A 141,962-nucleotide genomic window follows, 5' to 3' on the forward strand; every position below is an offset into this window, starting at 1 on the left:
GTCAAAGGGATGATGTGGGTTAGGGGTTGCAATACACACAGTTAACAAAAATAGTAGGTTCAAGACTGAGTTAATTTTAACTTGAGAGGGTTGGTGTCCTGAACTTTCCATTCCAGTGGCACTTTCCATTCCGGTGATCTTTCTCAGGAGAGAGTGGATCAGCTGGTCTGGAATGAGTATAGCATTACACAGGTGGCTATCCCAGTCCAGCTCATCCCAGCCAAATCTCTTCATGTAGACCCAGTCTCCTGGTCAGAACTTATGTGGTTCTGAAACCAGGCCTGCTTCATACAGGGCATGTAGGGTAGGCCAAACATACTTATGAGCCCACTGGGTTTCTCAGACTCTAGTTATTAAATTCATCATCTTTCAATTCTGCAACAGCTGCCAACTGCATGTTGTCTACAATGAGAGCAGGGACACCATACATAATCTCAAAGGGGGTTAATTCCATCTGGTAAGGAGAATTCCGCACCCAATATAGGGCAAAGAAAAGAAAAATTACCCAGTCTCCAAAGTCAATTTAATTAAGGTCTCATTTATGTTCTGTTCATCCTTTCTTCCTGTCCTGAACTTTGGTGTCAATATGCACAATGTAACTTTCAGTCTGCCCCAGTAAATTTTGCTACATCCTGCCTTGCCTTGGACACAAATGCTGCTCCATTATCTGACCCTATCATATTAGAGAATACATACCTGTGTAAGATGTCCTCCAGCAACTTCTTAACCACTACCTTTGCAGTCTCGGCCTTCATTGGGAACACATCTGCCCATCCAGAAAAGGTGTCCACAAACACCAGCAAGTCCTTGTAACCATACTTCCCTGGTTTGATTTCTCTAAAATCAACTTCCCAGTAGGCCCCCTGGTGTCTTACCTCGAAGTCAAGAGCCTGAGTATCTGGGAGTATTCTGAGTGTTAGTTAGCTGGCAAGCTTTGCAGCTTGACACTATATCCTCAAGGGTATTCTGCATATGCTTGAAAGTCACCTTAGATTGTCTCACTGCATCAGCTGTTCATCTCACTCCTGTGTGAGTGACTCTGTGAATTTTTCTGAGGATGGTTTTTACCAAGGAGGTAGTAGTAGCTTACCTTCAGCTGATCACCACCAGCTGCTTCTTAGTCCATTTGATCTCTTCCTGCATATAGAGAGGGCATTCTGGCAAATTGGGATTGGGCGACTCAGGACAGTGGCCAACAGAGAGGCAGCTGGTTTTTCCAGGGCTACCTCCTTAGCAGTCTTGTTGGCTAAGTTGTTACCTCTAGCCCCTGGAGTTATCTCTTTTTGATGGCACAGACAATGTATGATTTGCAATCTCTTTGGCAACTAGAGGGCTTTGAGTAACTGAAGAATTTCACCTTTATTTCTGATAGTTTTCCCTTCTGTAGTTAGGAGCGCCCTCTCCTGGTACTTGAGCAGTTGCAAATATATATCAGCTGTCTGTGTAAATATTAACAGCCAGTCCTTTTCTCATGATGAGAGCCTGGGTTAGTGTTATCTATTCATCTCTTTGAGCTGAAGTACCTGGAGGAAGAGACTGAGCCCAGATTACTTCCGTTTCTGTAGTCACCACTGCTCTTGCTCTCCTCTAACTCTCATGGATGAAGCTGCTCCAATCTGTAAACCAAGTCCATTCTGCCCCTGGCAGAAGGGAGTCCTTCAAATCAGGTCAGATACTATGTACCTGAGCCAAAATTTCACGGCATTAGTGGATCGGATGTTCCAAATCAGGGTCAAGGAGAAGAGTCACAGGACTCAAGGAGACAGGTGGCTGGAATGTAACTCGACCTGGGTTAATCAGTAAGGTTTGATAATGAGTCATGCAGGCAGTACTGAGCCACTGATCAGGCAGCTGTTTGAGGACTCCTTCAATTGCAGTCTGGGGGTAGTGTAGAATAGTTATGACTAAATTTTGCCTCACCGTTAATTTACATACATCCTTAACCAGTAATGCAGTAGCCACAATGAGATGCAGGCAAGGTGGCCATCCTGCTGCTACTGAGACTAATTCCTTTGACAAATAAGCTACTGGAGGTTTCCATGGCCCTAGAATTTGGGTTAAGATTTCTTTAGCTATTCCTTTATGTTCACCAACATACAGATGGAATGGCTTTGTAATGTCTGGTAGCCCCAAAGCAGGGGCCAACAGCAGGGCCTGTTTCACTTTCTCAAAGATCCTTTGGTGTTCCTGAGTCCAAATAAAGACCTTGGCTTTCCTGGTGGCTTCATACAAAGGTTTAGCTATTTCAGCAAAGCCCAGAATCCATAATCCCATGGACCCCAAGAACTCTATCATCTGTCATGGGCTCTGGGGAGTAGGGATGTTGATGACAGTCTCTTTTCTTGCTATGGAGAGCCATTGCTAGCCTTCTTTCAGAATATAACTGAGATAGGTGAGTTTTGTCTTACAGAGCTGTGCTCTTTTAGCAGATGCCTGATCACCAATGTCCCCCAGAGCCTGTAGGAGATTTCGAGTCCCTGTCTGACAACCCTCTTTGGTTTCTGCTGCAACCAAGAGATTATCTACATACTGAAGAACAGTTATGTCTGGGTTAGTAGCCTGGTACTCAGCCAAGTCATCACGCAAAGCTTCATCAAAAATGGTGGGTGAATTCTTATAGCCTTTGGGCAGGCAGGTCCAGGTGAGTTGTCCATTAATGCCTCTTTTGAAATCACACCATTCAAAAGCAAAATATTCCTGACTTTTAGGGGCAAAGGGCAGGCTAAAAAGGCATTTTTAGGTCAAGAACAGAATACCACTTCCGATATGGTAGTAATGAGCTCAAGGTATAAGAATTAGGCACTGTAGGGTGTATGTCCAACACCCTGCGGTTAATGTCCCATAGGTTCTGGACAGGGCAATAGTCATTGGAATTTGGTTTCTTCATGGGCAACAATGGATATGGCCTGAGCACTCCTAGGGCCAACAGTTTTCAGATATGGGGCATGATCCCCTTCTGTGCCTCTTGAGAAATGGGATATTGGGGGGCTCCTGCTGGATCTGCCCCTGATTTAAGTGCTACAAACACAGGGGGTAGATTTTTTGCTAAAAATACCCATGCCTCCAATTTCTGCCCATTCTTGGGGAAATTCAACCAACAAACATCAAAGTCTTGTTCCCAGGTGCCTGGTGACTCATATAGTCTATACTCAGCCTCAGAAGCCAAGTTAAGAGTCAATAGTTGGATTGTATTACCTTTCTGATCCATTAACCAGACTTCCCTGGGTTTAAAATGAATTTGGGCTCTCATTTTTGCTAGGAAATACCTCCCCAGGAATGACTATGAAGGAATGGGTTACCCATCGAATTCCTAAGTCCACTGTTCTTTGGAAAATACATCAATATTGTTTGGTGCCTGTAGGCTTCTGGACCCAGGACCTCTTGGAAGACAGCAGCCTTTCAGCCTTTAGAAGCACTGAATGCTGAACTCCAGTAAGGAATGTTGAGCTTCCACCAGGAAGTCTAGAGGCTTCTTGTCCACTCTAAGGGTTACCCTGGGTTCAAGGAGGGGAACTCTGACTCCCTCTATCTTCTTCTTCCTCCAGAATCATGGTCTTAACCTTTGGCTTTCTCTTTGGGCACTTGTTAGCCCTGTGTGCTTCCTCCTTACAATAGGCACATTGGTTCTTACCTAATGCTGGTCAACAGCCTCCTTTAGGCTCCTCCCTTCAGCAGTATGCCAGAGCTGGTGCTTACTCTCTCTGAGGTACAGAATATTATTGGCCATAAGAACTTTGCCAAATCTCTATTCAATATTTTTCCTGTTTTAATCTTCTTTCCATCTTTAGTTTCTCTATTATGACACACCTTCTCTGAAACCTCCACTAAATTCCTTGATGACTTTTCTCCTAATTTTTCTAACTTCTGTAACTTCCTTCTAATATCTGGTGCTAACTGATTGATGAATACCAGCACTGTCATGTTAGAATTCTCTGCCTCCTCAGGGTCTAGATGTGGATAATGGCAGAGAGCATCCATGATCCACTCAAAAATACTGCTGGGTCTTCATTAGCCTCCTGCCTAACATCATTAACCTTGGACAAATTAGTGGACCATGAAGTGGCTGCCTTGAGACCTGCCTTCAGAGTCTGGCAATAGAATCAAAGAGGGTCCCTGCCTTCTCCTGTATTGTAACCCCAGCCAGGACTTCTGAGGGGAAATCCATCATCTACATCAGCAAGGTTACAGGTTGGGTGCCATTAACTCCCAGAATGTTTCTTCAGGTCTCCAAGATGATATGCTCCTTTTTCTTGATGTTGAAAAGAATCTGCAAAGGCTGCTGACAATCATCCCAAGTGGGCTGATGAGTGAAAAGGATAGTGTCTAAGAGACCAATGAGCTCCCTAGGGTTGTCAGAGAATCGGGCACTCTCACTCCTCCAATTATAAACATCAGCTGTAGTGAAGGACCAATAATGGTGAGGTTGATTCCCTTGTTGATCAACTGGTTCTGCCGCCCTTAGGAGTGCAATGGTGGAACCTGCCTCTGGCTCTACAGCCTCAGGGGGCACCATACACCTGCTCCTCGTTCCCTGTGCAAGCCACCTTCTATTCCTGAAGTTGACACCACCAGAGCTGGAGGGTTTGGTGGTGCTGGACCTAGCGCTGGAGGCTGTGACAGGGCTTCCTCAACTGGTACATAAGTATAAGGTGGGGAAAAGACAATGTCCTCAGGGGTGCTATCCTGTAAGATAGGATAAAGGGGGGAAGTATGTTTTGGAATACCCCATTTCTGTTCTCCCATCACCAGGGCCAACACTGTTCCTGTTGATGAGGATACATTAGCAAGGGGGAAGAGAAAAGACTTAACCTAAAGTGGCGGCTTAATGACCAAATCCTTTCTGACTTCTATATAGGGAACTTGATCAGGGTGCCCCTGAGCCTTTTGAAAAATCTTGTCTTCTACCGCTAACTTCTACTGTAGGGAGATGGAAGGTCCCCTCCAGTGGCCAGCCAAAATCGAACGTCAGCCACTCTGAGCTGCAGTAAATGGTCATTTTCCCTTTCTTCACATCTACAGAGAGGTTGCAAGCTCTGGCCCTGACTTCCTTAAAATGAGCTAGAACGATATTGAAAGGGTGAGAATCAGTCTGTCCCATAGTATCTATCAAAGTCCAATACAGATAGACACCAAGTACTACAAAGAACACTGTAGACAAACAAACATGCACAAAGAAGCCAGGCCACTACTGAAAACAGAAGTGAATCCAAAAACTCGGACTCACAGACTCCTGCCTTGGAAACTGAAAGTGGCATGGAGAGCAAAGTAACCGACAATAAGGTTCTACTTCCTCTATCAAAAGAGGGTAACTGTTTCATCCTCTGTGGGGTCAAGAAAATCTTCCTGACACCTGTGGCAGTGACCCTCGAGCTCATCAGCTCTTAGCCACTCCTTGCAGCTTATACTGCAAGGCCTTACTCAAAATGAAGGTAAGAACAAAGAAAGACAAATAATACACAGAACACTCACTGCCCAACAAGTTTGGACTCTGGCCACAATCCTCCCTGTGAAACAGGTTAGGAGTGTGTTGCTCAGGTCTAGGGGCTTAGGGGTTATATAGGGAGATTTTCCAATTTGGTGGAGCATCTCTGGATTTCCTTTGTGTTTATTGTTACGTCTCCCTTTTCATTTCATTGCTAATTTGGATAGTCTCTCTCCATGTTTTAGTTACTTTGGATAGGGTTTATTGATCTTGTTAAATTTTCTCGAAGGACCAACTCTTTGTTTCATTGATTCTTTATATTGTTCTCTTTGTTTCTAATCTATTGATTTCAGTCATGAGATTGAGTATTTCCTGCTATCTACTCCTCTTGGGTGTTTTTACTTCTTTTTCTCTAGAGCTTTTAGGTGTGCTGTTAAGTTTCTAGTATGAGAACTCCGGAGTTTTTTTATTTTCTTCTGTACACCCTTAGTGCTGTGATCTTACCACTTAGTATAACTTTTATTGTGTCCCACACTTTTGGGTATGTTGTATATTCTTTTTCATTGAATTCTAGACAGTCTTTGATTTCTTTATTTCTATCTTGGCTTATTTTTCATTCAATAGAGAGTTGTTTATGTTTCCATAAATTTGTAAGCTTTCTGTCATTCTCATGTTGTTGAAGTCCTTTAATTTGTGGTGATCTTATAGGAAGCAAGGAATTCATTCAATTGTCTTGTATCTGTTGAGATGTGTTTTGTTTCAGCATTCAATGCCATCAATCTGGGAGAAAGTTTCATGGGATGCTGAGAAAAAGGTATATTCTTTTGTGTTGGGCAAATGTTCTGTAAATATCTGTTATGACCATATGGTATATAAAGTCTGTTAACTCTAGAGTTTCTCTGTTTATTTTTGTCTAGATGACTTTTTGACTAGTCCATTGGGAAGAGTAAAATATTGACGTCTCCCACTGTAGTGATTTGAATGAAAATGGCTCCCATAGACTCTTAGGGAGTAGCATTATTGGAGATGAAGCTTCTTTGGAGGAATATGTCACTGGGCTTTGGTGTCTGAAACTCAAAGCAGGCTGAGTGAGTCACTCTTCCTGCTGCCTAAAAATCCACTTGTAGAATTCTCTGCTCATTTTTTAGCACATGTTTGCCTACATGCTACCATGCTTTCTGCCATGATGCTAATGGATTAAACTTATCATCAATAAAAGGTTTTGTTAGTCCCTTATAAGACTTGCTGTGATCCTGGTATCTCTTCACCAGCTATAGAAACCCTTACTAAGACACCATTATCAGCTTGTGAGGATCAATACAAAATCTAAACCTTAGTATTTCTTTTACAAAGTTGGGTGCCCTGTGTTTGGAGAATAGATATTAAGAAATGAAATGTCAAAAATTATCAGATCCTACTACAAAAGTCTATACTCAACAAAACTGTAAAATCTAGATGAAATGGATGATTTTCTAGACAGATTCAAGATACCAAAGTTAAATCAGGATCAGATAAACCATCTAAAAAGTCCCATAATCCCTTAGGAAACAGCAGCAGTCATTAAAAGTCTCCCAAAGTCCCCAACAGAGGAATTAGAGAAAGGACCAAAGCAGTTGAAGGGGATTGCAGCCCCACAGGAAGAACAACAATATAAACCAACCAGTCCCCAGAGAACTCCCAGGGACTAAGCCATCAACAAATAAGTACACATGACTATAGCTGCATACATTGCAGAGGACGGCCTTGTCATGCATCCATGGGAGGAGAGGTCCTTGGTCCTATGAGGACTCTATAGATGTCCCAGTGTAGGGGAACTGAAGGAGGGGAGGTGGGAGTGAGTGGGTGGGTGGAGGAACACCCTCATAAAAGCTGGGAGAGGGAGGATGACATAGGGGGTCTCAGGGGGACCAGGAAAGGGGATAACATTTGAAATGTAAATAAAGAAAATATTCAATTAAAAAAAGTCTCCCAACCAAAAAAAAAAAAAAAAAACAGGACCATATGGTTTTACTGAGGAATTCTATCAGACCATCAAAGAAGATCTAATACCAATACTCCTCAAAATGCTCCACAAAATAGAAACAGAAGATACTCTACCCAATATGTTCTATGAAGCCACAAGTACACTGATATCTAAACCACACAAAGACTCAACAAAGAAAGAGAACTTCAGACCAATTTCTGTAACGAATATTGATGCAAAAATACTCAATAAAATCCTTGCAAATGGAATACAAGAACACATCAGAATGATCATTTACCATGATCAAGTAGGCTTCATCCCAGGGTTGCAGGGATGGTTCAATATACATAAATCCATCAACATAATCCACTACACAAACAAACTCAAAGGAAAAAAACTACATGATCATCTCACTAGACGCTGAAAAGGCCTTTGACAAAATACAACATGCTAACAGTATTGGAGAGAATAGGAATTCAAAGTCCATATCTAAATATAAGAAAAGCAATATATAGCAAGCCAATAGCTAATATCAAACTAAATGGAGGGAAACTTGAAGCAATCCCACTAAAATCAGGGACAAGACAAGGCTGCCCACTCTTTCCCTATCTATTCAATATAGTACTTATTGCTACTATCCAGAGCAATAAGGCAACAAAAGGAGATTAAAGGGATACAAATTGAAAAGGAGGAAGTCAAGATATCACTATTTGCAGGTGATATGATACATAAGTTACCCAAAAAATCCATGAGAGAACTCCTACAGCTGATAAACAACATCAACAAAGTGGATGGATACAAAAATAACTCAAACAAATCAGTAGCTTTTCTCTACTCAAAGGATAAATGAGCTGAGAAAGAAATTAGGGGAAAAACACCCTTTACAATAGTCACAAATAATATGAAATGTTTTGGTGTGGCACTACCCATGCAAGTGAAAGATCTGGATGACAAGAACTTGAAGTCTAAAAAGGAAGGAAATTAAAGAAGACCTCAGAAGTTGGAAAGATCTCCCATGGTCATGGATTAACAAGATTAACATAGAAAAACTGGCCATCTTACCTAAAGCAGTCTATAGATTGAATGTAATCCTCATCAAAATTCCAGCTCAATTCTTCATAGTTAGAAAGAGCAATTTGCAAATTCATCTGGAATAACAAAAATACCAGGATAGCAAAAACTATTCTCAACAATAAAAATAACTTCTGGGGGAATCAACATCCCTAACCTCAAGCTGTAATACAGAGCAATCGTGATTAAAAACTGCGTTGTATTGGGACAAAGACAGGCAGGAAGATCGATGGAATAGAATTGAAGACCCAGAAATGAACCCACATGCCACACCCACTCCAGTGAAGTCTGTGTGTCAAGTCCAAAAGCTTGGCTGAAGCTTGAGGAAAAAGTTTCATGGAAACTTGTCTCCTGGAGAGTCTCTGGTGCCCCATAATCAGATTTGTCCCTGTGATAGTGTGGAGGGTCTTACATGCTTTCTTGCAGTATTTTACTGGATAGGAGCTAGAAATCACAGGACTAGTTCAAAATAGTAAACTTAGAATTCTCATTACAGACATGAATGGCAGCCTACATTACATAATAGTAGAAAGAAGGTGGGTTGTGCCTTAAGGAGGAACTAGAGTATTGTATTATTCATGAAAGGGTTAGTAGAACAGTTAGTAGAATGGAACTTCCCTGGTGCATGTTTTTCACGAGGCCCAGAGGAATAACATAATTAGGTATTTACTAAGAGAGTCCTGGTGGTGGGTTTAACAATAGACCAAAATTGCACCTGGGCGTATTAGCCCTTTCACCTGGCTCCTGTGAATAGCTGGTTTTGGATAGGGCTGATCTTATCTCAGTTGTAAACACTGCCTAGTTCATGTTAGACTTTACATATGCATTTCTCTGTTTTGTGTCATTATGCATAAGATAACTTCAATGTACCTTGGCTGATGTGTCACCTAGCTTCCTTGTTTTACTTCTGTAATATAAGTCTGATGCTCGATTTGAGAATACATTCAGATACAGCACTCTCTCTGTGTCAGTGTCCGTTTGTCACTTTTGGCCAACTCCTTGCCCACCTGAGTACCATGACCCTGATTTCCCCCATGGGTTGAGAGATCCACTGAGTCCAGTCCACAGCACCCACAAACCTATGGTCACTTGATCTTGACAAAGAACCTAAAACCATCCAGTGGAAAAAGACAGCATTTTCAAAAAAGGGTGCTGGTCGAACTGGCAGTCAGCATGTAGAAGAATGCAAATCGACCCATTCTTATCTCCTTCTACAAAGCTCAAGTCCAAGTGGTTCAAAGACCTCCACATAAAACCAGATGCACTGAAACTAATAAAACAGAAAATGGAGAAGAGCCTCAAATACATGGGTAGAGGGGAAAGTTCCTGAACATAACACCAATGGCTTATGCTCTAAGAACAAGAATTGAGAAATGGGACCTCATAAAGTTGTAAAGCTTCTATAAGGCAAAAGACACTGTCAATAGGACAAAATGGCAACCAACAGATTGGGAAAAGATCTTTACCAATCCTACATCCGATAGAGGGCTAATATCCAATATATACAAAGAACTCGAGAAATTAGACTCCAGACAATCAAATAACCCTGTTAAAAAATGGGGTTAAGTGCAAACAAAGAATTATTAACTGATGAAACCTGAATGGACAAGAAGCACCTAAAGAAATGCTCAACATCCTTAGTCATCACAGAAATGCAAATCAAAACAACCCTGAGATTCCACCTCATACCAGTCAGAATGGTTAAGATCAAAAACACAAGTGACAGAAAATGATGGCAAGGATGTAGAGAAAGAAGAACACTCTTCCATTGTTGGTGGGATTGCAAGCTGGTGCAACTACTCTGGAAATCAGTCTGGCAGTTCCTCAGAGAATTGGACATAATATCACCTGAGGACCCAGCTATACCACTCCTGGGCATATATCCAAAAGATGCTCCAACATATAACAAGGACACATGCTCCATTATGTTCATAGTAGTCTTCATTATAATAGCCAGAAGCTGGAAAGAATCCATATGTCCTTCAACAAAGGAATGAATACAGACAATATGGTACATTTACACAATGGAGTACTACACAGGCATTAAAAAAATGAGTTCATGAAATTCTTAGGCAAATGGATGCAACTAGAAAATATCATCCTGAGTGAGGTAACTCAATCACAAAAGAACACACAGAGTATGCACTCACTGATAAGTGGATATTAGCCCAGAAGCTTGGAATACCCAAGATACAATTCATGAACCACATGAGGCTCAAGAAGAAGGAAGACCAAAGTGTGGGCCCTTCGGTCCTTCTTAGAAGGAGTAACAAAATACTCATGGGAGCAAATACAGAGACAAAGTGGGGAGCAGAAACTGAAGGAACAGCCATCCAGAGATGGCTCTACCTGGGAATCCATCCCATATACAGTCTCCAAACACAGACACTATTGTGGATGCCAAGAAGTGCTTGGTGATAGGAGCTTGATATAGCTGTCTCTTGAGAGGCTCTGCCAGAGCATGACATATACAGACATGGATGCTTGCAGTCAACTATTGAACTGATCATGGGGTTCCCAATGGAGGAGTTAGAGAAAGAACTAAAGGAGCTGAAGGGATTTGCAACCCCACAGGAAGAACAACAATATCAAACAGCCAGACCCCAAGAGCTCCCAGGGACTAAACCACCAACCAAAGAGTACACATGGAGGGACCCATAGATCTAGCCATATATGTAGCAGAAGATGGACTTATCTGGGATCAGTGGGAGGAGAGGCCATTGTTCCTGTGAACCTTGATGCCCCAGTGTGGTGGGAGTGGGTGGGAATGGGTAGGTGAGTGGGGGAACACCCTCATAGAAGCAGTGGGAGGGTTGAAGGGATAGATGTTTTTGGGTGTGGGAGAAACTGGGAAATGGGATAACACTTGAAATGTAAATAAGGAAAATATCTAATAAAAGGAAAGAATTACAACAAAAACAACCAAACAGGTGAATGAATAAAGAAAATCATCCAGAATTTAAAAATGGAAGTAGAGATAATAAAGAAATCACAAAGGAAGACAACCCTGGAGATAGAAAACCTACAAAAGAGATCAGGAGTCATAGATGCAAGCATCACCAACAGAATACAAAAGATAGGAGAAAGAATCTCAGGTGCAGAAGATACCATAGAAAAGATGGACACACTATTCAAAGAAACTGCAAAAGGCAAAAAGCTCCTAACCCAAACCATCCAGGAAATCCAGGACACAATAAGAAGACCAAACCTAAGGATAATAGGTATAGAAGAGAGGGACGATTCCCAACTGAACATGCCAGTAAAAATCTTCAACAAAATTATAGAAGAAAACTTCCCTAACCTAAAGAAAGAAATGCCCATGAACATACAAGAAGCCAACAGAACTCCAAATAGACTGGACCAGAAAAGAAATTCCTCCTGCTACATAATAGTAAAATCACAAAATACATAAAACAAAGACTATTAAAAACAATAAGGGGAAAGGTCAAGTAATATATAAAGGCAGACCCATCAGAATTACACCAAACTTCTCACCAGAGACATGAAAGGTAGAAGATCCTGGGCAGATGTCATACAGACCCTAAGAGAACACAAATGCCAGACCAAATTACAATACCCAGCAAAACTCTCAATTAACATAGATGGAGAAACCAAGGTATTCCATGACAAAATTTACACAATATCTTTCCACAAATCCAGCCCTACAAAGGATAATAGATGGAAAATGCCAACACCAGGAGGGAAAATACAGCCTAGAAAAAGCAAGAAAGTAATGTTCTTTCAACAAACCAAAAAGAAGATAGCCACACAAACATAATTCCACCTCTAACAACAAAAATAACAGGAAGCCACAATCACTATTCCCTAATATCCCTTAATATCAATGTACTCAATTCCCTAAGACATAGAATAACAAACTGGATATGTAAACAGGACCCAGCATTTTGCTGCATACAGGAAAACCACCTCAGTGACAAAGACAAACACTAACTACCTCAGAGTAAAAGGCTAGAAAAAATTTTTCAAGGAAATAGTCCCAAGAAAGAAAAGCTAATACAGCCTTTCTGTTATCAAATAAAATCGACTTTCAACAAAAAGTTATCAAAAAAATAAGGAAGGATGTTGTGGGAAATATTAAAAAAGAATCTGCCAACTCCCCAGATGTGCCAGACTGCACTCCCGAGTTCCTGCTGCCAGCAACTCTCTCCAGCTATCCCCACAGCCTCTGGCTCAATTGTCTCTGAAGCTGTTAGTTCTCTCTCCACCACCGGTGGTCCCACATTTCAGTAACCAAGAAAAGCAAAACTCTTGAACCTTATAATTAACCAATCAGATTTATTTATCAATGAATTCTCAATTTACAAGTTGCCAATACAATAATTTCAGAACCAATTGATGATGATAAAAGTTTTATCCCAATTATTCTAACCTTATGATATCATAACTACCTGTGGCTGGTTAAAGCCAAGCTGGTTCATGTGTGTCTCCATCCATTTTGTTCTGCCTTCCTTTCTCTCTCTCTCTTTCTCTCTCTCTCTCTCTCTCTCTCTCTCTCTCTCTCTCTCTCTCTCTCTCTCTCTCTCTCAGAAGCTCTCTGTCTCTACAACTCTTATCTCTGCCTCCTTTTTCCCTGGCCACTCAGAGACCTACTGCTGCCCTAATCTAATTAGGGAAAATCCTGCAACAGAAGGACACTTCATACTCATCAAAGGAAAAATCTACCAAAATGAACTTTCAATTCTGAACATCTATGTTCCAAATACAGGGCCACTCACATGCATAAAAGAAACTTTACTAAAGATCAAAGCACACATTACACCTAAAACAAAAATGATGGGAGACTTCAACACCCCATGTTCATCAATGGACAGATCATGGAAACAGAAAATAAACAGAGACAAAGTGAAACTAACAGAAGTTATGAACCAAATGGATTTAACAGATATCTATAGAACACTTCGTGCTAAAACAAAAGCATACACCTTCTTCTCAGCACTTCATGGTACCTTCTCCAAAACTGACCATATAATCAGTCAAAAAACAGGCCTGAACAGATACAAGAAGACAGAAAAAAATCCCATGCATCCTATCAGACCACCACAGACTAAAGCTGGTCTTCAATAACAACAACAACAACAAAAAAAAAAAAAAAAAAAAACAGAAAGCCCACATACACATGGAAGCTGAACAATACTCTACTTAATGATAACTTGGTCAAGGAAGAAATAAAGAAAGAAATTAAAGACTTTTCAGAGTGAAATGAAAATGAAGGCACCGCATACCCAAACTTATGAAACACAATGAAAGCAGTGCTAAGAGGAAAACTCATAGCTCTGAGTCCTCCAAAAAGAAAGTGGAGAGAGCACACGCTAGCAACATAACAACACATCTGAAAGATCTAGAACAGAAAGAAAAATACACCCAAGAGGATTGGATGGCAGGAAATAATCAAATTCGGGGCTGAAATCAACCAAGTAGAAACAAAAGGAACTATACAAAGAATCAACCAAACCAGGAGCTCGTTCTTTGAGAAAATCAAAAAGATAGATACACCCTTAGCCAAACTATCCAGAGGGCACAGAGACAGAATCCTAATTAACAAAATCAGAAATGAAAGGAGAGATATAACAACAGAAACCGAGGAAATCCAAAAAAAAATCATCAAATCCTACTAAAAAAGACTATATTCAACAAAACTGGAAAATCTGGATGAAATGGACAATTTTCTAGACCCACATCAGGTACCAAAGTTAAATCAGGATCAGATAAATGTTCTAAACAGTCCCATATCCCTTAACAAGTAGGAATAGTCATTAATAGTCTCCCAACTTTAAAAAAAAAAAAAAAAAAAAAAAAAAAAAAGGCCCAGGACCGGATGGGTTTAGTGCAGAGTTCCATCATACCTTCAAAGAAGACCTAGTACCAATCCTCCTTAAACTATTCCACAAAATAGAAACAGAAGGTACTCTATCCAATTTGTTCTATGAAGCCACAATTACTCTGATACCTAAACCACACAAAGATCCAACAAAGAAAGAGAACTTCAGACCAATTTCCCTTATGAATATAGATGCAAAAATACTCAATAAAATCCTTGCAAACCGAATCCAAGAACACATCAAAACGATCATCATCATGATCAAGTAGGCTTCATCCCAGGGATGCAGGGATGGTTCAATATATAGAAATCCATCAATGTAATCCACTACATAAACAAACTCAAAGAAAAAAAACACATGATCATTTCATTAGATGCAGAGAAACCATCTGACAAAATTCAGCATCCCTCCATGTTAAAAGTCTTGGAAAGATCAGGAATTCAAGGCCCATACCTAAACATAATAAAAAGCAATATACAGCAAACCAGTAGCCAACATCAAACTAAATGGAGAGAAACTCAAAGCAATCCCACTAAATTCAGGGACTAGACAAGTCCAAGCCAAACCAATTAAACAACAAAAGGATATCAAAGGGATACAAATTGGAAAGAAAGAAGTCAAAATATCACTATTTGTAGATGATATGATAGTATACTTAAGTGACCAAAAAATTCCACTAAAGAATTCCTAAACCTTATAATCAACTTCAGTGAAGTAGATGGATATAAAATTAACTCAAATCAGTGGCCTTCCTCTACTCAAAGAATAAACAGGCTGAGAAAGAAATTAGGGAAACAACACCCTTCACAATAGTCACAAACAATATAAAGTATCTTTGTGTGACTCAAACTAAAAGTGAAAGATCTGTATGACAAGAACTTCATACCCGGAAAGTGGTAGTGCACACCTTTAATCCCAGTACTTGGGAGGCAGAGGCAGGGGGATTTCTGAGTTCAAGGCCAGCCTGGTCTACAGAGTGAGTTCCAGGACATCGAGGGTTACACAGACAAACCCTATCTCAAAAACAAAAACAAACAACAACAACAAAAAGAAACAAAAAAAAACTTCGCAGCCGGGCGTGGTGGCGCACGCCTTTAATCCCAGCACTCGGGAGGCAGAGGCAGGCGGATTTCTGAGTTCGAGGCCAGCCTGGTCTACAAAGTGAGCTCCAGGACAGCCAGAGCTATAAAGAGAAACCCTGTCTCGAAAAACCAAAAAAAAAATAAAAATAAAAAACTTCAAGTCTCTGAAGACAGAAATTGAAGATCTCAGAAGATGGAAAGATCTTTAATGTTCATGGATTGGCAGGATTAATATACTAAAAGTGGCCATCTTGCTGATGGGAATCTACAGATTCAATGCAATCTCCATCAAAATTCCAACTGAATTCTTCATAGAGTTAGAATGAATAATTTGCAAATTCATCTGGAATAACAAAAAACCCAGGATAGTGAAAAGTACTCTCAACAATAAAAGAACAACTGGGGGAAATCACCATCCCTGACCTCAAGATGTACTACAGAGCAATCATGATATAAAAAAAAATAAAATAAAATACTGCATGGTATTCATACAGTGACAGGCAGGTAGATCAATGGAATAGAATTGAATACTCACAAGTGAACCCACCTATGGTCACTTGATCTTTGACAAAGGAGCTAAAACCATCCAGTGGAAAAAAAAGACAGCATTTTCAACAAATGGTGCTGGTTAAACTGACTGTCAACATGTAGAAGAATGCAAATTGATCCATTCTTATCTCCTTGTACAAAGCTCAAGTCCAAGTGGTTCGAGGACCTCCACATAAAACCAGATACACTGAAAGTAATAGGAAAGAAAGTAGGGAAGAGCATCGAGAACATGGGCACAGGGGAATATTTCCTGAACAGAACAAATGGGACCTCATAAAATTGCAAATCTTCTGTAAGGCTAAGGACACTGTCAATAGGAGAAAGCCACAATCAACAGATTGGGAAAAGATCTTTACCAATCCTATATCCAATAGTGGTCTAGTATCCAATATATACAAAGTACTCAAGAAGTTAGACTCCAGACAATCAAATAACCCTATTAAAAATGGGGTTCAGAGCTAAACAAATAATTCTCAACTGAGGAATGACTGAGAAGCACCTAAAGAAGTGTTCAACATCCTTAGTCATCAGGGAAATGCAAATCAAAACAACCCTGGGATTCCACCTCCCACCAGTCAGAATGGCTAAGATCAAAAACTCAGGTGACAGCAGATGCTGGCAAGGATGTGGAGAAAGAGGAATACTCCTTCACTGCTGGAGGGATTGCAAACTGTTACAAACCACTCTTTGGCAGTTCCTCAGAGAACTGGACATAGTATTACCTGATGACCCAGCTATATCACTCCTGGGCATATACCCAAAAAGTGTTCCAACATATAACAAGGACACATGCTCCACTATGTTCATAGCAGCCTTATTTATAATAGCCAGAAGCTGGGAAGAACCCATATGTCCTTCAACAGAGGAATGGATACAGAAAATGTGGTACTTCACACAATGATGTACTACTCAGCCATTAAAAACAATGAATTCATGAAATTCTAAGGCAAATGGATGGAACCAGAAAATATCATCCTGAGTGAGGTAACCCAATTGCAAAAGATAATACATGGTGTGATGGTTTATATATTCTTGGACCAGGGAGTGGCACCATTTGGGGGTGTGGCCTTGTTAGAATAGGTGTGACCTGGTTGGAGTAGGTGTGTCACTGTGGGTGTGGGCTTAAGACTCTCACCCTAGTTGCCTGGAAGTCAGTCTTCTACTAGGAGCCTTTGGATGAAGACATGGAATTCTCAACTCTGCCTGTGCCATGCCTGCCTGGATACTGCCATGCTCCCACCTTGATGATAATAGACTGAACCTCTGAACCTGTAAGCCAGCCCCAAGTAAATGTTGTTTTTTATAAGATTTGCCTTGGTCATGGTGTCTGTTCACAGCAATAAAACCCTAACTAAGACACATGGTATACCCAATATACAATTCATGAAGCTCAAGAAGAAGGAAGACCACAATGTGGATACTTAGATCCTTCTTAGAAGGGGAAACAAAATACCCATGGGAGGAGATACAGAGACAAAGTTTGGAGCTGAAACTGAAGGAAAGGCCATCCAGTGACTGTCCCACTTGGGGCTCCATCCCGTATACAGTTACCAAAGCCAGACATTATTGTGAATGCCAACAAGTGCTTGCTGACAGGAGCCTGATATAGCTGTCTCCTGAGAGGCTTTGCCTGTGCCTGACGAATACAGAAGTGGATGCTCACAGCTGTCCATTGGAGTGAGCACAGGGTCCCCAATAAAGGAGCTAGAGAAAGGACCCAAGGAGCTGAAGGGGTTTTCAGCCCCATAGGAGGAACAACAATATGAACCAACCAGTACCCCTAGATCTTCCAGGGACTAAACCACCAACCAAAGAGTACACAAGGAGGGATTCATGGCTCCAGCACCATATGTAGCAGAGGATGACGTTGTGGGACATCAATGAGGGGAGAGGCCCTTGGTCTTGTGATGGTTCGATGCTCCAGTATAGGGGAATCCCAGGACAGGAAAGCAGGAATGGATGGGTTAGTGAGCAGGGGGAGGGGGGATACAATGGGGAGGGGGTTCAGAGGGAAAATGGAGAAAGGGTATAAAATTTGAAATGTAAATCAGGAAAATATATAATTTTTTAAAAACTCAAGTACAGCAGATGCTGGTGAGGATATGGAGAAAGAGGAAGACTCCTCTTTTGCTGGTGGGATTGCAAGCTGGTACAATCACTCTGGAAATCAGTTTGGTGGTACTAACTGAGGATAACCAGTAGTATAACCAGCTATACTACTCCTGGGCATATACCCAGAAGATGCTCCAACATGCAATAAGGTTACATGTTTCACTATGTTCATAACAGCCACATTTATAATAGCCAGAAGCTGGAAAGAACCCAGATGTCCCTCAACAGAGGAATAGATACAGAAAACGTGGTACATTTACACAATGGTGTACTACTCAGCTATTAAAAACAATGACTTCATGAAATTCTTAGGCAAATGGATGGATCTAGAAAATATCCTGAGTGAAGGTAGCAACCAGAAAGTCCCAGATGCCAGGAAAGCAAGAGCCTCCCAGGACCCCACGGGGATGACATTAGCTGAAATACCCCACAAAGGGGAGGGAGAGCCTGTTGAGATCATAGCTAGAGGTTAGGCATGTCCCAAGGTTGAGGGGTGGGGCCACCCACCCAACAACAAAATTTTAACCTAGAATTGCTCCTGTCTAAAAGAAACACAGGGACAAAGAGTGAAGCAGAGAATGAAGGAAAGGCCATCCAGAGACTGCCCCAGCTGGGGATCCATCCCGTATACAGTTACCAAAGCCAGACACTATTGTGAATGCCAACAAGTGCTTGCTGACAGGAGCCTGATACAGCTGTCTCCTGAGAGGCTCTGCCAGATCCTGACCAACACAGATATGGATGCTTGCAGTCAACTTCCAGACTAAGGACAGGGACCCCAGTGGAGGAGTTAGGGGAAGGACTGAAGGAGCTGAAGGGACCTTATCTGGCATCAATGGGAGGGAAGGCCCTTGGTCCTGTAAAGGCTTGATACACCAGTGTAGAGGAATGCTAGGGTGGTGAAGCAAGAGTGGATAGGTGGGTGGGGGAGCACCCTCATAGAAGCAAGGTAAGGGGGGAATGATATAGGGGGGTTGCAGAAGGGAAACTGAGAAAGGGTATAACATTTGAAATGTAAATAATAAAATATCCAATTTTTTAAAAAAAGTTCAAAATCCTTAGTCATCACAGAAATGCAAATCAAAACAACCCTGAGATTCCACCTCACACCAATCACAATGGCTGAGATCAAAAACTCAAGTGGCAGCTGGTGAGTAGATAGAGAAAAAAGAACACTCCTCCATTGCTGGTGGGACTGAAAGCTGGTACAACACTCTGGAAATCAGTCTGGCAGTTCCTCAGTAAATTGGAAATAGTTCTACCTAAAGACCCAGCTATACCACTTTGGGTCATATACCCAAAAGTCGCCACACCATACCACAAGGCCACATGCTCCATGTTCATAAGAGCCTTATTTATAATAGCCAGAAGCTGAAAACCACCCAGATGTCCCTCAACAGAAGAATGGATACAGAAAATGTGGTTCATTTACACAATGGAATACAATTCAGCTACTAAAAACAATGAAATTAGGAATTCTGCAAATAAGAGGATGGAACTAGAAAATACCATCCTAAGTGTCGTAACCCAGACCCAAGAGGACATGCATGGTGTGTACTCACTGAGTAGTGGATGTTAGCCGAAAAAGATGGAGTACCTAAGACACAACCCACAGACCATAAAAAGTATAACAAGTACAAAGGCCCAAGTGAGGATGTTTCCATTCTACTTAAAAGAGGGATGGAAATAATCACATGAGGCAGAGGAAGGGAGGGACCTGTGTGGGAGAGGAGAGAGGAAGGAAAAAGGGGAACAGGATCAGGCTTGTGGATCTGGGGACAGAAGAGAAGCCAAAAGGGCCAAGATAATGAATGGAGATAAGCCACCTCAGGGGATGGGGGGGGTTATCTAGAAAGTACCAGAGACCCTGGAGGTGAGACTCTAAAGACTCAGTGGGGGTGTCTTGCGCGCGTCCGACTCGACCAGCAAGAACGACGCTGCAACAGGATCCTTCTACACGCGTTTATTGGGAGAGCTTGATTGCAGAGGCGAAAGACCTTTTGCCCAGCCCTGGTGCTGCTTTATATAGGCCTAGGAGAGGCGTGTCTCACACCCGGATTGTGTTGTGTTTGGTTGATACTTACAACCTCATTTGCATTCTTACATCTGATTGGTTACTTTCTCTCTCTTCTGATTGGTTACTTTCTCTCTCTTCTGATTGGTTACTTTCTCTCTTATCTGATTGGTTACTTTCTCTCTCTTCTGATTGGTCAATTTTGGTCAATTCTCAAAACCTCATCTTGGCAAAAAACTTTTCTGCCTATGTATGCGTGGTGGCCAGCAGAAGCCTGTGCCACTTTGCAACAGCACATGTGGCTTCCCACATCTCCCCCTTTCTGTTTTAATAAAATGAGGCTGGACTAGGCCTGTGCAATTATGTCCATCTGCTGTGGCTCCTGTTTTAGGTCGTTCCTCCAATGTCACAGTCTTTTCCCGTCGTAGGGTAACCCTATCGCCACCGGGCCCCGTGCCTTAGGTTGGTCTGTGCATGAGGAAAGTTGCCCGTCTCTGGATACCCCAGTGCTGTGTGACAGTAACTGCTAAGTGACCTAGGGCGAACTCTGCAAAAGAGGCCAGCCAAAAAATGAATTAGTGGGGAAATCATGATCACCCTGTCGTATGCATCAATGTGCAAGGGCTGATCAATGATTGTTGAGTCTCTCTCATGCGCAAGAGCAGAGAACTCAGATGCCGACTAATTCTTGAGCATAGATAACCAAACTTTGGGGGAGGCGCCGTTTTCAATAGCCAATAGTGCCTGAGATATAATCACCTTGTCACGTTTTTGTTGTGTTCTAAATTTGCATACCAACCAGAGCATGAGCGCCAGTCCACAGCATATGGCAGCACCAAACAAAATCACTCCCACCCATTCCTTAAAGTAAGAGAAAGCAGAGGAAAGCCAAGAGGTAAAGTCTCCAAAGGTCACAGGTTCCACTCTGGTTCCATTAAGGTTCAGGATCTGTATCTGCAGCCTCTTCTGCAGCCTGTCCAGCTCCTGCGACCAGTTTCCCTTCAGATAATTCGATAGGTCTGTACTTTTAATAAAAGAATTATTAATATACCTATTGGGAGTAATGCATACATGCGGAGTGGATGCCACACAACTCATTTGAATGACATCCATCATCTGTTCCATGTTATGCTGTAAAATATCCACTCTCTGATTCACTAACATTAATCCTGAGGCGAGATGAGAATCCACCCTTTGCAGAGTGAGCAATGCCTCAGACGTTTTTTCTGCTATCTGACTTATGGTATCAGCACTATTAACTTGATTGGCCATAGCAATTCCTGCAGTAACCGCTGATGCTGCAGACACTACAATGGCAGTGACAATGGCAGCTGTGATTCCAAAATCTCTCTTCTGTCTAATTAGACTCATTATTGGGAACTTCTCTGGATCTGCCTCAACAGGTACAGGGACCAAGATTGGTAGCTGTACCACTAAGGCTAAGGATTTGGTTCCATTCCAGCATTGCGTCAAAAAACAAGTGATATTTGTATAATCTAACCATTCTGTATCATTTTGAAATTCAGCCAATATAAAGAAAAATGGAGGACTAACACAAACTTCTACTGGAGAGGTAGTCATATTTCTGATAACTCTATTAGTTGTCACATTATCTAAATGAGCAGAGGTATTGGAAAGTGTGGCAGAAACATTCAGTATCTCATGAAAGGTGCCAGTCAGCAGTGCAAAGGCTGACAGACTGGTACTAGCACCTGCCTCATTACTTAAAATCCATTGGTAATATGGCCAAATATTTTCTTTTCCTGTAGCATCTTCCTTATCATTCATTACAGAAAAATCTAAAGGAGGTGACAAAGCAAAACCCTTTGCTATTTCTTTTCGAGGAAAAATTTTTGATTGACAAGGTGAAAAAACTATAGGAAATGTGAGGTCTGGATGACACCAGGGCACGCTGCGTTTGGCAGTAGCATTGCCAACAGGCCATCGTGATCTTTTGGGAATAGTCACCTTTCCCTTTATCATAATAGTGGTGATGTTTATAGGTGAAGTTATATTATTTCCAACATCACCTGAGCCTAATTGCTCTCCTTGGACGACTTGCGTTAAAGCATTAAGTAACACTTCAGAGCTCACTTTATTTTGGATAATGGGGTCTGCCCAATTAGAGATAACCTTTTTCTTTAAAAATATACAGGGTGTAAAAGGTCTATCCACATCATGCACAAAGCATAGTGTATAATTTAAATGAAAACTCGTACTATTATACACCCGTGGCTCTTGAGGAGTTTGTCGTGCACAAGGCGCATCCAGAAAACATTCTGTTGCATAAAACAAAGGCAAGGTGGAAGAATTGGAATGTACCGGTAAAGGTACTGGCCATGATCTTACTATGGCCCACAAAGGTATACTTATCCCGGTCTCAATCATCAGGAGCAGGAATAGCAGGATCATCTTGGGATTCATCTTGCTCTTTTACGGTCCTTGTCAGTCGCGTCGGGACCCAAAGTGGATTTTCTTCACCCTGTGGAAAAACACAAATAGCTCCCCGGGATCTGATTAAGATAGGATCCGGGCCATACCATTTATTATCAAGGACATTTTTCCATTTGACCATTTCATTGGGCGATTGAGGCCATTGTCCGTGCCTTTCGGCTGGTGATCTTCCAGCATCATCCAATTTTAAAAAATTAAGAGTAAATATTGTAAGGGATAGAGCCATCTTTGGCGTCATAGCCTCTATTCCCCCTTTCTGTTTTTGCAAATATTGTTTCAAAGTACGATGAGCTCTCTCAATGATGCCTTGGCCCTGTGGATTATAGGGCAGTCCAGTAATAAGTTTCACTTGCATTTGTTTGCAAAATTGGCTAAATTTAGAAGAAGTATATGCAGGACCATTATCTGTCTTTAGCACTAGGGGCTTACCCCATGCAGCCCAAGCCTCTAAGCAGTGAGATATGACATGAACTGCTTTTTCCCCTGACAAGGGAGAGGCATGTAGGACACCAGAACTGGTATCGATGGACACATGTACATATTGTAATTTCCCAAAAGCTGGGATATGCGTGACGTCCATTTGCCAAACATCTAGGGGTCGCAATCCGCGAGGATTAACGCCCACGGAAGGTGCATTAATGAATTCTACACACCTACCACACTGTAGGACAATATCTCGAGCTTCTGTTCGTGTGAGCTTAAACTTTTGTCGTAATGTAGAAGCAGGGACATGATAAAGTTGATGAAAATTTTTTGCACTTTCTATAGAATTTTGTGATAGGAAAACCGTATCTCTGGTGGCTGAATCAGCAATTGCATTACCCTTAACCATAGGTCCAGGTAATGATGTATGTGCTCTAATATGTCGAATATAAAAGGGATGCTCACGCATCAAAATACAATTTTGTATTTTCCTCAAAGTTTCAGTTACTGGACTAGACTGCTTAAAATTTCCAACAGTCTCTAACATTAGTACAGCATTAACCACATAAACAGAATCAGAGATCATATTTATGGGCATAAGAAATCTTTTAAAGACTTCTAAAACCACCAAACATTCTACCAATTGAGGGGCTCCTGGTGTAAATTGCAACCTTACAGCCTTTTCATTAATCACATAACTTCCAATTCCTGTTTTGGATCCATCTGTATAAATATCAATGGCTCCCTTTATAGGAGTGTTAGCCGTTACCTTTGGAAATATAACTGGATGTAATAACAGAAAATGTAATAAAGGATGTTTAGGATAATGATTATCAATTAAACCAGAATAACTGCATCTAAGAATAGCCCATTCATCTATAGTCGCACACAACGTCTGCATTTGTGCAGCAGTATAGGGGACAATTATGCTATCTGGCATTTTTCCAAAGTGAGTGATTGAACTTTTTATGCCTTTATGGGCCATATTTGCCACCATGGTGGGATAATGCTCTATAGTCTTATTAGGGGATATGTGTGGATGTATCCATACTAGAGGACCATCTTGCCATAATACAGCAGTTGGCAAATTTATGGTTCGTAATATGCATAGGCAAAAAGGTTTTTGCTCATTTATACGATTTAGCTGTGCTGTTTGGATTGCTTCTTCTACCTTCCTAAGAACATCAGAAGCCTCAGGTGTTAATTGTCTCAATGAGGTAATATGTGATTCACCTTCTAAAATTTGAAATAGAGGTTTTAATTCCGAAGTAGGGATCCTTAAATAAGGTCGAATCCAATTTATATCTCCTAATAATTTTTGAAAATCATTTAATGTCTTTAGATGATCTTTTCTTATACTAATCTTTTGTGGGGTAACACACTGTAAAGTAATAGTGGCTCCTAAAAATTGACTAACATTAGACTGCTGTACCTTTTCTGGTGCAATAATCAAGCCATTATTTTTTAAAGTTTCATTAAGAAAGCCATAAGCTCGCTGTATACTTTCTTCTTCAGGTCCACAAATCACAATGTCGTCCATATAATGACAAATTTTTAAGGAGGGGAAACCATCTCTAACTGGTTGTAAAGCTTTTCCTACATATATTTGACATATGGTAGGGCTATTTGCCATTCCTTGGGGTAACACTCGCCATTGATACCTTTTATCAGGCTCCATATGATTAACAGAAGGTAGGGTAAATGCAAATCTAGGTTTATCTTTCTCGTTTAACGGAATGGAAAAGAAACAATCCTTAATATCTACTACTATAATTTTCCAATCCTTAGGTAGAGCTGAAAGTAGGGGGAGTCCTCTTTGTACGGGACCCATAACTTGCATTTGTGCATTAATGGCTCTGAGGTCATGTAACAATCTCCATTTACCTGACTTTTTCTTTACAACAAAAATAGGGGTGTTCCAGGGTGATTGTGTGGGTTCTACATGTCCCAAGTCTAATTGTTCTTGTACTAATTCTTTAGCTGCTTTTAATTTCTCAGAGGATAAAAACCACTGAGGCACCCACACCGTGTCCTCTGTACACCACGGAATGGGCAAAGGCTCCTCAGCGGCCCCTAGAAAAAACCCAGCCCTTTCTTATCTGCTTTTACTGTGGCTTTAACTGGTGAAATTCTACCTTGTAAACTTTTTCCTAGACCTAGTCCAGGTATATATCCCATTCCTTTCATCATTTCCTTGCTTTTCTGAGAATAATCATTTGTCAGTATAAAGTTCATGGCTGACATCACATCTCTTCCCCATAGGTTTACAGGTAAAGGGAGTACATAAGGTTGAAAAAGCCCTGTCCTTCCTTCTTTATCTTTCCATTGTAAGGATTTTGCACTTATAGTTGGGGTAGCCTCATATCCTAATCCTTGTAAGCTATGTGACGATTGATTAACAGGCCAAGAAGCAGGCCACCAATTACTAGATATGATGCTTTTATCTGCTCCTGTATCCATTATACCTTGAAAGGTTTTTCCTTCTATTTGTAAAGATGTGTACTTTCTTTTCAAACCTATTCTTTCTACCCTTTGTACACTGCTTTTGCATATGATCTGTTTTCTTGGGTTCGTTCATGTTGTTTAGAATGACTTCAACCTTGAGTTTCCAATTTTAAGCTAACTTTTTGTTACAAGCAAAAGGCTGTCTGCCCCTTTAAAAGCTCCATTTGCAATCGGCCCTCAGCAGGGCTTTTTCAGCTGTACTTGACTCCCAGCCACCTTGCAGCTAACTTGTCAATTTTTGCTGTGCAGACTGAGACTGCTTTTTATTTTTTTTTTTTCAACATGAAACACAGAACAATCATTCAATCATCCAAACATGAATTGACAAACATATAGACAATTTGGTGCACCAAAAACAGACAATAGACAGCTCAAAGGGACACAGATATCCTAACCAGAGCTAAGAATCTCTCCATAGGAGTCAGAGAGGAAGCAGGACGTCTCCCGTTTTCCTTCTGTCCCTAGGAGGGCTCTGAAATAGCTTATTTTCATTTTTTCTCTTTCTTCTGGGAATTCTGCACAGTGGCTGCTTCTAATAGTTACTCCTCTTTCCCTGAGAGCTATCATTAAGCCTTTGATGAAGGCTGCCTCTTTAGTCAAAGTCCTCGAGAGGAGGATAAATTGACTTAATTTTTTGTTCTTCATTTTTTATATTATCCTTTATATCTTTATATTATCCTTTGTATCTTTATTTTTAGCTTTCTTTTTTTATATTTCTTAAGTTACTTATTTTTCTACGCGCGTCTTCTTTTTCCTTTCTCTCTGTTTCTGATATGCCTTCCTGGTACTCCTACACCTACTGCGTAAGAAAGCATACCTCTCAGAGACTTACCTTAATTTCTTTATACTTACCGGTACCACTGTTCCTCAGCTGAAGAGTTCTGAATCCTTGCGGTCGAATCCTTCTCAGCAGCCTGTTTTGCAGGAACACTTTATTAACACCGCTCCCCAGCTGAAGAGTTCTGAACCCACGCCGGATCCTTCTCAGCAGCCTGTTTTACGGGAACCTTTATTAACCGCTCCTTCCCCGCGATGCAGTTCTGGATCCTCCCTGTAGCAGGGGGTCTTTGCTCGTGCCTGAAGATGTTTCGTCCCGGGGTCTCGGCACCACTTCTTGCGCGCGTCCGACTCGACCAGCAAGAACGACGCTGCAACAGGATCCTTCTACACGCGTTTATTGGGAGAGCTTGATTGCAGAGGCGAAAGACCTTTTGCCCAGCCCTGGTGCTGCTTTATATAGGCCTAGGAGAGGCGTGTCTCACACCCGGATTGTGTTGTGTTTGGTTGATACTTACAACCTCATTTGCATTCTTACATCTGATTGGTTACTTTCTCTCTTATCTGATTGGTTACTTTCTCTCTCTTCTGATTGGTTACTTTCTCTCTCTTCTGATTGGTTACTTTCTCTCTTATCTGATTGGTTACTTTCTCTCTCTTCTGATTGGTCAATTTTGGTCAATTCTCAAAACCTCATCTTGGCAAAAAACTTTTCTGCCTATGTATGCGTGGTGGCCAGCAGAAGCCTGTGCCACTTTGCAATAGCACATGTGGCTTCCCACAGGGGTGACCTTAGCCAAAATGCCCAACATTGGAGAGAACTCAAAGATCCCACCTCTAGGAGATAGACAGGGCCTCAAGTAGAGGGACAAAACTTACTAACCCACAGTCAAAACTTCTGACCCAAAACTATTCCTGTCTAAAAGAACTGCAGAGACAAAAATGGAGAAGAGACTGAAGGAAAGGTTGTCCAATGACCAGCCCAACTGGGGACCAATCTCATGGGAGGGCACCAAAGCCTGACACTATTTCTGATGCTATGATGCGCTTACAAACAAGAGCTTGGAATGGCTTTCCTGAGAGGCCCTACCAGCAGATGACAGTGACAGAAACAGATACTTACACCCAACTATTGAACTCAAGTCAGGGACCCCTATGGTGGAATTAGAGTAAGGATTGAAGAAACTGAATGGGAGAGTGACCCCATGGAGACACCAGCAATCTAAACTTACCCAGACCCCAGGGAGCTCCCAGAGACTGAGGCACCAACCAGGAGCATATACAGGCCAGTCTGAGGCCCTTGGAACAAATATAGCAAAGGCCTGCCTGGTCAGGCCTTAATGAAAGAAGATATGCTTAATCCTGGAAAGATTTGAGGCCCCAGGAAAGTGGGGAGCCTGGGGAAGGGAGCACCCTCTTAGAGGCAAGGAGAAGGAGGAATGGGATAAGGAACTGTGGGAGAGGGGATCAAGGGGCAGGAGTGGGGGGACAACTGAAATGTAAATAAATTTTAAAAATAAAATAAAATGAATAAAGAACATGCTTAATCATCAGGGAAATGCAAATTAAAACTACCCTGAGATTCCATCTTATACCCATCAAAATGGCTAAGATGAAAAATTCAATTGACAGCACCTGCTGGCAAAGATGTGGAGCAAAGGGAATACTCCTCCATTGCTAGTGGGAGTGCAAACTGGTAAATCAATTTGGTGGTTTCTCAGAAAATTGAGAATAGTTCTTCCTCAAGACCCAGGCATATCATTCTTGGACATTAACCCAAAATATGTCCCACTATACCACAGGACACTTGCTCAACTATGTTCATAGCAGCCAGAAACTAAAAATAATCTAGATGTCCCTCAAATAAATAATGGATAAAGAAAATGTGGTACATCTACACAATAGAATATTATTCAGCTATTAAAAACAAAGGCATCATGAATTTTGCAGGAAAATGGATAGAACTTGAGAATATCATCCTGAGAGAGGTAACCCAGATCCAAAAGGACATACATAGTATGTACTCACTTACAAATGGATATTAGCCATAAAATACAGGATACCCATGCTACACTCCACAGACCCAAGGGAGGTAAGCAAGAAGGAAGGCCCAAGCAAGGATGCTTGAATCTCACTTAGAAGGGGGAATAAAATAATCATAGGAGGCAGATGGAGGTGAGATGTCAAAGCATTTCAATTCAGTCTCCATTTTAGAGAACCTGACCTAAGTGTGAACTCAGGTAAACTAGCCTGGCATTAGTTTCCAAGTTGCCCCCCAACAGAACCTGAGCCTAGCTCTAGTCTCTAGGCTAATCCCCAACAAGAGCAGAGTCTCCAGGTTACACCCTCAACAAGACCAGTGTCTCCAGGTTATCCCCCCAACAAACCTGCACCCCCAGGTTACAAACCCACCCCTTGCCTAACAACCACCATGGCAGAGGGGAACAGAAGTTAAGTTTATGATATGACTCCCAGCACCAGCCAATTATGTTAAAGGCCACAGGAGCTTTCCAGTCGGATGCTTGCACACTTAGTCCCTGCTTGCTGCTTACTATAAATCCTTGCCCCATTAGACATTCTGGGCTCCACCACCACCAAAACCACACTGCGTGATTGTAGTGTGTTCAGGGGCGGGGGCGGGGGGGAGCCCAAGCTAGCTCGAATAGAATAAAGACCCTACTGTGAGTTGCATCATATTGGCTCCTGTGTGTGTTTTGGGGATCACTAACATTTCCCTGGCACAACAGAGATAGGGAACTGGATGGGAGAGGGGGTGGAGAGGCAAATGAGGGGTTCAGGATCGGGTGAGGAGACAGGAGGGGGGCCAAGAAGGCCAGGAGAATAAATGGAAATCTATAACTAGTGGGGGTTAGGGGTTGGGGGCATCACAAGGACATGCCAAAAACCTGGGGTGGGGAGGCTCCCAAAAATCAATGGGGACTTTAGCTGAGACTCACAGCAGTAGAGATATGAAACCTGAAAAGGTCACCTCCTGTAGCCAGACAGGAACCCCAGTAAAGTGATAGGGACACCAACCCACCCACAAAACTTCTGACCCAAAATTTATTCTGTCTACTAGAAATGCAGGGACAAAGATGGAGAAGAGACTAAGGAATTGGCCAATCAATAACTAGCCCAACTTGAAACACATCCCATGGGCAAGCACCAATCTAATACACTATAATGATACTGTTGTGTTTCCAGACAGGAGTCTAGCATAACTGTCCTTTGAGAGGGTCCACTCAGAAGGTGACTGAAATAGATGCAGTTACCTACATCCAAACATGGGATGGAACTTGGGGACTTGTATTAGTCAGGGTTCTCTAGAGTCACAGAACTTATGGAATGTCTCTATATTGAGGGAATTTCTCTATATTGTGATGACTTACAGTCTATAATCCAACTAAACCAACAATGAGCAACTGTGGATGGGAAGTCCAAGAATCTAGTAGTTGCTCAGTCCCACGAGGCTAGTTGTTTCAGCTGGTCTGCTGTAGGAGTGGATTCCAGCAGATGTGCTGGCAAGTAAGGCAAGCAGGTGAAGGGTGACTCTTCCTCCTTCCAGTGTCCTTATGGAGGCCTCCAGCAGAATCTGTGGCCCAGATTAAAGGTGTGCTCCACACCTGGATCTGAGACTTGCTTTGTCCCAGGCTGACTTTGAACTCAGAGATCTCCTTGCCCCAGTTTCCTGGGATTAAATGAATGTACTACCTTGCCTGAGCTTGAGCTTTGCATGACTACTATACCTCAAGATCTCCGTGTCAAGATCCAGGTCAGAAACTTGTCTCTTCCAGCCTCAAGATCTGGATCACAGGTGAGCCCCCCAATCTGAATTGTAGTTCATTCCAGATGTAGTCAAGTTGACAAACAGGAATAGCCATTAAAAGACTCTTATGGAAGAGTTGGGGGAAAGATTCAGGGCCTGGAAGGGGATAGGAACTCACAGCAAAACCAACAGAGTCAACTAACCTGGATCCCTGCAGGCTCTCAGAGACTGAATCAACAACCAAAGATGTATGCATGGGCTGGACCTAGACCTTCCCACACATGTGTAGCAGATATGTAATTCGGTTTTCATGTGAGTCCTCCAACAACTGGAGTGGGGTCTATTCCTAAAGCTGTGAATTATATTTCCCTAACTGGACTACCTTGTCTGGCCTCAGTGAAAGAGGATGTGTCTAATCCTGCAGAGACCTGATGCACAAGGGTGGGGGATACCCAAGGGAGGTCCTCTAAGAGGAGAAGGAGATGGGTGATAAGGGGAGGGACTGAGTGAAGGGAAGACCAAGAGGGTCTTGGTCTTACATCAATCAGGATGTAAAGTGAATGAATAATAAATAAATAAATAAATAATTTTTTTTTCTTTTAAGTGTGTGGGATTGGGGGGCGGGTGGTATGTGCACATGTGTACAGTGCCTGTAGTGGTCAGAAGAGGGTATCAGATACCACTGATGATGAAGTTAACAGGCAGTCATGGGCTACCATGCACAATAGCCACTGGGCCACCTCTCCAGTGCCTGCTTTGTTTTGTAAATAACTAGTCTCTCCCTATGGCAGTGGTTCTCAACCTTCCTACTGCTGCAACCCTTTAATATAGTTCCTCATGTTGTGGTGACCCCCAGCCACAAAATTATTTATGCAGTTATGCAACTACTGCAAAACTGTAATTTTGATACCATTATGAATCATAATGTTAATATCTGATGTGCAGGATGTCTGGTAATGTGACCCCTGGTCACAACCCCCATGTTGAGAATCACTCTTTTAGGGTCTTGGTGTGAATTGTGAAATCGAGTGTGAAGTCACTTATTGGTGAAGTTCCAGGCCAATGAGAGACTATGTTTAAAAAAAAGAAAAAAAAGGAAGAAAGAAAGAAAGAAAGAAAGAAAGAAAGAAAGAAAGAAAGAAAGGAAGGAAGGAAGGAAGGAAGGAAGGAAGGAAGGAAGGAAGGAAGGAAGGAAGGAAGGAAGAAAGAAAGAAAGAAAGAAAGAAAGAAAGAAAGAAAGAAAGAAAGAAAGAAAGAAAGAAAGAAGGAGAGCATCTAAGAATGGACACTTGAGGTTGCCCTCTGACCTGCAATGCGAATACCCACAGGAACATTCACAGACACACAGAAGAATCACTGTAGCCCAAACTGGTCTCACACTCACCATCCTCCTATCTCAGCCTCCCTGTGCTAGTGTCACAGATGTGTGTCCCACACCCACAGTCTCTGCGCTTGCTAAACTGAGGCAGCACCCAGCATTGAGTCAGACAGGCAGGCATGGATGCCTGGGAGAGGCTCAGCTCAGCTGCAGTATGGCCAAACAGAGGATATGTACAAGCAGAGTCCTGCTGTGTTTGGGACATGAGCTTGCCTTCTCAACTGGGATCTTCTGCCTCTAACAGAACAGCTGGTACCTGTGGGGCCCTGCTATGCAGAGCACTGGCCGGAGGATGCTGGCAGGTAGTCATGTAACCAGGAGGATCCCCATGAAAATGCAGGCTGTCAAAGGCTGAGCACCAGCTACCAAATGCAGAGGCACCCAGCATGCCTCTGGGTTGGGCTGAATTCCATGGGCCTGCTGGCTTTCAATAATTGCCAGTGGCATCCAGAATCCTGGTGACCTGATCCTGACCTAGCCTCTAAGAAGAGGAAGGAAATGGAGAGGGGGAGTTGGTACTTCACACTGTCCCCCATGCTCCCAGACCCAAAGACCTGATGAATATATAAGGAGCCTGCCCATTCCCAGAAAAACACACACCTTGTCCTGAGATACAACAAGACCTGTCACCCCTCCTGCTGCCCCTGGGAGACTGGCCAGGCATCCTGGGAGCATGGCCACACACCTATCTAACACTGACCATGAAGGTCTCTGTGTTCTAAGGTGACCTAGGATAAGCATCCATCACACATGGAGGAAGGCCACAGTGGCTATAAGGCCTCTGTCTTGGCCAACATAAAAGACACCCAGGCCAGGTGTCCCCTAAGTCTCTGCTAAGACTGGCAAGTCCAGCACAATGCACTGAGGAGTAAGGTGCAAGAGGACCATCTACCTCACCAGAAGAGCTTGAAAAATCAACATGCATGGCAGAGACATTTGGTACAAAGTTTATAACACACCCTCCCATGAAACAGTAACTTGAAGTGTTTTGAAACAGATGGGAATGGCAGATCCGGGACCTACTTCCAATGCCTGGCTACACATTTGGTCCACATGGACAGAGTAGGGACAGGACAGAACATCAAGCCTGAGGGAGGGGCTTGGAGGCCTCGAGTGGTAATCTTCCACAGGCTTGAGAAAAAGATTCAGACCAAAAACTATGTGTGACTTTCCAGGAAACCTGGACTCCTAGGCAGCCCAAGGGTTGGCAGCCGTCTTCACACTTGTGATCCTTGTCCAAGGCCAACTTCCCCACCGAGGCAAACAAGGTGTTCATCACCTTCAGGGCCGTCGAGGAGAGTGCTGTCTTCATGAACAGTCTCAGACCAACCACTTCCGGGGCCATGCTGGGATGGCTCTCCTTGAAAACCCACTGGAGATGGGAAAGAGCCCTCAGAGCAGGACCACATCTTTTGAGGTCATACAATAGCAAGGAATGAAGAAGATGGGCCCTGCCAACACTCAGGGCCAAACAAGCACCCAAGATCCTGGTCCACAGTCACCAGCCAGGACCCTAGGACAGCTCCAAAGTCGGTAGTGCCTGATCAGGGGCAAGGGGTCAACACATGACTGGCCCACAGGTGACTTCCCAGCTTCCAAAGCAGGAAGAGACAGGGTGTTCATAGCAGCTAGGGTCGGTCACCAAGGGTCAGCGTCAGTGACAGACTGGGCTTGCGCTCCGGCACTTCATCCTCCTGGCAGGGCTGGGGTGGCCGGGATTTGAAGAAATCTGAAACATAGCGGACCTGGGGAGGGGAAGGCAGTGAGTAGGGCTGGAAGAAGAAAAACATCTGGGAGCCCTAAGGGAGAAGCTGAGGAGGGTTTCCATGTGGATAGGAGGGGCCAGGGGTGAGGGGCAAGCTCTTGGAGGCAGAATAGCAGGCAGAGGTCATAGAACATCGGAGTCAGCCAGAGCAAGCAGGACTCACCGTGAGGCAGGCCACCAGGGCTCCCTGCAGGAGGCCGACAAGGACATCACTCCAGTGGTGCTTGTGGTCAGACACTCGGGTATAGCCCACATAGATTGCAAAGGCCACCAAGAAGAACTGAACGGTGGGCCTCAGCAGCCGTGCCCACTTCCAGCAGAGCCGGGCCTGCACATATAGCTGTTGAGATATCAGCCTGCCATCAGCTGGGCCCATGAGTGTCCAGAGCCTGTCCAGCCCAGGGCAAGAGTCACAAGTCCTACGACCCTTAGTGCCTCCTCCACATACCCCATTGTGCAATAGGGAAGACCAAGGCCCAGGGAAGGGGTGGCCCCATCAAGTTCCCTGGGAAGAAGTTGGGTACTCACCGCCAGGAACAACATGCAATACATGCCAAAGGAGGAGTGGCCAGAGTAGAAGGACAGCCTAGGAGAGAGGACAGCCGGTCAGGGAGACCCAGAGGCAGAGACACAAGCTCCTTGGGGAGCTGGCAGTCACAGAGGAGTGCAACTCGAAACTAAGAGAAGTGGAGTCAGAGAGGTGGCTCAGCAGTTAAGAGCCTCTGCTTTTGCAGAGGGCCCAAGTTCAGTTCCCACATCCTACTGTTCCAGCTCCAAGAAATCTGATGCCTTTGGCCTCTGAGGATACCTGTAGTCATGCATACACACACACACACATACACACACATACATACACACACATACATACATACACATACACATACACACTTAAAAGTAATAAAAATGGGATTTACTTATTTTTATTTTTATTTTTATTTTATGTGTATGGGTGTTTTGCTTAAATCTCTGTCTGTGTACCACATGCATGCAATGCCTGCAGAAGCCAGAGGAAGGCATCAGATCCTCTGGAACTGAAGTTACAAATGGTTGTGTGGGGGCCACCTTATGTGTTCTGAGGATCTAATACAGATCCCCTGGAAGAGCAGGCGGTGGTAATAAAATTTTAACTTGAGGGGAGTTAGAGAGGTGGTGCAACAGTTAAGAGCCCTGGATGATCTCCCAGAGGACCTGAGTTCAATTACTAGCAACCACAGGGTGGCTCACAACCATCTGTAATCCCAATTCCAGGAGAGCTGATGCCCAATTCTGGCCTCCATTGTTACCGGCCATTCATGTGGTATACAAAAATATGCCAGCAAACCACCAATACACATAGAATAAAAATAAAATTGAAAAAACAAATTTTATCCTGAGGGAAGGCTTGCACACAGGACACTCCATCAGGAGGCCCTGGAGTAACTGTCTTCTCCTCTCTTCACTCTCAGTTCACCAACTTCGACCCCCTACCTGTTCTTGAAGCAACCATGGCCAGCAGGGCCCACACTGTCAGACTCCAAATACTATAGTCTACACTATAGTATTGGGCTACTATAGTATATATAGTCTATGCTATAGTATTGGGAGCTACAGTATATATAATACTATAGCTGCTATGACACCTGGTGGTCTGGGTTGCTGACCATCACCTCATCTTACAAAGATATTAGTCACTGCTTGAGTGGCAGCCAAGGCCTATGCTTTGAAGGCTCAGAGAAGCCATCCCCCCAGGGAAACCCCCAGGGCCACTCTCCAATCTTGACAGACAAAATAAGTCTAAAGCTGAGTCCCCAGCTCCACACTAGCACCCAGAAAACAAGAGTGAAATGTATGTCCAATCCTGCTGACTGCTATGCTAACAACAGACCTCAGTACAACATGGACACACACAGTTCCTTCATGGAAGTCACTAAATAGACAGTGACCACAGTGTCCACTCTCCCTGTGACTCAGTGCTAGAGACATTTGCCTGGCATATTAGAGTCAAAGCTGTGGGTTTGATCTTCAAAACAGCCCCAAACAGACACGGACAAAAGTCACTATTTTGCACCAAAAAAAAAAAAAAAAAAAAAAAGACAACAAACAACAACAAAATCCAAGGCCTGGAGAGTAAATGTCAGCACACACATAGCATGGCTAATAAATAGAAGCTGTCTAAGGAGCTGGGGAGACGGTCAGCCAGTAACGTGCCTGCTGTGCATGACTAAGGACCTGAGCGCACCCCTAAGAATCACGCAAAAGGAGGTAGTGCATTCCTTAACCCAGGACGGCAGCTTGTTGGCCATTCTAACACAACTGTACAGCTCCAGGCTTAGCAAGGGAACTTGCCTCAACATACATGTGAAGCAGGACTGGAGAGTGGACTTTGGAGTTGAGAGTGCCCAGTGCACTTGTAGGGGATGAGGATTCGGTTCCCAGCACCCACACAGCAGCTGACAACAGCGTGTAACTCCAGCTCAAGGGGATCTGATGCCACCTTCTGAGCCCCATGGCCTCAGACAGGAATCTGATGTATACACATACATTCAGGAAAACACGAGAGAGAGAGAGAGAGAGAGAGAGAGAGAGAGAGAGAGATGCCATTGTGGAAGACACTTAACACTGACCACAAACATATTTGGACACACAAGCACACACACATATAAAAGCAGTCCATGAGAAGACACGATCAATAAGTTTCGGACACCGCAACCAGTCACTTGAAACATCCAGAGATGAAAACATCCATGAAGAATGAAGAAAAGGGACAGAAGCCAAGAAGACATGCTAAGCCAGTCATGGTGGCACAGACTTATCACCCCGGCACTCAGGGAACTGAGACAGGAGTCTGAGGTCATTCTGGGCTACATGGCAATATGCTGTCTCAAAAATCTAAAAATGCACTATGGATGTGAAAATGCCAATAATATTCAAAGTGAAGCCGGGCGTGGTGGCGCACGCCTTTAATCCCAGCACTCGGGAGGCAGAGGCAGGCGGATTTCTGAGTTCGAGGCCAGCCTGGTCTACAAAGTGAGCTCCAGGACAGCCAGAGCTATAAAGAGAAACCCTGTCTCAAAAAACCAAAAAAAAAAAAAATATATATATATATATTCAAAGTGAAAAAGTGCCAGAAGCCCTAATGGCTCACCAGAGACAACAGATAGAGCCAGGCTCAGCTGAGGATGCAGGACACACAGGCCATGCCAAGAATGAACAGTGGGGACCCAGAAGAGCAGGACACCAGGAAAAGAAACAATGCTAACTGGACACAAGCCCACCCACAGAGGGCCCTAAAGAAGCAGGAGCTCCCTCACCACAGCAGATCCCTCATCACCGGCCTCAAAGCATAGGAGGTAATCACCCCACCTCTGAGGGCTGGCCACTGCCTCCCAGACAAACGAACCCTGAGACTGTCCACTTGCATACCTGCCCTGCCAAAGATGCAAAAGGAGAGACATGGCTGCCTCCTCTGCCTGCCTCTGTGGACAGATTTTCTCCATCCACCAGGCCCCAGGCTTCCTGTCTGTCAGAGCCTTGCCTGGGTTGCAGCAAATACTCACCTGGCCTCCGTGACATTAGCAGGGCTGCCCCTGCACACCTCCAGCTGCACATAGCCAGAGCAGTTGACCCGGCTCCAGTCAGGGTCACAGACAGCCAAGAAACTGGGTCGAAGACGGCCAATCATGTACTTGGCCAGGTCGGTCAGAGACTGGCTCACAGCAGCCCCGAACAGAAAGGTTCCCAGCACCTTGTAGATGGCAGCTACATAGTTGTTGAAGTTGGAGCGTGAATACAGACGGTCTGTGTACACCAGGTAGGCTTCTCCCAATGAGACCTGCGGATGGAACAGCCACAGAGCACTAGGCAGACACAGCTCCCACCATGCCCATCCTGCGGGCGGGCTGGACCATCCCCCACCCAAGCCCTTTTCTGTCTTACAAGGACGACAGTAGCTGTGATGATGACCCCAGCCATGAGTCCATGGGTGATCGTGTCTGGACGGTACGGGTACCGGATGGAGTCATCTCCACAGTAGAACCCTCGCTTATATGGTGCATTCACCAGGGTCAGGATGATGAAAGGCAGAGAGGCTGTGGGAGGCCAGGGAAGGCACATAGTTCTCCGCAGTGTCCATTCCATCCCCCCTGTTATCTGCACATCTATCACGGCCACTGTGCATGCCCTCATTGGAAACTATTCCATTGGCTTCTTTGAATGAGCCCAACTACTCAGCAGCTCTACCCAGCTATAGCTTCTCCTCACTTCAGGGCTCCCTAGAGCTGCCTCTTCACCAGCAACCAGGGCCTTTGCACACACACTGCAAGCATCGCGCCTCCCCCACCTCTCACTCCAGCACCCTGATGAGCCACCATGGAGTAACCGTTGCTCTTCACGGCTTCTGTCCCCTGTAGAACCATATAGTCACCTTAGTGACAGTTGGCAACTGTGCATAAGCACAGCAGGGCACAGCAGGACCCTGCTGTGCTCAGGGTGGGACACTGGCAACTGCTCACTGCCTGGGCAGTAAGACCATCCAGCAACACAATGTGAGACTGTAAGGCTGTGAGGCTGTGTAGCTCACAGCCAGAGGGCCACCCCTTGAGTCTCTGCTTTATTTACCTTCATTCATGTTCTGAGCCAATGCTAGCTACACCCTGGACAAGATGGACCCAGCTCTGGAAGCAGAAAGCTCGGACCAAAGCCAGAGTCACAGCCACTCTTGGAAATGAATGGCCTGGCAGTGAAGCTGTGAACAGAGCTGCAATCTGAAGCCTCCAACCAAGGGTTGCTGGGAGGTGGGAGCCAGTCACAAGGACAGGACAGTGAGTAGCACCTTGTTCTGAAGGCACAGGAACACAAACACCCCTAAAAGTACCCTTTGCCTGTCAGCAGTGGGGAAGCTGGGTGTGGAGTGCATGGCCCTCAGGTCCTGAATGCCAGGTGAACCCCGAGGGGAGACTCAACATGCAAAGGGGAAAAGGACTGGCCAGAATACAGTCCCTGATGTGGGCTGAGCCATCTCAGAGTCCAGAGAAGACATGATCCAGGAAGGTGCTAATATCATGAAGCTGAGAGGTATGGCCAAGAAGTAAGGAGACAGGAGCAGTGTCCCCTGGGAGGGGACACCTTCATAACAGTGAGAGAAGTCTTGAAGGAGAAGAGGTCAGAGGAGAAAGATGGCATAGGGTGAAATCAGGGGAGAGTGGGAGAGGAGGAGAGGGGGGGAGCAGGGGAGAGGGGGGAGAGGGGAGAGGAGGACAGGGGAGAGAAAGGGAGGAGGGAGAGGAGGAGAGGGGGAGAGGGGAGACTGGGGGGGGAGAGGAGAAGTGGAGAGAAAAGAAGGGGAGAGGGGAAAAAGGGGAGAGGGGGAGAGCAGAGGAGAGGGGAGAGGAGGGAAGAGGGGGAGAAGAGAGGAGAGGGGGAGAGCAGGGGAGAGGGGTGAGGGGGAGAAGAGGGAAGAAGGGGAGAAAAGGGGAGAGGGGGAGAGCAAGGGAGAGGAAGAAAGGGAGAAAGGGGAGAGAGGAAGAGCAGGGAAGAGCAGGGAAGAACATGAAGATGGTTAGAGAGAAGATCAGAGAGGAGAGAGTATCAGAAAAGATGAGAGAGGGAAGAGGGGGTTCAGAGGAAATAGAGGAACTGAGGTCAGAGGAGGATGTAAGAGATCAGGGGAAACACACATCTTCTGCATAGGAGGTAAAGTCCAAGGATCTGGTGGTAGAGAGCAACACTGAAGACAACTAAAGTTAGTGAATCCTCAGCAGACAAGCCAGGCAGACCACAGCTGTGCAAGGTCTGGACGAACCTAAAGCCCTGAACATGGCTGGGTTGCATGGCAGGTGTGGGCCAGGACACTGGCTCCCAGCTGTGTCCCCTCTTCTTCTTCCACCTGCAGTGGGTATTTGTAGGGTACTTTGTTCCCACCAACAGGAAAGGGCCTCCTTCATTCTGGCTGCAAGGCTTCCCTATCACCACCCAAAGTCTGCACTGACTCCAGTGCAGACTTTGGGTCACTGGCCTGCAGGGTCTTGGTTCATTCGGCCACTCAGAGGCATAGGCCTCCTCCTGCTGCTGTGACTTCCCAGGTAGCTCCGCCCGTGGGGACTCAGGACTTTCCAAGGAAAAATGTAAACTATTTCCAAGTCCTGTAGTTCCTGGCACACAGTTAAAGCAACAGAAATGGTTCCACAAACCCATACACTTAAAAAGGGTGCCAATGGCTGAGGGGTGTCCCACGGGGCTTTCTGGCTGCCAACGGGCGCAGCTAAAATGAGTATCCTTCCGGGATATGGAAGGTGGAAGGGGAGGGAGATGCAGAATGGAGGAAGATAGAGGCACCCCGTCACCGTCACCGCCTTGGGTTAGAATCCAGCCACTGTCCCCTGGGCCCCAACGAACACTTGGCCTTTGTTCGAGCCTGGGGGGGTTCGGGACGCTCCTCCCAGCGGCCTGAACCGGAATGGCAGGTTTGTCTGTGAGAGCCTAGCTGTCCCCGCCTCCCGAGGGCACAGTGCTGGACCTTGGCCATGGGTCACTGGCCTGCAGGGTCTTGGTTCTGCCCCGCCCGTGTGAGTCACATCGCTCCGCGGCACTCGAGCGACTTCCTGCTGCCAGGACCCTCCACCCGGGAACAGCTACAGGTAGACAGGCAGCCCCGATCCCGCCAGGAGCCCAGGAGGGCTGGCGGGGTGCTCACAGGGAAGTGTGGAGCATCGGTCACCATCGTCCGCATCTCTAACGCACACTGGACAGAGGGACCGAGGGAGTGTGCACCTGGGAAAGAGTCCCCGCACCCGGGGCTGAGGCTCTTACCGACCAACACGCACAGCACGTCCAGCAGCACGAAGACCCACCTCCGCTCCATGTCGCCCCCGCCCAGGGACGCCCGCGACCCCCGCTTGCCCCAGCTGTCCCGGCAGCCCCAGGATCACATGGCGGTGGAGACTGCGGGACCCAGGGAAAGGGCAGGGCTTGACGAAAGGGCCCGGGCGAGGCGGAGGCGGGGCTGAGGGAGGGCGTGCCATGAAGAGAAAGTGCGGAGGCGGGAGGGCAGGAGAGGGCGGAGGCCCTGAGGGGTGTGTTTGCCACCTTGACCCGGGCGTGCAGGGGCAGGGGCTTCGGGGCTGGGATGGGCGGGTGTGGGGGCGTAACAAACTGAAGTCCCCTATTTGGGAGGGATCTCCAAGCTGGGATCCGGGAATCTCAGGACTAAGAACAAGACTCAAAAGTGTTGCAAAGCTTGACTGGGGTCTCCATGCAGAAAGGAGTCTTCCAGCTGGGAGGGGCCACCAGAACTCAAGACTGTAGGCTGGAGGTCACCCAGGTGTCCCCAACACTTGGGCGGGGTTCTGCAGTGAAAATGCAGAGTTGCAGAGAGGGCAAGCCAACAACCGCCTGGGCAGCACTCCTGAGTTCATCTCAGCCTTTCCAGAGGAGGGCACCTGTGCTGGACACCATGACACTTCTAAACCAATAAGTACCTTAGCACGGATGGCCAAACTCAGGTAGAAGCCCACCTTTCCTCTAAAGTAGCATCTTGTAGTTGCTGTCAGGTTGGAAGGTTTCAAGACCCTTCATGGTGGGAAGGTCAGGATCATGCCTTAACACAGGCTGTATCCACTCTAGAGAATACCACAGAGATTCTAAAGTTGACCCATGATGGGTGGGACCCAGCCTACCCTGTTCAGGGGGTGTCCTGAGACCCTGGGCCAGGGACACTTGGGAGCCAAGGGCATGTAGACTCTGGAAAGAAAGGCCAGGATCTCCAAAGCCCACACTGAATCCTTTGGGTGTGGCCTCCTAAAGGTGTAAGAGGCCACAGTGTGAAGCCTCCACTCCAGAGACTCCAGCTCCTTGATGCCTCCACGGAGGCCACACTCAGAGCTAATCAGCCCTTTCTCCACCACAAGGTTGACTTGAGTCCAGGATGTTTGAGACTTGAGGGCAGGGAAGGTCAGGAAAGAGACAACTCCTTGCTGAAGGTCCAAAAGGTCTCCCCTGACCTTCTCTCCTGCAGGATGTCACCCAGGCAGAGTTGACCTGAGAGGTCCTCAGAGAACCCAAGTGCCTGTGCTTTGGAGCTGGGAGGGAGCAGCGTGCAGTGACCTGTTCAGGGGTAAGGGAGGGTCCCTGCATCCTAGAAAGTGGGCAGGCAGAACTTTCAATACACTGTAACCTGTGCTACACACAGGACTGGACAAGGACTGTGCAGAAACCTGGGCTTCAGGTCTTCATCCATGTCCCTCCCCCATGTCTACCCAACACCGATGTGGCAGGTCTGACCCTTTAAAGACAAGGGCAGGCTGGGCTCTGGTGAGAGGACACTAACTGAAGCAGAGGTCCCCAATGCCAGCATTCGCTCTCACATCCACCCATATGTCCATAGCACATGGACTCAGAGGTGCCAAAGTCACCCTACCATATGTGTGACATGTCCCCCTAGCTCCTGACAGTTCATATGACCAGTGGCATCTGTAATACCCCCATTAACCGCTGTTTACTGGGACCTAACCATAGGAAAGTCTTAGCAGGTCAGGGCAACACTGAGGACCTACTATGTGCTGAAAGGAGAGCCAGGAAAGAGGAGGTGATGAAGGAAACTGGGGCACTGAGCAAAAAGAGAGAGACGGAGCAAGGAAGCTCCTGAGGAAAAGAGGCAGGAGGAGGGTGGGCAGGAGGAGGGTGGGCAGGAGAAGGGGTGCAGATGGAAAAAAGACTGGATGGAAAAGGGGAAGCTGGAGAAGGGTGCGAGGAGGGATGTGGCTGGAAGAGGGTGAGGAAGGAAAAGGGATGTGGCTGGAGTAGGACCAATAGGAGGAAGATGAGTGGGAGGAGGAAGGAAGATGGAGGAGGATGAGTGGGAGGAGAGAAGCTGGAGGAGGGTGAGTGGGGGAGCTGGAGAAGAGATAAGAATGTTGATGGAGAAAGTGGGGCTAGAGGAGGGTTGAGGCCTGAGAAGTGTGAGAAAAGAGGAAGACAAAGTTAGACAGGGTGGATGGGAGGAGAGATGAGATTGGAGGAGGGAGAGCCTGAATAAGCAGGGAGGCTGTGGGAGAATTGAACCTGTATGGAATCTTTCTTCCATCCTTCCCCTCCTGAAAGGAATTGGGTCAGTTGTTAAAATCCCTGGGCATATCAGCATTAAAACCTTGTGGAGGTGGCAGAAATTAGGATTAGGGTTAAGACTGAGGTCATGGCTCCTAATCCATTACAGCATGGCGACACAGCTAAGAACTTCACTAGGAGAACTCTCCCACCAGACCATGTGGGCCAAGCTGTCTATCCTGTACAGGGGCTCCAGAGAGGCTGGGCTTGAAGTCTGACCTTCCCCTGAAGCAGAGGGGACTTGAAAGTCCTGATGTCTTGCTAGTTTCCTGTTCCCACAGGGCACTGTTGGCCCAGGACTAGCTCTGGCCCTGGAGACCCATGAGTACTGAGGCATCCATGTCTCTGAAGGGATGCTGCAAAGGATCCAGGAAGAGGGCAGAGGGATATGCACACATAGACCCCACCCACATTCCCACAACCTCGGCTCTCCATCTCTGGGGCTCTAAGGCTGCTTCAGTGCCCATCTCCCCAGAGCCAGTCAGAATCAGGTTCCCACAGGGTCTGATGCAAGCAAGATGCAGTCCATAGCACAAAATCTGGTATCCCTGCAGACAAGCCCTGCAGCCTAGGACCTCTGAAAGTCAGAGTTCTGCTATAGCAAGCAGCATGTGAAAGGACGCGTGATGAAAGACTCTTTGCTAACGACATGCATGTATTAGTCTGCCTTACACTGCATAGCTGAGCTCCATTTGTCTGGACGCCATAGAAAGAAATGCACGAAAAACCTTCTGAGGGTGTGCTGCAGTTTGTTGCTGCTTCCAAGAACTCTGGCTGATTGGCTGCTCGTGCTGAGGCAAGGTACGTGGAGTACACATGATGTTTAGAGGGTATAAACAGGACTCTACAGAGTGACAGAGACAGAGCCTGGCTTGCTGGTACAGCTAGCTGTGCAACACTTGTGGGTCTTGCGTCTTCACTGATCTTCACTTCCCTGAGAGAGGCACAGCTGAGAACTTCTCCTGGTGTCCCTCCTGGTCCCTCTTTCTGACTCATGCTGAGGCTGAGGCCTGGCTGACTCGGCTAGATCATGTCACCATCACCACTGTTGTTAACCTGACTATACCAAACTGGACTGCTGGTATATATATCCGTGTGTGAAGTGTCTGCGAGTGGATCAAGCTGCCGCTGCTGACCTGTGAACTAAACTGCTGATTTCCAGATAACCCAGACAGGAGTTGCTCCAAAGAACCTTTCTAAACAGGTCCACTTCCCCTGTATCCTTTCTTTTCCACTATTTCTGGTGGGTGGTGGGTTACAAGAAAGATTAAAGCATTTAAGAACAATCATTAAAAGTGGGATTGAAAAAATTAAAGCTACATAGGGTCATACTGACCGGGAAGCACCCTTCAAGCAGAGCACTGCCTAGAGAGCGGGCTACCCTCAGACTCAGTACCTAAAGTACCCACTCCAGAACTGGCTCCTCATCACCTTGAGCCCTCATCCCATGCCAGTCACCTGCAAGGCCTAGGCTGTGGAGCATGAGGAGGCACTGGCTGGATAATGGACACACCACCAGCACATGCACACACACACACACACACACACACACACACACACACACACATCCCCTGCACGGGGAACGGGGATGGCTCACTGGGACAGGTGTGTACTAGCAGCAGTGGACAATGGAATGGCGGTGCACTCTTACACACAGCACAACAAGTTTGAGTATTCGATTTGGTCCCCACATACCTCTTTCTCAAACAAGGAAACCTCCTTCTCTGCTGCTGCTCAGGACCCTTTACAGCCAGAGGGGCAGGCAAGGAGGGGCTCCAAGGCAGACTCCAGGATAGAGATGAGGGACTGAGCCCTCTGACACCTAGGTCACCCTGCTGTCATTGCTCATCCCTCCCGATATGATAGGTGTCTCTGATGGTTAGAGCTCCACAGGGGCAAGGGGTGGTTCTCAACCCTCTGGTGACCTCAGTCTGGAGGCTCCCCCATAGAAGTGCAACTCTGGAAATCTATACTAAGGCTCTGAGCATCCCCCCAAATCACCACTCCTCCAATGCTTCATGCCTCAAGGCCTAGATCCAGGCAATGCCACAGTCCTCGGCAACTGACCAGGGCAGGGCTGCTGGATCAAGCAAAAAGACAGAAGGCTCAGAGGGTCTGAAAACTAGCAACTTCAACAAGCGGCTATCAGAAGAAATGTATTTCTTAGTAGTCTGGAACGTGGTGCAATTGTAAATAGCTTGTCTGTCATGGCAATGAATTCCCTGCATTTTACCTGGTGACCCCATCAAGGAGCTATAGACTGAGGACGACTGGGAAGAGGTGAACAGAAGTTTCAACAGTGGAGCCAAGCCTGGGCCTATCATAACCTAGAGCTCTAAGCCAGGGAGCCGAAGGCTCAGGGCAGTGGCAGGCCGAGGCCCTCCAGCCTTTCTCCCTCCTCCAAGGCTCAAGCCCCATCCAGGTTCCCTCAAGCCAAGATCCACTTGCTCAGTCCAGCACAGACTCCCACACTTGTTCATAAAGACCTTCGTCCTGGTCCTGAGGGAGTTCCCAGTCTACATGGGATGTCCTGCAACTCTGGGCTGAGTAGAGGCAGCACTGGTAGGAACAGCCTATGAGCATGTGAATTCATGAGGGTGGCCTGGCATCTGCCCCAGCTGCAGATGGCGAGGGCTGCCAGCCTGCTCTCCTCCCCAAGTCTTCAATGTCCAATACAAAGCAGAGACACAGATGCTGATGGCAAGCACAGAACTCACCAGTCCGATGCAGACTCCAGGGTGGCTCCCCCTAATTCTAGCCCACTTCAAGTCCCCCGACATACACTCTGAGGCAGCCCGGAACCCTCCTAGGCTCTGTACCACTTCTCTGAATCCCCAAACCCCTTAGTCTGGGAAAGTGTTCTATGGATTGGCCTATGCTCCCACAACCAAGCAAAGCACGCCAGACATGGTAAACACTCATTCCTCTCAACTGTCCCTACACACTCAAACAGAAAATCCCGTCTCACTATGGCCATGAGACCCAAGAAATCTCACTCAAGGATTTGTTGGTAGGACCATGGGAGAAGACCACAGGGCTGCCAGCCACAAAGCAGGCATGTCAGGAGCACCAGCCTCCCGAGGCTGCCTACTCAACCCAACCACATCAAGACTCACATCCTCAGAAACTGAGAGGAAGAAACAGGAAGCAAAGCTGCCTCTGCAGGAAGTGAGCTGAGGGCACAGGAATGTGAACCAATGACCCAAATCTGCAGTCAGGTGGCTTGTCTAAAATACACGGGTATGTTGTGCATGGTTGCTTGGGTCTATAATCCCAGTAGTCAGGAAACGGATAGGGAGTTCCTGAAACTCAGGGCCAGCCTGGGCTACACAGTGAGTTTGGTGCCAGTCTAGGCTTTAAAAAAGCAAGAAAAAAATTAAAAACAGTGCCAGAGAGATAGCTCAGCAGCTTGTATGCTGTCAAGCCTGACAGCCTGAGTTTTCTCTCTGGGACCCAAGAGACAGAAGATGAGAATGGCCCCCTTGCTGCACTCTGACCTCCCAAGACATGCATGCTCCCACTGATAACGTATATGCTCAAGTAACAGTTTAAAAAGAAAAAGCATGCCAGGCGTGGTGGCACACGCCTTTAATCCCAGAGCTCGGGAGGCAGAGGCAGGCGGATTTCTAAGTTCAAGTCCAGCCTGGTCTACAAAGTGAGTTCCAGGACTGCCAGGGCTACACAGAGAAACCCTGCCTCAAAAAATTTAAAAAAAGAAAGAAAGAGAAGAGAAGAGAAGAGAAGAAGAGAGGAGAGGGGAGTGGAGGGGAGTGGAGGGGAGGGGAGGGGAGGGGAGGGGAGGGGAGGGGGGGGAGGGGAGGGGAGGGGAGGGGGGGGAGGGGAGGGGAGAGGAGGGGAGGGGAGAGGAGGGGAGGGGAGAGGAGGAGAAAGAGAGAAGAGAAGGGAGGGGAGGGGAGGGGAGAGGAGAGGGGAGAGGAGGGGAGAGGAGGGGAGAGGAGGGGAGAGGAGGGGAGAGGAGGGGAGAGGGGAGAGGGGAGAAGAGAAGAGAAAGAAAAGAAAGAAAAGAAAAGAAAAGAAAAGAAAAGAAAGAAAAGAAAAGAAAAGAAAAGAAAAGAAAAGAAAAGAAAAGAAAAGAAAAGAAAAGAAAAGAAAAGAAAAGAAAAGAAAAGAAAAGAAAAAGCAGGGCTAGGAATATGGCCATGGTAGAGTACATTTGTCAGTCACGTACATGGCCTTGGGAGAATGGCAGGTTCCAGACCAGCCTAGTCTACAGAGAGAGCGTGAGGCATCTTAGGCTACATAGCAAGACCCTGTCTGAAAACAAAGCAAAAAAAAACTATGTAAACAAACAAACAAACAACAAAACCAGTAATGACTACAGAAAAGAGACAGCAGACACAGCATATAGCTTTAGCAGAGAAATGGGCCTGGACTGTAAGCTGCCCTTACCTCTGTGTCCAGTTACAGGAACCATCTGAACAGAGAGGTGGATGGGAACTGACCCACTGTCCTAAACAGTAAGTCACACAAAAGCCTCCCCACAGCCTAGAGGTTCTCAACTCCCACGCTGTCCCTTACCTCTCAGACTTACCTTCCTTTCTCTGCACTGAGCCCCACTGTGTGGGCCACACAGGGTCCCTGGCCCTGCCCAACAAATCTGCAGTATCCAAGGGACTGATGCCAGGCACAAGCCTCCAATGATGACCACACAGTGCCTTCCCCAATCTCCCCGCCCCATCACGCACTGGCCTTGCCACAGCACCTCTGCCCACCTCCCAGAGCTCGTGCCCTAGTGTCCCCTCTGCCACTGGCTCCAGATAAAACAGAGTGATACTTCACACTTGAGCTTTACCCCCACCTCCAGGACTTGCATGTGGCCCATGCTGTGGGGTCCTGTGTGATCTACTGCCCTCATGCATCTCAGCTGTGTTCTGCTGTGTCCTCAGGCTCGTGCCCAAGTCCCCAAGGGAGAGCCCCTGGAATCCATGAGACACCCCGGGCTTCAAATCAAGTTTAATAAATAAAATAGCATTGGGCAAAGGCAGTCTCACATCACAGTGTCCTCGGTGTGGCGAGGGACGGTCGAGTCCAGCCGCACAGGCTCAAACAGCACCGCTCTGCCAACACCGGGCGGAGCTGCCTGCCCAGGGACCCCACTCCAAATTGTAAACACCAACATAAATAAAATGAGGGAGGCCGAGGACTGGATGGGCACAGCCACCCTGCTAGGAGCCTCCAAAAAAATGAGACCCACAGGACAGGTGGGTGGCTGGGTGGTGCTTCCAGAGCTGTGCCCCAAGACGCCCCAAGGAGAGGGGCAGGAAGGGAGCAGACTATCTGCTCTTCGCGCCTGGGATGCCAAGGCCCCACCACAGCACAGGGTGGGGAGTGCAGGCAGGAGGCAGTTGGGGTATAAAGTGCGGCTTTTCCTGAAGTGAAGACAGCCAAGGGCCGAGAAAGGGCGGCCACAGGACGAGGTATATGGCTCTGTGCCCCAAAGTCCCACACTGAGCAAAGGCTGGAGGCCACAACCCTGCTGTGGTGGGGAAAGAGCTGGCCTGTGGAGGGTGCCTGGGCAGAGGCTGCTGGTGCGGGATGAGTCCTGCCCGAAGCCCCAGGCAGCACCGCCTGACCAGCTTCTGCTGGCTGAGGGCCGGTGGCTGGCTCCATGCCAGGACGAACCCTCTTCGTGCCCAGCTACCAGGCTGACTCCATGGCATGGTGGCAGCCTGGGGCTGTGGCGGTGCTGGACGCTGAGGTCTGGGGTCTGTCTGTGTGGCCCTGGCCACTTCACTGAATCCCACCATGTTCTGAAGAGGAGAAGGCATCACACAGGCCTGCATGGGAAGGGGGGTCAGGAAGACTGACTCGCAGGCCTGGCAGTGCTGCCACGTCCGTTCTGAGCACACGTACCCACAGACGACCAGGGATCAACAGGTCATCACATTGCACCTACGGGAAACCATAAGTAAAGGTCAGTGGCCAAGTATCCCAGGGCTCGCCCATCCTGAGCCACTGCCCCACCCACAACACTGCTCTGGCTTCTGCCTGAATGCCACCTGCAGCATTATGGACCATGAACAATGAAAACTTATTGCTGAAGACAAAACTAAAGCTGTAGAGGAGGGATAAATAGGGCTGCCGCAGCCCACAGCAGAAAGCTACAGCCCTGGGCACCGGCCAGTCTGCTCATGCTTCGATCTGTGGAAGCTACCAAGAGTGGCACTCACTGTGACAAGGGCTCCGAGTGCAGTGTGGAGGTTGGGCACGCTGGGTGGCCAGTTAGGAAGGGATTCACATCCCCAATGCCAATGAGTCCAAATTCAGTGACCGACAAGGCCACCTGTGCTGGAGCCATGGGCTCTGCAGTGTCCTCGCTCAGAGCCACAGGGCTGGACGCAAGGGGCAGCTCCTCAGGTAGGGCAAGGTCCACAGCCAGCCTGGGGCTGGTGCCCGGCTCTGGAGCAGCAGCAGCCGGTGGGAGTTCAGCTGAGGCGGCCAGGCTAGTGGGCTGCTGGAGTGAGGGCACAGCAGGGGGTTCGTCCACCTGCTGGAATGGACGCGGTCCTAGCTCTGAGGAAGGGAGGTCATCCGAGCCCACGCCAGGCTGGTCAAGTCCACCAGCTTCAATGTCCACATTCAGGGGCTCTGAAGGGACAGCAGTGAGAACAGCCTGAGCAGAGGCTCAGCTTCTCCCACAGCCCCACACACTCCTCTCAGATCTCACTTAGGCGAGGCCTCCTTACAAGAACCCAGACACACCACTGGGCCCAGCCAGAGACTAAGGTCAGGAGCAGCCATGTCCACAGCATTAGAAACAGGAATCAGAGGCCCAGGAGCTAAAGCATTAGGGTTCTGATGGCAATGGTGACACTGGATGGGTCTTCAAACCCATAGGCGTAACACTGGGACAGAAATGATGCCTCCGCCAAGAAGCAGACTTCACAGGAGCAGCATCCGTCCCTATTCATGTCCCCTGTATGAATGTACTTCTGTCCCCTCCCTCCCAGCCACAGAGCAAACAGGGTTGGCATCTGGGGGCTGGACCAAGCAGGCCCACTGCTCACTGTGGGAATTAACTGCCAAAAGCCTTGGGGTCCCTGTCCTTACCCACAGTCCCATCTCGTGTCGACTCACCCACAGGCACCCCTGCCTCAGAATGCAGCCGGGCATGGCCATCAGGGTCAAGCCCATCTAGGTCCTGTTCAGTATCCCTGTGGAAAGAGAGCTATGAAAAGAAGGAAGCTGGGGAAGGAGGACCCCACCAGGAGAGGCCGCCCCACACCCCACCACACCCACCCTGGCCAGATGACTAGAATGAGCACGTACGTGGTTCCAGAGGAGACAAACTTCCTCCGGCCCAGCCGTGTCTGCTGGGCAAAGTAGTCGTAGCGCTCGGACTTCTTCCACAGGTAATAATACTCCACACACTCGCCCACGGACCGCGTGCGTACCTGTGTGAACATATCTACCTCCTCATTGACTGAGAGAGAACTCCGTGTGACAGCTACCTACTCCTATCCTATTCCTATCGCCATTGTAACTGTATCCCCAAATCACAACCAGTAACATGTCTGTGGCCAGAGGTTTGGTCAAAGCAGCAAGTGAGTGACAGGGAAGTGACAGGCAGGGCACAGGAGAGTGACAGGGAAGAAGTGACAGGCAGGGCACAGGTGAGTGACAGGGAAGTGACAGGCAGGCAGGACACAGGTGAGTGACAGGGAAGTGACAGACAGGACACAGGTGCAGTGACAGGAAAGAAGTGACAGGCAGGGCACAGGTGCAGTGACAGGGAAGTGACAGGCAGGACACAGATGAGTGACAGGGAAGTGACAGGCAGGGCACAGGTGCAGTGACAGGGAAGTGACAGGCAAGACACAGGTGAGTGACAAGGAAGTGACAGGCAGGGCACAGGTGCAGTGACAGGGAAGTGACAGGCAGGACACAGGTGCAGTGACAGGGAAGAAGTGACAGACAGGATACTGGTGAGTGACAGGGAAGTAACAGACAGGACACAGGTAAGTGACAGGGAAGAAGTGACAGGCAGGGCACAGGTACAGTGACAGGGAAGTAACAGGCAAGACATAGGTGCAGTGACAGAGAAATGACAGAACATAGGTGCAGTGACAGGCAGGACACAGGTGAGTGATAGGGAAGTGACTGGCAGGACAGAGATGGAAATCATTCCATAGCCATGAGCTCCTTCACTCAGGATGCCTCGTGTATCCGCAATCCCAAAGTTGTGCCAATCTAAAACCTGGGGCATTGTTAACTTCAATGTCCTCCGTAGTGTCCCTTCAACATCTGCATGGGCTCTCCGACGAGATGCCCTGACTCACAGAGCCACACTTGCCCAGGACAAACACTTTGTAGAGACCCAGTCTCTGAACACCCACCCTTCCCAGAGGCCAGGCCACCTCTGAAGAGCAGGTCACAGAGAGAGAGGTCAGGCTCAGCCTCTCATTCCTCATAAACAAGTGCACAGTCCGTCTTCAAGGCCGACCAGGCTGTACAGAGGCCCTGATGTGCAAATGCACCCCTGCTTTGACAGTTCATGGCTGAGTGCTGCGTCTGGCCAGCTGTGGGCACAGTCAGATCAAGTAACATCCCGGTGACACCCCAGGTCCAGAACTCACCCCTGCACTACCAATCACAGATGACACCAACACCCCAGGATGAACGGGTCCCCAGGTTTAAAGCTAGAAACAGGGCTGGGCCTGCCAACTCTGACAAAGCCTGATAACCAGCAAGGACAAGGGGAAGGACAGAGAGCTGAGGCCAGCATGGAATGTCAGCCCAGAGCAGGACAAATTCCCACAGGGGACCCAGGTCTAGGAAGGGAAGAAAGGCTCAGGCAGCCCACTCCATCACAGAGCACAGAACAAGCAAGCTCCACTGAGGACTCACAGGTCACAGGACCAAGGGAGGGGAGGGGAGGGGAGGGGAGGGGCCACCTCAGGCACAGGAGCCTGCACTCTCTGTTGATGGTAAAGGTATCTGATGACTAGTCAAGACCAGAGGAAGCCATGCATGGGTAGGGCAGGTGTGGTGGGAAGAGAGGGTGCCTCACCCACCTTGTTGGCCTGAATCAGATGAAAGTTCTTCCCGTGCACACGGAAGCCATGTTCAAAGTTCCTGCACTCCTCCTCGCTCCAGGCACAGAGCCCATCTGCAAACAGAGGGGGGTTGCTTAGGCAGCTCAGGGGCAACAGAGATGGAGGGGAGCCCAGGGCTGTAGCTCACCTCTGATCACTTTTACGTTGAACCTCAGCCTGCGCAGGGCCTCCTCCACATTGAAATTACACTTCACGAGCTCATACAGCGCCTGGGGCAGAGAGAGACTGACCTTTCCCACCAGTCTACCAGGGCTTACACCACGGCCCCAGGGCCACAGGCTGCACCCACAGCACGGCTCCCACAGCTGCAATGGTGTTTGCACCTTGGCCATGACAGCTGTCAGGGGTAACTGCACTGTCATACCAGGAGTGACATGGAACACTGACACCACTGTCTCTCACAAGTGGGTTCAATGTGAGCTCCATCCCACTGGCCACACTGTCTGACCATCCCCTGGCTGCTGCCCAGCATGTGACCCCTACCTGCTCACTGTCCTTCACCACCTCGCCCTCTGGGATCTGGGGGCCAGCCATCTCCTGCCACCTCCGTTTCACTGCCCTGTACAGGAACTCCTCCACCTCCCGCTCTGGGAGTACACTGGGGCTCCACAGCAGCTGGTCTTCATTTTCATAGACTGTGGAGAGAGGCTGAGAGTCAGGAGCGGCAGTGGCCACCCACAGTGGGGGAGGCAGGGCAGGCACCTTGGCACCTCCCAATGGGTAGCACCAACTCCGGACATTTGCAGCTCGGCATCACCCATGGGCACTCAGAGAAAAGTCAGGACACAGTGTACAGACAACAAAGTTGGGGTGTGAAGCCAGAGCAGGTCACAGGGGATGCTGGAGGGGCTGTACTTTCTCTGTACTTCCTCTTAGGGTGTTACAAACACAAAGGACACATCAGAGATGATGCCACTGAAGTGTGGCCATCTGCAGACAGAGCTCCTGTCCACAGCAGACAGGGCAGGAACAAGGGGCAAAGCAACAAAGTGTGCCCAGAGAGCAGTGGCACCCACCTATGATGCCAGCCAGCACTCAAGGGCACTAGCTGGAGGATCAGCTCAGGGCCAGTCTCAACACAGAATGTTCTAGGCCAGCCTGAACTACAAGAGACCCTGTGTCAACAGAGGAAAATGAAACATACAAACAAGACAATGGAACACACAGACTGAAGTCTATGAATAATCAGTTGACTCTGTCATTTAAAAATTCACACAAACACAGTGTAGTGAGCACATCTTTAATCCCAGCACTCAGGAGGGGGAGGCAGGTAATCTCTGGGAGTTCGAGGGCAGCCTGGTCTACAGAGAGAGTTCCAGGAGAACCAGGGCTATAACAGAAAAAACGTGTGCCAAAATTCAAAGCAAGTAAAACAAAAAGGAACCACAGGCCCACACGGCCTCGCTGAAAAACTCTGAGACACACTCTGTGGAACGCACTCACAGCCACTGCCCCACTCTGAAGAAAAGCAACTTCAACACTTCCACAGACAGCATGGAAACCCTGGTGTGAACACAAGACCAACTGTAGGCCACGGACGGCCCCATGAGCACACACATGTGCAAGATGGCACGGAAGAGAAAGACACTCGTGTAAGGACACTTCTGGAGCAGGCAGAGCCTGCACGCATGGACGATGATCACCCCCTGCTGCCCACCACAGACCTGGGCTCCCTAGACCCTCATTTACTTACACGTCAATCCATTCGTATGTATGCTTCCACTTAGAGCCTGGCTATGGGTGTGCCTAGAGCCCATAGCTGTGCATGTAGCAGGGGTTCGCTACGTAGGGTCTCCCTCAGACACAGGCTGATGTGTCTTAGGCTGGGTCACCAGCTAGGCAGCATTTATAGGAGCCAGAACCCAGAGGATGCCGCCTTTCGCCACACCAGCCTGATCCGGAGCACACAATGGACACCCAACAACTCATTCTCTGCTAACTGAGGTCAGCAGCTGGTCAGAGCAGCTCTTCCTCTGCCGAGGGCAGCATGTTCTCTGAGCATGGCATAAGTGAGAAGTCTCCATGGTCACCTGGACTGGCCCCACAAGTACAGTGAGACAAGAAAAAAGAAACGAGGCGGCTCAGCAGGTAAAGGAGCCCAGCAATCTAAGTCTTAGCCTTGGAACCCCCTCGGGAGAACGATCCCGCCCGCATATGTGAACGCATGCATACACATGCACACATACATAAAGCGTAGACGGTGTGTGGATAAAAAACGTGAAGAAAGAAGCTAAACTGTCTCCAGCAAATGACATATAAATACATAACAACCCTCAAAGCACCAGCCAGGCACTGCACAAATGGACAGAAGATGGAAGCCATGCTGACATCAGGAAGGTAGGCAGGCTACAAGCTGGGGACTACCATGAATAGAAGTGACCCGCACAGGGACAGGGACACAGAGCAGGGCTAACAAGGTGGGCAGAAACCGCAATGCCTACACACTGAAGAACTCTCCATAGAACTAGGGACAATGTGACACCAACCAAGAGACGAACGTGCAACTGAGGAACATGTAGGCAGTACACTCTGTGGGCAGTCCACAAATGCACTGTCGCACAAGCCCACCAGCTCTGAGCATGCTCAAGGACACAGTAAGTGCTGTGTTGTGTGCCTGTCTCCATGTCCCACCCTGGGTGTCCCTGAGCCTGTAGCTAAGGGGTCACACCCTGTACAGTCCACATCCAGGCACTCAGCCCCTACAATGTCCCTGGCCCCAGCTGCTGAGCACAGCAGGAAGTGATCTATGACAGTCCTGGCCCTGCTCAGGGCAAAAAGTCCTAACAGGAAGTGACCTTCCAGATGAAGGAACAATTAGGGAACACAAAAGCAGCAAGTATATGGCTTCTGGGGCAGGCCCACTCAGGGAATGGCACTGTTGGTAGTGCGGTAGAGACAGAGGGCGGTGGGGGTAGAAACCATGGCCTGGGCAAGGCTGTTACCTGAGAGCTGGGCTAAGAATGGTGAACTCTGCCCACAGACAGAAAGCAGGACCTTTCAAAGATGCCAGCTGTTTCTGGGACCCCTGGGCAGAACCCCACTGGGTCTCCTGAAACACTTACTCTTGTCACAATGTCGGTTCAAGTGCAGGATGTTGAGGTCAGCTTGGAATTGAGGCCCCACCATGATCTCCTGCAGAGACAAAGGCAGACTCAGGGTCAGGAAGTGACCAGCAGACTCGAAGCTGGAACCCCAGGGGCACCATGGGCTTCAAGCAGAGGTTGTCACAAAGAGCTGTGGGTTTGCCTGCCAACGCCCACTTCCATACTGTGTGGATGATACAGAACACCCTGCTGCCTGGCCCTGCACACCAATGCAGGACACTGGGCCACATCATAGGCTTAGTCCATCCCCACAGCAGCAGAATCACAGCCCAGGCTCACACACACAGTAGGGCCCTCCTGTCTGAGATAGGCCTCAAAGCCCATGGAATCCTGCCAGCACGGGTGATGGAGGAGTACCCACACAGCCCCACAGGCACGGGTGATGGTGTAACCATGCAGCCCCATACCTTCTTGCACTTGTTGGCAGGAAGCGCGTCCTCTTCGGTGTCAGAGGAGGCTGAGGAGCCTGGGCCATTATCACCAGCCAAGAACCGGGCTGCAGGCAGAGAGGCAGTGAGGGACACCCACCAGGGTGTGGCTGGCTTTTCCTAGGGCCCTCGATGGCAACTCATCTTGCAGCCCCAATCCCGCACCATGAGCACCCAGCTGCTAGAGCTGTCCTGGAAGGCACCTGACAGTCTGAAGCCACCACCCCTAAACTGCCAGGCAGAGACCCACTCCTATCTCACTCAATCCAAACCCACTCTGTGACAGCTCACAGGCCAGAACCCCAACGCCACTATGAGCCACCATGTCATGTCCCTGCAAAGCCCCCAAGCCCAGTCCATGTGTGTGTGCCTATGTGGCACACAGCCATGACGGAGGAAGGGCCAGTGACACCTACACCCACTCTGGTTATGGAAGAGGTCCGAGGCCTCATGGGAGGTGACAGACGGGGTGAGGTCATCAGCGGAGGACTGTGTTTCTTCCTCTTCTTCCCCAGAAAGCAAGTCCTTGGCTATCTGCTCCTTTGAACAGGACAGTAAACGAAGTATGGCAACTGTTTTACCAACACCTAACACCAACTCAAAGGGCCAGGCCTGCCGGGGTGAAGGGGACAGAGACGGCCAGCTTAGGCCACCACCTGTGTTGGACTGAGGTGCAGACTCCGCCGGCCCTCTGGGGCTCCAGCTCTGTTCCCAGACACAGTTCCCCGGATGGCATCCATCTCCCAGACCAGAACAGGTGTCGGGCCAACCCAGAGTAGTTCCCCCACCCTGGGACTGGGTCCCTGCCACTCACCTTGTCCAAGGTCATGTCCGGCAGGGCTGGAGCCGTGTCACCGCCCTCGCTCTCCTGCTCAGAGATGGGGTCTGACGACTCGTACCCATACAGTGCAAGCAGCTCGTCCAGGGGCATGTCACTGCTCTGTGAAGGAGGACAGGTCCCATCAGAGGATGAAGCCTAGGGTTCTACTAACCTCCGAGGCCAGCAAGTCCCCTGGGACAGTACACCAAAGCTCTGAGGAACAGAGCAGGCTCTGAGGCAGGGCCACAGCGCAAACTATGTGCCTGGGGCTAGCCCACATGGAGCCCAAGGAGAGCAACTGGACACAGTCTGGTGGGTCCCCATACCTGGTCGATGAAGTCCTTGTCCAGCTCCTCCTCCGGCTTGTCGGAACACTGCGGGGCCTCAGCACACCCTTCTTGGAGGTTGTAGTTCTGCGTCAGGAGCTCAGCAAGGTTGAACTGATGGTCGGCAGAGCCCATGGATACCACTGTGGAAGAATTCAGCAGGTAGGCAGGGTGTGGGGTCTGAGTGGAGACAGGTCTGGAGAGGCACCAGTGAGGTCTGCCTCACTGCATCTGGAAGGGTATGTGGACTAGATGTGGGTAGGTCTGGAGGGTACAGAGACTGGGCAGGAACAGATGGATCTAGAAGGACATTAAGACTAGAAGATGAAAGGCATCAGTCAGGTGACAGTGGACAGCCATAGAGGGGTCTGGCCCCACAGCCACAACCTTGGCTCCCAATATACACATGGGGCACACAGGAAACACCATGCATGTCACTGTAGGAGCACCGAGTTCTGCTATCTACTAGGCCACGTCCACGTGATGTTTACGGGGGCAGAGGCCTGTAACACTTCACCTTCTTGGGCCCACAGCAGGTGACCAGAAGACTATTAGACACCTTAAAGCCACCAGGCAAGCAGCCACCTCAAGGAGGGCCCTCTTTCATGGTTAGCTCAGCATTATCCCATAGCTCCAAGGATAGGGAGTGCCCTGACCATTGTGAAAACCGCCAACTGACAAAGGACACTGGGCCTTCCTGGACCCATGCCTGCTCAGTCTGGGTCCTGCTAAGAAAGAGTTCTGCCTGTGAAGATCTGGGACAGACGGGGTGGTACCTGCTGTGGTCTGCAAGCTGGGCTCCCGAGGACACAGGCTGTGTACAAGGCAGGAGGCCACACGAGGACTCTGCCTCTCCAGAGAGGAGGCCTGCAATGGAACAGAGGCAAATCTCACACAGCTCCCGAGGCTCGGGTGAGAGCCAGAGCCACTGGATAACCTTGAGGACGCCAGGGGAAGCAGCCTGAGGACCATCCAATCACAGCTCCAGGGTGGAGGGACCTTGAAAACATGAGGCTGGGTGACAGATACAGGCGTAGAAGGATACACTTGTAACCTCTTAACAGAAAAAGCCAGAACAAACAAAGCATAGAGTGGCTACGATGAAGGCAGAGGCTGAGCAGGTCCCACTGGACACCAGGGAGCCCGGGGTAAGCGGCAGCACACTGACTGTGGGCCTAGACACTCCCCAACTCCAGCAACTCTGGCCAAGGCTCCAGTGTCACTGCAGCAGGTCTAGACGCCATCTTGTTCCCATACTGCAGCAGTAGACATGCCCTAGATTAAGGAACAGCCCCTCTCACAGCCACTAGGGTGTACACAGCTCATGCTCCTAGGAAGACAGCCATGCTGACAGAGAGAATACTGGTACCAGAGAAAAGAGAACCATGTTCCCAGCCAAGGTCCCTACACCGGAAGATGGAGAACCTCTGAAGTGGCCTAGCCAACACCACCTGAATTGTAGAAACTGACGAGCCAACTCCAAACCATGTACACGGAAACTCGAGAGACCCAGAAGAGTGACAACAACCACAGGGTGCTCCCGCTTTCAGAAATGACCAGAGCCACAGACATCTCAGCACAGTGGTGTGGGCCCACAGATAGGCACAGGCCAGAGACACAAAACTGGAACGTCAGAGACAAACTCCCTGATGGCCTGGACACACAAGTCCAATACATGTGACCAAACAAATGCATGACAGAACTCATAGACTGCGGAGGAAACACCAGCAAAGCACACATCTGGAAAGCAGTGGTGTGTGTAAAGACCGCTCACTGAGCGGAAGTCAGTCATCAGGCCAGCTTGCAAGCATCATGAGTCCTGAGCACATCCCTCCCAAGACAGGCATACGGTGAGAAGATTCGGAGATCCTATCAGAACAGAATGCACGGTCCACAAGTGAAAAGATGAGGGGCATCAGAGCCCAAATGCTAAGGGTCAAGGATGTAGCAAAATCACATGACCATTCCCTCAGTCAGAACTGGGATGACATCCACCTGCTGAAGACCAGGTGAACCAAACAAAGCTACACCACAGAGTTACCACTCAGCCAAGAGTGAGTGAGTGAGCGGGGTTCTCACGTGCACCACCTAAACAAGGCGGTACCTTGCAAACACTACAAACCAATGGCTGCAAAGTGACCAGAAACACCCCACATAAGTGAAGGCCAGACGTGGAAGTAGGCCTGTCCAGGCTGAGTGACTGCCCTGACAGCAAGGCTTCCTTCAGAGGTAATGGAATGCTCACAAACTGAGTTTACACACTAAAGGGAGACAGCACGGGGTGTACCTCAGCAAAAACAAAAAAGAGAAAAAGGGAGGGGAGGGGGAAGCAAGGAAGGGAGGAAGGAAGAAAGGAAGAAAAAAGTGAATGAATGAATATGGGCTAGAGAAATGGCTCAGTGGCTAAGAGCACTGAGTTCAACTCCCAGCACAGAGGCTCACAGACATGTAACTCTAGTTCCAGGAGAGTCTGCACCCTCTTCTGGCAAACACTTATACACAAAAATAGAGGGGTGTGTGTGTGTGTGTGTGTTTCAAAAGTTAAAGTTTAAAACTTAGAACACAGTAGTACTGGGTCCTCAGAGGTCAGAGGTCAGAGGTGAGGTACTCATTCACCCCAAAAGAGAAACAAGAAGCCTAAAGCCCAGAGAGGTCAAGTTTCTTACTCAAGCAACACCAAGAAGAACCTCCAAAGACGCGCAGCCAGGTCCCTGCACTGAGCACTGCACATGCAGTGAGGGAGCAGTGGGAGGCACAGGGCCACACCCTCCTGAAGAGGTTCCAGGAAACCCCCAAAGCTCTAGTTCAACAGTGACCACAACCCAACAGGCTTTTGAGGGTGACCCCCCCTTGGGGGCAGAGGGCTAAGCAAGACGATGATGAGGGGGCCCACCTGGGACAGCCACAGGGGTACTCATTCGCCCAGGTGTCGGCTGCGTTCAAACCTTGGGACACGGTCATGGACCAGCCCCACAGGCTAACAACGTGAAGCCACAGAGAGGAAGCCCAGGTGCCCTTGGAATCATGCCCAGTCCTCTCTAGCTCCCTATGGATGGCTGTGGGCTCTGCCCAGGGACTGGCTCTCTGTCCCCACTGTCAGGAACCCTAACTTAGAGGTGAGACACCACAGTTGCATGACAAGCTAGCAACAGTCCCAAAGTCTAACTATCCCAACAGAATGGGAATAGCCTCCTGCTTCAGGTCAGGGGTCAGGCATCCTCAGTGGGGTGGAGCCAAGCAAGGGTGCAAGCAGAAAGGAACTGAGAGCCGAAGAGTGGGAGACACAGCCAACCTGGGAACCATGCAGCCTGCTCCTTGCAACTGGGCCAAGTTCATCTCCAGGTGACCCTCAAGGTCCCCAAGACTGACTAAGGCATAGATACCATCATGGTCACTGGACAACATGCACATCACTTTAATGCCGCTTTAAAGGGTGGGTTCCAAGGCCCTATTTCCCCATGTTGGGAAAACTCAAAGACCAGCAAAGTCCCTGAGATCTCTATGTCAGGAGGAAGCAGGGAGTCCAGCCTAAGATGATCCAGGTGACCACAGGTCAAACACACTTAAAGGCTGATCCCCAAACAAGAGGCAAGAAGGTCCCCCAGCAAGGTGTCTGAGAATAGAGGATATAAAGTAAGTTAGCATGGACACCACCACCCTGCCTTCTTAGCTAGGAGCCTGGACACAGCACAGGTAGCACCCCCCAGGCAGGTCTCCCAGGGAGACTCGGGGACCCAGATCTAGCCAGGCTGAGAGTACAGAAGAAGGAAAGGTACTTGCTCAGGAAGCCTCGATTTCAGCATCCCTCGATTTCACCTAGCATCTTTTAGAGCACAGACTCCAAGCTGTGAGGAAGCCCAAGCCACACAAGAGACCTCATGAATAGTGTTGTAGCCCACACCCCAAAGGGGCAGAGGTGTCAACATTAACTCCTACAAGCTGCAACCCACAAAGGACCCCAAGAGTTATGAGAGGTCAGAACAAGTGAATACTGAGTTGTCAGAGAGCATTCTCAAAAGAAATGACCCACATCCACACCTAGGCAAGGGCCCGGTGCCCCTGGTGTCCCAGCCTCGCCCCTCCACCGTGGCAGCTAGGACATCCCGAGAGACGGGTTCAGCCTGTCTCCACCCACATGGAGCTAGGACATGGGACAACAAGGGAGCTAAACCAAGGCACAGGAATGAAGAAAACAGGTGGGGACTGGGCAGCTGGGGTCAGAGGTGGCGTCCTAGAGACCAGATGAAGTGGGACAACTGACAGGCAACTCTGTAGAAATTCCAACTACAAGAAAGAAACCCAGGGGCTGGATGGTCTCAAGAGGACTGCAAAGGATAGGCACATCGAAGAGGTGTGGCTTAGACTAAGAACCGGACAAGCCACCAGCCCAAAGAGATGGCTGAGACACACACTAACCAAGTAGCTGACACTGAGGACTTCTATGTAACCACCGCCACTTTCATGAGTTCAAAACATGGATGCAGCAAAACACCCTCTCAGTTATGGGAAGGCACCACCAGGTTCCCACTTAAGATGAGGAAACTGAGGCAGAACCCTTCCAAATCCTAGACTCCAGGAAAGCACGTAAGCAAGGCTAGGGAGTCTCCACCACCCCATGCCACACAGGGCAGAGCAGCCCAAGAGCACCCACTTGGCCGCCATGCCCCAAAAAGGGGTATCTGTTGCTCTGTCTTGTCTTCAGAAGGTCTGCTTCCCCAAAGGCCCCCTAAAGAAGGAACTAAGCCCCTAAGAACCCTCTGAGTCAACCAGCCAGAGTTGTCCAACGGGACCCCCAGATCCCGACCCTGTGGCCCACGCGCGGGCCTGTTGCTGCCCCAAGCTGCCCCACTCGCGCACTGTGCAGAGTTCCAGTACCGGAGTGGCGGATTCGCAGCGCGTCGCTGGGGGCTGGTCCCGGAGTTCAGCGGCCGCACCCCGAGGTGCAGGTCAGCTCTGGGCTGTGCGCCGTAGCCCCGCACCCGCGGGGAGGCCCGCGCTCTCGCTCCCACAGCCAGACGAACTCCACGCGCGAAACTTTCCGCTCGCAGAGAGCCGCCGACTCCGCGCCCTGCTCATCCCCAACGCGCCGGGATGCGGTCCCCGCGCCGCCGTCCCAGACGCCAGCGCCGCACACCCACCGGGTCCGCGGCGCCCGCCCGCCGCGCGGCCCCGGGTCTCGGCCCCGCACCCGGCCGCCCGCGCCTCGCGCCCCTCCCCCCCCCGCCCGCGCATGCGCACCATAGCCGAGATGGGGAGGGGGGGTCGTCGGGCGCCCACGGGGCTCATGCTCCGCCCGGTAATAGTGGGGAGGCTCGAGGCGCTCCGACTGGGAGAGCACGGGCAGGACCAGGTCGACCCAGGGCAGTGTGTGGGAGGGGCCGCTACCCAGCCGCTCACTCACCTCCGCCATGGCCGAGCGTGCGCGCGGGAGGCGGCGGCCGCGCGGGTCCCCGGATGCGGTGCCGCGCGCTTATTGGCGGAGGAGCTGGGAGGCGGAGTGGGGCGGGGCCGCAGGAGGCGCGTAGTAGGTGTGCTGGCGAGGAGCGGAGGTCTATAGCCTGGGTCCGGTGTACCCCACGCCTGTACATCAGCCAATCAGCTGATTTCTGTGTGTCCACAGGTGAGGGAGATGGCGCAAACAGGGAACAAGCCACAGGTGAAGAACAGTCTACAAGTGAAGAGGTTCCACAGGTGAGGGGACAATCTAGCAGTGAGGGGTTTGAGTCTCGAAGTGATTTAAATGGGTATGGTCTGGAGGTGAGGGGAAGGTCCAGAAGTGATGGGGAATGGACTAGAGGTGAGAGGGGGATAGTCCAGAGATGAAGGGGAGGATGGCTTGAAATGAGGGAGAATGAGATGAGACAACTGACAGGTGAGGGAGGGATGGTCTAGGGGTGAGGGGGGTGGTCCTGAGGTGAAGGACACAGGTGCAGAGAGCAGGAGGGCATGAGAGCCTCCAGAACAGGTGCACAAACCTGACTTTTGCTGTCAGGAGGGTGTAGGCAGAATGGCAAACACTTAGACGCACACCGGTGGGCAGACCTAGGCTTGCAGAGGTGAAGGCCTCTGGTCTACACAAGTCACCAAATGACTCTTCCTTCTGGGGCCAGGAGCAAGCTGGGAGGTGAAGGCACCACTAAGGTTCAAGCACAACTAAGGTTCAAGCACAAAAGTTGTGTCCCACCCCTAAGGATTTGCCAACCCAAGACAGAAAGTCTGCCCCCTGCTCGTTTGGTGGGTTCATCATTCCATGAACCTGAGTCAGCCAGCCCTAACCCAAAAAGAGAACTGTGACAAGGATCACTAGAGAAAGCCAGGCATGGTGGCCCATACTTGTAACTCCAGTGCCCAGGAGGCTGAGGCGTGAGAGTTACCATCAGTTTGAGGCTAGCATGGGCTGTGGAGCGAGACCCTGCCTCAAGAAACCAAGTTACTGGGTATGGTGCCACAAGCCTTTAATCCCAGCACTCAGGAGTCAGAGGCAAACAGGTCTCTGTGAGTTGGAGGTCTATGTAGCAAGTTCCGGAACAGCCTGGGCTGTGTAAGACCCTACATGTATCAAAACAAACAACAATGGCAAACACACACAAATTAACCAATCACCAAAGGTTAAGCTATTGGATGAATGGATGAACAGAAAGATTCTTCAAGATGAGGACTTTCTTTCCCATGGACCTGATAGTTGCAATGGGGAACTGAGGTGACCTTTCAGCCAATTGGGAAATATGAGCATCATTAGGGGAGGTGGACACTCGGCATTTCCTCAGGTGATGTCTAGACAACATCTCTCATCCAGGCCAGAATTCAGAAACTGTTGACAGAAGTGTGGGCTCCAGACCCAGCCTAAAAGGGAAAGTCCCGCTGAATGGTGAGACTGTGTTCTTCAGAACTGCCAGAGAAGAGAGAACTGCAGAAGCCTCCAAGTTCCATCAACAACACTCAGTACTTGACAGTTAATGACCTACAAAGCAAGGGAAGTGCCACAGAGGCCTCTCAGACTTGATTGCTGGAACTGAGTCCAGATGTAAAGACTTGGATCACTGTTGAGTTTCCCAAAACTGATAGCTAGCTTATGGGTCTGTAAGAGTATCATCTTGGGCTGGCGAGATGACTCAGTGGTTAAGAGCACCGACTGCTTTTCCAGAAGTCCTGAGTTCTGGAACACGGCAACCACATGGTGGCTCACAACCATCTGTAATAGGATCCGATGCCCTCTTCTGGTGTGTCTGAAGACAGTGACAGTGTACTCACATAAAATAAATAAATTTTTGAAAAAACTTCCTCTAACAAGACCATACCTCCTAATACTGCCAATTCCCATGGGCCAAGCATAGTCAAACCACCATACTGTAATGGAGAGATGGCTCAGTGGTTAAGTGGCTCTTGCAGAGGACTCAGATTTGGCTCCCAGCATACACATGGCGGCTTACAACCATCTGTAACTCCAGAGGCTTTGCCAGCGTGGCTCAGTTCTTTCTCCACGAAGCCCTGGCCCTTTCACCCTCTGGCCCAGTGCTGCATGAACTTTTCTTAGGGAGGAACCTACAAGCTACTGTTTACCCTAAGGGCTCCTACAGATAGAGGTGTGATTCCCCCGGAGCCAGTGAGCTCATTAGACTTACAGAGAGTGTACTTGACCCAAAAGCAGCTGAACCACCAAAAGGGGACACTCAGTGTCTTACTGCTGTGAACAGACACCTATGACCAAGGCAACTTGTATAAGAACAACATTTAATTGGGGCTGGTTTACTGGTTCAGAGAGTCAGTCCATTAATGTCAAGGCAAGAGCATGGCAGCATCCAGGCAGGCATGGTGCAGGCAGAGCTGAGAGTTCTACATCTTCATCTGAAGGCTGCTAGTGGAAGACTGACTTCCAGGCAGCTAGGATGAGGGTGGGTCTTAAGCCACAGTGACACACCTACTCCAACAGGGCCACACCTTCTAATAGTGCCACTCCCTGGGCCAAGTATATACAAACCATCACACCCAGCATTGATGATAATATCCCCAGAGCTGTGTAGATGGGGTTCCCCTTTCAGACATCCTTCCACACTGTGAACTCCAGCATCTCCTGAGGCCAGCGCAGATTGGTGTCACACAACTAGGAGGATGCTGTAGGAAGGAATGGCATCTCAGATGAGGGCTTAATGGCACTCATCAGCCTGCTCTGTGATGGAGCATCAACCCCAATCTGAAGGATATCTTTCAGGCAGTCATGATTGCTCCAATAAAGGTGGTAATGGCTGTTAGGCTCTGAAGAAGAAACAGCATTCCACAACACCCAATGGTGACCTTGGTGTGTTTCTGCCCACAATGCCTCAAAGTCCATTATATCATAATATGGCTTGAGTCATACTCTGAAAAAAAAAAATTTTTTTTTTTTTTTGGTTTTTTGAGACAGGGTTTCTCTGTGTAGCCCTGGCTGTCCTGGAACTCACTCTGTAGACCAGGCTGGCTCTAACTCAGAAATCCACCTACCTCTGCCTCCCAAGTGCTGGGATTAAAGTCATGTGCCACCATGCCCGTCTGAAAATGTTTTAATAACAAACCAAAAGACTGCCTTGGTATGCCTGTACTGCTCTAAGAGAATACCACAGCCAAGGTGGAAGATGGGCACAGCCTTGCTCTTAGGAGTCAGAGGAAGGAGGGTCACTTGAGCCCAAGAGTTCAAGGACAATCTGGCAGCAGAGCAAGATGTCTTAGTTACCTTTAAATTGCCATGACAATACACCATATTCACAGCATCTTACAGAAGAAAGCATTTAAATCAGGGCTTATAGTTCAAAGGTGAGTAGCCAGCATTGCAGAGAGGTGATGGGCAAGCAGGCAAGGTGCTGAAGCAGTAACTGAGAACCACAGGCCCAAGACAGACAGACAGACAGAATGCACTAAGTAGGAATGTGTGGGTGTTTGAAACCTCCAAGCTCGCCTCCTCCAACAAGGCCACACCTTCTGATCCTTTCCAAACAGTTCCACCAACGGGGACCAACTGTTGAAACATGAGCCTGTGGGGGTCATATTCTCATTCAAACCACCAAACAAGACACATCTCAATCTAATAATAATAATAATATAATAATAATAATAATAATGCCACAAATGGGTTCTAAAGAATATAAATTAAACCTAGCATATTGAGCTGGGTGGTTATGGCACATGCATTTAATCCTAGCACTTCAAGAGGCAGAGGCAGTTGGATTTCTGAGTTCAAGGCCAACCTGATCTACACAGCTAGTTCTAGGACAGCCAGGCCTGCACAGAGAAACCCTGTCTCCAAAAAAAAAAAAAAAAAAAAAAAATCAAAAACCAGCATCTTGCCCTTCGTGTTAATCATAGCACCTGGAAGGCTGAAGTCAGGAGGATCTAGGCTCAAAAACTGCTTCCACAGGACTGGGGAAATGGTATAGTACAGTGCTGAGCCTGGATCCCTGGCATCATACAGTAGCCAGATCCACATCATTGTAGCTAGCCTTGGGGAACTCACTAACAGACTCAGAACTCACTAACAGACCAGTCTAGCTGGTGGTGCATGCTGGGTCAGGTTCAGGGTCTGTTAAAGAACCATGCTCTGCTCTTGCTGAGTATGGTGGCGCATGCCTTTGATCCCAGCACTTGGGAGGCAGAGGCAGGCGGATTTCTGAGTTTGAGGCCAGCCTGGTCTACAAAGTGAGTTCCAGGACAGCCCGGGCTACACAGAGAAACCCTGTCTCGGAGGAAAAAAAAAAAAAAGAACCATGCTCTGCTGCCAAGATTGTGTCTTGACATGGTGCAAGGGTAAAAGGGCAAGCAGACAGGCCCCCCCACCCCCACCTCCTCAACCTCAAATCCTTTTATAAGGTGTGACTCCCTTGAGGACTCTGCGCTCCAGATATGATCACCCTCTAAATAATGTAATAGTAATCACATTAGGAGTGAATTTTGGAGCGGACACCATCATTCAAGTCACAAGAAGCAGCAATGTAATAAAGATGCCCTCCCCAAAACAAGATGGCGCCTTATACTATAAGGAGCTGTGTCAAAACTACTCTTAGAATGGATGGCAGGATAGCTCTACCGTGTGCTATAACCCAGAAGCAATCCTTGTATCCATAGCATTCTCTCACTGGTACAGGGCCCAGTCACCAGCACAACATCCCGCAACTACCTGCTGTCTACCAAAAGATCTTAGGGCATCAGTGCCTAGTCACTACCAGATGCAGCCTGGCTACCAGAAGCTCCATTTGGGAAACCAGCTTTCTCCCCATCCTTTTGCAGGATCTAGAAAACTGCCTTGGCTAGTTTTGGTTGGTTGGTTGGTTGGTTGGTTGGTTGACTGGTTGGTTTTAGTTTTCTAAGACAGGGTTTCTTTGTGTATCCCCTGGCTGTCCTGGAATTCTCTGTGTAGACCAGGCTGGCCTTGAACTCACAGAAATCTGCCTGCCTCTGCCTCCCGAGAGCTGGGATTAAAGGCGTGTGCCACCAGTTCCCAGAGCCTTGGCTAGTTTTTATGTCATTTTGACACAAAGTAGATTTATCTGAGAAGAGAGATCCACAATTCAGAGAATGCCTCTGTAAGATTGGGCTTTACACAAGCTGGTAGGGCATTTTCTTACTGATTGATATAGGAGAGCCCAATCCATTGTGGGTGGTGCAATCCCTGGGCAGGTAGTCCTGGGTTCTGTAAGGAAGCAGGCGGAGAAAGCCACAAGGAGCAAGCCAGTAAGCAGCACTCCTCCATAGGCTCTTTCATCAGCTCCTGTCCCCAAGTTTCTGCTGTGTTTGAGTTCCTGTCCTGACTTCCTTCGATAAACTGTCATATGGAAGTACAAGCCAAATAAACCCTTTCATCCCCAACTTACTTTTGGTCACAGTGTTTCATTCAAGCAATAGTAACCCTAAGACAGAAGTGAGCACAGACAGAAACGCATGTTGGGGAGAGGACACCACGTGGAAGTCGAGGCAGTAGCAAGAGGGATCCACCATAACTGAGCAGAGGCTTTGACTCCAGGAATAACCCTCGGTGGCCTACCAGTAGCTAAGACTGCCCCCAGGGAGAGTATGACACAGAGAGCTGCCTTCTGGGGCAAGTGTCTTCCCAGAACTGGAGTGAAGCCATATGTGGTAGCACACACCTTTAATCCCAGCACTTGGGAGTCAAAGGCAGGAGGTTCTCTGTGAATTTAAGGCCAACCTGATCTAAATATGGAGTTCCAGGACAGCCAGGGCTGTGAAAAGAGACTCTGAGTCTCTAAAAAACAGACAAGAAAAAAGAATTAGGGCAAGCATTTGACTTCGAGGGATACCCTCCAGACAGTCACATGGCCTCTGCAACTCTTATTCATTCATCCCTGATAACCTGTGTGGCTTGATTTTGTTCTAACAATGATCTCCATAATTACAGACATGTAACTGGACTTCACTCTGTCCAGACAAGCACCATCCAATGGGGAGAGAAAGAAATCACCCTAAAATCTCCCACTGACTACACTTCAAAAGGAAAGCGAAATGTAAAGTTAAGTTTTGCGACATGTTTTCTTTAATGCCACATATCTTTTTTTTATTAGCTATTTTCTTTATTTACATTTCAAATGTTATCCCCTTTCCTAGGTTCCCTCTGAAAATCCCCTATCCCCCTCCCCCACCCACTCCCCAACCCACCCACTCCCATTCCTGGCCCTGACATTCCCCTATATTGGGGCATAGAGCCTTCACAGGACCTAGGGCCTCTACTCCCATTGATGACCAACTAGGCCATCCTCTGCTACATATACAGCTAGAGCCACAAGTTCTACCATGTGTTTTCTTGGGTTGGTGGTATAAGTCCAAGGAGCTCTGAGGGTACTGGTTAGTTCATATTGATGTTCCTCCTATGGGGCTTCAGTCCCCTTCAGCTCCCTGGGTATTTCTCTGGCTCCTTCATTGGGGACCTTGTGCTGCATCCAATGGATGACTGTGAGCATCCACTTCTGTATTTGCCAGGCACTGGCAGAGCCTCTCAGGAGACAGCTATATCAGGCTCCGGTCAGCAGGCTCTTATTTGCATCTGCCTAGTGTCTGGGTTTGGTGGTTGTTTATGGGTTGGATCCCCAAATGGGGCAGTCTCTAGATGGTCATTCCTTCAGGCTCTGCTCTGAACTTTGTCTCTGTAACTCCTTCCATGGGTATTTTGTTCCCCATTCTAAGAAGGAATGAAGTATCCACACTTTGGTCTTCCTTCTTCTTGAGTTTCATGTGTTTTGCAAATTGTATCTTGGATATTCTAAATTTCTGGGCTAATATCCACTTATCAGTGAGTGCATATCATGTGTGTTCTTTTGTGATTGGGTTACCCCACTCAGGATGATATCCTCCAGATACATCCATTTGCCTAAGAATTTCATAAATTCATTGTTTTTAATAGCTGAGTAGTACTCCATTGTGTAAATGTACTACATTTCTGTATCCATTCTTCTGTTGAGGGACATCTGGGTTCTTTCCAGCTTCTGGCTATTATAAATAAGGCTGCTATGAACATAGTGGAGCATGTGTCCTTATTACAAGTTGGAACATCTTCTGGGTATATATCAAGTAGATGTATTGCTGGATCTGCTGGTAGTGCTATGTCCAATTTTCTGAGGAACTGCCAGACTGATTTCCAGAGTGTTTGTACCAGCTTGCAATCCCAACAGCAATGGAGGAGTGTTCCTCTTTCTCCACATCCTCGACAGCATCTGCAGTCACCTGAATTTTTATCTTAGCCATTCTGACTGGTGTGAGGTGGAATCTCAGGGTTGTTTTGATTTGCATTTCCCTCATGATTAAGAATGTTGAACATTTTTTCAGGTGCTTCCCAGCCCTCCGATATTCCTCAGCTGAGAATTCTTTAGTTCTGTACACCATTTTTAATAGGTTTATTTGATTTTCTGGAGTCCAGCTTCTTGAGTTCTTTGTATATATTGGATATTAGTCCCCTATCAGATTGAGGATTGTTAAAGATCCTTTCCCAATTTGTTGGTGGCCTTTTTGTCTTATCGACAGTGTCTTTTGCCTTACAGAAGCTCTGCAATTTTATGAGGTTCCATTTGTCGATTCTCGATCTTACAGCACAAGCTTTTCTTTAATGCCACACATCTTTTTTTTTTTAAGATTTATTTATTTATTTTATGTGAGTACACTGTAGCTGTCTTCAGATGCACCAGGATCTCATTACAGATGGTTGTGAGCCACCTTGTGGTTGCTGGGAATTGAACTCAGGACCTCTGGATGAGCAGTCAGTGCTCTTAACTGCTGAGCCATCTCTCCAGCCCGCAGTGCCACATATCTTTAAGTATTATGTTCCTAATGTGCAATCAATCAATATAAAATTGTTAATGAGCTTCCAGTCTGCAACTGAGCCCAGGAGCAGATCCTGTGCTCAGCCCCTGCCCCACCCACACCCAGAGACAGCTTGAGCCCTAGGAGTTCTGATACTCTGATACCACCAGGCTCAGGTGAGTCATCCCCCCAACCCCCGACCCCTGCCACAGGACCAAGCCTAACAGAGGACACACACCCCTGGGTCCCATACCACACAGAACCTCCCACTCTGCCAAAGGCATGCCTTTCTTCCAGTCTGCAACTGCACTCTGGAGCAGATCACCACCCCACCCCACCCATATGCAGAGTCAGCTTGACTCCCAGGAGGTCTGCCACAGCCAGACTCACAGATCAGATGCTCCAGACCTCCCTCCCACACCCAGAGGCAGCCTGATCCAAGGAGGCCCAAATTAACCAGGCTCACAGAAGGAATAGGCTCCAATCAGAGACAGGAAAGTCAGTAAAAACCAGAGATAGCCACATAGCAAGGAGCAAGTACAAGGACATAAACCACAGAAACCAATGCCACTTAGCAACATCAGAACCCAGATCTCCCACCACAGCAAGCACTGGATACCCTAACACACCTACCTGAAAAGCAAGATTCTGATCTAAAATCTGATCTCATAAAAATGGTAGAGGACCTTAAGAAGGATATAAATAACGCCCTTAAAAAAAAATACAGGAGGGCTGGAGAGATGACTCAGCAGTTAAGAGCACTGACTGCTCTTCCAGAGTTCAATTCCCAGCAACCACATAGTGGCTCACAATCATCTGTAATGGGATCTGATGCAGTCTTCTGGTGTGTGTCTGAAGACAGCTACAGTGTACTCATATAAATAAAAATAAATAAATAATATTTTTTTTAAATACAGGAGAACAAAGGTAAACAGGTAGAAGCCATTAAATAGGAAACAGAAATCCCTTGAAGAGATACAGGAAAACACACTCAAACAAGTGAAGGAATTGAGCAAAATTGTTCAGGATCTAAAAATGGAAATAGAAACAATAAAGAAATGACAAAAGAAGTCAACCCTGTAGATGGAAAAACCAAGGAAAGATCAGGAGTCACAAATGTAAGCATCACCAACAGAATACAAGAAATAGAAGAGAGAATCTCAGGAATAGAAGATATTATAGAAGATATCAACACAGCAACCAAAGAAAACACAAAGTGCAAAAAGCTCCCAACCCAAAACATTCAGGAAATTTAGAACACAATGAAAAAACCAAACCTAAGAATAATAGGTATAGAAGAGAGTGAAGATTCTCAATTCAAATGACCAGTAAATATCTTCAACAAAATCATAGGAGAAAACTTTCCTAACCTAAAGGAAGAGATGCCCAAGAACATACAAGAAGCCTACAGAACTCCAAATAGACTGGACCAGAAAAGAAATTCCTCCCGTCACATAATAATCAAAACACCAAATGCACTAAACAAAGAAAGAATATTAAAAGCAGTAACAAAAAAAAAAAGGTCAAATAACATATAAAGGCAGACCTATCATAATTGCATCAGAACTCTCAACAGAGACTCAGAAAGCCAAAATATCTTAGGTAGATGTCATGCATACCTTAATAGAACACAAATGCCAGCCCAGGCTACTATACTCAGCAAAACTCAATTACCAGTGATGGAGATACCAAGATATTCCATGACAAAACCAAATTTAAACAATATCTTTCCACTAAATCAGCCCTACAGAGAATAATAGAAGGAAAACTCCAACACAGGGAGGGAAACTGCACCCAAGAAAAACCAAGAAATTAATCTCACAAAAAACCCAAAAGAAGAGAACTGCACAAGCATAATTCCACCTATAACAATAAAAATAACAGGAAGCAACAAGCATTAGTCTTTAATATTTCTCAACATCAATGGACTCAATTCCCCAATAAAAAGACATAGGCTAACAGACTGGACCCAACATTTTGATGCATACAGGAAAACACACCTCAGGTACAAAGACAGATACTACCTCAAAGTAAAAGGCTAGAAAAAAATTTTCCAAGCAAATAGTCCCAAGAAACAAACTGGAGTAGCCATTCTAATATCCAATAAAATAGACTTTCAACCAAGTTTTATCAAAAAAGATGGGAAAGGACACTTCATACTCATCAAAGGAAAATCCACCAAGATAAAACTCTCAATTCTGAACATCTATGCCCCAAATGCAAGGGCATCCAAATAGTAAAAGAAAGGTTACTAAAGCTCAAAGCACACATGGACCTTACACAATAATAGTAGGGGACTTCAACACCCCACTCTCACCAGTGGACTGATCATGAAAACACAAACTAAATAGAGACACAGTGAAACTAACAGAAGTTATGAACCAAATGGACTTAACAGATATCTATAGAACTTTTCACCCTAAAAACAAAGAATATACCTTCTTCTCAGCACTTCACAGTACCTGCTCAAAAATTGACCACATAATCATACACAAAACAAGCCTCAAAAGATACAAGAAGATTGAATTAATAGCATGTATCCTATCAGATCACCACAGGCTAAGTCTGGTCTTCAATAACAACAAAAACAACAGAAAGTCCATATACACATGGAAGCTGAACAACTCTCTACTCAATGATAACTTGGTCAGGGAAGAAATAAAGAAATTAAAGACTTTCTAGAATTTAACAAAAATGAAGACATACCCAAACTTAGGGGACACAATGAAAGTAGTGCTAAGAGGAAAACTCATAGCCCTGAGTGTCTTCATAAAGAACTCGGTGAGGATATGATTGGTCTGTAATGAGCAGTCCTCTTTTTCTCCTCTACAGCTCTGGCACCTCATGATCATCTCATTAGATGCTGAAAAAAAAAAAAAAAAAAAAAAACTTTGATGAAATACAACACCACTTCATGTTAAAAGTCTTGAAGAGATCAGGAATTCAAGGCACCTACCTAAGCATATTAAAGGCAATAGACAGCAAACCAATGGCCAACATCAAATTAAATGGAGAGAAGCTAGAAGCAATCCCACTAAAATCAGGGACAAGACAAGGCTGCCCGCTCTCTCCTTATTTTTTCAATATAGTACTCAAAGTTCTAGCTAGAGCAATTAGATAACAAAAGGAGGTCAAAGGGATACAAATTGGGAAGGAAGAAGTCAAGATATTCACTATTTTCAGATAATATTATAGAATACATAAGCAACTCCAAAATTTCTACCAGAGAATTCCTATACCTGATAAACAACTTCAGTAAAGTGGCTGGATATAAAATTAACTCAAACAAATCAGTAGCCTTCCTCTACACAAAGGATAAACAGGCTGAGAAAAAATTAGGGAAACAACACCCTTCACAATAGTCACAAATAATATAAAATATCTTGGTGTGACTCTAGCCAAGCAAGTAGAAGATCTGTATGACAAGAACTTCAAGTCTCTGAAGAAAAAAAAAATCAAAGAAGACCTCAGAAGACAGATCTCCCATGCTCATGGATCTGCAAGATTAACATAGTAAAAATGGCCATCTTAGCCGGGCGTGGTGGCGCACGCCTTTAATCCCAGCACTCGGGAGGCAGAGGCAGGCGGATTTCTGAGTTCGAGGCCAGCCTGGTCTACAAAGTGAGTGCCAGGACAGCCAGGGCTACACAGAGAAACCCTGTCTCGAAAAACCAAAAAAAAAAAAAAAAAAAAAAAAAAAAAATGGCCATCTTATCAAAAAATGTACAGATTCAATGCAATCCCCATCAAAATTCAACTCAATTCCTCACAGAGATATAAAGAGTAATTCTCAACTTCATCTGGAATAACAAAAGACCCAGGATAGTGAAAACTATTCTTAGCATTAAAAGAACTTCTGGTGGAATCACCATCCCTGACCTCAAGCTATGTTACAGAGCAATAGTGATTAAAACCACATGGTATTGGTACAAAGACAGGTAGATCAATGGAATAGAACTGAAGACCCAAAAATAAACCCACACACCTGTGGTCACTTGATCTTTGACAAGCCAAAACCATCAAATGGGAAAAAGACAGCATTTTCAACAAATGGTGCTGGTTCACCTGGTGGTCTGAATATAGAAGAATGGAAATTGGTCCGTTTTTATCTCCTTGTACAGAGCTCAAGTCCAAATGGATCAAGGACCTCAACATAAAACCAGAAAAACTGAATCGAATAAAGAGAAAGTCGGAAAGCGCCTAGAACACATTGGCACAGGGGAAATTTCCCTGAACAGAGCACCAGCTAAGATCAACAATTGACAAATGGAACCTCATAAAATTGCAAAGCTTCTGTAAGGCAAAGGACACTGTCAATAGGACAAAATGGCAACATACAGATTGGGAAAAGATCTTTACCAGCCCTACATCCAATAGATGGTTAATATCCAAAATATACAATGAACTCAGGAAGTTAGACTCCAGAGAAACAAGTAACCTTATTTAAAAATGGGGTACAGAGCTAAACAAAGAATTCTCAACTGAGGAATCTCAAATGGCTGAGAAGCACCTAAAGAAATGTTCAACATCCTTAGTCATCAGGGAAATACAAATCAAAATGACCCTGAGATTCCACCTCACACCAGTCAGATTGGCTAAGATCAAAAACTCAGGTGACAGAAGATGCTGGCAAGGATGTGGAAAAAGAGGAACACTCCTCCATTGCTAGTGGGATTGCAAGCTGGTACAACCACTTTGGAAATCAATCTGGCAGTTCCTCAGAAAATTGGAAATAGTTCTACCTGAAGACCCAGCTATACCACTACTGGGCATCTACCCAGAAGATGCTCCAACATATAACATGCTCCACTATGTTCATAGAAGTCTTATTTATAATAGCCAGAAACTAGAAACAACCCAGATATCCCTCAACTGAAGAATGGATACAGAAAATGTGGTACTGTACACAATGGATGCTGCTCAGCTATTAAAAATGGTGACTTCGGCGCTGGTGAGATGGCTCAGCGGTTAAGAGCACCAACTGCTCTTCCTAAGGTCCTGAGTTCAAATCCCAGCAACTACATGGTGGCTCACAACCATCTGTAATGAGATCTGACTCCCTCTTCTGGAGTGTCTGAAGACAGCTACAGTGTAATAAATAAATAAATAAATATTTTTTAAAAAATGGTGACTTCATGAAATTTGGAAGTAAATGGATGGAACTAGAAAATATCATCCTGAGTGAAGTATCCCAGACTCAAAAGGAAACACATGGTATATATTCACTGATAAATTGATATTAGCCCAAAATCTCAGAATACCCACGATACAACTCACAGATCATATGAAGCTTAACAAGAAGGAAGACCAAAGTGTGGATGCTTCAGTCCTACTTAGAAGGGGGATCAAAATAATCACGGGAGGTAGAGGGAGAGAGGGACCTGGACAGGAGAAGAGAGGGGGAGGGAAAATGGAGCAGGACAGGGTCAGGTATGGGAAGAGGCAGGAGAAAAGTCCAGAGGGCCAGGAGAATGAATAGATGGGGGATGGGGAACAGGTGGAACCACTAGAAAGTCCAAGATGCCAGGGAAGCAAGAGGTTCTCAGGACCCAATGGGGATGGGGAGGATGACACTAGCAGAAGTACCCAATAGAGGTAAGATAGAACCTGAAGAGGCACCTCCAGTAGATAAACAGGGACACCCACCCATCTCAAAATAAAATTTTTTTTATTCCCCACCTTCCCTTCTCCTACTCACTCTGCACCCGCACCCCCCCCTTGCTCTGGCCCATAGGTTTTTTTATGTTTCTCCAGTCACATGACCTCTGCACCTTTTGTCCATTCATCCCTGATAACCTGTGTGGCTTGGTTTTGTTCTAGTAATGATCTCCATAATTACAGACATGTGATTGGACTTCACTCTGTCCAGACCAGCACCATCCAGTGGGGAGAGAAAGAAATCACCCTAAAATCTCCCACTGTTGAAAAACCAAAAAAAAAAAAAAAAAAATCTCCCACTGACTACACTTCAAAAGGAAAGCGAAATGTAAAGTTAAGTTTTGCGACATGCTTTTGCTTTTTTTAGTGCCACATATCTTATTTTTTAAGATTTATTTATTTATTTATTTTATGTGAGTACACTGTAGCTGTCTTCAGACACACCAGGATCTCATTACAGATGGTTGTGAGCCACCATGTGGTTGCTGGGAATTGAACTCAGGACCTCCGGAAGAGCAGTCAGTGTTCTTAACGGCTGAACCATCTCACCAGCCCCCCATCTCAAAATTTTTAACCCAGAATTGTTCCTGTCTAAAGGAATCACAGGGACAAAAAAAATGGAGCAGACTGAAGAAAAGGCCATCCAGAGACTGCCCCACCTGGGGATCCACCTCATCTGCCAACAACAAACCCTGACACTATTGATGATGCCAAGAAATGCTCACAGACAGGGAGCCTAGTATAGCTGTCCTCTGAGAGGCTTTGCCAGGAACTGACTGAGTTAAATGCAGATACTCACAGCCAACCATTGGACTAAGCCAGTGGAAGAGTTAGGGGAAGGAATGAAAGAGCTGAAGGGGATTGCAACCCCATAAGAAGAACAACAATATTAACTAACCAGACACCCGCCCTTAGAGCTCCCAGGGACTAGACCACTTACCAGAGTATACATGGATGGGTCCATGGCTCCAGCTACATATGTAGCAGAGGACTGCCTTATCTGGCATCAGTGGGAGAGGACATCCTTAGTCCTGTGAAGGCTTATTGCCCCAAGCTTAGGGAGATGCTAGAAGGGTGAGGTAGGTGGGTGCGGGAGCAGCATCTTAGAGGCAAAGCAGAGAGGGGATAGGATAGGGATGGTTGCTAAGGGGAAACTGGGAATCGGGACAACATTTGAAATGTAAATAAATAACCAATTAATTTTTTAAATTTTTCAAAAATTAATGAAAATTTTTGTAGTGTTGGAGATTAAAACCAGGCTTTCCATGGTAGATAAGTACCCCATCACTGAGACACACCCCATCTATTGAGTGAGATATTTGCATTCTTAACATAGTACTGTCTCTGCAGTCCTGTATGTTTGTACTTACAGAACATGTCAGCTATAGTCATCTGCATTTTACATGACTTATGGCCGTCCATGGCCATTCCTATGAACCTGGACAAGATTTTTGTAGACACCGACTTCATTTTTTCTGTAGAGTTTGTTGTTTAAACAGTGTTGGTAAATCAGATATGATGTAGGCCTGCACTCAGGGATTACCAGGATTTGGCGCATCATACACCAATAGTCACCCCTGAAAGCCAAATGCCTAGCCCCTCACTGTGAGAGTCCAGGTGAGGATCCGCCCTGACCATTCCCCCAGCTGTGGTGACAATTCTGGAATTTTGTTTCTCTAAAAAAAAAAAAAGTACAGAAATAGAATATGCTTTCATTTTATCCCTGGTATAGGAAGTGGGGCTGTTCAGACTGTCCAGAGCAGCTGACTGTGATTTCCCTCATGCTCTAGCAGAGGCATAGTTTTGCCAGCTACAGTTTCTTTGACTGTGTGACATTAGGAATTCTGAGAATTTTTCAGAGGGTATATAAATGCTAGAGCTCTGAGAGGTGGGGGTCAGTGGTTGGTGGTGGTATGGAGGTTGTTTGCAGTTTGTTAATTGTCATTCTCAAAGAAGGAACAAAAGGAAAGAAATTGGGTTCAGAAACTTCTATCTTTGTCTCTTCTCTCTATCCTCCTTTCCTATGTAGTGTTAGGGAGTGAATTGGGGGTGGGAATAAAGGGTGGGAAAAGAAAAACCTGCAAAGTAGCAAAGACCAGCTACACCCAGCCCTTCACTGGGGATTCTAGGCACCCCTGACCACGCCTCCAGCCCCTCACTGGGGGACTCTAGGCATAGCTCCACCCCTGACCACACCCCCAGCCCCTCACTGAGGGATTCTAGGCAGCAGTTCTACACCTGAATATGCGACCGACTGTCTTGTTGCTTATTTTGTTGTTTTTGTTTGTTTGTTTGTTTGTTTTTTGTTTTTGTTTTTGTTTTTGTTTTTCGAGACAGGGTTTCTCTGTATAGCCCTGGCTGTCCTGGAACTCACTTTGTAGACCAGGCTGGCCTATTTTGAGACAGGGTATTGTCAGATTACCCAGGCTAGCCTTGAGCTTTCAATGCCCTTGCCATGGCCTCCTGAGTACTAACTCGAACCATAGGAAGGAACTGTCATGCTGGGGTTCCAGGCAGTTTTCTTAAGTTCTAAATCTAAATATTTCTCACTCCATTGTTTTACTTCTACCCTTCGAGGGTTTCATTTTTATGGATATAACATCTCCTTGATCGTGTCAAGTCCATTGGGATCTTCCTGACACTTTGGGGTGACCTTATTTCTCTCAAGTCCTGCCCACTGTGCCCCTTATTGCTGTCTTTGGCACTGCCTGGTCTTCTTAAAACTAGTTCCAACTGGACTTGTCTCCAACTCAGGCAGCTCTTACCTCACATTTCACCGCTATTGTTTGTCCCACAGCTGAGAACTCTTCTGTCCCTTTTGTTGACACAGCTCTTGTACTGATTTATTTAAATTCCTGTGGAGCTGGAGGAATAGCTCAATGGTTAAGACTGGCTGCTTTTGTCTGTCTATGTATGTTTGTTTGTTTGTTTGTTTGGGTTTTTTAGACAGTCTAATTGTGTAGTCCTGGCTGACCTGGAACTCACCCTGTAGCCCAGGCTAGCCTCAAATTCAGAAAGATCTGCAAGTCTCTGCCTCATGAGTACTGGGATTAAAGGTGTGCACAACAGCTACCCTGGTACTGGCTGCTTTGCAGATGACCTGGGTTTGATTCCCGGTACCCACATGGCAGCTCACAACCATCTGAAACTTCAGTTCCAGGGGATCCAATCCCCCACTCTGGCCAGCAAAGGCATCGGGCATATGTGTGGTGTGCAGACATATAGGTGCAGACATATAATGAAACAAAAATAAGGGGTTTGGAAGTTTGGGTTTGGGGGAGGGGTTGTTTTGGTTTTGGTTTTGGTTTTTTGGTTTGTTTTTTTTCAGACAGGGTCTCTCTCTGTATAGCCCTTGCTGCCGTGGAACTCACTCTGTAGTGAGTTCCTGGCCTCAAACTCACAGAGACCCGCTCCTTGAACCACATGCAACAAGAAAAAATAAGATTAAAGAAAAAAAATAAGTACAGCTCTAAAATAAATCTTTTTAAAAATTGTGGTATGTTTGACCCAGATGTCCCACAATGGAAGAATGGATACAGAAAATGTGGTTCATTTACACAATGGAATACTATTCAGCTATTACGAACGAGGACACCATGAGTTTTACAGGAAAATGAATGGAACTAGAAAATATCATCCTGAGTGAGGTAACTCAGACCCAAAAGGACATGCATGGTATGTACTCACTGATAAGTGGATATTAGCCAACGTACAGAATACCTAGAACCGGGTGTGGTGGCACACGCCTTTAATCCCAGCACTCGGGAGGCAGAGGCAGGCGGATTTCTGAGTTCGAAGCCAGCCTGGTCTACAAAGTGAGTTCCAGGACAGCCAGGGCTATACAGAGAAACCCTGTCTCGAAAAACCAAAAAAAAAAAAAAAAAAAAAAGAATACCTAGGATACAGTCCACAGAACTCAAGAAGGCTAACAAGCTGATGGACCCAAGTGAAGATGCTTCAATCCTACTTGGGAGGAAGAAACAATCACAGGAAGCAGAGGGAGGGAGGTACCTGGGTGAGAGAAGGGAGGGGTGAGAAGGAGAACATGATCAGGGGTGGGGGGTGGGGATGACAGGAGAGAAGCCCTGAGGGCCAGCAGAATGATTGGAACATGCACCCTCAGGGGGTGGGGATGGAGACCCCCTAGAAGACAGCAGAGACCTGGGAGGTGAGAGACCTTAGGTGAAATGCCCAGCAGTGGGGAGAGGGAACTTGTAGAGTTCACCTCCAGCAGAAAGACAGGGCATCAAGTGGAGGGATAGGGTTGCCATCCCACAGTCAAAAACTCTGACCCAGATTTGTTCCTAAAAGAACCACAGTGACAAAAGTGGAAAAGAGACTGAGGGAAAGGAGGTCCAGTGACAGGCCCAATTTGGGATCCATCTCAAGGGGAGGCTTCAAGGCCTGACATTATTACTGATGCTATGGTGTGCTTATAGGCAGGAGCCTAGCATGGCTGTCCTTCAAGAGGCCCAACAAGCAGCTGACCGAGACAGACACAGATACTTACACCCAACTGTTGAACTGAAGTTGAGGACCCCTATGGTTGAGTTAGTAGAGGGCTGGAAGAAGCTGAGGAGGGGGACCCCATAGGAAGACCAGCAGTCTCAACAAACCCGGATCCCTGAGATCTCACAGACACTGAGCCACCAACCAGGCAGCATACATGAACGGGTCCAAGGCACCACACACATATATGGCAGAGGACTGCCTGGTCTGGCCTCAGTGGGAAAAGATGAGCCTGACCCTCAAAAGACTTGAGGCCCCGGGGAATGGGGAGGCCTGGTAAGGGGGAGACATCCTCTTGGAGATGTAAGGAGGTGGAATAGGATGAGGAGCTGTGGGAGATTGGACCGGGAAGGGGGCAACAACTGGAATGTAAAAAAAAAAAAAAAAAGTAATTTTAAAAAGTCAAATAAATCAAAGTTAATTTTAAAAAAGATTGGGGTATGTTTGGTGTTCTTTGTCTTCAGTTCATCTGTGGTATCTGATATGGACTATGTGTGTCTGTGTGTCTCTCTGTTCTGAACAGGTGTGGTCTCTCCGAGGTGATGTGACCCTGGCCCCCACCCCTGCTGTGGTAGGAACTCTGTGCAGGACACACTGTGCTACTGGCCTTTAGTCTCCTCTGTGGCTGGCCAAGCTGGCAGCTACTCAGCAGACACAGCTGCCAACTCCAACTTCAGAAGGTCCAGTTCCGTGTGTTCCTCACTCAGCCCTGCACCCCCTTCCTCAAGCTCCTCCCTCAGCCCTCACCCCAGTGCCTGATTCAGTGCTGTGGGTCCCTTCAGTCTACTGCCTCTTAATAGTTGTCCATGAAGTCACAGCGAGCAACTGCGCGTGACCCCACAACATGAGTGGTTTCTTCTTCTCAGTAGATAGCGGGGGGGGGGGGGGGGGGGGTTGCATTATAGATAATGCGCCCTTGCAACTTTTAAGCCTATTGACCCAACATGAGGGTGCACACCTTCCATCCCAGTGCTCAGGAGACATGAACAGGCAGATCTCTGTGAGTATAAGGCCAGCCTGGTCTACAGAGTAAATTCCAGGCCAGCCAATGCTACACAGGCCCTGTCTCAAAAAAAAAAAAAAAAAAAAAAAAAAAAAAAAGAAAGAAAATTTTAAAAAAGAAGAAAACTTTTTAAATGAAACATATCAAATGGCCCTCCAAAGCAGTATTAAGAAAGAAGGGGAAGCAAACTGGACAGCTCATACAGGGAGAGGTGCAGAGATGGAGGGCGAGAGGTATTCCAGTACAGAATTGTTTTCCAGTACAAACCAAAGGAAAAAACAAAAACTATATACAAGCATCTATATACAAATGGGTCACCTAATGCCCTCCCGCAGCAGAGTCACAGTAGTCTATGCTGACAAGAGCCAGGGCATCCCAGCAAGGTCAAGTACAAGGGTGCGTGGGGCTCTTGGGATTCTGGGGCTGAGTCAGAACATTGAAATGTTGAGGTGACTTTGAGCGTTTGAGGCCACACAACTGATTCCAACATCCTTCTTGTTCTATTTTGTTACCCCCCCCCCCCACACACACACACAGAGGCAAAAAGGGTCATAGTGTGTAGAGCAGGCTGACCTTGAACTCGCTGAGACCAGCATGCCTCTGCCCCCAAGTGCTGGGATTGAAGGCGTATACAGCCACTTCTTACTTGGTTTTTAATATTGCTGGTGTTACTCAGCCTCGAGGAAGAGATGTCACCTGAGCCACCACTGCAAACCACCCCACCCCTCCCCCGCCCGCTGACTCAGCCTAGCAATTTCTAGGTTTCTACTATTGGTACATCAAAATCACCAATTCCAAGGCTAAAAGGGACGCACAAACTGCACATCATCGCACTCTGGAGGCTAAAACCGAAGGCTCACCGTGAGTTCAAGGTCATCTTGGATTACAGAGTAAGATCTAGGCCCGAGTGAGACCTGGCTCAAAAAAAAAAAAAAAAAAAAAAAGACCTTAACCTGTTACCTGAGATCAGAACATTCCTGGACAGGGAAAAGTAGAAACCACTATACTCTGCTCACCATCCTCCCTTGGGCCCCTTACTGTGTTCAGTATGAATGACATCTGCTTTGGTGACACAATGACCCTGTAAGGAATGACATGTACCTCAGGTTCAGACAGTAGACACCCAAGTTTGGACAGTACACCAATTTGGGATTCCCACCCCTAGGGAAGCAGGTTCACCTTGAGATAATACAGCTCTCCCTCTCAAAATTCCCTGCCCCCTGTGCAGCACCTGGAAGTCACCATGAGTCCGGCCTGGGTCTGCCAGGTATTCTGAGACCTGAGGCCTGACTCAGAAGGAACTATTTCTTGTTTCCTGTGATGTCTTTTTCTTCCAGATGCTGGCCCGGAGCCTCAGCAAGCTTTTAAACCCCCAAACTAACACTCTGAACTTCCTCTGTGTCTAAGCTTTGATGCCAAGACTGTCAGATCCCAGGCCCTGCTCAGAATCTGGCACTATCAGCCCTGTGAGCCAAGCCGGTAGGCCTATGTCACTGTCCTGAGCAGAGCAGCTGGCTCACAGCACAGCTCGCCACACAGGAGGCTCTGTGTCGGGTTTCAGGGAGAGTCCTCCACAGTTGAGCAGGTAAGAGCATCTTGCTCAGCATGGAGATTAAGTGAAGTACCCTGACCTGGGGACCATTGTGGATCCAGTCACCACTGGATCTTCAAAGGAAAGAAGAGTTGGAACAGAGACCGGGAGAGTCTCGCCTGCTGGTTCCAAAGGAGGGGTGAAGGACTTGGAGGTAACACAACCCCCTGAGACACTGGGCCACACATATCCTCCCTGGATCTATCAGAAGGAAGCATCTCTTCTCTACTCCACTGAGCTGTAATGCCAGGATCCATGTCAGGGCCTCATTCCAGACCTGAGAGATGATGGGCCCTGCTGCTGGTGGTTTGCTAGGAACCTGGAGCCTGCTCAGCCCATCTGCTCTGCATAACCAGCTGCCCACGTCTGAGGGACTGAAGGACAAAAGTCTCTCCCAGCTCTGGAAGCCATGTGCTCAGATTCCAGAAAAAAAAAAAAAAAAGCACTTTCTGCTGGGTGTCCCCTGGCTTGTGCAGTGACATGCCCCCTCCCGGCCTCACTGCAAACATTGTGACCCTATGACAATGTCAACAGTGAAACTGAGGACCGTGGCAGGAACCCCTACAAGGATGATCACCCTCTCATCAGGTCACTACAAGGACCATGGGACTGAGCTTGATTGAAAGCCTTGTGGCATGAGGGAGGCAGCTAGATGGAGACATCTTGGAAGACAAGCGAGGGGCCCAGCCTCACGGTCTCTCAGGATGGCAAGAGAAACCTGGGAAATAAAATGGCTGCACATCGCAGGTAGAATACGAAAATAACATTATTATTGTTCTCGCCTCTGGCATCCCCGCCCGCCTGCCCCTGCCCAAGCCACGAAGCTCATCGATTCACGCACACAGGCGAGGATGCACTTGGTGTTTACTGGGGGTGAGCTGGAGAGAAGGCTTGGTTGTCACACTTTCTTGGTGATGTATTTGGGGGTGGCAAGCTCATAAATGCGAGGAGATGCCTGAGCCACCAGAGAGGCTGGGGAGATGTAGTATGGGTTGTAGCCCTCGTTGAGGTCCTTTCGAATTTTGGGCTGGGCCAGGGAGATGATCCGTGAACTGGCCACCGCGTTCTTGGTGACATCCAGGACCTCCCACTGAGGACTGCGATCAGGAACGCACTTTTCTGACAGGGCCTTGGGTGCTAAAGGGCAAAAGAGAGGAACAGCACCAGGCTCAGAGTTCTCAGGCAAAGCTCCAAGTTGGGTCTGCCCATCAGCATATGAGTGACAGATATGTGTGGGCCACGCCCACAGTGTCGAATCCAGAGCACACAGCATCCACATGTACTCGGAGTATTACACAGCCATGAACAGGACTAAGGCTCTGAAAGAGCTCAGCATGGTGGATGGGGAACTCAAGGACAGTAAGAGAACCAGACACCAAAGGTCAAACAACATGGGGGATCCCACGACAGGAAATGTCCAGGGCAGGTGAATCCAGAGAAGAAAGTGAGTTTAGAAGTACCAAGCACTAAAGAGGGGAGCAAGTGACTGCTCATGAGGACAAAACTTTCTTTTGTAGCAATAGAATGTTCCAGAACTATGTAGGTGATGATTGGATAACTTTGTGAAGATGTTGAAAACCGAGCCAGGCGTGGTGGCTCGCGCCTTTAATCCCAGCACTTGGGAGGCAGAGGCAGGCGGATTTCTGAGTTCGAGGCCAGCCTGGTCTACAGAGTGAGTTCCAGGACAGCCAGGACTACACAGAGAAACCCTGTCTCGAAAAACCAAAAAAAAAAAAAAAAAAAAAAAGAAAAAGAAAAAGAAAAGATGTTGAAAACCACCTTTTAAGAGGGTGAATTGTGAAGAAGAAGACATCTCAGTTGGTCACAGCACTCAGAAAGAAGGCCACAGTTACCAGGGAGAACCTGGTCTTTCTCCACCTGGGGAAGTGGGGAGCCTAGTCTGTGTCCACTATATCTCTGGGGGTTCTATAGGGTGAGGTATAGGAGAGACTGCACTGAGGCCCTGGGGAGGGAACGTAGATCCCTGTGATAGAGAACCATGTGGAAACACAGCTGTGTGTGTGTCCACAAGGAGCTCTCTCTCAAAAGGATCAACAAAGCAAGGAAAGCCCACCCTGAATGTGGCAACACCATCCTGCCCAGGGCCTCGCATTCCAGGCTGAGAACTGAAAAAGCAAGGTGACTGCCAGCACACAGTGAGAATTCTAGATTTTTTTGTTTCTCTTAAAAAACACAGAAATAGCCGGGTGTGGTGGCACACGCCTTTAATCCCAGCACTCGGGAGGCAGAGGCAGGCAGATTTCTGAGTTCGAGGCCAGCCTGGTCTACAAAGTGAGTTCCAGGACAGCCAGAGCTACACAGAGAAACCCTGTCTCGAAAAACCACAAAAAAAAAAAAAAAAAAAAAAAAAAAAAAAAAAAACAGAAATATTGTAAGACTGTGGTTTTGTTTTAAACCTAGGTGTGGGGTGTGGGGTGTGGGGCTGCTTTGAACTGTCTGCAGCAGCTGACTATGATTTGCCTCATACTCTAGCAGAGGCATGGTTTTGCCAGCTGCAGATAGTTCCTGTGACATTTGGAATTCTGGGGACTTTTCAGATGGTATGTAAATGCCAGGGCCCTGAGAGAAAGTGTTGGTTGTTGTTGGCAGTGGTTTGTTAAGTAGTTGTGCACAAAGAAGAAACAAAAAGAAAAAAGTAGATTTTGAGACAGCTAAGATCAAACTTTCCCCAAGGAACCTGACACTCCTAATTAGCAGGAAGTAGTCCAATGGCTACTTTGTAGCCCCTGACGTTATTCAGAGATCTCATTCCTTTCCCCTCTATCCTTTCTTCTCTCTTATCTAGTGTTAGGGGGTTAAAAGGTTGGAAGAAAAGGGGTGAAGGATGGGAGAAAGAAGAACCCACAAAGCAGCAAAGATCACTATGCCTGCCTCCGTATCTGTTTCCTGACTGCGACACAGTGTGACCAGCTGCCCCTCGCTTGCTGTCCCCTCATGGCAATCCCACCAGGGTGGGCTGTCCCCTCAGGTCCTTTCTTTGGTTACTTTGTCACAGCAAGAGGGAAAAGAAGCTAATACAAGCCCTTTCCCTCAGAACGCAAAGTGCCCCCGGCTAGATCAAAGCTCTAAAGCAAAGGTCTAATGAGCCAGCATCTGGGACTTGGTGGTCCCAAGGCAGGGGGTCAACCCGCCCCAGGCTCAGACCATTGAAGCTTTCATTTCTTTTTAAGAACGATTTTATTATTTAATAATATGATTAGTATTGTCTGTATGCAGTGCTGTGCACCACACGTGTGCCTGGTGCAGGCAGAAGCCAGAAGAGCGTGTCTGCTCCGGGAGCTGGAGTTACTGACGGTTGTGAGCTGCCATGTGGGTGCTGAGAGGAATCGAACCCCGGTCCCGTGGAAGAGCAGCCAGTGCTCTTAACTGCTGAGCCGTCTGTCTAGCCCCAACATCTGGGTGTTTAAACTCTGTGAAGCACAGTATGACAGTGGAGAGGAGACACCCTCCAACCCCAACAGGACTGAGGAGGCTGAGCTGGGCACGTGCTCCCACCCACAGCCAAATACACCCCCCATCTGCCAGTGGCAGGCAAGCGCCTGGCAGGTGCAGGGCTCCAACTGTACCCTGTCACCTCAGGAAGTCTGATAAAGCACTAGTGACCATCTCCTATACAGAGCACCTGCAAACTGTCCCACGACCTGGGACAGAGAGAGCTGGGAACCCCAAAAGGCCAGCCATCTGCTCTACGGGCGTCAAACAAGAGCAGCCCAGACTCAGTGACTCTGCAAGCTGCTGGCCTCTCAGGGCCAGCACACAGTGGCCAGTATGCAACCAAGACACACCCAGGCAAGCATCACGCACAGGCAGTGATGCGTGAGCAAAAACAAAAAACAAAAAAAAAAAAAACAAAAAACCATGTAGACCACACCAGGGCTCCGGGGTCTGAAGTAAACAGGGCACAGGAATGACACCAGGAGGGGGAGTCCTGAGGCCACCAACATGCAAGGCAACTGCTGAAGGTTACCAAACCCTGCTGGCCACTGCGTCCTGGGGGTAAGAGTCACAGGGTGGGAGAGCAGTGTGCTACAGGGACAGCCCACGGGGTTCCGGCCTGGTTAGTGTGCGGTGAGGGTTGAGGGAAAGCCTGGAAGATGCGTGTGAACCTGTCCACACGGGCTCTGCACCATGTGTACGAAGAAGCATGTGGACTCTAGGTTGTGACACTAGGTGTTCCTTTTATTTTCTTCCTTAGGCTTGTTTGTCTTTCCCATGACGAGTGCACCTCACTGCTGCCACTAGCAGAGGAATATTCAACTTTCACACAAAAGGGAACCAAACAAGCAATTGCTGCAAAGCAGCCCTCACAGCTCAGCCTGGCTGCCTGGTGCCTGCCCTCAGCTTCATCTCCGCACCAGCTTGCTCTGCCAATGCCCTCAGCTATTATATAACCTCTGACAGGTTTCAGACAGCATTCAGGATTCAGACAGCAACACACAAGGAAGATACACACCCAGCAAGCACAGGCCTCCAACCGGTGTCTCCTCACTGCACACCGTGCCTCCACCCCACATCCACCAGGGCATCCACTCACTTGCCAACTGAAGAAGGCGGTTATAGTCTGACACGTAAGGCTTGGGTTTTGGCATAGGGTCCCACTCTTCCAACAGAGTGGCTGGGGGCCTGGGCTTTGCCAGCCGAAGCGTCCGTGGGGTCGGGACTGCCATCTGGGCTGCTCTGGAGACTTGGGAAACCTGGAGACAGGAACAGAGGGAGACTGAATTGGGCACGATTCAGAGCAGGCACGCCCTGCCTCCCAGGGAGAAATCAGTTTTGCAGTGTGTTCGACAAGGCTCAGTACCCGTGGTACATCAAGAGCCCCTCTCCAGGGACACCACAAAATGGTGATGCTTTCAGCTGCTTTAGGAAAGGTAAACCATAAAGCAAAATACCAGAACTAATAATAGCCCAGCATGGTGGTGAACGCCTCTAATCTGGCATTTGGGAAGCAGAGGCAGACAGATCTTTGTCAATTGGAGGCGGCCAGCCTGATCCACAGAGTGAAACCCTATCTCAGAATGAATACGATAGAGAAAAAAACAAGCTGTCAGTGGACAATCATAGGCTTGAAAAGACCCTGGTGCAAATGTGCAGCAGAGACTCCATGCACAGCCACAGGAGAGCAGCTCAGGGCACAGTTTTGAGGGGTTCCTGTGACCTCGAAGCTCTGTCTGACATCAGTGCACAGCGTGCATGCAAAGCTGAATTCACCTGATCAACGTGGGGCACGGGGTCAAAGGCTTCCACATCAGCCAAGGATTACACTGTGAATGCCTAACACTCGGAGGAAGGTAAGCACAAAATGAGCTTCTGAGGTGCGAGGGGCAGGGACAGCTGAGGCTGCTGCGGTGAAAGTCTGGCAACACCATGAGGGGCTGCTGAGATGGAGACCACAGAGGGACTGCCAAGGCAGAGGGACTGCCATGGAAATGGGCAGGCCAAGGTAGATATTTCCCTAAGGTACGTTCTTTATTATTAAAGTATATATATACATTTTATTATATATATACTATATATATACTTTATTATTAAAGTATATATGTATTTTTTTTAATAATTTTTATGTATATGTGGGACAGTGCATCTCATGTGTGCAGTACCGGCAGTAGCCAGAAGAGGGTGCCAGATCCTCTGCAACTGGAGTTCCAGCCGGTTGGGCACCACCAGGGTCACAATGTGGATGGGGTGGAGCCCAGGTCCTTTAGATGAGCAGCCAGTGCTCCTAACGGCCACCTCACAGGCTTCATTGTCCAAAAGCTCAGAATTAGGTCTGTGGCTGCCACTCATCACCCACCTTTGAAAAGCCGCTGCATTTTCCAGCCCGAGTCTTCCCCATTGACCCTCTAACAGGTCCCCTTTTCAAGCCTGTTCCCTGGCAGGCCCAAAGAGAGGCCTACATGTACCAGCAATCTAGCAAGGCTTCTTGAATTCTGAGAGCAATGCACACGGGAAGACACAGACCCAGCCCTGGTACCTTGGTTTCAAGACTACATGAGGAATAGTAACAGGAGTAACAGAGAGACTACGCCAGTACAGAGAGGCAGGTTCTGAGAAGGCAGGTGGACCCTGTGTGTTAGGATGAGCGTGAATGGGAAGGTTTCTAGGCAAGGCCTGGGCCTGGCTGAGGCGAGACCTTCAGCTGTTACAGGGGAGCAGCTTACAGAAGGAGAGAAGGTTCCCAGTGGGGCCTCATTCCTGGGTCCAGGAACCTGGACTCTCCAGAGGGTCTGTCCCAGTGACCATGGTGGCCGTAGGAGATTGCAGCCCTGAGACACGGGAGCAATCTGGATGCAAACCTGCAGGAATGTGAGCGCACCTCCGAGTGTGAGGACGGAAGCAAAGGCAGTAGGTGAGAAGAACCAGGTTCTCCTTTGGATCCAAATGAGAAGCAAGTTCAAAAGTCAGGACTGAGGGCCCGGCATGGTGGCGCTCACCTTTAATCCCAACACTTGGGAGGCAGAGGCAACAAATTTCTGAGTTCAAGGCCAGCCTGGTCTACAGAGTGAGTTCCAGGACAGCCAGGGCAATACAGAGAAACCCTGTCTCGAGAAAAACAAAAAACAAAAAAAGAAAGAAGGAAAGAAAGAAAGAAGTATGGGAGCGTATGACAGGGGTGGCATGCTGCTAGGACTTTGTTTTGTGTTTTTGAAACAGGGTCTAACGTAGCCCAGGCTGGCCTTGAACTCACTGAGTGACTGAAGGTGGCCTCAAACTCTCGATGTTCCTAAATCCCTCCCATGAGTGCCATCGCTGGCAGATGTGTGCCACCACACCTGGCTGGATTGGGGGTTGGTGGTGGTTTTTTTCATTGTTGTTGGTAGAGGTTTTCTTTTAACAGAATCTCTCTACAGAGCCCTGACTGTCCTGGAACTCATTATGTAGACCAAGCTGGATTCAAGCTTACAGAGATTCTCCCTCTCCGGCCTCTGTAGTGCTGAGATTAAAGGCGGGTACCACCATCCTCCACAGGTTTTTAGTTTGGGAGATGGTCTCTCTCTGTGTTAGGGATTGGTTCTAATGCGCTGTCTTATTTTGGCTCCCAAAGCCACACTTCCAGACTTCGGGGTCCCTGCCCCCAGCTGCCTTCGATTGATAATAAAGAACTGTCATACAGCCATTGGCTGGGCCAGGACATGGGGCGGGACTTCTAGATTGTTCAGGCTGGGAGAAAACAGAGAGAGGGAGTGGGGGGAGAAAGACTGAGAATCACTGTGACTCAGAGGGAGAGGGATCAGATTTAGGACCTGCAGGAGAGAAAGCATCCAGCAATGTAGGAGGAAAGGGAAAGCGGCCCAATTGGGGGGGGGGTTGCTAACCAGAAGGTAACAGGGCAGCAAAGATAAAATAGATTTAGAACGTGTTAAGTCAGGAATGCCAGAAGGAACTGTGTGGTAGCCACAGGGAGGTTTAGAAGTGCCCAACCATTAAGCCAGAGCAGTTTAATTCACAGCTACCCCATGAAGTCCTGATTAGCCTAGAATTTGCTATATAGACTGAGCTGGCCTCAAACTCCTAGAAATCTGTCTGCCTCTTGCCTGGAACTAAAGGTGTTCAGAACCCTACTAGCTCTCCACCTTGTGTTTGGAGACCGCATCTCTCGCTGAGCCTGGAGTTTGCTGATTCAGCTAAGACTGAATCAATAGCAAGGGAGCCCCAGAGAGACTTTAAAATTATTAAAAAGCAGGTCAAGGTGACCACACAGAGTAACTGGCGACATCCCTTTAGGTGATGTTCCTCCATCACGGAGCCCCAGACTCTGTGATGACCAGATGCTGTGATGACCGAGGGTGATCAAACATCGATTGATCCCAGATGGCAGGAGAGGGTGATAAGGCTCAAGGGCCAGAGGGAGAGGACAGAGGTTTTCAGATGACCCAGTGAACCCCACCCCCAACCCATAGAGGCTGTGCCCCCATCCTCTCACCTGAATTTAAAGGCAGCTGTCCCCACTGTCCCAACCACTTAAGAGTGTATGGCAAGCGCTGCCTACCTCAGACATGTTAATGCTCCAGATGTTATTGCGAACCTTCGGGGTAGCCAGTTGCTTCAGCCGGTTAGAAGCTTGGTACTCCAGAGTGGACCGAGGGATGGACCAGATGGGCGTTGTCCTAAAAGGCACTTGGAGTTCAGCCATCACCCCCACTCCTCTGCAGAGCTGTGGGTGACTAACTGTATGTGCATGGTCTTTCCCAGAATGCTCCTGGGATGGGTGAGCCTAAAGACGCTGAGGTACAAAATACCTCCCAGAGGAAACCCCATGAAGGCCGAGAGAAGCCTCTGCCAGGTATCCAGCCCAGAGTGCGAGACATCCTCCCTTTCTTCCTTAAATTTCCTGTGTGGCAAAGGGCCAGCTCCCCTTCCCATCAGGAGCCACAAAGGGCTAGGGAAGTGACTGCCCTGAGCTCAGAGGGTAAAATCAGGAGGTATCTCCGCCCTCTTCAAGAACAAACGCTGCTTCAGCAACAGCTAACTCCAACCCTCCTACCAGAAGCTGGGATGCAGCAGCTCGCCCTGAAATCCACCCAGCACAAGGGACATCACCAGCCACATGTGAGCATGACTTCCCCCAACTCAGATGACAGTATAGCATTAAAACAGAACAGGGCTGCACATAGACACAGTGGTGGCACAGGTCCCGCCTCAGCCATCAGTGTATAGTAGAGACAGCAAAGGTTTGCCCAAGGGGCTCTTCAGAAAGCATGAATGTCCTCCAGGTCTGTCCTCTATAACCTGTGGTCACGAGTGCCAGTGTCACTCATGCTGATCAAAGCCAGGCTGATCGATCACCGGTGGGTGTCATCCCCTTGATCCCGGAGGTCAGACAGCTAAGGGACATTGGCTAGACCTCTTGAGACTCAGCACCCAGAAGCAGGGCACACTAACCCCTCTCAGAATGAAACAGGAAGAGGTTCTGCGCCTGGCCACCCTCCCCCTACCTGTTATTGTTGTAATATTCCTGGTAGAACCGCTTGGGCCTCGAAAGTTCCTCCATGCGCTGGGACACCACTGGACAGAAATGGCCTGGTCACCACAGCTACCCTGGGCCCCAGCAGGACCCACCCTCCACCCCAGGGTTCTACTCATCCCTCCACGGGTCCAGACACAGGGCACAGGCTAGAGACATGGGCAGACACTTGGCCAAAAGTGTCCCCAGCCACAGGCATAATACAACAGACAAGACTGGCTCCTTCCTCCCCATGGTTAAACCTAAGAGGCTCTTAAACTAGGTTTTTGTCTGAAGTTGGTGCTGGCCTAGGATTTCTAGGGGTGGGGGTGGGGGGCGTGGATGAGACTAGAGTCCCAAGACAGGTCATCCTTGGCTACACTCATCCACAGAGGAGCTCTTGTTGGGGTCTTTATTTGAAGGAGTCTTTGTGCTCAAAGAAGATGGATCCCATTTGGGAAGGAAGGTGGGATCTCTGTAATACAAATACTAGCCCTGCCCAGATTTGCCTTAGGGACTGCGCTGAACCCCTCTCCCTGCAGTCCCACAGGGTTCCAGCCACTCAGGGAGGTGGGAAAGGGCTGGAGTCCTGAGAGTGGCCTAGGAAGGTGGCTGGTAGCCACATACTGAGTGGAGCCAGCAGGCCCTGGACCAGGCAGAGGACACCCAGGCTGCCCCAGAGAGAGACAGAACCTACCAGGGACCGTGATGGTCAACGTGGTGTCCTCGATAAATCGCTCGGTCCAGTATACAGAAGGCCTGGAATACAGCCGAGCAGCTCAGGGCAGGGTGCCCTGTGCCCTGTGCCCAATGCCCTGTGCTCTGCTAGGGAAGGGAAGACTGAGGCCCTGGAACAATGGACAGGAGGCTGGGGAACCAGGAAGCGCAGTCGGGGGAACAGAAGGTCAGGCTGGATTAGGGCAGCGAGCACCAAGGGAAACACAGATTATCTAGAGTGAGGCCCATGTTCCAAGATGGAGCACATGAAAAGGCCAAGTGCAGCCTGGAGAGCTGGGCCCCTCAGGTACACAGACACAGCCCAGCAGGCCTAGTGCACAGCAGGAAGGCAGAGGCAGGACAGCCCTAGCTCTAGAGCCCTCCACCCCTGGAACTTGGTCCCTGGAGAGAAGGCAGCTCAGGTGTATCCTTGGAGCCTGGCATGTTCCTGACATGGACAGGTGACAGAGGGAGGGGACACCCCAACTCACCAATACAGGCAGAACTGCAAGTTGGTCTTGCGTGGGGAAATCCAGGCATAGCCCTTACAACAGCGCCCCGTCCTGCGATGAGACAGGGTCCCAGGCCCTGCCTTTGCCTCTGGGTCCCCACTGGCTCCCAGATTCCTCACTGTCCTCTGGGTACCACCCAAGGGTCCCACCTCTGGTGCCTTGCCTGGTGCCTCCCAACAGTCCATTTATTCTCTATGTGTCCTGCCCAAGGTGCCACAGGGGTGATGGGCTGGTGTCCGGGTGTCAGAAGAGCACAGCAGGCCAGGTCACCTACTGCCTCACCACCTCATGGGCCCCAGCCCTCACCTGTCTCTCAGACATTGCCAGTTGGTCTTAGGCTTCGCCAGCTCCAGCAGCCTCCGGCTCCTCTTTTTCCTGCCCTTGGCTGTGGAGACACTGGGAGTCCGCTCAGTGATGGACAGATGGCTGCAAAAGAATGTGGCATCAGGGCCTGCTGGTCCACCCTGATGTATCTTGGAGCTTACAGAGCAGTCTTGCTCCCCCACCAGGAGCCTCCGGTCAGCTCTGAGCCCCTGGAGCAGTGGACACTGAGTGTGTTTGCTGTCACCCAGGCCCCACACTGTCCAGAAACTGAGCCCTGAGCCCACGGTATCAGAAGTAGTCAGTTCCCACCTCCTGGGGCTGTTGGGAGAATAAACACGACATTCATTTCTCTCCCCAGTGTTTATTGAGGACCTGGAGGAGGACAGAGCTACGAGTAGTATCCCCTGCCTCTGGGAAGCTGGGGGGGGGGGGGGGTCTCTCCAAGGGGAAGGACAACGAAGGTGTCCAGGATAGACTGATGTGTTAGCATCTGCCTCCTTGGCACCTACCTGCCCACTGGGTCCCCAACACCCACCTCATTTCAACCACTTCCACCTCCAGGTCTTGTCGAAGAGAACCATCCAGATTGGAGATCTCCGGGAGCTCTTCCCCAGCCATCTCCTCTGGGGGGATTTCCTCCTCTGGTTCTTCTGAGGTTCGCCCTGTAGTGGCCTTAGAGCCCTGCAACCATTGGCTCCCAAATGGCTCACTCTCAAGGTCCAAATTGCCATTGTTCTGTCCCTGCTTTAACTCTCCCAAAGTCTCGACCTCCGGGATTGGATTACTGAGCAAACTGGCCCGGTGTTCACCAAGTTCCCCCATGTGTGCGGCCCCTCCTAACCCTTTAACCTCACTCCCTCCCTCAGCACCCAAATGGACCTATGGTTGCCACAGCAACAGAAGAATGCCCACCCATGGATTCTGAGGCCCCATTCCATCCCAGTGTTGGAGCTAGGTCTGAGGTGCACAGCTCAGGGCTCCACCCTTCATGTCTTTCTTTTGGAGTGGGAGACAAGAGGCGACAGGGTCTCACTATGTAGCCCAAGCTGGCCTCAACCTCCTGAGTGCCGAGATGACCCATCTGTGCTGGACATCAGAGTTGAGCCTGGCTTCAGCTCTCACAGAAGGGTGTGCCCCTCCAGTGGGTGGGTTTATGGACCCCACAAGGATTTCTAGGCAGAATTTTTTTCTTTTCCCCTTAAAAGAGCCACAAGAAAGAAACCACATCTCTGCTTCCTGGTTATGATTGGGCTTATCTTTAATGTCTGTTTCTCAAGCAGCCATTCTGTGACCACAGGGCCTGTTAATCTGATGGCAGGTGAGCTTCCAAACATAGCACCCTCATAGATGGCTCTGGCTCTCTACTTCTTCCTCTGGTAGCTGCCTCTCAGGTCCTCACAGCTCAGGGTCCTATGGCACATGCAGACTCTGCCCTGAATTATATAAGGAAGTACCTTCCAAATATACCACCCTGCATCTTACAGTGAGACGATGGCTGTGACAGAGGGCACTGCCAACACACCACCATTTCCAGCCTGAGCACTGATAGCACAGAGGACCGTGGCCCCCATACCATGGCTGGAGAGACTCCCATCTCTGCTTTCACTGCTTTTACAAGAGTAGGATTGAGATGAGGCCATGGAGGCGAGTGGAAGGGGCAGAGTCCCAGAGACCAGGGCGATGAGGAAGTGATACCTTTCCAAAGCTCACAGCTAAGGGGCCAGGCGCAGGGCGATACCCCAACCTCTGACACGTGCTGGCTAACCTTGACTGTCATCTAAGACCAGCCTGGCTGGAAGGATTAAAGGGAGACCTTCCCCCAGAGTGGCCAGTACTTTCCAATATCTGCTCAGCTATAGTAAAGTCTAAGGGGAAGGCCGTGTTGCCTCCTGGCCTTTGCTTCTTGCTGGTGAGTGTATCTACTCCATTGTCACCTCCACTGCTGCCACCTTCCTTCACTGATATCAGAACCCAGATTTTTTTCCAACTTTCCAGGGTGGACTGAAGACCAGTGGTTCTCTAGGAACCCTCAGGCCTTCAGTGACAGATTGGGACTGCTAAGGTGTCCAGCCTTATAAACTAAACAGTTGCCAGGTAGTCAGCTGCTGCACAGTGTAGGCAATCACTACTGGACTAGGCAACCCATATCCTCCTGAGAGCCAATCTAATAAATGCCTTCCCTTCTGATATCCTGGAGAGCCCTGGCTAACACATGAAAGGTGGTGGAACTAGAGCCATTGCGGACCCCAGGGACTATGGAGGTACATTCTCCATCTTGGGTTTCCCAGGCAGGAATGAAAATCGGCATAGAGAAGAGTTGTGCTGGGGGTGGGGACATGACTCAGCAGTTAAGAGCATGCTGCTCTTGCAGAGGACCTGAGTTTGGCTCCTGGTACATCACATGTGCCTGTAACTCCAGATCCAAGGGGCTCTGACACCATCTTCTGGTCTTGGCAGGTGTTTTAGTTACTGTTCTGTAGCTGTGAAGAGACACTATGACCAAGGCAACTGGTAAAAGAAAGCATGTAGTTGGGGGTTTGCTCACAGTGATGGGGAGTGAGCCCATGATGACCACGGTGGGAAGCACGGCAGCAGAGAGGCAGGCATGGTGCTGCAGCAGTAGCAAGAACTTACACCTCGGCTACAAGTGGGAAGCGTAGGTTAAGAGAGACTGGACTCTGCACAGGCTTTTAAAACACCAGTGACACACACCCTCTAACAAGGTCATACCTCCTAATCACCCCAAAACAGTTCTACCAACTGGGAACCCAGCATTCTGATATGCGAGCCTGTCTTAGGGTTTCCATTGCTGTAAAGAGACAACATGACCAGGACAACTCTTATAAAGGACAATATTTAATTGTGGCTGGCTTACAGGTTCAGAGTTTCGGTCCATTATCATCAGGGCAAGAATCATGGCAGTATCCTGGCAGACATAGTGTTAGAGGAGCACAGAGTTCTACATCTTGATCCAAAGGTAGCCAGGAGAGGACTCTGTCTTCCACAAGCAGCCAGGAGGACACTCTCAAAGCCCACCCACACAATGACATACTTCCTCCAACAAGGCTACACTTCCTAGTAGGCACTTGATTTTTCAGGACTTACTTTAATAAAGATTTTTAAATGTTTTAACCTACCCTCTAGCCCACCAGAGAGAGTAGAAAAGAAAGGTTATTAGGGCTAGGCAGTGGTGGTTGCACGCCTTTAATCCCAGCACTTGGGAGGCAGAGGCAGGTGGATTTCAGAGTTCGAGGCCAGCCTAGTCTACAGAGTGAGTTCCAGGACAGCCAGGACTACACAGAGAAACCCTGTCTCGAAAAAAACTGAAAGAAAGAAAGAAAGAAAGAAAGAAAGAAAGAAAGAAAGAAAGAAAGAAAGAAAGAAAGAAAAAGGGGAGGGAGGGAGGAGAGAGAAAGAGAGAGAGAGAGGGAGGGAGGGAGGGAGGGAGGGAGGGAGGAAGGAAGGAAGGAAGGAAGGAAGGAAGGAAGGAAGGAAGGAAGGAAGGAAGGAAGGAAGGTTGGTTATTAGGACACAGGGGAAGTGGACCTGTTTAGAAATAGTTCTTTGGGGCGATTCCAATCTTCATTCTTAGGATATCAGCAGTTCAGTCTACCAGCAAAACACCAAACAAGAATCAGCAGCTTCAGTCCAATCCACTTGACAGACAGCAGCAGTTCAATCTAGAAGAAACTTTGAGGCTCCGCCAATCGGCCTGAGTCCACGGAGGCGGCAAGAGGCCACTGGAATATCAAGAGAAGTTCTTTAGAGAGTTAAATTCATGAAGTCACGTCATGACAGGTGAAGATCAGCAATGCAAGACAAACCAGTACAGGAGCATCATCAGCAAAGACTAGTGAGGCAGAACAAGACGAGCCAGTGCTCCAGCCCTGTCCCACCATCTGTGGTCAAATTCATCATCTTTCTAATCATCGTGCATCCTTTCATGTGTCTGCTTCAGTAAAACATTTTTTCACCTGTCTGCCTCAGCGCAACATCATTATGAACTGCATCTCCAAAGAAACCAGAAACTTCCACTTCAACTTCCCATGAGCCAAGCATATTCAAACCACCACAGAGCCTACGAGGGCCATTCTCATTCTAACCACCACATTCCGCTTTCTGGCCCCAAGAGGCTGGTGGCCACATCATAGTGCAAATGTATTAAGTTAAATTTCAAAAGTCTCCATAGTTTATCACAGTATCAGCACTGTTGAAAATTTCAAAGTCTCTTCTAAGACTCATAGCAATCTCTTTCATGTATAAATTTAATTATAAAACTGTAACACCTGATAAAATCAAAAGGCAAATTACATATTTCCAACATACAATGGCACAAAATCAACATCATCTATCATTCCCCAAAAAAGAGTACAGGGGGCACAGTGAGGAAATGCTGGGCCAAACCTCAGCAGGGCAAACCTCAAATGCGGAATCTCAGTTTGATGACTGCACACCCTTCCAGCTTTGTGGATTGCAACATAATTCTCTCTTTGGCTGGTTCCACACCTTATCTGCAGTTCTGCTTGGAAGATATCCATGGTTCTGGCATCTCCTACATCTTGGGGTTTCCAAGGTAAGCCTTCACCTTCTGCCTCTCTCTCTCTCTCTCTCTCTCTCTCTCTCTCTCTCTCTCTCTCTCTCTCTCTCTCTCTCCCTCCCTCCCTCCCTCCCTCCCTCCCTCCCTCCCTCCCTCCCTCCCTCTCCTTCCCTCTCTCTCTCTCTCCCTCCCTCCCTCCCTCCCTCTCCTTCCCTCTCTCTCTCTCTCTCTCTCTCTGTCACTCTCTCTCTCACACACACACACACACACACACACACACACACACACACACAGAGCCTCGGCAGCATTCCTTAACCATTCAGGCCGATTCCACTGTGCCTTTACTCCTGTGTGCTTGACAAAGCCAGAACCACACAGCTGAAGCTGCCAAGTTCTGCTGCCTGCTGGAGCGGAGCTTGGCCCCCTTCTTGAATTAATTTGCATAAGTTCTGACTTGTTAATACTCTTTAGGAACTTACCTTTCCCTATCACAGGTTGCAGGATTAGCTGGGTGGGCAGTGGTGTCTTGCCCTGAGGGCATCACTCCCTTTATTCCATAGAGCACCAGGCTTTTCTTTAAACCTTCCATCTCTGAGCACAAGGCTTGGCTTCAACCTCACACTCCCAGATGCTCTTTTTCTCCTCAAACTGTACACTTTGTATTTATCTTTTTGTCTTGATTGCTCTTTTTCACTGTTTTGATCTGCGTAAGAGTGGTTACTAAAACCCACATATCCCAGTCAATACCAGGCTGTCTTGAAACCTCCTCTGCCAACAACACTGATCCAAAACTCTTCAATTTAGCCTCAGGTAGGTTTGTGGGTTTTGTTTGTTTGTTTGTTTGATTGTTTGGACAATGGCAGACAGCAGCCATATTCTTTGCTTAAATATCATAAGAATGGTCTCTAGGCCAATTTCTACTACTGTTCCTCTCTGAAACCTCTTGACCTGGGTCTCCGTAGTCCACATTGTTTTCAGCACTGCTGTCTTCCACGTTCCTATCAGGATGCTCCATTGAGTCAATTGCTTTCCTGAGCCAAAGCCCCTAAATCAACATTCCTCCAAGAAACAGCACACTCAGCCTTGTAACAGCAATACGCCACTCCCTGATACCAACTTTTGTCTGACTTTTCTATTGCTGAGAAGAGACACTACGACCAAAGCAACTTATACAAGAAAACATTTATTTGGGACTTGCTTACAGTTTCAGAGGGTGAGTCTATGACCATCATAGTGGGGAGCACGGCAGCAGGCAGGCAGACATGGTGTGGGAGCAGTCGCCGAGAGCTTATATTCCATCCAGAAGTTGGACACAGAGAACAAGAGTGAGCCTGTTATGGGCTTTTGAAATCTCAAAGCCCAACCCTAGTGACACACCTCCTCCAGCAAGGCCACACCTCTTAATCCTTACTAAATAGTTCCACCAACTAGGGACCAAATATGTATGCTTATGGGAGCCATTCTCACTTAAACCCCCACAGCAGGTACCTCCACAAGTATGGCATATACTCACACATACACATAAAAACAGAACATCATGGGCTTGGTGATTAAAAGGACTTACTGCCCTTCCAGAGGACTCAGGTGGCTCTCAGCACCCACATCAGGCTGCTTACAACTGCCTGTGACTCCAGCTCCAGGGAATCTGACACTTTCTGCCTTCCACAGGCACCAGGCACACATGTGATGCACATGAAAAGCCCACACATGCACGAAAATAGATCCATTATCCTCAAGGTGGGAGCATGACAGCATCCAGACAGGCATGGTACAGGCAGAACTGAGAGTTCTACATCTTCATCTGAAGGCTGCTGGAAGACTGGTTCTCACAAGGTTAGGAGGAGGGTCTTTAAAAAAAAAAAGTTTATTAATTTTATGTATATGAGTACACTGTAGCTGTCTTCAGATACACCAGAACAGGGTATCAGATCCACTACAGATGGTAGTGAGCCACCATGTGGTTGCTGGGAATTTAACTCAGAACCTCCGGAAGACCAGTCAGTGCTCTTAACTCCTGAGCCACCTCTCCAGCACAGGAAGAGGGTCTTCAAGCCCACACCACAGTAACACACTTCCTCCAACAAGGCACCACACATACTCCAACAAGTCCACACCTCCAAATAGTGCCACTCCCTAGGCCAACCACCACAAGGTATGATATGTAATTTCAGCGCTCACAAGCAATAACAGAAAATTTGAACAGTAATGAGATGCCTGCTCATTTGTTTTTACAGTAACAGTAACTCCTGTTAGAATGTATCATGAGTGCCAGGGGATGTAAATCAGCCCCAAGCATTCCAGCAGAAAAAGACCCACGGACATCCTCATTTGATACACAGAGAAGGATGGCAACATTGTCTTTGCTGTCCATGATTTAGTCATTATGTTTCTATGAAAGCATAGAAGTCTCAACACAGGAGTTCTCAACTGGAAGCACGGATATCTGGAAGGCTCATAATAAATATACACAGACTACTTTTTGGGTGCAAGCTGATAGGAAATTTTTCAAGGCTTAAAGTTTCTCTCCTCTCTCATTCTCTTCTCTCTCTCTCTCTCTCTCTCTCTCTCTCTCTCTCATTCACTCGCAGATTGAAGCTGCACACACTCTGCATTCTAATTGTGCTCTCTGCTTTTCTCCTGTGCGCTTTTCTTTTCTTGAACTCTCACGCTCACATACACCTCTACATTCCCCTTTCACTCTCACACACATTCTCTCTCTCTCTCTCTCTCTCTCTCTCTCTCTCTCTCTCTCTCTCTCTCTCCACATTCACCTCACATGCTCCTCACTCGCTCTCTTGCCTTTTTCTTGCCCCAGTCTTTTATTGATACTCCAAAAAGTGATACTGTACAGGAGAACACGGACAGAGGCTGTAGCAAGAATTTGGGGTTCTAAAAAAAAAACTAAAACTAAAACTAAAACAGAAATATTATGAGAATATGCCTTCGTTTTAACCGCAGGTGTGGGGTGTGGAGCTGCTTCGGACTGTCCATAGCAGCTGACTATGATTTGCCTCGTGCTCTAGCAGAGGCATAGTTTAGCCAGTTGCAGATAGTTTCTGAGATTGTGTAATGTTTGGAATTCTGAAAACTTTTTAGAGGCTAAATAAATGCTAGCATCTCAAGAGGTGGGTTGTTGATGGTTCAGGGGCAGGGGGCACTATTAGTTGAGGTTTGTTAAGTAGTCCTGCATGAAGAAGAAATGAGAAGAAGTTAGATATCCTGCTGGTGAAGATCAAACTTGCCCCCAAGGAACTTGGTGCCCCTAATCAGCAGGAAGTAACCTAACAATGATGTCACCCCCCTTTCCAACCCTTGATGTTATTTAGGGAACTCTCTCCTCTTTATTCTTTTTTCTCTTATCTAGTGTTAGGGAGTTGTGGATAAGGGTGAAAGAAAGAGGAACTCACAAAGTAGCCAAAAAACAGATACTAGAGACACCTCAGATTTGTTATGTTTTTTATTTTGAGTTCCCTTTTGGATGTTTTGTGCTTCGAAACCTCTAACTGCTGTCCAGTTTTTTATGACCTACACATTCAGTCATGGATGGAGTTGCAGCCCACAATTTAAGAAACCTGATTCTCATCCCTGTTGGTTCTGGGAACCTGAGTCAGAGTGGCTGATGTTAATGAAGGACCCACTGTAGGGCTGTGTGGTGCCCTTCCCCCACCTGCTTGAACCTGCTTGCTCAAGGGTGGAGCTTCCTGCTCATTCGTCCTGCCACGCCCACTGCTGGACCCTGCCGCTTTGCTGCTTGGAGGCACACATGTGTTCGTCCTGCTACTGGACCCCGAGATTGTTTGGCGGGAAATCGGGTTCCCTCCCCCTTCTTTTATAACTGAGTGTCTGGAAATAGTAAAATTGAGCTTTGATCAGAATGCTGTCTTAGCTACATTTCTTTCTCTCGCCGCCTAGCCCCTCTTCTCTTCCAGGTTTCCAAAATGCCTTTCCAGGCTAGAACCCAGGCTGTGATCTGCTGGCCGGACACAACAGGGCTGAGACCAAGAGATGGCCTGACTTCAGGAACACTGTCCATGCAAAGACAGGTTATGGGAGAGAAGGTGCCACACATCAGCCCAAATTTGTTCATAGACACTCGGGCCAGCCCAGCTCTGAGAGTAGTCATGCTATTCAACCATAGAGGAAGCCAGACACGACAGCAGTGCACAGGGTCGCAGCATCTGTGCTTGGGTTCAACAGACAAACCAGCCCATACCACAGATCCCAACCGCCTCCCTGCTGCACATCACCCTGACTTCAAACAATACAACCATTCCCCCATAAGACAGGGTCCTCTCCTCTGTATCTCCACTGTTAACTCCTCTATCCTCCTCTCTGCCCCTTCCCCTCCTATGTCCTCTCCTCAGCCTCCTATCCACTTCTGTGCTCTTTTCAGTGCCCCCCTTTTGTCCTCCCCCTCAGACCCCTCTCCCTCCTTCGAAGGCTTCTCCCTGCACCAGGTTTCCCTTGACCCCCGTGGATTCCCTCCCCTCAGCCCTGCCTCCATTTCTCTCCGAGCATCAGGACTTCCTTGCTTCCTTGCTCTTCTTCTCTGTTTGTTTTGGTCCTCGGCACTTTTCTGGTGCTCGATTTCAAAGTAGACATTACATTTCCCGCTGCAGTCGGGGAAAGGTCCTGAGGCAGGAGAGCTCCTCTGAGGTCCAGCTCAGCACTACTGCAAACCGAGACCATGATGATGCTCATGATGACCACTAGGTGGTGGCCTACTCACGGTCACCGATGCTCTCCTGTGTCAAGGAGGCTCCAGGTTTGAAGCCCAAGTCTCCCAGCGGCTGGGCAGAAATTTACAAACCAGAAAGAGATGCTAAGTAAGCCGGCGTGGATAAAAACTATCGCTGAACAAAGCTTAGGGTCAAAGTAGCCTTCCTGATACTTTAGACCGCCTTGGGTATAGATTCACCGGTGTGCTCTTCCTTGGCTCAATAACCTTGTGTCTCCGACAGAACCAGGATGTCTGATTCCCAGATGATGTGTCATAGACTGTTGCCCTGGATGGGAGCAGAGCTGAAACAATCAATACAATGGCGAAAACTCAAACCCTTTCCCCTGGATTCCAGCTCTTTGGCCTCCCCAGGGGCAAAGTCTCTGTTTGGTGCTAACAGAAGTTTGACTGTCCCAGCATTCCTTTAACCAAGAGCAAGGAGGCACAAACAGAAAACACAGCTTTAGAACACAGTTGGCCTCATCTCCGCTTCTGCTGTTCTCCTTTCAGACAATCCCAAGCTTTCACCCAGGACCTGGCTACTACCAGCATGGGCTGCGTGGCATCCCTGAGCACCCGAGGCTGCATTGGTGGCCCAGCTGCCCTAGCAGCACCCACTCGTTCTTCCAAGGTCCCACAGTTCCGCAGAGTGACCACAGCTAGGAAATGCAGCACACGAGGGCACCGGGAGGTGGGCGCTGCCCGGGGACCTAAGCTACCCTTCAACTTCTGTTCCTACCCCACAGCATCCTTCCAGGTGTTCTCCTCCAGAAGCCAGGCAAGACTGTTTTTCATCTGTACAGAAATTTCACTGTCCTCCCCACCTGGTTGGTGTCAAGGAGTACCCAGGTGGTAATCTAAGAGGGACCTCCCATTTGGTCTCCTCTGGTTGTATGTGAGTCCCGCTGGCTGCCCTGCTATAAGTCAGACACTGTACAGGCAGCTGATGCAGATGCAGGTTGGGCTGTAGCTCCGGGGCAGAGTGCTTGCCTAGCATACATGAGGTCCTAGGTTTAAACACCCACACCAGCAAGGTAGGGAGGACCCATTCTCTCAAAGTCCAAGCCGGCCTCACTGAACTAAAGAGCTGGGTGTCCCAAGAGCCAGGAATTTTCATTAAGAGTAGATTGTCCTCACAGATCAGAGATGCCAACACATGTGATGTGAGCCAACTCAGTGGACAGAAGCAAGTAGCCAGCACCATAGCTAGGGAAGCATGAAGCAGGGTAGGGGCACAAGTGGACCCTGGGCAGCTGCAGTGTGGAGGGCCCATGGCAGATGTGGAAGCAGGCATCTGGGAATGGACTTCATGCTCAAGCAGGGATGGGTGGCCAGGCCTGGACCTGTGTTCTTGTGGATGTTTTTTCCACTCCTAATCCTACATTTGTTAGAGTGTCTTACGATCATGCTTAGAGTAAGTCTTCCACACATATCACTCATTATTTCCCAAACCCTATGAGCACAGGAGCCTCTAGTCTTTGTCCTGGGACTTTGCAATTCTTTCCCCAAGGTAGAGCATCCCAGAAGTTGCTTGCTCTAAGGAGACAGAAAAGGTAGGAGCTGGCAGCTTTGTTCCAGTTCTCGGGTTTCTGCCTCTTCCCAAGACCTTGTCAGCTTCAGGGAGTCTCAGTGGGGACCTGGAGATCCCTCAACATCCTTCATGGCTGTGGGCAGAAGCTGCCATGAGCATCCACAGGCCCAGGCGTCAGGAAGGCAGAACTGGGCTCCAGTGTAGTCCTCCATCCTGGCATTCCCAGCACAGTCCGGTTCCTATGGAGACACCCAGAGTGGAATCGGGCTGAGCTGGGCTTCCCGCCATGCGCCAGGCTCTCTCTCTCGCTGGAGACTAAATTAAGTCGTCTCGGTGGGGGAGGTGGAAAAAGAGGATCTAAAATGAGCTGGGGTGAGTCAGCACTGGGGCCTGAGGAGGATGCAGTCAGCCCACCAAGGTCTCACTCATTGAGGAGGGGCCACGTAGCAGCTCCATCTCAGGTTTATTAATAGACACCAGGTCTTCTGTAACTCAGAGAGGTGACCATCCCACTCCATGCCAGGAACTCCCCTGGTCCAGAGAGACACATATGAGCCTACCAGGACCCAGGATCCCCTAGGTCAGAGTCATCCTGTGTGCAGAAGACTGGGTGAGTGGGTGAGGCAGTGAACAGCAGCAGCTATGGAGACCACAGACTGGGGTATACCACCTGCCCTCATTCCCCCTCCCCAGCCAGAGGGGGATGCTCCTGGAGAGCCTCCTGGTCCAGGATGGGCTGGTGAAGAGTAGGGCACTCCCATCAGAAGGCAAACCCAGGATGAGGACCAGTGAGGGAGGGGCCTAGATTGCAAGCCTGGCCACCATCTGGTTTGGATAGGATGTCTCCCACTGGCCACTAAGCTTAGATTCAGGAAAACTCCATGGTACATCTAGATTAAAATTCAATTCTTACTCACTGGGCTGCTGTGGGAGCAAGTCTTGCTATTGGTAAAATAGAAGCCAGGCCTTCCACGTACTCTGCTAGGGCACAGGGAACATTCCCCACTCAGTATCTTCAGTGAGCGCTAGCTCCTCACTACCTCAGCCCCAGGACAATCTACCCCATCCCCCTGCCCTAAAAGGGTGGTGGAGGTGGGTGTGACGGCTGAGGCGGATCTGCGCTGTCAACTTGATTCACCAGGGAAGAGACAGCTTCAGAGAGGAAATGCCCCCACCACCCACCAGCTAGGCCTGTAGACAAGTCTATGGGAATGTTGCCTTGACTGACAGTTGATGTGGGAGGGTCAGCCACCCAGGGAAGGTGATCCTGATGTTTTACCTCCAGGTTCCTGCTTGAGTTCCTGCCCGCACTTTCCTTGATAATGGACTGCAACCTGTAGCCAACAACCTGTAGAACTGTAACCTGTGTACCCTCCCCCCAGGCTACATATTGTCAAGGTGTTTTATCTTGAAAACTAGGACAAGAGAGAAATTGTGGGGGGAGAATGGTGGGAGGCAGCAGGGGGAGGCAGAGGGTGGAGGACTGTGAGAAGACAAGAGAGGATGTTGGCAGGACAATGGGAGGAAGATGGAAGGGCCTAGGAAGACAACAGTGTAACACAATCGAGTGTGGTGGAGGGAGGGTGAAAGGTGGTGGGAGGGTGGTGATGGGAGGATGGTGATGGGAGGATGGTGGAGGATGATAAAGGGTGGTTGGTGAAAGGAAAGATGGGAAGATAGAGGGACAATGAGGGTACAATTATGGGATAGATTTTTGAAGTGCATGACTGTAGTCAGTCACTGGACACTTCCACATGGAGCTGTATTAGTTCCCTGTTGCTATGATAAAATACCCTAGCAAGGGCCTGGAGAGATGATGGCTCCGCATTTAAAGTAGTTGAAGACACAGGTTAAGTTCCCACCACCTACATTGTGGTTCACAATCTCCTGTAACTCCAGTTCCAAAGAATCCCAGGCCCTCTCCTGGTCTCTGTTGGCACTGTAGATACATGGTATGTAGACATACATGCAAGCAAAATAAGCATACACACACAAAAAAAAAATTAAATGAAGAAAATATTCAAATACCCTAACAAAAACCAACTAAAAGAGAAAGAGTTTATTTCTACTGAGAATTCATGAAGTCCATCCTGGGGGCAGGAGCAAGATCGGTCACATTGTATCCAGTCAGGAATCAGACGAAGGCTGGGGAGCCGAGCACAATCGGTCACATTGTATCCAGTCAGGAATCAGACGAAGGCTGGGGAGCCGAGCACAATCGGTCACATTGTATCCAGTCAGGAAGCAGACAAGGCTGGGGAGCCGAGCACAATCGGTCACATTGTATCCAGTCAGGAATCAGACAAGGCTGGGGAGCCGAGCACAATCGGTCACATTGTATCCAGTCAGGAATCAGACGAAGGCTGGGGAGCCGAGCACAATCGGTCACATTGTATCCAGTCAGGAAGCAGACAAGGCTGGGGAGCCGAGCACAATCGGTCACATTGTATCCAGTCAGGAATCAGACGAAGGCTGGGGAGCCGAGCACAATCGGTCACATTGTATCCAGTCAGGAATCAGACAAGGCTGGGGAGCCGAGCACAATCGGTCACATTGTATCCAGTCAGGAATCAGACGAAGGCTGGGGAGCCGAGCACAATCGGTCACATTGTATCCATTCAGGAATCAGACAAGGCTGGGGAGCCGAGCACAATCGGTCACATTGTATCCAGTCAGGAATCAGACAAGGCTGGGGAGCCGAGCACAATCGGTCACATTGTATCCAGTCAGGAATCAGACGAAGGCTGGGGAGCCGAGCACAATCGGTCACATTGTATCCAGTCAGGAATCAGACAAGGCTGGGGAGCCGAGCACAATCGGTCACATTGTATCCAGTCAGGAATCAGACAAGGCTGGGGAGCCGAGCACAATCGGTCACATTGTATCCAGTCAGGAATCAGACAAGGCTGGGGAGCCGAGCACAATCGGTCACATTGTATCCAGTCAGTAATCAGACAAGGCTGGGGAGCCGAGCACAATCGGTCACATTGTATCCATTCAGGAATCAGACAAGGCTGGGGAGCCGAGCACAATCGGTCACATTGTATCCAGTCAAGAATCAGACAAGGCTAGTACTCAGCTCACTCTCTTCCCCACCAGCCCACACGCCCTTCCAGAGGCTTGGTCTCACTATGTAGCTTTGGCTGTCCTGGAACTCAAGGAGATTCTCCTGCCTCTGCCTCCCGACTGTTGGGATTGAAAATGGTGAGGCTGTACCTAGCTCATGTTTCCTCCCTTTTCTCCAGGCCAGGATCCCAGCACAGGGAAGGCACCATCCACACTTGGCATGGGTGCTCCTTCCTCAGTCAAGCTAATCTAAATGACCCCTCAGAAGCTACTAGATAATTATTATCCACCACTCCTCTTGTCTATTTGACACCTAAACTTACCACTTTTGAGCCCTAACCTTTGTCTCCTGAGGCTCATGGCCATCTCATAATGCAAAATACATTCCATCCAATTTCAAAGGTTCCCCACTCTGTAGTTGTTAATGGTTCTAACACTGTTTGGAAGTCGACAATATCCCTGATTGTGAGCGCCTATAAAATCAAACACAATTGCATATTGCCAATACACAGCAGTACACAATAAACATTCTCATCCCAAGCAGGAAAGGGTAGGATGGGGTAGGTATTTGCCAAACCAAAAGAAGAATAAAATCCACAATGCAAATACCAAGGCCTTCAGCCCTATGTCCACATTTGGAGTTCATGACAGAATCATATGGGCTCCAGAGGGCTTGGGTAACCTCACCCCTTCAGCTCTGTCACCTGAAGCACATGCAGTCTTTCTCCTGGGCCACCCCTACTGCATGCCTACAGCTCTCCTATGCTGGGGTACTACAATCCTGGCATCTACTTCATCCTGGGGTCTCTACTGCAACATACAGCTCAGCTCACTTTCACACACACGGTGGCCTCTCAAAGCCTCTTGTAGAGATTCCAGTCCTGCCTCTCTTTGCCTGGCTCAGTAGTTCTCTAGAACCGTGATAGAAGACTCCACAGCCCTTCGATGCTGCATCTTCCATACCTGGAAAACCAGCGCCTCCCGGGTGATGCCACCGTGTTCATTCTGCTGCCAGCTCTGACACATGTGTCATGTCAGTTGTCCAGCTTACTCCTTCAGCTGTACTCTTAGTTCAGGCTGTCTGCTTTCAAGGATGATGCACGTAGGTCTCCCTTCTGATGATGAACAGGGTTTCAGACAGGTTGTGAGTACGAATGGGAATGATACACAGAACCAGCTTCGGGGAGACAGGTTAACTTTAATCGAGTGAATCAAGAGTTACATAGTTTTGGGGAGGGGTAGGAATATCCAGGATGGGCAGAGGTCCCTGGCTGAAGACTAAGGTCCTGAGATGCCTCATTAGCATGGGAAGGCATCCCAGGAATCTCATGTGCTTGCTGATTGGGTTCTTATTGGGAGAAAGGAGGCTGAGCCTGTAATCTAAGCAAGGCTACATGACATTCTGCAGGTAGAGGTAGCATGGGGGTTCGAACTCCCCAGATTAGGTCAGAGATGGAGAAACCCTGCTGACAAAGGAAGTCCACTGTTTTGCTGCGGGGCTCAGAAGGCTATCAGAGCAATGGGTAGACTTCAACATTAGCTAATAGAGCAACATTTCTGTTTATATAAGTGGGAGCCTTTGGTGGAGTCTTGCCTACCTTCCTGGTGTAAGGCAGGAGGCTTTCTATTTTTCAGTATGTACCAGAGTCCAGAGGGGTATCAGAACCCCAGGAACTGAAGTTACATCTATAAGTCACCATGTGGGTGCTGGGAATTTAACCCAGGTCCTCTGCAAGAGCAGCCAGGGCTCTAACCACTGGTCCATCTCTCCAGCCCTGAGTCCACTAACTTTAAATCCAACCTCACTCAATTTCTCAGGACACAGCAGAATAAAACCAGGTTCTTGGGCTGCATGATGACCTCTTAGCCCTCATTACCCTCTGGAACAGTGGTCCTCAACCTATAGGTCTCAGCCCCTTTGGAGACTGCACATCAGATATTTACATTACAAGTCATAACAGTAGCAAAATTACAGCTACGAAGTAACAACAAAGTAATTTTATGGTTGGGGGTCCCTGCAACATGAAGAACTATATTAAAGGGTTGCAGCATTGGGAGGGTTGAGAACCACTGCTCTCAAACCGAGTGAGCCAGGCTGAGAGGGCTTTCCTAGGCCCAGCTCCTCCACATTCCTCCCACACATTGTTCCAAAGATCCATGAACCCCATGGTTGGGCCTGAAGCCATGAGTGTTCTTTCTGTTGTGACTGAATGTCATTTTTATTCAGCTCAGGACACATAGGCCTCCTGTGCTAGTTAGGATGATGTCAACTAGACACAAGCTAGGGTTATCAGAGAGGAGGTGCTTCAATTGAGAAAATACCTCCATAAGACAGGGCTGTAAACAAGCCGTGTTTCTTAATTAGTTATTGATGGGCAGAGGGCCTAGCCCATTGTAGGTGGGGCCATCCCTGGGCTGGTGGTCCTGGGTTCTATAAGAAGCAGGCTGAGCAAGCCATGAGGAGCAAGCCAGTAAGCAGCACACTTCATGGCCTCTGCATCAGATCCTGCCTCCAGGTTCTGGCCCTGTTTGAGTTCTTGTACTGACTTCCTTCAATGATGGACTGTGATGTGAAAGTGTAAGCCAAATAAACCCTTTCTTCCATGAGTTGCTTTGGCCATGGTGTTTCACATCACAGTACTAACCCTGCCTAAGACACTCACAGTTAATGTGAATCTTTCCACATGATCTAGACAATCCCCACAGGCAGGGCCAGAGGCATGGTCTCTAGGTAATTCTACTTCCCCTCAACTTGATGAGTGACATGAGCCATCGCAGGGTGCGGTGCGTGCTGAAAAGACTCCATACATGTTCTTTTTTAAAATTTTTTATTAGATATTTTCTTCATTTACATTTCAAATGCAATCCCAAAAGTCCCCCTATACCCTCCCCCAGCCCTGCTCCCCTACCCACCCACTCCCACTTCTTGGCCCTGGCATTCCCCTGTACTGGGGCATATCAAGTTTGCAAGACCAAGGAGCCTCTCTTCCCAGTGATGGCTGCTAGGCCATCTTCTGCTACATATGCAGCTAGAGACACGAGCTCTGGGGGTACTGGTTAGTTCATATTGTTGTTCCACCTATACTACACATGTTCTGTTCATGTACTTTTAACTAGTAGACAATCAACAGCACAGACTCAATGAACTGTGAAGTGGAAATAATTTAAGGGATCTTTGGAAAGTCAGTTGTGTTGGATGGTGTTCTGCTGGGGCAAATATGAGAAGGAGTGTTTTCCTGAAGCAGACACAAGTGAAAGGACCTTTGGCTAAAGCAGGCACGTGAAGGAATTTTTTTTTTTTTTTTTTTTTTTTTTTTTTTTTGCTGAAATGGACCTAGGTTTTCCTGCTAAGGCAGACTCTTAAAGGAACTTTTCATTTTGCTGAAGCAGACACAGGTGAAAGGATGTTCTGCTAAAGCAAGTACGTGAAAGAACACACAATGAAGGATTCTTTGCTAAGGACACACATGCATGGCCTGAGTAATTGAGCTCCATTTGTTGGGACTCCATGGAGAGAAACACACCAAAAAACTTCTGGTGGAGTGCTTCGGCTTCTTGTTCACAAGCTGATTGACTGAGTGATGTCAGCAGAGACAGACTCACATGCGGAGGCAAAACACATGGAGGACATGTGGTATTTGGAGGGAGTATAAATAGAACCCAACAGACTGTAACAGAGGCTAACCTAGGCTTGCTTATAGAGCTAGCTGTGCACTGCTTATTGGTCTTCACTTCTTCACTGATCTTCTCTTCACTGAGAGAGGGAGAGCCGAGAACTTTTCCTTTTGGCCCTGGACCCTCCTGCTGACTTGTGCTATTTTGGCTATCCTGATGCTCCTAAACTGGACTGCTGGTGTATCCATGAAGTGTTTGCAGGTGGATCGAACTGCCCCTGCTGACCTGAGAACTGAACTGTTGATTTCCTTACAATGCAGATGAATTTGCTCCAAAGAACCTTTCTAAACAGGTCCACTTCCCCCGTATCCTTTCTTTTCCACTGCCTCTGGTAGGTGATGGGCTAAAAGGGAGGTTAAAGCATTTAAGAACCATCATTAAATGTAGGCTTCAAAAAAAAATTAAAGTTACAGAACTGCTTTGTAATTGCAGTAAATTTCAAGTAATATCTAATTAATTATGATAAACCTTAGTTCTGTGTCCTCAATACTTCCTATCTCTGGAGACCCATACTGTGTAATTTTTTCTACCTGATTCTCATGTGTCACACCACACTTAAGATCTTTCCATGCTATAGTGTGTGGTAGTGCCTGGAGATGGTTTACCTTTCTTTTGTGTGAATCTGGATTCATCTCTTTTTTTTATTTATTATATCTAAGTACACTGTAGCTGTCTTCAGACACACCAGAAGAGGGCATCAGATCCCATTTCAGATGGTTGTGAGCCACCATGTGGTTGCTGGGATTCGAACTCAGGACCTTCGGAAGAACAGTCAGTGCTCTTAACCGCTGAGCCACCTCTCCAGCCCCTGGATTCATCTTTCTTTTTTTTTTTTTTAAAAGATTTATTTATTTATTATATATAAGTACACTGCAGCTGTCTTCAGACACACCATAAGAGGGCGTCAGATCTCGTTACGGATGGTTGTGAGCCACCATGTGGTTGCTGGGATTTGAACTCGGGACCTTTGGAAGAGCAGTTGGGTGCTCTTACCCATTGAGCCATCTCACCAGCCCTGGATTCATCTTTCTAAGGAACCCCATGACCACCAGATTGCTCCAAGGCAGCCAGCTGTACTTAGCATGACAGTCCCATGCTAAGGTGTGATGATTCAATTTCACAGCAGCTTCTTGCCCTGACACCTGTGGTTATGAAGCGTTGTCCCATGTTTTTTTGTTTTTTTTTTATGTGAGTTTTCCTGGGTGGTGTAAGTGGTTTCTGTGAATGTGATGGCCAGTTGAGTCTCTACAGCAGTAGTTGTTCCCGATCTTCCTAATGCTGCAACCTTTTAATACAGTTCCTTATGTTGTGGGAAACCCCAACCATAAAATTATTTTGTCGCTACCTCATAAATGTAATTTTGCTACTGTTGTGAATCCTAATGTAACCACGCAGGATATCTGATATCCAACCCCTGTGAAAGGGTCGTTTGACCCCCACAGGGGTCATGACCCTCAGGTAGAGAACCCCTGCAGAGAGAATTATCTGTTCCGTTCTTTTTTTGTTTTGTTTCGTTCTGTTTGGTTTTGGAGTTTTGGGCTTTTTGAGTCATGGTTTTTCTGTGTGGCCTTGGCTGTCCTGGAACTTGCTCTATTGATCAGGCTGGCCTCAAACTAGGAGATCCACCTGCCCCTGCCTCCCAAGTGCTGGGATTAACAGTGTGTGCCACCACACCCAGCTAGCTGTTCAGTTCTTATTCATTCTGCACTCTACAGAAACACACAGTCACATGCCCACTGCTATCCTGCACTCTACAAAAACATACATTCACATGCCCACTGGCAGCCTACACTCTACAAAAACACGCATTCACAAGCCCACTGCCCTCCTGCACTCTACAGAATCATAAGAAATCCATAAGATCTCGTCACATTTTATGGATTCTGGGCACTTGGCCCTTTAGAGAACAGAGAGCACAAGTACCTTGTCTTGGTGGCCACTACCCATAAATAAGGACACTGATCTCCCCAAAGGCTTCTGTCCCCAGTGTGGCCACCCCATACTTCCTGTTGTGTGAGACCAAACAGAAACAATATATCTTGCAAGTTAATGGGAAGCCAAAACAAAGAAATTATACCTTTCAGGTTAAGGGTTCTATTTGCAGTTAAAACCACTAAGAATAAGTTCCTGTTGGTCTTATGTTAAGTCCTTGCAAGGTAAGGTTTCTATTTATAATTAACAATAAGTTCCTGCTTCTTAAATCTGATGTAAACTGCTTGCAACCCCTTTGTCTTAGAGTTTTACTACTGTGAAGAGACACCACGCCCAAGGCCACATTTAATTGAGGGTAGCTTACAGGTTCAGTCCATTAACATCATGGCGGGAAGCATGGCAGCATCCTGGCAGACATGGTGCTGGAGAAGGAGCTGAGAATTCTACATCTTGATTTGAAGGCAGCCAGGAGGAGTTTGTCCTCTGCATGGATAGAGCTTGAGCGTAGGACCTCAAAGCTCACTTCCACAGTGACATACTTTCTCTAACAAGGCCACACCTCCTAATCCAGTCACTTCCCACAGGCCAAGGGTATTCAAACCACCACACCCTTTCACATGATGGTGTCTGTACTCATGTTCCTTCCCTTCCACTATATCTAGCAATGCCCCTGTGAACACCTTATCTCTCCTATAAAGGGAACTTCAAGAAGCCAGCAGGAACTGCTCTCTCAAATCCCAACTTAGGGTGAGACAGCTGGCTAGCCAGTCCCAGAAGCATCCCCAAATACAGCTTGCTTTAACTAGACAATCATGGGTTTAGTCTTCTCTCCTCATGATTCTCAGGTTTAACAGGAGCAACATAGCTGTTCCTCAGCCTCCTCACAGGCTTCATGGGTCCTTCACACTGTGGGCACCATGAGGCTGCAGCTGCCCAGGTCTGAGTGTTTGGGAGTGGGTAACGGTAAATGCTATGTGCCTCAGAACCCTCGCAACTCCAGTGTCTCAACTGTGTACTGCAAACTCTGCACTCTTCTCCTTTGTCAGATCCTCCCCCATCTCCGTCCTGCCCCACAGACCACTGGCAATGGGGCAGGGGGAGGGATCCCCTTCTAAAACATCATCAAGCCCATTACCTGGGCTGGATAAAGGTGCTCGCAGCCAAGCCTGACAACCTATGTTTGATCCCAGGGACCCATATGTTGGAAAGAGAGAACCAAGTCCCATGGGTTGTCATCTACATACACATGCGCGTGCACACACACACACACACACTAAATAAATAGATCTTTTTTGAGACAGTGTCTCATTATGTATGCATGGCTGGCCTAGAACTTGCTGTGTAAACCAGATTGACTCATAGAGATCTGCCTGCACCAGGCAGTGGCAGTGCACACCTTTAGTCCCAGCACTTGGGAGGCAGAGGCAGGTGGATTTCTGAGTTTGAGGCCAGCCTGGTCTACAGAGTGAGTTCCAGGACAGCCAGGGCTACACAGAGAAACCCTGTCTCGGGGGGAAAAAATCTACCTCTGCATCTGCCTCATGAGTAAAACCATAATACTGATATAATAATTAATTTAACTTAAAACAAATAAACCTGTTACCCAGAACAAAGTGCATGAGTCCCAGGCCTGTCCCTGTGCAGAACACACACCTCCCTCCCCCAATGCCTCCCCTCCAGGAAGCCCCCAGCCTCACCCTCACTGGTAACACAACCATGCCCTGGCTGGAGCCCGTGGCTGAGCAGGAGCTCAGGCACACAGGAGCCATTGTCCTGTCTCACTGAGGCTACACTATTGTGGGCTGCCAGCTGGTCACTTGGCTGGCTGGTCCTCCCCTTGGCAGGGCGGCAAGTTCCCAGAGTAAGTGGAAAGTGAATTAAAAATGAGGACATGACCGCTCCAAGGTATGGTTGAGGAGGGGGCGTTTATTGTAGATATGAGGGAGAGAACAGCCAGAGGCATCTGGAAGAGTCCAGAGCAGGGAAAGAAAGTACCAAATAGAACTTGGCCAGCCGAGTAGACCAGACTGGAAAGGGAAGGTGCAGGGAGAGCAAGAAAGGAAGAGAAAAGAGAGGATCGGGAGTCAAGAGCAGAAGACCAAGAGGACGCAAGAAAAGAATGAAGACCACACTTGGACAAAATGGCAGGTTTTGATTGGCATCAGACGTTCCTGGGCTGGAGAAGTCTGGGGGAAGGTGCAGGGAGGAGAGGTAAGAGCAGAGAGTCACAGGAACTGAGTGAACCTGGCTGCCAGCAAGCACTTCCACATGTTAATAGGCACCGTAGTTAACCATATGTCCTGGGTTTCTTTGGGACCTGAGAGTTGTTACCTGGTCTTGTGGAGTCATATCATAACATCTAACTGTTGCTCTAAACTGCCCAAGCTGAGAGAGGGTTGTGGATGTCATCTGGAACACAAGTCACCAAGGGGACCCGCCTTCTTCTATAGACTCAGTAGCCAGATCTGAGCACCTTCTAGATGCATTGTTTGCTATGTGCAGCCAGGATGCTCTGAGCACTTACTGCATACAGCTAACATATGGAATACTAGCTAGCTCTATCACGTGGCCAACAGTTCACATCTTACACTTAGTCTCTTCTCGGGTTAAGAAAAATCCAGAGCTTAGAAAGGGACAAAAATATCACTCTTGCCTTCTTGGTATCACCATCGATCAGGGCTCTCCTGTGGCATGACGTGGCACATGAGTTCTGAGGCCGACCAGTCCAGGCTAATCCCCCTGAGGCCTAAAGCCCTCCTAGTTTCAACCAAGACACCCAGTAGACTAGACAGAAGCCCCACTTCCAGGAGTCAGGCCCAGCCCAGCCCTCTCTCTGGCAATGGGAGAAGCTGACTCTCACCCCAGCACTCCAGCAAGCAGAACGCAGTGCTGGGTTTCAGTCTCTACCCCTCCCACACCACCCTCAGGGTAGGATGCAGGGTGCTGGGGAGGAAACTGAGTCACAGAGAAGTGGCAACCTGCCAGGATTCAAACCAAGGCTGTACTGCACCAGAGCAGCCCTGAACCAAAGCCTTCCATCAGTGGCCCTCATGGCAGGAGCTTATACAAACCATGGTAAAGTGGGTAAACAGGTGGCCAGCTCACAAACCACACCCTGTAAACACCTAGGTGTGCATTGCCATGCAGCCCTTCCTCCCCTTCAACTCCAGCAGCTTGAAACCCAAAGTCGGTCAGCTGAGCTGGCTGAGGCTCCGCCCACCTAGAGCAGGAGCAGGGAGCCACTGCCTCCACAACCTGCAATTACCACCTAATATGATTGTGTTAATTACCATTGCAGAGCATGAGGACTGAGCCCAGGGTTACTACACACACACACAAGCTGATCATGTGCTCACCTAGAACCCCCACACAGTCAAGTGGAAAACAGAGACTTAATCTGGGACATGGAGATAAGGGAGGCCCCTCAAACAGCCTCAGTACCCCACATCAGTGAGTGGGCTTAGGGAGGGCTGGTGGAGCTCCAGAGCTCCAGAGTAGAGCCAGCAAGGGTATACAGGGCGGGAGTAAGTCATCCCTGTTGCCCCACCCCCCCCTCCACTCCATTCCTTGGCCCCCTACCCTGGACCCCTTTCCTCTGTTCCCTTCCTAGGTTCAGCGCCTTCTACAGATCTGAGGCAGGAGGCTCGTGCTTTACAAGTGTCCACTTCCCAGGCTTCTGGAGCTGTGTCCCTTTTGTGCTTCGCCCTGGAGCATCCCAGGACCCCTGTCCCTCAGCCATAGGCTTACTGCCACCAGCATTCTTGTTGGAAGCCATCAGGCTAGAGCACAGAGCAGACTTCGTCACCTTTCCAGGCTGAAAGGACACCCAGCCAGGGAGAGCAGGCACAACTGGACCCAGGCAACCAACATGGATGGAACCCTCTCCCTCAGCTCAGCATCCCTTCCACTAGTTCCCTCTGAGGATGGCGCATCAGCAGTGAGTAGAATCCACTAAGAGGCTTCTACCAGTGAGCACCTGACTGCCCACTGCATCTTCAAGGAAAGACAGCTCAGACAGAAGCCATGCTGGCAGGGTGCATGCTGACACTCATGCCTGCCTCTGCCATCTCCACAGACCTTGCAGCCTGAATCCCCTGGCTGTTGCAAGGCAGAGAGAAATTCTCCTGGGACTCATGTCAACAGGCAATGCCGGACACGCTGTGTGTTTCTTCAGGTGTCCTCCCAGGCAGTATGAGGCAAAGTGGGGGACCAAGCTCAAAGGGGCTCTCAGCTTTGGGCAGCAATGATATTGGAAATCACGATGCAGGCCCTGTGCTTTGGCCCAGGGAAGCCACAGTCAGACACAGAGACACAGGGTAAAACATGGCCATAAAAGGCCACACACACATTACATATGGACAACAAGTTAAGACACACAAAGTGTACAAACCAAGGCAGGGATGTGTTCAGAGCCACACAGGGTGTCAGGATGACACACAGAACACTTGTTTCCAGAGATGACATCAGCTCTTGAATGGCATGAATGTGGCCCAGGAGAAGGCCAGTTGCCCTGGCAACCCATCCTAGGACCTCAGCCTCAGTGGTGCTGATCATCTGGCCACTGGCAGGAAGGGCTGCTAGGGACCTGGAAGAGGGATCCCAATGGCAACATGGGCATTTGATGCACCCTGGGGCACTAAGCTAAACTGACCAGTCCTGGGCAGAGAGGGACACAGAATCCTGTCCTGGAGTCAGAGGGATATGGGGTCCTTGGTGGGGATCAGAGGGGTCACAGGGCCTTGGGTAGACAGCAGGAGCTGTGCTCTGTCCCAGGAGTCTAGGAGACATGTCAGTCCATATCCTTGAACCTCCCCCTCCAGTCACCAGGGCACCCAGCCTGGGTTCTACTCACTTCTCTCCCGTAGCCACGGGCATGGCCAGCCCAGCCCTTCCCACATGGTCTTGGACATCCCAATTTCTTCTCTCCATTGCTGTTACCCATGCCCAGGCTGGCAGAAGGCCACAGGTGTCATAGTACAGCAGGTCTTCCCCTTAGCATAGGTCCAACCCACCCACATTGACAGAGTAGCCCCAAGGTAATGAGGGGCAGCGGGGCCTTCCACCTCTCAGCGAGGCCTGCCATCCATTTAAGGCATCCTCATCCAGCACCCTGGGTATGCTGAACATGTGTGCATAGGAACGGTAACTCCCAGGGGCCAGATGTTCCAACTCCAGTGTCAGGTTATCCCTACACAGTAACTCACTGCAGAGAAAACCCTGTTCCAGCTGAGAGGCCCTAGAGGGCTTCCTGTAGGAAGTGCCTACCATCTAGGCAGCAGCCTCTAGACCTGTCTTCCGGTCTCCCTGGGCCAGACAGCTCCAGGCCAGTACCTGGTTTAGGCAACCAGCAGTGCCTGAAGAGACCAGGTTGGCAAAACCTAAAAAGAAGATGGAGATAGCTCTCTGGGGCCTGCACAGCTTGCCTCCCCTCCCAACCTCTACCAGATAGCTAGACAGAGTCCACAGGCCTCCAGCGCTTCATGGGATATCCACAATGTCCACTCTGCGGGCTGTTGTGGGGACAGGCTGAGTTGTATGGATAGAGACTGAGGACAGAGCCCAGCCCTGGGACCTGTGAGCCCTCATCACAACAGCCAGGGTCTCCCTCCCTCTTCTATCTTCTGTTCAACCCCAATCGGTAGAGAGTAGGAGTGTGAGAAAGGTCTTCCTCACCTCAGGCTCCCCCACCCTGCCAGCCAGCCACGGTGAAACTCCTGTTGTTATTAAACACAAATCAAGTAGGCCTGCACCCCCGCACTCCCCAAACACCTTTACTGCACTAAAAACAGCATTATAAACAAACACATTTGGGGGAGGTGTCTTAAAAGATTCACGTACAGTCAACTGCAAACAGAGATATCAAACAGTGCAGGGTATAAAAAACAGGGCCCCACAGAACATAGAAGATGGGAGACAGAAAAAAGCAAGAGACCCCTGGGGCCCTCTGTCTACCACTCCAACTGACCAGCCCAGGTCCTGGATGTACCCTAGTCCCAGAGACAATGGGGACCAGGCACAGGGGTTGGGGTGGGGGTTCAACTCCGAGGTGCTTGGCTCACCTCAAGGGTTCAAGCAATCAATCTCAAAACCCTTTTCTAGAGGGACAAGGGCTTTGAGAGTTTAAGGAAACAGCAAAAGACAAAGGGATGCTGGACCCTCCCTTATCTGCCATTTTCCAACAGGCAGTCCATTCTGTTCTGAGTCTTAGAGTTTGTGCAAAACACAGCAGCCATTCAGGGACCCATGTATCCCACCCCATGAGGATTTCCTGTGCAGGAAAGACACACACATAAACAGCCCAGAACCCTGCCCCCCAACACAAGCACGGGCACACACACACACATACACACACACACAGCCCACCCACCACAGCTATAGCCTATTTACATTCTGGAGCAAAGGGCGACTTGCCAAGGGCACCCTGGGAGAGTGGTTTGTAGCTTGCAAGATGAGGAGAGAGCCACAGGCTTGAGGCAGAAGCTCCTGGGTTACAGGTGGCTCTGGTTGATCAGCAGGAGTGGAGGGAAGCCTGTGCCAAAGAGCCATCAGCCAAGAGTCACCGCCTCCTCGCCTCCTTCGGCTCTCTGTGCACTCTGGCTTTCTTGATTCCCTCAGCCAAGCCCTCCTGTAGCTCTAGATGGAACATCAGCGCCAGAACTTGGGAGGCTAGGCCTACCTGGAGCCAGCCTGGCCAGGGAGGATGACCTCCCACAGACTGGGGGAAGTCACAAAGAAGTTATCGGAGCATCTGAGCAACCGGGCTGTGCGGGAAAAACACCCGCGTGCAGCCAAGAGGGAGGGGGTGGGGGACAAGTTCCACACTCAGGGAACTCTGTTCTGGGTCCCAGCTGCCTTAGGTACCAGGATCCTGGGACTGCTACGAACCCCACAACTCTATGTGGATGGGCCAAGGTGGAGGGGGAAGGGGTTCCAGTCAGTATTTGCCCCAGCAGCCCATCTCCTTCTAAGAAAAGAACAATCCACTAAGAGACCCAGGGAACACGGGGCAACAGGCCCCGCCCACCCCCACCCGGCTCAGCTGAGCTAAGTATAGAAGGGAGCAACCAATGACCTCACAGAAAGGGCAACAGGGAGGTCAGTGGCAGTTCCTCCTCCCCCAGGAGTGTGTCCCGCTTGAGGCTGCTACCCTTATTGACAACCTTGATTCTGAGGGCCAGCTTACGCACACTGGCTGGCCCCAGGCCATCAAAGAAGAAGTCCTCGTTGAAGATGGGGTGGCGGCTGTTTTTGATGATGGTGCTCCGCTGCTTCTGCAGCTTCCCGGGCACCAGGCACAACCCCACGCAGCAATTGATGCTCCGGGCATCACAGGGCCGGTCATATAGGCCCTCGGCCGCCAGCAGGCGCACACGCAGGCGGGCCTGAGCAGCCTCGTACTCGGCCAGCAGCCTCACGCTGCCCCTGGTGCCCATCTTCACTGTGTGCTCTCCACGTGGTGCCTGGCCAGACTCTGGGCCTGGCTCCGGGGTAGCCCTGCGGGACAAGCGGCGACGGACACCTGGGCTGGTGTCTGGTGTGCTATCATCCGCAGACAGGGAGCCATGGCGACCTACCGACTGTTTCAGCTGGCTCACTTTGGCCTGGCTGTCCTGGGCGAAGCCCTTGAGCAGCGATACAGAGCGAGACAGCAGAGGGGACCCGAAGGGGGACGACTCAGCAGAGGACCCTGTGTCACTTTCCCCGCCACTGAAGTAGCGGCTAGGGCTCATCAGGGCCCCCCCAACCTCCCGGGAACCCCCATCACCTCCATTGGCCTTGGCCCCTGCTCGCCGGCGGCCAGCACCAGGGGATCCGACCTGGGCCAGGGCCCCGTGCTCACTGTGGAAAAGGGACTCCTTGCGTCTGGTGTGGGGGCTCTCGGCCAGTGTGGCAAAGCCATAGGATGTCTGAGCCTTGGGCACAGAGGGCAATGACATGGCACCCTGCGCCTGGGGGTCAGCGTTGGTGGCTTCCTCGGCCGTCCAGTCCTCCGCACTCTCTATCTGAATCACATGTCGTGTGGCTGCCTTCAGCAGGCTCCTGCTCTCTGAGGCCAACTTGACCGGCAGCCGGGGACTGCGAGGTGCTCGGCGGGGCCCAGGTGAAGCCAGGTTTTGCTCTGAGGTGGAGGGGCCCAGGTCCGCCTGTCCCTCAGCCTCTGTGGGGCCAGAGGGCAGCTTGGGCGGGATGAAAAAGTCGGGGATCTTGTCCGGAGTCAGCACGTTGCTATACAAGGGACCCTTGGAGGACTTGTCACCAGCCTCACCGCGGCTGGCTCCGTTCTCCCCAGACCCCCGAAGTCGTTCCAAGAACCACATGTTGGTTTTTCTCATGAGGGCGACAGGCAAGAGACCAAGAGTCTGGGGAAAGAAATAGGAGTCAGAAGTGACACTTGTGCTCAAATGTCACCTGTCAGGGCTGTCAAAGGGTCGGACTTGTGTTAAGGGGTCACCTTAGGGTTATCAAGAAGTTGGCATTTATGCCAAGCTGTCAACTGACTGTCAGGGATGTCAGGGGGTGGTACTGTACATGGGAGTCATCCGCCAAGGCCCCATGGGGTTGACACCTGGTTCAGGGGTCACCACCTGTTAGGGTTGAAGCCAGCGTAGTGTAGGATCACGCTGAGCACTTGGGGAGCCCTGAGCAGGGTCAGTCTCCCACGCGAGCTGGGCCCGGCCTGTATCCTGCGCACCCACCCATCACCACCTCAGGGGATCGAGCTCCCCCCAGGGAACCACAGGCCTGAGCATCCCGGCCCCGCCCCCAGCTGCCACCCACCTGTGGCTTCACCTAGCTGCTGCGCTGTGCGTTGGGAGAGGCGACGACAGCCTGGGCCCGGCGCAGCGAACTGACCGCGCCCCCGACTCCCTGTGCGCCGGGTATGGGTAGCGCGGAGCGCGCTGGGCTCACCTGCCCGTGGGCTGCGGCGACTCCGGAACGCGGAGCTAGGCTACAGCCCGGCGCAGCTGCGAGCGAGGCGGTAGCGCAGTGGCCAGCTCTCCTCTCGGCGCGGGAAACCGCCCACCAAGCCGTATTCCTCCGATTGCGGCCGCGCGCCCGCGTCCTCGCAATCCGCGAGGGGCGGGGCCTCCCGAACTGGCGGGGAATCGGGGGCAGGGCTCCTAATATAAATAGGGCGGGTCTGCATGCGGAGCTGGGCCTAGGAGACAGTCTCCAGGTTCAAGCTGGGGAGGGGGGAGGCGGAGCTACTGGTAAATAGGGTGGAGCCTGAAGAAGGGGCGGAGCTGGCAGGAGTGTCTGGACTACATTGTTCCAGCCAGGGGCAGGGTTGGTAGCACTGAACCACCTGCCTGGTACAGGGTGGATGGGGCATTGCCTCCTGGTACAGAGAAAGAGTTCTGTGAGGGGTGAGGGGTGGTCTCCTGATACCAAGAGAAAGAGTTCTGTGACGGGTGGTCTCCTGATACCAACTTGTATAGCCTGTGGTCCTGGGCAGGACCCAGATTACTGATCTAAGCCTCCTGATGCTAGACTGAATGGAATACATAGAGTCTGGAAGGGGAGCTGAGGGGCGGGGCTTCTGTCACTGAATACAGCTGAGTCAAGCTGTACCACTTCCAGTCCCGGCCTCTCCTCTCAGCTCTGGGGAACACAACAGACCCCTTCACTAGCCAGCTGGTCTTCAACCAATAATAATAACTCTAATGATTGGAATTGGGAACTGAGTCCCAATCAGCCTCTACATGACCTTCTCCATCTCTGGTTCCCATGGCCACCCAGCAGGGAGTCAGTCATCCTCAGCGTTTGTAGATGAGGTGACAATTTCACTCTAGGAGAACAACCCACCCAGAGAAAAGCCTGGTCACTGTTGGCTGGGTTTCCACAGCTCAGCATCAGGTACTTGGTGGAATGCACCTTCCATGGGCCTACATTTATCTGGTACCCATCTATGGCCAAATAACCCAGATGCTGGGTACAGTCTGATGGCTATCTTAGTGACCAATGAAACAGGTAGCCATGGAACAACACACTGGTGAATGATAATATAGGTGTGTGGCTTTCCATGACAAAGCTATAACAGTCCTGGAGTGGTGACACACACCTTTAATTCCAGCATTTGGAGTGGGGAGCAGAGCAGAGGCAGGCAGATCTCTGTGTGAATCTAGCCAAGTCTACATAGCAAGTTCCAGGACAGCCAAGGCTACATAGTGAGACTGTCTCAAAACAAACAAAAACAAAACAAACAAAAATCTTGTAACAGGAAATCTAGAGGGCAATGGAAGAAACTGCCATCCATCAGCCACGGCAGAAGAGGCCTAGCAGGGTAAGGCCAGGCTCAACCTAAGGTTAGCTACAGGATCACAGCCCCCAGGAACCAGGCTGCCTTGGGCTTGCTCTACTGGTGCTTCAATCCTGTGGCTGACCATACTTCCCTCTGTGTGATGGCAGGTAAGCCTCCCAACCTCTGAGCCTCTATAGGTGAGCAAGCATCTTAGCCAAGGGTGTCCTGTCTCACCCCAGAGCCTGGCTCCCATAACTCAAGCAGCAAAGAGGCTGGCTCCCATACCTGAGCACAGCTGCTGGCTCCTGCACTGATGTACCTGGAAGCTTAGAAATGAAGGCCCTCCAGCAGTGGTGGTGCACACCTTTAATCCCAGCACTTGGGAGGCAGAGGCAGGCAGATTTCTGAGTTCGAGGCCAGCCTGGTCTACAGAGTGAGTTCCAGGATAGCCAGAGCTACACAGAGAAACCCTGTCAAGAAAGAAAGAAAGAAAGAAAGAGAGAGAGAGAGAGAGAGAGAGAGAGAGAGAGAGAGAAAGAAAGAAAGAAAGAAAGAAAGAAAGAAAGAAAGAAAGAAAGAAAGAAAGAAAGAAAGAAAGAAAGAAAGGCCCATGGGGAAAGGTATGTGGAAGTGGGTCCCCAAACCCACCCTCTTGGCCCCTGTAGACCCCACCCTGCGGCGAGGAAGCCTGGCCCTTCTAGCTGGCAGATGGCAAACAGGAGGAGCCTCTTAGTCAACAAAGCCGTCTGCCGCTTTCTGAGCTAAGCAGAGTCATTGGCAGAGGCAGACGTGGCCAAACCCCTCCTATCCAGGACTTGGGCTCAGCTCTTGTTGCAGAGAGCTCCAAGAATAGGAGGTATATCGATCTGGCTTCTTCCTGCAGTACTGAGTCGTGCCACCTCCTGCTGTGTGACCTTTGCCCCCAGGCCAGTGGGAGGGGTATTTCTCAGAGGTCTGTGAGGCTTTCTGCTCCTATCTGAGGCTAAAGAAATGGCTCCGTGCTTAAGAGAACTTTGCTCTCAGAGGATCTAGGTTCAGTTTCTAGCACCTACCTGGTGTGCAGATATACACGTGAGCAAAACACTCATACACATAAAATTCAATGCAATACTATAGAATTAAGACTCAAGTGCCAATTCTGTGACCACACACAGCTCTAGCAAGGACACTCAGAATGGTGGGCTATGGGCATAGGGACCTGACTGCCGCTCCTCCATAGCCTATTCACTTCCAGACATGTGCAGCCCTTGGCAGGCCTACAGGAAGCTGGATCTCCTGTTTCTGTGTAAAGGGCTTATGGACACTTCAGAGGAATGACAAACCCAGATTTGAACTCAGAAATCTCTCTCCTACACCCATCCCAAGATTCCTCGGGCTAGAACGTTTGTTGAGTAGTTGATGGTGTGAAAGGTAGGGCTGTAGATAGAACCTCCACAGAGCCAAGCATGTGGGCTTCTTGGCCCTGTTCATATCACACCTGGGCACCCTAGACTCCCCTGACTCAGGGATCAGGGAGATGACGGGGGGCCTGGCAGCTCTGCCATCTTTGCCACCACTCACCAAAGACAGGCCTTAGTCAAGCTGCCTGCTCTCCCAGCACTCATCTCCTAATCTTCACAATGAGATCTGGAGTCTACACTCAGACATGTTCAGAGCAGCATCACACACAGGACTTAAGAGAGGATGGGTGTTGGACCTTGGGAAGGCCAAGGATATGGATGGACTCATGAGTGGAACTCATCTAGACACCTCCTTGACCCGGGTCCCTGAATCTAACCACACTTCCTCACACTTCCTCACCCAGGTTCTCAGACATCCCTGTCCTGTCGATGGACACTTCCCGCCATAGTGGTTCTTTTCACTGGAAACCAAGTTTATGACCTCAGGCTTAAGAAGCCCAGCAGCTCTCTCCAGCACTCCTCAGCCCCATGTCCTTCACCAGTCCCTAGGCAAGCCAGCTTCACATGCGTGGGTGTCTGTGCATGCTCTCACCAGAAGTCCTAGTAGATGAGAGGAGCTCAAAGGATCATGGTGGGATGAGTGGATGAGCTGGTACATGGTTGGATGAGGAAGAGTAGGTGGGGTGTGGATAGGGCTGAAGGTGGGGTAGGTAGATAAACAGATGGGTGAGTGGGTCGATGGATGGATTAGTAGATAGAGAAATGGGTGGTTGAATGGGTGGGTGGATGGATGGATGGGTGGTTGAATGGATGGATGGATGGATTAGTGAATGGGTGGATGGATGGGTGATTGGATGGGTGAATGGGTGGGTGGATGGATGGATGGATGGATGGATGGATTAGTGAATGGGTGGATGGATAAGTGAATGGGCGGCTGGATGGGTGGATGGATGGATGGATGGATTAGTGAGTGGGTGGATGGATGGATGGATGGATGGATGGATGGATGGATGGATGGATTAGTGAATGGGTGGATGGATAAGTGAATGGGCGGCTGGATGGGTGGATGGATGGATGGATTAGTGAGTGGGTGGATGGATGGATGGATGGATGGATGGATGGATGGATGGATTAGTGAATGGGTGGATGGATAAGTGAATGGGCGGCTGGATGGGTGAATGGATGGATGGATGGATGGATTAGTGAGTGGGTGGATGGATGGATGGATGGATGGATGGATGGATGGATATTTGGATTAGTGAATGGGCGGATGGATAAGTGAATGGGTGGCTGGATGGATGGATGGATTAGTGAATGGGTGGATGGATGGATGGGTGGATGGATGGATGGGTGGATGGATGGATGGATGGATAAGTGAATGGGTGGCTGGATGGGTGGATGGATGGATGGATGGATGGGTGGATGTATTAGTGAATGGGTGGATGGATAAGTGAATGGGTGGCTGGATGGGTGGCTGGATGGATGGATGGATGGGTGGATGGATTAGTGAATGGGTGGATGGATAAGTGAATGGGTGGCTGGATGGGTGGATGGATGGGTGGATGGATGGATGGATGGATGGATTAGTGAATGGGTGGATGGATGGATGGGTGGATGGATGGATTAGTGAATGGGTGGATGGATGGGTGATTGGATGGGTGGATGGATGGGTGGGTGGGCATACAAGTGGCTGGACAGAAAGACAAGTGTGAAGAGTAAGATAAGTTAAGAGGTGGATGAGTAAGATAGGCTTTAATTTTTTAAAAAACTTTTTTAAGATTTATTTATTTATTTATTTATTTAATGTATACGAGTACACTGTAGCTATCTTCAGACACACCAGAAAGGCCGTTGGACCCCATTACAGATGATTATGAGCAACCATGTGGCTGCTGGAAATTGAACTCAGGACCTCTGGAAGAGCTCTTAACCCCTGAGCCATTTCTCAAGCCCATTTAAACCCTATTTTTAATAAATGTCTTAAACGTCTTAACCTCTATTCTAGCCCACCACCCGCCAGAGGTAGTGGAAAAGAAATATTAGGATACAGGGGAAGTGGACCTGTTTAGAAATAGTTCTTTGGAGCAAATTCCATCTGTGTTGTCAGGATATATACCAGCAGTCCAGTTCAGTAGTGTCAGGATTGCAAACATGAATCAGCAGTGGTGGCATGACCCAGCAGAAAAAGTCAAGCCTCAGCCACATTGGCACGAGTCAGCAGGAGGGACCAGGACCAGCAGGGACACCAGGAAAAGTTTTCTGCTGTGCCTCTCTCAATGATGTAAAGATCAGCTAAGACTGGAGCCCAGGGATGTGTTACAGAGCTAGATATGTAAGCCTCTGTTACTTTCCTTTGGGTCCTATTTATCCTCTCTCTAAGTACCACGTGCCCTCCATGTGAGTCTGTGTCAGCTGACATCACTCTGCCAATGGGCCCAAGTCTGTGGAAGCGGCAAGAAGCCACCAGAACACCACCAGAAGTTGTTTAGTGTGTTTCTTTCTTATAAAGTCATGACCGACAATGGCCATTAAAGAATAACGAGGTGTACCAATATCACCTAGTGTTGTCCACCATCTGTTGGGTCCTTTTGAACACCATACGTCCTTTTACATGTTTGCTTTAACAAAACATTTTTTATCTGTGTCTGCTTCAGTGAAACATTTCTTCACGTGTCTACCTCAAGCAAAACATCCTCCCACCTGTGTCCACTTCAACAGAAACGTCCCTTCACACGTCTACCTTAGCAAAACGTCCTTTTGCCTGTGTCTGCTTCAGGAAAACACTCCTATACGTGTCTGCCTCAGCAAAACACCATCCAACACACTGACTTTCTAAAGAAACCATGTAAGTTTCCACTTCCATGGGGGATGGCAAGGTGGGTGGTGGGGATGGGACTCTGAGCCTTTCTGTATTTGGAAGAAGAGAGCATCACAGTGACCTATAACTTTGACCTTTATGATGTCTCATGCTTGAGGCAGAAGGAAGCTTTTACTCCCATGCTGGCCCTGGCAGGTACTCCAGAACCCCTTCCCCAGGGGCCCAGTGTGCACAAATCCCTAGGAGGTAAAGCCACAGTGTTGTCAAGAAGGGACTGGGGAAACACCAAACAGGGAGAGAGGCTGATTTATCTTGGAGTAAAACCAGAGGCTTGTTCACTGTTGGTGAACAGGGGGAGGGGCGCAGGGGGGGAGTCCAGACCCCACAGTCCCACCTAGCCGTCTGCTCCAGCCCTAGGGCTCCACAAAGCTTCCCCCTTGCCTCGGTTGCCCACCTGGGAATCCCTAGCAGACATAGCAGGCTCACGCTCAACCCTGTGTTTAATTACAGTTGAAGGTCCAGGCAGGTGACAGCTGGGAAGTGCTGAGTGGATGCCACACCTCACTGAGGTTCCTCTGCCTCTGACTCACCTGGATACCCTACATGCCAGGCAAGCCCCTGGGCTGCTCCCCCATCAGGGATCTGAGACCCAAAAGCACCTTAATCACCCCCCAAAAGCAACAGTGCATCTAGGTCCTCAGAGCCTAGCTAGGGCAGGACACTACCTCTGCCCACACAGAGCTGTCCACGTCACTCTGTGGACACAGCCTGATGTCACTACTCGAACTGGGACCAGAGGCACGGGGCCTGCATTTGGATGTCTTTGTTAAAGGCGACTCGGTCTGTCTTTGGTTTGCACAGCCCTCACCCTTCAGGGTTGGGGCTCAGGCAGGAGCAGAGGCTTGACCCTGACTCTGTCTCACGGGCCCAGCCAGCTGAGCGAGCACAGCTGGGAAAGGCGGCTTCCCGAGGCTCGTGTGGAAGGAGAGGTGGTAACCATTCTGGTTCTCGTGGCTTCAGGATCTGAGAGAAAGGCCTCAGCAAGGGCATCTAGGGGTAGAAGTTGGGCTGAGGACTGTCACCTGTGGGCAGAAAGAGGTGAAGTCAGGGTGACCATGATCAGTATCCACTGAACAGAAAGGCCTCAGCAGTCACGGGCACTCAGCTACCATTGGCCTGGGGCCAAGCTGCTGCTGTGTGCCCCAGGGCAACATTTCAACCTTAACCTCTCTGTGCTGGCAAAGATGCAGGCCTCAGTGCCTGTCTCAAAACTGTATGGTCTAAGAGATGTGCATCGATACCACAGCGACCCTGAGGATCACTTCTAGGTTCACAACTCCTTTGAGGCTAGACTAGAACCTGCCTGAGTGACAGGTGCAGGGCCCGGCACTGTGCAGAGGCATCTGAGAGGCTCATGGGGCCACATCCTCCATGTAAACAGAGCAGTCCTGCCTGCAGCCCTGGCCCCCAAGCAGGAGGAGTCCAGAAGGGGACAGGAAGGAGTTGTTGTCATGGGGATGAAGAACAGCTTGACCTGGCCAGCAGCTCCGGGAAAATTCCATAGTGCCCCCACACACACTTCCCCCTACTCCAGCCCTCACATCCAGCTGCTGCCTCCTGCCCTCCCCAACCACAGCCGGCTCCCTCCTCCTGCTCTGCCCAGACACCCTGAGGTCACCAACTCTCCAGTCCCTCCTCAGTCAGCCCTCCATCCCCTGAGCACCAACAGGCAGCCCAAGGCTAAACCAAAGCCACCTCCACCAGACAGACAGCACACAGTGGGGCCAGAGTCAGACAACTTCAATCAATGACTCTTGAAGGGTGGGTGGCTGCTACCAGAGGTGAGGATCAATCTGGGATGATACCATGCCCCTCAGTTAGCTGTTGCGCTGGCCGCACAGCACAGTGATGCACAGAACAGATGAACTTCATGACGGCGGATCAGTCTTCAAACCCAGGAACCTCACAGATGGCAGGTGTAGCTGCCTGATGCAGATGGCTACTACACACCTGGCTCATGGCTCCCGAGAGACCACTCCCCGCAGATGCAGCTCGCTCTCAGCAGCCACGATGGGCAGCCCGTTCTTCAGGTGATAGTCTATGAGGTGGCTGATGCTCTCAAACAACACATCTTTCGTCCGCACCTGTAGACAGAGACTTCAGCACCCATCCCTGAACGCATCCCACAGGCCATGACCCACCAGCTCAGACGGAGCTTGTCGGAAGAGAAGACTCCACCCCAATGTTCCCAGGTCCTCATGATCACAGGGCTCAGGAGGGCTGAGGCAGGAGAGTGCCTGCTGGGCAAGCATGGGGACCTGAGTTTGAACCCCCAACCCCCATGAGGAACACCTGTGCCAGAGGAACGAGGAGGAAGAAACCCAAGTTCAGCCATGCAGCCATTCAAGAAGCAGTAGGTAGTTTAAAATAAATAAGTAGATGAAAGTTGCCCTTGCGGAGGTCTGGGGTTCAAATCCCCACACCCATGTAGGGGCTTCATAATCATCTGTAACTCCAGTTCTCTGAGAGTACTGCACACAGATGGTACACACCCATACACGTAAGATAATAACAATAACACATTTGAAAAAAAGAAAAATGAACAGAGCCAGGTATGGTGGCACACACCACTTAGTGTGGTGTCCCAGTGTGAGTCCCAGCACTCAGAAGGCAGAGGCAGGAGGAAATCTGAGTTCAAAGCCAGGCTGATCGCCTACAAAGCAAGTTTCATGCCAGACAGGGCTACAGAGTAAGAATTTGACTAAGGGAGTAGTGGTGATTGATTCTGGAAAGGCCCCGACTTGATAACTTATTCAGAGATCCAGATAAATATATCCCAACTGCCACACCTCATTGTGAGGGGCGAGCTCCTTGGGTGGAAATTCTGAGAGGCCGGAGGGGTGGAGGTGCTTCTGCGAACCCCAAAATGCTTTACAAACTAGAAATTCCTTTGAAAGATTTTATTATTGTTTTTAGACAATGTTCTCACCCTGAAGTCCTACGCTAACCTCAAACTTATAGCAATCCTCCTGCCTCCGTTTTCTAAGTGCTAGGATGACAGGTCTGAGTGACCACCCTTGGATAAAACATTCTTTAACTGGAAAATGTTTTAACAAGTGGTTACTTCCATACTAAAGGGTCCATTATCTAAAAACACAGCCCCAACCCCGAAGCCTAAAGTGCCAGCTTACCACACCCTCGGGGTCCACCAGCAGCAGGTGCTTGGGCTGCCCCGCGTGCATGCCTGTGAGGACATACTGCCCCGGGTTGGTGACGCTGTCTCTCACAAGGAAGTCCCCATCGGCCCGAAGCAGCTTCTCTGCAGCCCGACGGCTCATTCGTCCGTGGTACCAGGGCTCCTGCCTCAATTGCTCCTCTGTGGGTGCAATGGGGGCCCTGCGGGTAGGGGGGCTGGGCCACTGGTCCTCCAGAGGGGGTGGGGCTGCAGTGATGCCGGCTGCCACTGAGCACGCGTGCAACTTCAGGGCATCTTCAAAGGGTCCTGTGGGCCATTTTTTTTTTCCTATTGCTGGGATAGCACCTGAGCCATCATGCTTGCCAGGTAGGCACACTGCAGAGCCACTAACCCAGCCCCTTGGTAGGGGATTTTAGGCAGGGGCTCCATCCCCTGACCATGCCCCCAGTCCTTGTTTTACTTTTGACAAGGTTTCACAAACTTGCCAAGGTTAGCCTTAAATTCTCTCTTCTTTCCTCATTCTCTCATTTAGCTGGAATGAGCTGTGTTCAGCACAAGCCAGGCCCTGAGACTTTCTAGCCCCAACCTGGTATTGGGCACAGCCTCTGCAGCTTCAGCCCTAATGCTGAATCAGCAGGTCTACCGGTTCCAATCACCGCCAAAACTGTTTTCAGGGGAAGTTGAGACACACCAGCACTCCCTTCCCCCCACTACTGAGCCAGATTCCCCCACCCCTACCCCCTTTTCACTGCCCTCTACCCCATGTGTGCCTCATTGCAGACCACATCTATGCCATGAGCTGACTTGGCAAGAGTAAGAGGAGTTGCCTCGCGTCCAGACTTCTGTGGAGCTGACACTGTTCTAGGTCAGGTGACCTCCCCGCCAGCCTCAGGACCCTCGAGGGACAGGGAGGAGGCAGGAAATGACACAAATCGGCCCCCAAGTGTCTGACACAGGAGCCCCACCATAACCCTGCTGTCTCCCTGGCCAAGGGCTAACTGGAAACCCACCTCCCCTCCCTGTGAAAGTCAGGCAAGTGGCTGTCACTCAGGGGCCGGCTGCCTCTGCAGGGAGCTCTGTCTAACCTGCTTTCCCACTGTGAGGAGCCCACATTCTGCAGCCACTGCCACAAGTACAGCAGCATGCACTCAGTAGGTTGTAATGCTCACACCCCAGTTGTAATGCTAAGAAGGTACGGTGGCCGGTGGCTGGAAGATACACCACTTCTCCTCCAGCAGCAGGATGGGGCTCTCTAGTGAGTGGGCTGCCCTCCAGGCTGGGGTTTCCGGAGGAAAAGGGCAAATCAGCTCTCCCACACCCACACGAGACCCTGAGGTGAGATTAAAACAACCTGAGATCTCCTGGCCAACTAGATGGGAACTGACAGGCCCTGCTGACAGGAGGTCTCGGAGGCTCTCCCCTGAGCCCATGGCAGAAACCGGGCTGCCCAGAGACTTGCTTAGGCCTGGCAGAGGAAGTCTGTCCCTAGATAACTGAGGTTCAGTCTGAGCCCCTCAACCCTTTGTATTCCCACGCAATCCCAGGTCAGATGGGGACAGGCCACGCACGCATGTCAAACAGGTCCTTCTTGGGGCTGTCCTCAAGCTGTAGAGGTGCCTCAGCGATGTCCTCAAGCTCCACAGCATCCAGGCCCTGGGTATTGACATACAGGTGCTCCTCGTAGTCATGTGGCCCTCGGGCATCTGCCTGCACGTAGCCATCCCCCGGTGGGGCTAGGGAGGACAGATGGCAGCGGGTCAGGCAGAAACCCAGAGGATCTGGGGGCAGCGAGGACAATGAATCAACAAGACCCAGAGGGAGGCGGCAGGAGTGGGCAGGTGTGCCCTCTGTGTCACTCCACGGGGGCCAAACCGAGGCTTCCCACAGGAGTCAAGAGCCACAACGTGCTCCAGCTGGGACAGAGGCTGGCCACGTATGCAAGTTTGAGCCAGAGCCCAGATATGCTACAAGAAGGCAGCTCTCTGGCCAAGAGGGAGAGGGAGGGAGCTCCAGGCTCCAAAGAGCTGGATGCTGAATAACACCGACCCTCTGTTTAAAGAGTAACAGTCGTGGCTCAGGCCACTGTGTGACCTGCCACATGGCTGGGCTAGGACCACTGTTACTCCTACTTTAAAATCAGAGGCCTCCTCCTCACTCCTCATTCTGAGTGTGTGTGTGTGTGTGTGTGTGTGTTGTCTCACTGAACCCCAAACTCTCATTAAGCTAGAATGGTTGGCCAGTGAGCCCGAGAGATGCTCCTGTCTGTCTCCCCAGTGCTGGAACTCTGGACATGGACCACATTGTTCAGCCTTTAGCTCAGTGACAGCAATCAAAGTCACATCTTTGTGCTGTCTTTTTTCCTTGTACTTACTCTGAATAGCTCTCAGTCTCCTGACAGCTGTTCACACCCTGCCAGGTCCCACACCACATCTTCACCCACCCAGGGGTAGCCAGATATCCTGTCCCCTCAGCCTCACCCTTGGGGTCGCTAGGGGTTATGCTGACAGAATAAACAACCTGACTTGCATTTCTCCCATCTAAGCTCAGCTGAGCAGATTTTTCAGAGCCCAGGGATGTTCCAGGTACTTCTCAGAATCCCAGGCAGGAAGTGAGGACTGGAAAGTACTAGCTGTGACCAAGCCCTCCTGGGCCATTGTGAACCCTGTCTTGCCACCCGCCTTTCTGTAACACTGAGGACACCATAGCTCTGCCCTCCAAGAACCCAGACATGTCACATAGTCTCTGTAAAACTGGGAGACTAAGAGCTTAGTCATAAAATACTGATGGCAACTAAATGCAAACCCAGAGTCTGGCAGAATGTAGCAAGCTCAAGGTTAGCTGGGCTGCAGAATCAGACGTATCTCAAAGGGGGGTTTGTTTTGTGTGTGCTCATCTGTCATCCCAAAACTCAGCGGGGTGGGGGAGGCAGGAAGGTCAAACGTTCAGGGCCATCCTAGGCTACATAATAAATCCAAGACCAGCCTGGGCTACAAGGTATCCTATCTCAAAAAAAAAAAATCTGAGAGTGAGAGAGCGTGAGAAGTCCTAAGATCTGTGAACACTGACCTGTGGGTGCTGAGGGAGGAGCCAGCCAAAGCCACAGTCCCAGGAGGGAGAGGCTAGTAAGGCATCGAGGGAATCCCTGTCACGTTCACGGGGGGCCCATCCACCCGGGATCGAGTGGACAGTCCTCACACAGAGAAGTCACATTGCCTTGTGAGGAGGCGCAACTGTCCAGTCATGAAATGACAAGAGGTCTGCAGTGTGCAGGAATGGGAAGACTTCAGAAAGAGCTGTCACTTGGACAAAACGTCAAGTGTACCAACTGAGCGTGTGCTCCATCTGGACATCCTGGGAAGTAATTCATCATCTAAGTACTCAAGTGTGCACGGAGAATTCTGGAATGCCCCAGAGTAATTAGCCACTAGTCAGGGATCAGGGCAGGAGACAAAGTCTCGTAGGAGGGCAATGTCTCCTGGAGTTTAGAAAAGTTCAATATATCCCCAATTGCAATGACCTCATCATGGGAAGCAATAAAGAGGGGAGGGGGCAGGGAGGGGGAGGGGAGGAGAGGGGAGGGCTGGGGGCACACAGCCTGCAAGACACAGTGACACACACAGAGCTTCCCTGGGGACAGGGTAGAGCACACAGCCTGCAAGGCACAGTGACACACACACAGTGCTTCACTGGGAACAGGGTGGAGCACATGCCCTGCAGGGCACAGTGACACACAGAGGTTCTCTGGGGACAGGGTAGAGCACCCCAGTCTGCAGGACACAGTTACATGGAGGGAGGGACATGGAGGGCAGGGAACAGTTTCTGAGAGTCTAAAACAACCTACCTGCACCAGAGGGGCCCATGTCCCAAGGCAAGCCACGGGCATCTCTCCATGCTGGTGTCATTCCCTGCAAGAGAGGCGTGGTGACCCTGCTATGTCCCAGGCCCACTTCCCACCCACCCCAAGGACAGCTCCATGTTCCTTCTGGCTCCACAGGAGGCTGACCTGTCCAAGGCCTCCGAGTGTCGCCAGTGCACAGGGCTGTGTGACAGCCAGTCTGGAGTCCACCAGCCCGCCCAGAGGTGGCTCCTTTCCTGGAATGCTGTTGTAGTAATTGTGGTCTGCAGCAGTCTCATCATCTCCCCAGGCCAACTCCTCCAGCCCAGTCAGCCTGCGGGCACAGAGCAAGGCATCTATGTTAGAGCACTGGGCCCTCCCTTCCCGAACCCCACCTCCATCCATCAGCCAGGCCTTCCCCTGGTAACAGTGGTGTCAGGAGCCATAATCTATGCGGTGGGAGGTGGTGCCCTGTCCAGAATATTGGCATGACCAGCAACAGCTGTTTGTACAAGACCCAATGTCAGGATGCAGCAGGCAGTATCCCATGTGTAGGATATCCCTCTCAGCTGCTATGAGGAGGCTCACGCCTCAAGAGTAAGTACAACAGGGGGCTGGTGAGATGGTTCAGTGGGTAAGAGCACCGACTGCTCTTCCAAAGGTACTGAGTTCAAATCCCAGCAACCACCCATAATGAGATCTGATACCATCTTCTGGTGCGTTTGAAGACAGCTACAGTGAACTTATAATAATAAATAAATCTTTGGGCCGGAGCAAGTGGGGTTGGCCAGAGCAAGCAGAGGTCCTAAGTTCAATTCCCAACAATCACATGAAGGCTCACAACCATCTGTACAACTACAGTGTGTACTCATATACATAAAATAAATAAATCTTTAAAAAAAAAAAAAGAGTACAACGGGGCTGCCACCTGCCAGCCCTTGGTCTAGATGATATAAGTGAAAATAGAGGGACACAAGGGACTGGGTAACAGAAGGAAGGCCCAGCCTGTCTTTGGAGGATCCAGCTAGCAGCCTGGCCCAGGAAACCTGGGTTCTCTTTACCTTTCAGGGGGCACTACAGCCTTGGGTGGGCTGTGCAGGTATTGCTTGAAGCGCAGCTCAAAGGCTTGCCCTACGGTGCTGATGACGCTCTGGGCAAGACCTTCACAGCATTCCAAGATGTGGCAGGCTGGGGAGGTCACAGTGTCAGTGTGCCTGTGACCCTCCAGCACAGCCCTGCTCCAGGCCCAGGGCCCTGAGCCCCCTCCACAATCCAGCTCACCTCTCTGGTTGATGGGGTCCTTGGCCACATAGGCCACATAATCAGTCATGTCCTAGAGAGACGGGTAGGAGACACTAACAGGGTTCGGCTCCCTCGAGGGGCAGAGGACCCAGCAGGTGGGGCCTGGGAAGGTTGCAGGGACTTGGGGCCCAGAAGTTCACCCATCCCATCTTACCGTGTCACCACCCGAGGCGAAGGAAATAGACTGCATATGATGGTTGGCGATGATCTGTGAGGACAGGAGGCAGGCATGCTCACATTCAGTCACTGACAGCCCTGGCAGGTGAGCCACAGCCACAGGAGAGATACACATGGGGGGTGAGGGGTCCTTCTTTCTGACTCTTGTCTGTCTAACATAGCTTGGGCCCGAGAGTCCCACCTGCATCTCAAGCCCCCATGAGGACTGGACGGGCCTAAGGAGAGGACAGGAAGGCCAGGTCCTGGGGTCACGTGATTATGTACCCACCTGAGTGTAGACAGGGAAACACCCTTACACATAAATACACAAACACTCCAAACAACTCATCCCAGGCTCAACCCTCCCGATATAGACCAGCCACGTGTTCATCTGCATTCATTTACATGGCCCCACCCTATCTGTGGCCTGCCACTCAGGTTCCTAAAGTTGTATAGGGATTTGATTTCCTCAGAATTGAAACACTCCCTCCTGGAGGAAAGAGAGAAGAGTGGGAAGGAGGTAGGACTGTGGAGGAGAGAGGAGGTGTGATGAAGAGTGGGGAAGGAAGAGAGGGGAAGGAGAGGAGGTATGGGGAGAAGGGAGGAGTGAGGAGGAGGGTGGAGTGGGTAGAGAGAAGGTGTGAGGGAGGAGGAAAGAATGGGGAAGAGGGAGGAGTGGGGAGGAGGGAGGGGAGAGGAGAGAGGTGTGGGGAGAAGAGAGTTCCTAAGATTCAAAATAACAAAACCCATGGGTCTCAGGAAGCTGGGCCTGTGCTCCTAGTGAGTGCTCCTCGTGAGTGCTCCTCGTGAGTGCTCCTAGTGAGTGCATCTTCCTTAGCTGAGCCTTCAGCCAGACCCGGCTGGCTCAGCAGGTAAGTGCACTGACTGCTCTTCCGAAGGTCCTGAGTTCAGATCCCAGCAACCACATGGTGGCTCACAACCACCCATAATGAGATCTGACGCCCTCTTCTGGTGTGTCTGAAGACAGCAACAGTGTACTTTTTTTATAATAATAAGAGCGAGCAGGGCCAACCTGAGTGAGTGAGGTTGACTGGAGCAAGCAGAGGTCGTAAATTCAATTCCCAACAACCACATGAAGGCTCACAACCATCTGTACAGCTATAAAAGAGTGGTCTCCCTTCACTAATATCAGCAGCAGGTTTCGAGCCCCTTCCATGTGGTGGACTGAGCTGTCTGTCTTTGGTGGGACAGAGCTCCCCCCACCCCCAAACCTTCCAGACCCCCTGACTCAATAGCCAGCCGGATTCTGGAGCTGGTGCAGGGGGAGACTCACATCCAGCTAAGTGTGAAAAAGCCCCCCTATGCCCGGGATCCCACACCTAACACTACCAACTGAGCCCCAGCCACAAGCATGCTTCTTTGGCACCAGTCCTGCCTCATGTCTGATGTGAGCTGCCTTCTGCCCCACAGCATGTGCCTTTGCCAGCACTGCTAGAAGCATCGGAGATGCATGGATTGAAGGACCCCTCACTGCAGGACGATGTGTGGGGTCACTGTTTATAGCCACAGGCTGCACCTTGTTGCTGATACAGTTTCAGCTCAGACTTCCTTGAATCCCAGATCAACCAGGGCAAAGTGAGAATTTGTGCCCACATAGGAGACGCAGGCCTGACCAGGGGTTGGAGTTGGTTGTACCTGGGGTTAGTATTAGAAGCCAGGTTAAACACAAGCACTATGGCCCATGCCTTTAATCTCACCACAGGCAAGTAGGTTTCTATAAGTTACAGGCCAGGCAGGGCTACAAGGTGAGAGTTTGCCTCCAAACAAAGAAGTAGGGTTGAGGTGGAGGTTGGAGTTAAGGTAACCAGAATTAAAAACTGGGCTTTGGGCTTCATGGATAGAATTGGGGTACTGGCTATTGTTGGCGTCAAAGTCTTCCTGCAGCCATCTTAGCTGTGTGTCCCCCACAGTGAGTCCCTCAGCAGGGGCTGGCCACTCTGCCTCTCAGCTCTGTTCTTACTACAGTCCCTTCCCCACCCCCAGCCCTGTGAGTCCTGGCCACAGCCCCTCTTGCCAGGACAACTGCTCAACTGGCCCTGGCACTGCCCCCTCAGTGTCTGGCACTTAAAACAATGCCATTGTCTCTACTCTAGGGACAGACCCCAAAATCCTCTCCCAGGGTCATGCTGTCCTTTCCCACAGTAGATGCCTCTCCTCGAGGGGCCAGCCCAGCATCCCTCTCATCCCCATATCCAGGGAAAGCCCAAACAGTCCAGGAATGCTGTGTTCTGAGAACAGTCCCTGGCTGCAACCCACTCCAATCCAAGTAAACTTCTGGACCACTGTGGATAGATCTGCCTAGTGGTGGCACTGCCCTGCATAAAGGCAAGCAGACCACTCAGATCCCGGCTACTGGAGACTTTGTACCCATGATGACTCCCATGCCCTGGCTCTACCTCAGTAGGATATTTCTGGACATTTTAAGGGTTCTGCAGATTATAGGCCAGGCCTGCTAAGAGAGTGTGGTTTAGGGCTTTGAGGTTGGCTGGGGGCTGAGGGTGGGGCTGTGGGTGGAGCTGAGGGCGGGGATGGGGCTGTGAGTGAAGCCAAGATCAGGATGTGGGCAGGGTAGATGGCAGGGTTGTGGGCTGGGCAAAGGTGGACTGTGGGTGAGGGTACCAGAGCTGCTGCAGGGTGGTGTGCAGGGTGGAAGGCAGCGACTCTCACCTGGCGGGTGGCAGGAACAGACAAGTTAAGGCCGTCCACGGAGATGTTGACTGAGATGCTCATGCCGGCGAAGCGCAGGTTGCTTTTCCCCAAGATGGAGGCCAGAGCCTTGTTGGGGGCCTGGGAAGGTACAGTGAGCCACCTGCATGAGATGCCTGGGACCAGAGGGGCTCTGGGTAGCCACAGTGTTCCCTTCAGCCTCCCAAGACACATACCAGCTCTGCAGGACCACAGCCCACACCCACCTTCTTCTTCCAGGAGCCCCGGACACCGGGCACAGCCTCATGGAGCCGATTGATGGCTTCCCTATGGGAGAATGAGATCCTACTTAGAAACGACAGGTCTAGAGCTAAGAGACGAGCAATAGGAAGCCAGGCATGATTATCCCTTTGCTCATGAGGCAGAGAGGCAAGAAGATCATAAATTCAAAGCTAGCCTGTGATTCATAGCAAGTCTGAAGCCAATCTCGGCTTCATGAGGGCAAGGTAACAAATTATAAACCTGGCTGGCAGTAGAGATAGGATACAGGGCTGATGGGAAGTGAAAAGTCCTGTGTACCTAGTGTCCAGCATGGGTAAGTGGACATACAGTATGGTCCATCCACCCACTGGAGTATTACTCAGCCCTGAATAGGAAGGAACAAGGGTCTGACATACACCACAACATGAACAGACTGAAAAGACAGTGATCAGTGAAACATTGTGGTTAATGTTAATTGTCAATGTGACAAAATATAGAATCCTCAGGGTTGGACCTCAAAGAATATCTGTGCAGGACCACTGTGGGTGGTACCATCCCCTAGGCAGGGGAACCTAGACTGTGTAAGAGTAGACAAAGCAAACTGAGCATAAACACGTTTACACTAATTTATCTCTCTGTGTTCATTGTTATGAATGTGATCTACTCGAGCAGATTTAATTTTATTATTTATTATTTATCACAAACATATGAGCAGATTCCTCAAGCTTCTGCCTTCCTATAATACACGGAAGGAGCTGAATAAACCCTGTCTTCCTTGACTTGCTTTTGTCAGGGTGTTATCACAGGGGCACAAAGAGTGGCTAAAACAGAGACACAAGGCCACAGAGTGGGACTCCATGCTAAGAAATGCCCAGAGACAGGAGGTGGATTTGTAGGTGCTGGGTAAGTTGGAGGGTAGATAACTGTTCATGAGAGCAGGGCTTCCTTTTAGGGTGTTTGAATGTTCTAGAGCCAATGTTCAGATAAGGTGTCTATAAAATACTATGCAGAGATATGTTAAAGCCAAGAATTGCAGTGGGCAGGAGTGGAATGTTGGGGCAATAAATCTACTGTTTTTGTTTGTTTCTTGGGACAGTCTATAGCCTAGGCTAGCCTAGTCATGGCTAACCTCCTGCCTCTGGCTCCCAAATGCTGGGATTCCAGGTATGAGCCAACACACCTGGCCCCATCCCGAGGCCTCACCTCGTCACCTGTGTTCGGGTGTTGAAATCCAGGGAGCGCATGGATCGAAGCACCTCAATGCAGCCCATGTACTGGGGGAAGAAAGGATGGTCAATCAGCAGGCAGAGCCCAGCCTAGGAGCTCCCTCAGACAATGCTACTTTCTCTCTAGGCATCCAGGGTTCTTCTCCTTCCCTGACAGCTACAGCCATTGCCCCAGGACCTTTGCATTCAGTGTTCTGGATGTACCCTCTCCCACCTAACATTGAGCCCCATCCAGGCCCAATCCCAAGGCTCAGTTTCATTGTCCAAGCTGTGACACTGGATGGTGGCATGCATGTTCAAAGAGTCCAGTCGCCACCCACATGGTTGGCAGATGATCCAGACAGGGACCATCTGGCTGGCAAAGATGCAAACATCAGCCATCTGCCCTCCACAGAAACCTCATAGAGCAGAAACTCTAGTTCAGTTAGGAGAGCTCTTACCCAGCATGCATTAGGCCCTGGGCTAATCCCACAAATGTGGTGTGATGGCACACACCTGTCCTCTGAACACCAGGGTGAAGGAATAGACAGGGGGATCAGAAAGTGAAAGTCACCTTCCGCTATAAAGGGGGTCTGAGGCCAACTTGGGGTACAAAGACCCTGCCTCAAAAGAAAAAGAAACATTGTAGACTAGAAAAAACATCTTTGTGGAAAGGAACACACAGTCAGAGGAACACAGGAGGAAGACCAAAGTGGAACCTTTAGCATGTCCACCACCCAGCTTCCAAGCTGGAAGGGAAGCCAGAATGGGGGTGCACACCTGTCTGTCATCCCAGCACTCGGGACAGAAAGGAGGAATGTAGCTAGACGAGGAAGTGCGTGTGTGTCTGGCATCCTGTTCCAGCTGAATTCACTAAAAGCAAACAAATAGCTTTGCAGCCCAAGTTGATACCCTCGTGTGGGACATGTGGACACTAAGATCTACTGGTGCTCTCTGGAAGTTTACATCAACACCAGCTGCCCTCTGCTTGGAGAGGCTGAACATACGTGGCACGTGGGAGACTACGGCCAGCCGCTGTAAGAGACAACTTATTTTTATCAATTTATATGAAATGATCTCCACATGTTGCTGGGTAACACGTGGGAAGAGGGAGTCATCATGAGACATCCGAGTGACTCGACATGAAGGAACACGTGATACATGCTCACCCGCAGCTTGCATTTGCAGGTCCGTGGACTTCAGTCAGGGGTGATGAATCATAAGTCACCCCTGTGATCCATCACCCATGCGATGGGAATGGGGTCTCAGAAGCACATAAGCCTTGGATGTGTCCCTGGTAGTTATCTAAGGTGATGTGAATATCCAGGGTGCAAGGCCAGGAGCTGGAGGAAGGGACCTGAGTCCCAAACCAGGGTGCTCACCATGTGAAAGGGTACAAAGCACTCAGGCCAAGCCCAGCTCAGAGCCACCAGAAAGGAGAGTCTGTGCTGTCCGTGTCACTGGGTCCTCGGGGCAGTGACCATGGGAAGGAAGTAAAAAGGGAGGAGCCAAGCAGGTGGAACAGCAGAGCCCAGGGCAGAAGTGGGAGTCAGAGTGTGGCTGGCACGGGGACCAAGTGGAAGAGACAAGGCAAATGAAGGCTAGGAGGCCAAGGCCACCCAAGCCTGCTCTCATGACGCCACAGGGCTCATTCACTCTGAACGGAAGAGGTAAGGGGGAGCTACAGACAGTTCAGATCCCCAGCACTCACATTAAAAGGGGGCCATTGTAGTACACACTGATAATCCCACCATTGGAGACACAGAGACAGAGGCATTCCTGCAACTTGCTTGCTGGCTAGCCTCTCCCAACTTGTGAGCTCCTGGCCAGTTGAGGGTGCATGTGCACACACACACATGCACGCATGCACTCAAGCACACACACTAAGGGGAGGAGCACTGTGCTACAGGGGACAGAGCAAGCAACCACATCACACAGCCACCATCAGTTGCCATGCCGCCTCAGGACACAAATCTGCAAGGGCCCCAGTCGGTTTGCTTCCGGACCCACAAAGCCCTATTCTGGCTGGTCAGTCAGGGAAAGCTTCGTGAATACGGCTCACAGGAAAGGAAACCCTTTCTCCAGGACCACAGCCACCAGCAGAGGAGCTAGCTAACGACTGCCAAAGGAGAAGGTCTCCAGACACAATATGACAATTCCCACAAGGATAGGACTTAGAACACTAGAAATACTTCCATCCACTTTCTAATGGCCAAAGACCAGGACCTAGGTCTGCTGGGACTGAGCTGCCTCTGAAGGCTACAGAGGCTCTCCTGCCTCTCGCAGACATCCAGTGGCCAGTCTTCTGTGTCCTTTGGTTTGTAGCTACACTGCTCACTCGGCTGAACTGTCACAGCCTCCTTCCCTGTCCCCCTATGGGATTTCTAAGGACAGCAGTCATCCGACTAGGAACTTAACCTTTCCTAGTTCAAGCCCATCTCCCCCAAGTGTGGAGTCCCAGACAGGCATGAATTTGGAGAGAGACCTCTCACCCCGTACAAATGCCCACTTATGTCTCACTACCTTAGCATCCCTGACTGTCAGGACCTGAAGACTTCCCATGGGCTGTCTTCTTGTATATTTACTGTCTGTTTCTCCCATTGCAACTGAAGCCTTGGCAGGCAGGGACCAGAGAGTTCCCATGTCCTCCACAAGGGTAGTACTTCACAATGGCTGGTCCAAACACCACACTGCTTACACCTCAACATCTGGAACCCCAAAAATGGCAGTTTCTGGATTCTTCACATGTATCCACCAGACAGGACAGGGACCTGGAGGGTCCAACTGCGGCATCAGTGGGGTACTCTCACACAGTGTGACACCAGAACCCAGAAATTCCAAACCATCAGGACACACAGGAGAAAGGGGACATAAGCCAGACCCAGAATGTGAGGTGGTTGACAGAGGCCACCC

At 49.1% G+C, this 141,962-nt stretch overlaps 5 protein-coding genes across 16 annotated transcripts in view; all 5 read right to left on the minus strand.

Moving 5' to 3' along the window:
- Positions 1–32,291: 32,291 nt before the first annotated feature.
- Plpp2 (phospholipid phosphatase 2) lies at positions 32,292–40,064 on the minus strand. 2 transcript variants are annotated; one of them, XM_021174182.2, is made up of 6 exons: positions 39,908–40,064; positions 37,037–37,188; positions 36,658–36,932; positions 33,650–33,707; positions 33,285–33,461; positions 32,292–33,101 (listed from the first exon to the last, which is right to left on the minus strand). In XM_021174182.2, exons 1-6 carry the CDS (start codon positions 39,957–39,959, stop codon positions 32,985–32,987), a joined length of 831 nt encoding a protein of 276 aa, XP_021029841.1. In that variant the 5' UTR covers positions 39,960–40,064; the 3' UTR covers positions 32,292–32,984. The 2 variants fall into 2 exon arrangements, with proteins under 2 accessions (XP_021029841.1, XP_021029843.1); XM_021174184.2 differs by having other exon boundaries at positions 39,949–40,055.
- A 7,093-nt stretch (positions 40,065–47,157) lies between these two features.
- On the minus strand, positions 47,158–61,387 carry Mier2 (MIER family member 2). 7 transcript variants are annotated; one of them, XM_021174193.2, is made up of 14 exons: positions 61,356–61,387; positions 56,731–56,821; positions 55,955–56,097; positions 55,623–55,748; positions 55,225–55,342; positions 54,788–54,876; positions 54,339–54,408; positions 51,760–51,911; positions 51,404–51,485; positions 51,235–51,329; positions 49,490–49,614; positions 49,298–49,374; positions 48,391–48,808; positions 47,158–48,112 (listed from the first exon to the last, which is right to left on the minus strand). In XM_021174193.2, exons 1-14 carry the CDS (start codon positions 61,362–61,364, stop codon positions 48,091–48,093), a joined length of 1,617 nt encoding a protein of 538 aa, XP_021029852.1. In that variant the 5' UTR covers positions 61,365–61,387; the 3' UTR covers positions 47,158–48,090. The 7 variants fall into 7 exon arrangements, with proteins under 7 accessions (XP_021029852.1, XP_085699093.1, XP_085699094.1 ...); XM_085842967.1 differs by having other exon boundaries at positions 49,271–49,374; XM_085842968.1 differs by having other exon boundaries at positions 55,231–55,348.
- Positions 61,388–82,768: 21,381 nt separating this feature from the next.
- Spmap2 (sperm microtubule associated protein 2) lies at positions 82,769–93,370 on the minus strand. Of its 4 annotated transcripts, none has more exons than XM_021174765.3 (8): positions 93,041–93,370; positions 92,488–92,607; positions 92,161–92,232; positions 91,650–91,711; positions 90,945–91,014; positions 89,999–90,116; positions 86,543–86,702; positions 82,769–83,124 (listed from the first exon to the last, which is right to left on the minus strand). In XM_021174765.3, exons 1-8 carry the CDS (start codon positions 93,325–93,327, stop codon positions 82,886–82,888), a joined length of 1,128 nt encoding a protein of 375 aa, XP_021030424.1. In that variant the 5' UTR covers positions 93,328–93,370; the 3' UTR covers positions 82,769–82,885. The 4 variants fall into 4 exon arrangements, with proteins under 4 accessions (XP_021030424.1, XP_021030425.1, XP_029338662.1 ...); XM_029482802.2 differs by lacking the exon at positions 82,769–83,124 and adding an exon at positions 85,279–85,418; XM_021174766.2 differs by lacking the exon at positions 92,161–92,232.
- A 22,207-nt stretch (positions 93,371–115,577) lies between these two features.
- On the minus strand, positions 115,578–121,134 carry C2cd4c (C2 calcium dependent domain containing 4C). Of its 2 annotated transcripts, none has more exons than XM_021175129.3 (2): positions 120,877–121,134; positions 115,578–120,326 (listed from the first exon to the last, which is right to left on the minus strand). In XM_021175129.3, exon 2 carries the CDS (start codon positions 120,297–120,299, stop codon positions 119,040–119,042), a length of 1,260 nt encoding a protein of 419 aa, XP_021030788.1. In that variant the 5' UTR covers positions 120,300–120,326; positions 120,877–121,134; the 3' UTR covers positions 115,578–119,039. The 2 variants fall into 2 exon arrangements, with proteins under 2 accessions (XP_021030788.1, XP_021030786.1); XM_021175127.3 differs by having other exon boundaries at positions 120,745–121,134.
- A 4,301-nt stretch (positions 121,135–125,435) lies between these two features.
- Shc2 (SHC adaptor protein 2) overlaps positions 125,436–141,962 on the minus strand; it is a 19,469-nt gene continuing 2,942 nt past the window's right edge. The window contains exons 2-13 of the mRNA XM_021174542.2: positions 139,048–139,118; positions 137,850–137,910; positions 137,605–137,724; positions 134,915–134,968; positions 134,740–134,791; positions 134,520–134,646; positions 133,627–133,792; positions 133,465–133,528; positions 131,192–131,356; positions 129,619–129,929; positions 128,438–128,571; positions 125,436–127,509 (exon numbers count right to left, since the gene is read on the minus strand). Of these exons, the coding sequence (XP_021030201.1) occupies positions 128,443–128,571; positions 129,619–129,929; positions 131,192–131,356; positions 133,465–133,528; positions 133,627–133,792; positions 134,520–134,646; positions 134,740–134,791; positions 134,915–134,968; positions 137,605–137,724; positions 137,850–137,910; positions 139,048–139,118 (1,320 nt within the window). The 3' untranslated portion in view covers positions 125,436–127,509; positions 128,438–128,442. The remainder of the gene's footprint in view (positions 127,510–128,437; positions 128,572–129,618; positions 129,930–131,191; positions 131,357–133,464; positions 133,529–133,626; positions 133,793–134,519; positions 134,647–134,739; positions 134,792–134,914; positions 134,969–137,604; positions 137,725–137,849; positions 137,911–139,047; positions 139,119–141,962) is intronic.

The sequence above is a fragment of the Mus caroli genome, unplaced genomic scaffold (genome assembly GCF_978045245.1).
Source record: "Mus caroli unplaced genomic scaffold, Mus_caroli_1 scaffold_9, whole genome shotgun sequence".
NCBI classification, from domain to species: domain Eukaryota; kingdom Metazoa; phylum Chordata; class Mammalia; order Rodentia; family Muridae; genus Mus; species Mus caroli.

What these genes read in the sequence shown, in the direction of transcription:
- Mier2 (XM_085842965.1), bottom strand. An exon ending in ACAAGGACTTCATCGACCAG is followed by an intron (nt 55,749 to 55,954) that starts GTATGGGGACCC and finishes CCTCCTTCACAG; the next exon opens with AGCAGTGACATGCCCCTGGA. An exon ending in CACTCGGAGCCCTTGTCACA is followed by an intron (nt 48,113 to 48,390) that starts GTGAGTGCCACT and finishes GGTTTCCCGTAG; the next exon opens with GTGCAATGTGATGACCTGTT.
- C2cd4c (XM_021175129.3), bottom strand. Translation starts at nt 120,299, where the DNA reads ATGAGAAAAACCAACATGTGGTTCTTGGAACGACTTCGGGGGTCTGGG.
- Spmap2 (XM_021174765.3), bottom strand. Translation starts at nt 93,327, where the DNA reads ATGGGGGAACTTGGTGAACACCGGGCCAGTTTGCTCAGTAATCCAATC. An exon ending in GTTGACCATCACGGTCCCTG is followed by an intron (nt 91,015 to 91,649) that starts GTAGGTTCTGTC and finishes ATTTCTGTCCAG; the next exon opens with TGGTGTCCCAGCGCATGGAG. An exon ending in CCGCCTTCTTCAGTTGGCAA is followed by an intron (nt 83,125 to 86,542) that starts GTGAGTGGATGC and finishes TTTGCCCTTTAG; the next exon opens with CACCCAAGGCCCTGTCAGAA.
- Plpp2 (XM_021174182.2), bottom strand. Translation starts at nt 39,959, where the DNA reads ATGGAGCGGAGGTGGGTCTTCGTGCTGCTGGACGTGCTGTGCGTGTTG. An exon ending in GCTAATGTCACGGAGGCCAG is followed by an intron (nt 33,708 to 36,657) that starts GTGAGTATTTGC and finishes CCTCTCTCCTAG; the next exon opens with GCTGTCCTTCTACTCTGGCC. An exon ending in CCCTGGTGGCCTGCCTCACG is followed by an intron (nt 33,102 to 33,284) that starts GTGAGTCCTGCT and finishes TCCCCTCCCCAG; the next exon opens with GTCCGCTATGTTTCAGATTT.